General features: G+C 45.3%; 3 protein-coding genes and 5 long non-coding RNA genes across 13 annotated transcripts; 6 read left to right on the top strand and 2 right to left on the bottom strand.

Annotated features, from left to right (window-relative positions):
- LOC129121946 (uncharacterized) lies at positions 1-4,137 on the top strand. The gene is made up of 3 exons (XR_013182556.1): positions 1-118; positions 1,086-1,283; positions 4,020-4,137. It is a non-coding gene; the product is annotated as an uncharacterized LOC129121946 (long non-coding RNA).
- Positions 4,138-34,455: 30,318 nt separating this feature from the next.
- Positions 34,456-36,098, top strand: LOC143694203 (uncharacterized). Its single transcript, XR_013182555.1, has 4 exons — positions 34,456-34,479; positions 34,719-34,759; positions 34,838-34,923; positions 35,004-36,098. It is a non-coding gene; the product is annotated as an uncharacterized LOC143694203 (long non-coding RNA).
- A 3,948-nt stretch (positions 36,099-40,046) lies between these two features.
- On the top strand, positions 40,047-44,085 carry LOC143694282 (uncharacterized). Of its 2 annotated transcripts, XM_077179464.1 has the most exons (6): positions 40,047-40,173; positions 41,082-41,144; positions 41,311-41,370; positions 41,455-41,498; positions 42,995-43,107; positions 43,658-44,085. In XM_077179464.1, exons 1-6 carry the CDS (start codon positions 40,163-40,165, stop codon positions 43,721-43,723), a joined length of 357 nt encoding a protein of 118 aa, XP_077035579.1. In that variant the 5' UTR covers positions 40,047-40,162; the 3' UTR covers positions 43,724-44,085. The 2 variants fall into 2 exon arrangements, with proteins under 2 accessions (XP_077035579.1, XP_077035580.1); XM_077179465.1 differs by lacking the exon at positions 40,047-40,173 and having other exon boundaries at positions 40,869-41,144; positions 42,995-43,087; positions 43,658-43,696.
- A 5,048-nt stretch (positions 44,086-49,133) lies between these two features.
- LOC143691899 (GTPase-activating Rap/Ran-GAP domain-like protein 3) lies at positions 49,134-53,459 on the top strand. Of its 3 annotated transcripts, XM_077179462.1 has the most exons (6): positions 49,134-49,579; positions 50,080-50,144; positions 50,765-50,828; positions 51,087-51,113; positions 51,471-51,603; positions 52,334-53,459. In XM_077179462.1, the coding sequence occupies exons 1-5, from the start codon at positions 49,433-49,435 to the stop codon at positions 51,585-51,587; spliced, it is 420 nt and encodes a 139-aa protein (XP_077035577.1). In that variant the 5' UTR covers positions 49,134-49,432; the 3' UTR covers positions 51,588-51,603; positions 52,334-53,459. The 3 variants fall into 3 exon arrangements, with proteins under 3 accessions (XP_077035577.1, XP_077035576.1, XP_077035575.1); XM_077179461.1 differs by lacking the exons at positions 51,087-51,113; positions 51,471-51,603 and having other exon boundaries at positions 52,334-52,455; positions 52,888-53,459; XM_077179460.1 differs by lacking the exons at positions 51,087-51,113; positions 51,471-51,603 and having other exon boundaries at positions 52,334-52,455; positions 52,865-53,459.
- Positions 53,460-65,985: 12,526 nt separating this feature from the next.
- On the top strand, positions 65,986-70,476 carry LOC143694280 (uncharacterized). 3 transcript variants are annotated; one of them, XR_013182631.1, is made up of 6 exons: positions 65,986-66,569; positions 67,072-67,136; positions 67,757-67,820; positions 68,079-68,105; positions 68,463-68,538; positions 69,319-70,476. It is a non-coding gene; the product is annotated as an uncharacterized LOC143694280 (long non-coding RNA). The 3 variants fall into 3 exon arrangements; XR_013182629.1 differs by lacking the exon at positions 68,079-68,105 and having other exon boundaries at positions 65,990-66,569; XR_013182630.1 differs by lacking the exons at positions 67,072-67,136; positions 68,079-68,105 and having other exon boundaries at positions 65,997-66,569.
- Positions 70,477-72,983: 2,507 nt separating this feature from the next.
- Positions 72,984-73,640, top strand: LOC129121094 (uncharacterized). Its single transcript, XR_008534375.2, has 2 exons — positions 72,984-73,239; positions 73,367-73,640. It is a non-coding gene; the product is annotated as an uncharacterized LOC129121094 (long non-coding RNA).
- A 9,376-nt stretch (positions 73,641-83,016) lies between these two features.
- On the bottom strand, positions 83,017-91,835 carry LOC143694279 (uncharacterized). The gene is made up of 2 exons (XR_013182628.1): positions 91,475-91,835; positions 83,017-88,258 (listed from the first exon to the last, which is right to left on the bottom strand). It is a non-coding gene; the product is annotated as an uncharacterized LOC143694279 (long non-coding RNA).
- Positions 91,836-93,133: 1,298 nt separating this feature from the next.
- On the bottom strand, positions 93,134-100,319 carry LOC129121091 (SWI/SNF-related matrix-associated actin-dependent regulator of chromatin subfamily A member 5-like). Its single transcript, XM_054633977.2, has 10 exons — positions 100,159-100,319; positions 99,918-100,070; positions 98,535-98,671; positions 97,932-98,076; positions 97,427-97,546; positions 97,083-97,193; positions 96,431-96,544; positions 95,690-95,812; positions 94,284-94,416; positions 93,134-93,324 (listed from the first exon to the last, which is right to left on the bottom strand). The coding sequence occupies exons 1-10, from the start codon at positions 100,252-100,254 to the stop codon at positions 93,149-93,151; spliced, it is 1,308 nt and encodes a 435-aa protein (XP_054489952.2). The 5' UTR covers positions 100,255-100,319; the 3' UTR covers positions 93,134-93,148.
- Between the last annotated feature and the right edge of the window lie 41,002 nt (positions 100,320-141,321).

Here is a 141,321-nt window from a genome sequence, read left to right as displayed (position 1 = left end):
AAAGTTATGTTTCGTGTTTTAAGAGGAGAACGTCTCTGAGGGGGTGTTTACGGCCCGCCCGTGCTGCTTCCCCTTGCGGCTCCTTTGCTTTTGGCTGTGGCGCGGGGTGAGGTGTGAGGTAATACTTTCCTTTCTGCTTGTGGTTTTATATATATGCCTATTATTTTTCAAGTACTTGTATATATATCTGTATATGCTGTACATGTGTACATACATTTATGCTTGTCAGTCTCCGAGGCTGGCAAAAATACTCTGCTGAGCACTTTCAGGGAGGTGAGGGTTAACCCTGCTTGTGAACCTGATGTGTGAGGGATAATTGTTTCACTTATCTCATATACTTAATAACAAGCAGGAAAAATGTGTTTGTGCTGTGTAAGATGATCTAGATACATTTTTATGGTTTGAGTAATCTGCTGATCTAATTACAAGGTAGTTAAATCATATTAGAGAACTGCACATTAAAAATCTCCTCCAGTAATGTAGCCCTTTGCCCATGAGGGTGAATGTATCTTCATTAAAAAATATTATGTTTCTTTTACATTCTACAGTGTAAACCAAGAAGCGTTATTTTGGTTATTTTGGCCACTCTGCAAAAGTAAACATAACGAAAATAATGTGTTTTACCGTGTTCAGTCTGGATTTAATATCTCCCTTGCTCCTTAAGTAAAAGTGAGGTAAAATGGCAAGAGCTTCTGTCTCTAGGATAGATCTATTATTAACTCTGCTCCTGATGTCCTTGATAGTGTTGCGAGCCTGAAGTTGTCATTACTGGGTAGCAAGGGTATAAATGCTCTATGATATGCAGATACTCATTTCTTCCATCCACCAGCTCAAATCAAGGTTAACAACAGAGCCTCTTAGAGAATATGTTGCAGTGTATTATTTTGGGGCAGAAAGGGCTCTGAATGGGTAACAGCTTTAGACTTTGCTCCTTCTGAAAAATACAGCATTAGCTGCTGTATTGTTTATTTGGTGGTGGACTAAATACTCTTTAAGGGCTCCTTCCAAACCAAACTACTCCATGATTTCCATCAGTGCTATGCTTGCATTGGTGTAATCTTAACAGTGTATTTCTTTTTTTTTAGGGCTGAACCAGTGCTCACCAGGATAAAAGAAAACAGGAAAAGAGTAATTTCTCCATCATTCGATAACATTAAGTATGATAATTTTGAAATAGAGGAGTATCCCCTCTCAGCACAAGGCTTTGACTGGGAGCTGTGGTGCAGGTATCTGAACCCTCCTAAGTCCTGGTGGAAACTGGAGAACACAACTGCTCCAATAAGGTAATAAATAACTAAATTACAGTGTCTAAAAGCTCTCCTGGGTGTGACAGGGGGCAAGTGGGCTCAGCTGTGTGATAGGTTTTACTGACTGTAAACTTCAAATACTTAAATGTCCTTGATGCCTACACAGTCATCAAGAAAACTCCTGTTTTCAGTAGATGTTTTTAAAGGAAACTTTTGTTTTCAGTAGATCTTTTTAAACAGGTTTCCTGCCCAAGTGGAATGGTAGGCAGGGCTGCTCTGCAGCACTCTGTTCTCCAAATGTCTTGCCTGCTAATTTAGTGCTTACGGGCCAGAAATGGAATTTTCTTTGCAGTTACATTGCATAAGCAGAGCTGACCTGACAGCTGTGTTCTTTATAGTGTTGTCACATAGGTGCACAGCTGTGCTGTGTCCCAGGAGTTAATGTCTGGTCAGTGACACTGTGAGCAAAGGCTGCATTGGGTCCTTGCTTTGGGACAGTCTGGGTCTGCACTTTGTTCCTATGTCCAGAGTGTTGTCAGACTGGTACAGAACAATCCCTTTGTCTCAGGGAGGGGAGTAGTACCCTCTGAACCCACTGAGCAGCTCTGCTGAGAGTACAGGCCTTGCTTGTAGACACACATTCATTCCAAGGAGGGCACTGGTACCTGTGCTCCAGCTCCCTGCAGAAAGGAAGTGTGAATGCTGTTCTTACCTCCTGAAAGCAGAACCTCAAACAGCACTGGCAGCTGTTTTTCATCCAGCAGCTATCTTGGCAGGCAGGCACTTCTCTCAGGTTCTGTCAGTTTAACACCCTCTGAACTGCACTGACCTATGAACAGAACCTAGAATTGGAAAGCAGGAGATAAAAATTAACAGGTTTGCCAAAGACAAACGTGAAAAGGGGTTAATTTCCACAGCATTAGAAATAGTTATTGCTGTTAATGAACTCTGTTGACACTATAAAAATGTTCCTGTGAAGACAGGTTGAGAGAGTTTGGGTTGTCCAGCCTGGAGAAGAAAAGGCTCCAGGGAGGTTTACAGCACCTTCCAGTACCTAAATGGTGATTCCAAGAAAACTGGTAAGGGACAGAAGTAGGTAGTGATAGGGCAAGAGGGAACAGCTCTAAACTGACAGAAGGCAGGGTTATGTTAGATATTGAGATGAAATTCTCTCTGTGAGTGTGGTGAGGCACTGGAACAGGTTGCCAGGGAGGTTATGGATGTCCATTCATGGAGGCGTTCAAAGCCAGGCTGAATGGGGCTCTGAGCAACCTCATCTGTTTGAAGATGTACCTGCTCATGGCTGGGGTTTGGAATGAGATGATCTTTCAAGTCCTTTCCAGCCCAAGCCATTCTATGATCCTGTGATTAATTATACAGAGTAACCATTATGATTTTTAAAATTAAAAGTAGTGAAACACAAAGTAATGACTTTTCCATTTTACCCCCAAACTCTGTTCCACATGAGGACTGGGCAGTGCATGTACTTTATGAATTTCAGGTTTGTTCCCTAGCTCTTTCCCTGGCACATTTTTTAATTCAGTGCAATATGCTGCATGTGTGTGTTGGATAATTAAAACAAGCACACCAACAAACAAAGCCATGTGTCTTGATGGATGGTTTCTATCTGCCTCCATTATTCTTTTAGAATTATAGCAAAGGGAAGCAGGTGCACTGAGAAACACTTAAAAACAACAACAAAGGCAAAAGTACCTATCATAAATGAAGCATAAGTTTTGTATTGATGTTAACTGCTATTTTCTTCATTAATAAATACATCAAAGATGGTCTTTCATTGTTATAAAACGGGTACTATAGCACTTGGAGGCATATATAGATTTCTGTAGAACTGTACAATTTGTGATTAAGACAGCCTATGATCTGTTTGAAAGCAGATGTGTCCACTAGCTGTAGCTTGAGTGTTCTCCATAAAAGCAGGGTGATTTCTTCTGTACTGCTAATTAATATCTTGTCATTACCAGAGTGCCAGCATAATAATCTGAAAACACATATTTATTTCTTGCAATTGTGGATTATAAGGTAGGAGAAAAATGAAAAGGCTAAATGACTCTGTATCCTTCTCTACTCATAAGGTGAAATTGTACCCTCTGTGGCTGAACTCTTACCTGACTAAAATTTGCTCTGTGTAGCAAAAATTGGTTGGTTCCCACCATGACATAAGTAGAGTTTACTGATCCAGTAAAGCTATGTGATTTGTTTAGGTTTGGCTCAGGGTAATGGACTAATGTTATGCTGGTAAAGGCAGGCTTTGCTTGATTCTGTATTAAAAAAATGTATCTGGATGGTCCTATTCAAGAAATAATCTCTTTCTTTAGGTAAGCTTACAGACACAAGTTTTTAGCTCTAGCTGAACCTGGCTTCTGGCTAAACACACAGAACTGCACATCATTTGCAATTGTCACAGGCAAGAGCCTTGAGGACTTAGCAAGGACAGAGGCTACACTGGCTGGTGCCCCAGAAACAAAACTGGGGCACCTGGATCTCACACTACTAGCACTGAAATCCTTACTGCTCTGGTGAATATTTATGTCCAATAATTTGACTCTAATTTCCTTCAATGGTGCTCATTTCACTTTAGAATTAGGAATGTCAGAAGGCAAGGCTCAATAAAGCTCTTTGAGAAATACTTTCTTAAGAATCTGTTTTGCTGCATCATTTTACCTAGCAATGATAAATACAGTCTGTGCCTGAAAAATAAAATTCTTCATAATTTATCTGCTAATTTTGGTTGCTGATGATTTATTCTTCCAGAAGTCCTGCACTGCTTGGATGCTTCATAGTGGACAGAGAATACTTCCAAGAGATTGGATTGCTGGATGAAGGCATGGAAGTATATGGAGGAGAGAATGTGGAGCTTGGAATCAGGGTAAGGAAGGAAAACAATTAGCCCATACTGGTGGCTTACATTCAAAATATAGCTTACTTCTTATTGCAGAGGGGGAAAGCAGTCCAAACCATGGATGATGGCATGGAAAGGAGATCCACAGCTCTGCAGACATGTACATTTATTTGAGGAGAGAGGAGGGAAAAAAGAGCAATAGCTCTCTTTACAGAACTTAATCTGGGACAAGGGTAGATGTGTAGAATTTGGGATTGTTCTTTCAACAGAGTTTTGCAGAGTTGATACCTAAATTTCCCTGCTTACCTGTGGTCCCAGACTCAGTAAGAACAGTTTCTCACAGGTGTGATGAGAAAAACCTTTCTAGATTACTTGGTTTATTTAAATTAGCAAAATCACTGTGGAGCAAAGTAGAATATAGGGGCATTTATGCTGCCTTCCAGACAGAAGGGAATTAAGGTATTCATAATGTGAATATATTGTGAGTGCATATATTTTCTTTTTCCATTGTACACTCTTCACCTGTTTACTATAATGCAGTATTGTGTGTGATTTGTGTACTTCTTTCTGTATCTCTTCACAGTTTAACACCTTTCTGTTCTCTTTGAGAATCTCTCAGGTTTTTGATAAGAGTGGAATTCCTAGGTAGATAATGGTAGTGAAAAATGGGGTGGTGTGTTATAAAAATCAATTCTGAGCCCTGCTAGGAAAGGTAAGGGAGAGGTAACATTGTGTTTTGAGCCTTTTAGCTGCCAGAATATCAGCATACCGTTGTACAATAGCAAAAAAAGGGGAACTTACTGTAAGAATAGATAATTATCTCCTGAGACAGCAAGATAGAACACAAAATACTCATTTTTATTTCTGGCTTCTTGAAATTCTTTTTCTTCCGCCTGTTAGAGATAAAGAGGTTTTTCAGCCAGAGTGAAGCACAGACCCTCTTTCAGCTTTCTCTCTCCCTCTTTCACTTTTTCAAGGAAAGGGAGAGAGAAATGCAAGACTGCTTCTTTTAATAACATTGTTCTTCTCACTGTAAGGGCCAGAGAGCTGCCTTCTGCTCCCAAAAACTTATTTTGCAGCTCAGTGTTGCAATGAGTTGAAAATTACCATCACTTTGGTTTTTCTGTTCTTTTTCCAACTGACAAAACATTATTGTTTCCTCATGAGTGCAAGGAGTTGTCTCTGGGTTTGCATCATGAGATGTCTCCTGTCTGGGCTGCAGCACTTAGCCTTGGAGGAGTTGATGTTGGTATGTTGGTAGACAAGGCCAGAGAGACACAATCTCTGCATAATTGAAATTTTGGAGTATGCTGGATCACTGAAATAAGGCCTGACACTGCTCTGATTTCCTTATGGCTTTTTCTCTGTCTCCAGGGAAGCAGTGCCTGACCTACATAAAATACTCTCATCTGTAACAGATTGTAGTGTGCAAGGTAACATAATACGTGCTTCCTTATCTGAATTTATGCTGGCTTGGATCTGCCTGTATGAAAACAAATTCCAGAGCTGTAATAAATTACAGATTGTTTAACAGTTTATTAATGCTCTTCTGACAATCCTCAGTGTGTCTGAGATCATACAAGGGTGAGACTCAGTGAGGGGAGACCTCAGTGTGGTCTTCAATATCCTCACCAGGGGAGGTGGAGGTGCAGGCACTGATCTCTTCACTCGCGTGGCCAGGGGCAGGACCCAAGGGAATGGCCTCCAGCTGTGTCACAGAAGGTTTAGGTTGGATATCAGGAAAAGGTTTTTCACTCACAGGGGTGGTTGGGCACTGGAACATCTCTACATTACTTGTGGTGCTTTCAGCTGTGGGGCTGCTGATGAATGCCTTAATCAAAATAGTCATTGTTCTACAAAAACGACATTGTAATTACAGTATTAGTGCAATAAATAATGTTTCCCTTTTAAAATGCTGCTCTCCAATCTGTGACTATGTAGGCTCACTGCACCTCCTCTTTCATTGTCGTTTTCCTTTTTTTAAAGAAGTGTCTAGATTTTTTTAGTATTCTGCTGTGTGAAAAGCATTCTCATTCAGGATAATGGACAAGCAGACACTGTCTGTCCAAAATGGCCTGCTAGGGAAATTTTATGCAAATGCTTGTAAGAGCAAACATCTAGAGGAAGAACTGGAGAGTTTATTTTTGACTGCAGAAATAGCACATGTTAGAATCATTTGAGCTACCTGTTTATCTGAAACACAGTGGGTAGAACATGGTCCCATGTCCATCTATCACTGATTTTGTTCCAGAGGATGTAAAACTTCTGTGAGGAATTAGACCCTGACAAATGGAGACTTTTCCCACTATCCTCACCCAGGAGTTATGTTTGTCACCTCATCATCTGCACAAATATCTAGTTATTTATGTTATAGGAGTGCAAGAAAATCACCAACTATTGGAAACTGTATTTGAAGGATCCATTGCTGGCAAACCATTACAAGCCACAGAGAGCAGGACTTTGGAGGATTGTTCTCTTGATTCTGAATTTGCTTCAGAGCTGCTACTCAGCTCTGTTGGTCTCTGATTTGGAATACTGTTTTAACTTCTAAGATTTTTACCCTTGTCTATGGATTTGCAACAGCATTTGTAAAATACTAAACATGTATTATTAAATAAATATTAATAGAAATCTTTTGCCTTGAGCTAGAAGCTGGCAGATGAGTTCAAAACATGAATGGATTTGATTCTTAGAAGAAACTCTTTACTTTTCAACCAAATGTTTTCTTGTAAATCTGTTTATTTGCCTCATAAGACAAAAAAGGCAGGCTGGTTGATGCAGGACTTAATAGAATCGTCTTTGAGCAGTTCAATCATTTTAACTGGGGTTTAGAAAGATTCATTTACTGTCAAGAAGCATCATATTTATAAAATCAAGTTAGAATGAGTGGTGCTTCTTTTTTGTTCAATCATTCCCAATTGAATGGACTTAAGTGTGCTTTTAAATTACCAGGTTGCATTTGGAGGGCAGATTGGAATCACATTTTCATCCATGTGCCCAAGCAGGAACTGTGTTGGTAACTGCCTTAAAAGAATGTGAGTGTAAGGCTGGTGTTTCTCAGTGTCATTTGGGCTCAGCTTCTGGCTTGGGCCTGCACAAGCAGTTCTTGTGGCCGTGGAAGACCCTACAAATCCTCTGCCATCAGTTGCATTCATTCAGCCAGGTTCTGCTTTGCATGGTTCATGTCTGGTTTGCAGTAGGCTTCTTAAAGGCCTCTTCCAATTCCTACTGAAGTCAGAAGAAGATTTTCTATCAAAAGCAACCCTGTAGCAATTCTTTTGTCTTTTAAAGCAGCCTACATACTTGATAAAGCTCTGGAATATCTGTTACAAGAAGTTATTTGTGCCACTTTTAGGGATGCCCTAACAAATACTCAGTGATCTACCTCAGGTCCCAGACTAAGTCATCATCAGAGTCCTGGGAATGCAAGCCCAGGCTTTGACTTAGAGTAATTCTGTGTGTCACAAAGACTTTGTGCTTGCAGATGAATTTGTGTTCACTAGGATATAATGGCCCTCTTAAGTGGGTAAGAGGAAAATTTATTAGAAGGTAAAAGCTCTTTAAGGGATTGGGTCTTGTTCCAACTAAATGCTATATCAGGACTTTACATCAGGTGACCCAGGAGGAAAATTGCATTTATAGTTAGACTGAGTGTGGCACACTACTTTTGTGTAGTATATTTCTGTAGTGAAATTAATTGCTTCATTTCTTGCTAGTCGGGTGGTTTGTCTGCAGACCTTTTGTGAATCTCGTGCTGTTTCTGATGGTGGAGAACTGGAGGAATGCAGTTAATGAATAGAGATGGAGAAATTAGTTACTTGAGCAAAAAATAGTCCTAGGGTTCTTTGGGGTATTTTCCATACATGAGGGTCCCTCTGTGGCAAAGCAAGCAGATGTGAAGTCTGTCATGGCTCTCTCTGATCTATTGTTTTGGAATTCCAGAAGTTAATATTTGTTTGTTAGTTTCGGGCTGGGTCTTTGGGTCTTACCTATCTTGTCTTTTCTTTAACCTCCTCCCCACAACATGCTTCTGGGATCGTGATTTTTCATTGCTTTTTTCATTGCTTCTTAGTTAAGTGAGTCTCTCCCATTTGGTGCCTAGAAACTGATGGCTGCTTACATGTTCCAGCCATTTCCAGTCCACAGTGTGTGTGTATCCTGATTGTTTCTCACCTGAGATCTTTCTTACAATATTGCCCTTGGGATAGTGTTCTTTTTGTTAATCACAGGCAAGTGAAGGTACTTACACTTGGCCCCAAATCTCCATATTTATGGGGAAACATTTCACCCTTTTTCCTCTTTACCTGGAAGTTTCCAGCAATTTTACCTGTCAGTGTTCCTAACACAGGCCATAAATGACACGAAACTGTGACTATATTGCATGTAAATAGATGTCTGACTTTATTAAGGAAAGCCTTTGCACAGCTGTCCTGGCCATGGCTGGGGTGGAGATAATTTTGTTCCTAGAAGCTGGTACAGTGCTGTGTTTTGGGTTTAGGATGAGGATAATGTTAAACTGCACCAACAGTGTTCAAGCTCAAGTGAAGTTTCACAGCACATAGGCTACACTGGGTTACATTTTCTCCTTCTCCTTGCCATGCTCTTGTTCTAGCTCCTGCAGCAGCTCACCAGTGCTTTGGCCCTGCCAGCACAGTGGTCTGCCCCACACTGCTGCCTCTGAACACCTCTGCTTCAGTAAACTTTTATTTTCTTTCAGATACAGGGTTAATTGTAATGCTAATCAGCTCGTGATTTGCCCTGCTGCCTCACAAACTGTTTTGTTAGGCAGATTGACGGGCTGGCGTGCCAGTGTGATAAATATGGCCAGGAGACTCCTTTAAAAAGGCCTTTATTACCCGAGGGGTTGCGCACAGCGCCGCTGCTCCCACAGCACGGTGCTGAGGAGGAGGAGGAGGAGGAGTGCAGCAGGAGGGTGCGTGCAGCTTTGTCTCTCGGCAGAGCTGGGGCTTCCACCCTCAAGAGAATCCTTAGGAAGATGATGTTGGCTTGTAGTCCAGGGGTATCATCCAAGCTGAGCACTATTAAAGTTATGGTGGCAGGACGGAATCCGGCTCTGGTCAAGGGTGGGTGATGTAGTGTGGTTCTGGGGGGTTAAAGTCAGAGTTCATGTGCTGGTTTGTTGTTTTGAGAGGGTTCATATAGTTCCCACAGCCTCTCATTTGAATTCAGTCCGGGTGCAAGGCCGGGGAGCAGGGGAGCAGGGGAAGTGGTTCCTGACAGGAATGGATACAAATCTAAGGTGAGATGGAAAGGGGCACAAATGCAGAGTATGACAGAGAGAGATACAAATACAGGGTAAGATGGTAACATAGAACAACAGCAACTCAAGGCAAGTCCTAGAACTCTGACATTCGATGTTTAACAACAGACCAACACTTCAAATTAAGACCCTATCCATTTCATTAACATCAACTAGCAATTACTTCTCTAAAAAAGAGCTCTCATCTCCAGGGTTTCATTTCTCACACCAAGAGGTAGAAATGTCAGGAAAGGAACCAAGAAGATTGAAGGGATTTTTCACCCAACTGCTGTGTTGTGGGACTGTTTGCATGGAGAGGGAGTAGTGGGCTGTGCCATGTGTGCCTGGTGTCCCTTTCTGTCCTTGCTGCTGGGCCTACCTCCGTTGCACTCCACTGAGCAATGGAGATCTTCCCCAAATATGCCTCAGGAAAATTAATCAAGATGTTCCCCATTTTTGCACTTGCAGCTATCATCACTTCTTGTAGTCTTAAAGCCATGTTTTTAGCTTGTTTTCAGTAAGAAGGCCAATATCCTTTGCCACTAGGGAATGATTTGCTCTACAGAAAACATCCTCAGTACGTGATCACAAGTGCTGCCAACAGTACAAGGTTGGTGATGTGTAAAGGCAAAGGGCTGAGAAGTCCAAAAATAGAAATATCCTTAGTTGTTACTCTGAGATAACTTTTAAATACTGCTTTTTCATATAATGATTCTCTTTAAGTTTTCGTTAAAGCTTTAAATAGAGAGAAGTTTATTTTGCTTTTATCCATTTTGTGAATTAAGAGGAGACTATTTCTAGATTGAAGCCTGAAAGAAAAAGATGGTAAAGATTGACCAAATGTTGCTTCTTACAAGATGTAGCCAATGCTTTTCATAGCTCACACTTTCACCAAGACAAAAAGAATTCCTTAGCAGTGCAAGTGTGGCATAAGCACTTGCCTAGCACCCTGTGTAACCAGCAGTGGCTTATCTGTGTGCACAGGATTATTCCTGAGGTTAATTTTGTTTTGCAAAGTACCTCACTGTGTCAACAATTTGAATCCCAAGATGACACAGACTAAAATTCTCTCTTTACAGGATTGTAATTCCAACAGGTTAAAAAAAGAAAGGCTCTATTGAGAACAAAACAAGTAATTGCCATGCCTCCAAATTCTGCCAGTCATGACACTACTGAGCTTTTTGGCTTGCTCTGGTTTCAGTCACTCCTACTTTGGAATAATTGTTTTTCCCTCTGTTCTTATGAATGCCTCAGCAGGTAATCTGCAGCTACAGCATGTGTAATTATACGTTACCAGTGAATCAGTTTTGTGGTTTTGCTGTTTCTGGGGAGAGAACATGTTATTAGCTGCTCCCACAGGAAAGAAAAGTATTACAGCAGCAGCTAACATGGGACATCACTATACCCTACAAGGAAGGATGAGGAGGCACTTGGAGATTTCTCACAAGTGTTTTTTCACCAACTGTGCATGTGTAGTTGCACATTACCAACTGGGAAGTAATACAGATATATTTATGTTTTATGAGAGGAAAGTGTTATTTATAGCGGTATGGGAAATAGTAAAACAGTTTAACTCAATATACACTTACACATCAATGGACTCAGGTGAGATGCAAGTTAATTAGTGCATTATTAGCCTCATGTTTAATGCTCTCCTGCACTTTCAAGTCATAGTGTAATTGCCATTGTACCTTCTTATATTCCAAGTCTTCACGGCCTAAGCTGGGAAGATTCCATATTTGTGGCTTTCCTCTAGAATTTAATTTCCTTGAGATATTTTAATATTGCAAGACTGATTTAGTAATCTAACAAAGATTAGAGGAAGACCAGTGAGGGAGAGCAAGGGGTTGTTGTGGTAGTGCAGAAGTGAGTAGATGACTGAGATGGGTTCACCAGGATGGATGCAGCATGTTCAGGTCACAGGTGTGAAGGCCAGACACCTTTATGTGTGTGACAGCACCTTATGTTGTAAGGCAAGGCAGTGAGGCAAAAGACCAGCCTGGCTGAACAGGGAATTCTTCAGGAGCTCTTGCCTCAGTCTTTAATAGTACTGATAGAATTTGGGCTACTGTGCTGTGGAAAGGGACCTGGGGCTCCTGCCAATGGCAAACTGAATGTGGGTCAGCAGTGCCCTGCAGCCAGGAGGGCCAGGCCTGTCCTGAGGCCCAGCCAGGAGGGCCAGGCCTGTCCTGAGGGCATCAGGCCCAGCCAGGAGGGCCAGGCCTGTCCTGAGGCACAGCCAGGAGAGCCAGGCCTGTCCTGAGGCACAGCCAGGAGAGCCAGGCCTGTCCTGAGGCACAGCCAGGAGGGCCTGCCCTGTCTGGGGACATCAGGTGTGAGGGTTTCCAGGATGAGGTGAGACATTCATCTGACTCTATATATTTTAGAAGGTTGATTTATTATATTATGATGTTATGTTATATGATATGAAAATGATATATTAAAACTATACTAAAGAAAGAGAAAGACATCAGAAGGCTAGCAAAGAATGAATAATAAAAACCCATGACTGACTAGAGTCTTGACACAGCTGGCTGTGATTGGTCATTAATTAAAAACAATTCACATGGCAGCAATCAAAGATGCACTTGTTGGTAAGCAACCTCCAGACCCCATTCCAAGCAATCAGATAATTATTGTTTGCATTTCTTTTCTGAGGCTTCTCAGCTTCTCAGGAGAAAATCCTGGTGAAGGGATTTTTCATAAAATATAACCGTGACAACAGAGGTGGCTGGCACTGGAACAGGCTCCCCAGGGAAGTGGCCACCACAGCGAGTCTGACAGAGTTGAGGAAGTGTTTGGGCCATGCTCTCAGACACGTGGTGTGACTCTTGTGGTGTCCTGTGCAGGGCCAGTGATTGAACTTTGATGATCCTTGTGGGTCCCTCCCACCCCAGCATGTTGTATTCTATGATCAGGCTTTAGGCACAGTGCAAGATGAACAAGACTGATCAGGCTAAGTGTAGCTGTGGTAAGGAGAGAAAGGTAAAGCCATAAAAGATGGCCAGCACAGTACATTGCTCCATGAATACTAAACCAGTGGCAATCCTGTTTTTCAGTCTCCTTTTGTGCTTTTTAAGAGAAAAAGTGATTTCTTTTACTTCCTGTTGATAACATCAACTTGGCAACGCAGTGATTGATGTGTGGGTTCTTGACTGTGCCTGGCAATGAGATGGACACACTTGGCAGAGAACTGGATGGGGCCCTAAGTGACCCTTGCCATGTGTTACCTCCAAGTAACACAGGTGGAGAGTGGTTCCTGCAGTTCCAAGCAGCAGCACACCATGCATAGTTTAACAGTACACTCTAACAGTTTCACAGCTCATGAAGATACATGCAAAATTAATCCCTGCAGAACAAAACAATTGAAAAAGTACATAATGAAGCAATTAGCTAAAAGAGGAAGACAAGTAATGACCATTTAATTTGTGAAGAATCCTTACATGGATTAGGTTTTCAATAAGAGTGTTCTATGAAGGCACAATTAATGTAAAATGAGGCCTGTGAGGCAATTAATGATGACTTCAAAAGTTAGATTTAAGGGATAATTTACATATTAAAACTGAAGAGCAGCTCTAGTTATGTTAAAGTCTTTTATTTTTCTTTTAAAAAGCCTTTTAGATTGTGAGGGGGTGTTTTTGTAGGTTACTTAGAGTTTCACATTAATCTGTCAGCTTGGTTATGAAAAAAGGCTGTTCTTCCATACAAATAAATAAGTTTACCTGAAAGTAAGTATGACAGGATTGTGTGATGATCAGACATATTTAGTAAAGGTTAACTGAATTCAGTGGAGATATTACCTAAATAAATATTAACATATTCCATCCAGTGGGTATAGTTTCTAGCTCTGCAGAGGCAGATACCCAACAAATGTGCACGACAATCCAAAAACTTCCAGGGTGTGATGGAAAAGCCACTGATAGCAACTAGAAATATGAGCCTTGATTTCAGTGATCTTTGTGTCTGACACTCTCTCTGTCCTTTCTGCAGTCACCTGTCCAGATACCAAAATAAAAATGCAGATTCAAAATGATTATGGTATTAAATGCAAATAGCTTATTCCTACTTGTCTGTAGAACATCAGGCTCATTACTTTTATCAGTAAACAATTAATGGTAATGACAAAGGATGACAAGATTTTACAATAAATTGTTCCCAAAAATATATTTCAAAGATACTGGTAACTAATTAGTTTGTATCCACAGTAGTAATTAATTTACACTGACTGTTTTTTTAACTCTGGGGCATCTTTAATGAGTACTTCTAATTTTGTAATCTGATAAAAGCAGCTCAGCCACGAGGGTTTGCAGGCACACTGCCTTCTCTGTGCAGACCTCAGGCCACAGAATGCACTTCTCAGAGTTACAGCCAAGCCTGCTCATCTGTTTCCAGCAACTGATATGTGTAATTAAGAAAACAATGCAACCCCCCTTTATGTTCTTACATCATGTTTTCTGTAGTGACAACATGCTGAAATGGAATATCCCTTCCTGTTAGTTAAAAATTTAAATAACCAACAATTTCCCTTTATGTTTTCTAGTCGTAATTTCAGGTAAGAGGTAAACGAGCTGCAAGAATCATCTGTAGGGTGTCCTAACAATCCCTTTGTAAGATCATCTTGACCTTTTAGCCTTGCTCGGTCACTACCTCAGTTTCTCCAAAAAAAAAAAAGTCTAACTAGATCATATACATGTCTAAAATAGTTGCTCTGGGCCTGTCTAGAAAGTGCATTCTTCATGTTTAACAGTTTTCTAAGGCATCAGTTTTGTTTGCAGGAATGTTAATAACCTGAGTTGTGGATGCAGAGTGATCTTGTTATAGTTCTTAGAGTTTACTTCAGTCATAACCATCCATTCTGGAAATGTGCTCTGCCAGTTCCTTTATTACCCTGCTCTCCTCCTGTGGGGCATGACTAAACTATTGAGCTTTTCTCTGTTCAACCTCTTAAAACTTCCACTCACCTCACTTCAGCCAGCTCAAGCTTGTTACTGTTTCTGTGGGGTGAAAACAATGAAACTTCATTAAGGGGGCAAAACCTGGGCTTAGTCTAAACCATTAATGGTAACGTAATTAACTTGAGTGCAGCTCTGGCAGGTTACATCTGCCCTGGCAGTGCTACAGGAGGGTAAACTGGGCACACAGTCTTGCCCAGAACACCACCATTTGTTGTGGTTGTATTCAATCCCTGAATGCCCATTCCATTTTTTTTAAATTTTATTTTATTTATTACATGAAGCTCCGAAATCTTTCATCAGACCTGGCTTGTTCTGCTTTTCTGCTTTCTCTCTTATTTTACCAGAGTGTTCACAAAGGAGAACACTCACACATAAAACAGTTCACAACACCAACAATGAACAAATACCAGGAAAATCTGGGCACCAAAAAGATTCCCAAATACACCCAGCAGAATTTCCAGTTTCCCTTTTGTTACAGACAAATAGAATAGTTACAGTAAATGGCAGGGGCATTAATTTGGTGCTTCTGTCCACTCTTGTCTGTTGTGACTCTGCCACCACTGAGTTACCACAGACTTAAAACCTGGAGCACGATGTTTCCCTTTAATCTTTCTCATGGTCCTTCCAAGAAAAAGGTCTGATTGTAGCAAAATAAATTCTATTTGTGATTAGCAATCAGGCAGTCCTGGTATAATCCTGTGTTACCTTCCTGGGCTTACACGTAACCTGCCAATCTGAAAGGGGACATATCCCCTCCATCCTTCCCCTTCTTTCCTTTCTTCCAGAGAAACCTTCCACATATCTTTGTAGTCAAACAGAGTAGAAAGAATTTGTATAACATAATGAACTCATGTCTTTGGTCCCAGGTGTAATCCCTGAGGCCTTTGAGGGCCCTTCTTTGCTAGAAATACAGAGCAGCCAGTGTCTGTCCCTTTTCCTTGTCTCTTGTATCTGTGTGTATGGACTTAGAAAATGTAAAATGAGAACAAATGCCTTGAAATGTGGCCATTCTGTTCTCTCTCATGCCTGTATCTGTCACCAGTTGCTAACAACTTTTTCTTTCTATATAGTATCTGCTTCAAGTGTGGATTTTAGCATTTGTTTGCAGAAAACCTTAATGTATCTTTGTATCTGTCCTATAAAAGACGGAGATGCTCTGAACTCCTGTGCTGCTGTTCTCTTTTATTCCCTCTCCAGTGAGGTGTTATCCTCAGATGAAACAGTCTAATCAGAGCTGATGGCCATATTCAAGCCAGTCCCAGGGGCTCTATCTTCCTCTTTGAAGACCCTCAGAAACAGAAGGAAAAAGTCCCATGATGAGACAATAATCAGTTGTATTTGCATATTTCCTCTTAAATACTTAACCAATATTTAAGCAGTTAATTGTTAATTTAGACCAACTTTTAAAATGTTGTCTTGCTTCCTGCATGAAAGGAGATCCTTTCAAAGCCACCATGGGGTCAGCCTATTCAGCATATTTATCTTTGCCATTAGCTTTTGGGTGAAAGTGCTGCTTCTGTGTAGAGGCCACAAATGCTGTTTGTGCTTCCTGTTGCAGAATGTTCATTACACGAGCAGTCAGCAGCTCCACGTGGGTGTTCTGAGCCCCACCATCGACGACGATGACAACAGATGCCTGGTGGATGTCAGCAGCAGGCCCAGGCTCATTGAATGCAATTATGCCAAAGCCAAGAGAATGAAGCTTTACTGGCAATTTACTCAGGTAATTTTTGCCCAGCAGCCATTTCAGAAAGTTTTAAAGCTCTGTTTCTGTGTTGAAGTGTGAGTAATCTGTTTATTAGCAGAACAGAACCAGATTTATCCTCGCTTGCTTTGCACAGAGCCTGGAAGCTCTGTGCAGGTTTAGTTTTGATCCCAATGTCAGCTACCTCAGTAGGGTACAAAACTTGTATTATATTTTCTGAGTTCACCATGAATAACTCCTAAGGCACAGCACTGTTATGGGGAGTGGGAAAAAAAGGTTATTTCAGTGGAGTCAAATGCAAAGTAACCTATTTAGGAAAGAGGAACAGAAATCTGTATGGTTTTCTTTTAGAAGTAGCTGTCACAAATGGTGGTAGTGGCTCATTGGTGCTAACAGCCTCATAATGAGCTAGTTCTGCAGTTTCTTTTGTAAAAAGGCTCAGGCTTTTACACATGAGTGTGAGAGAGGCAGAAAGAGGCTCGAGGAAAGGCTGGGAGGTGCTTTCACAGGGATGAGAATGCTGATAGGACACTAAGGCCAGGCCTGGTGTCTGCATTCCTAACTGATTTAGAAACATGAGGGAGAGTAAAGAATCCACACAAGTTCTGGGGCTGGAAAAGGTGCTCCAACACTTAGGGAGATCACTCTGGTTTAGCTAAGAGGAAACAGCAGGGTGACTCAAGGCATCTCAGTGCTTCCACAGTGGAACACTTCCAACCACTGGAACCTGTTTTGGCTTCAGGCTAACCTATACCCTGAGGACAAAACAGGTTCCAATGGTTGGAAGCCAAAGACAGTCAAATTCTGTTTTTCAAAGAAAGATGAGTTTTTCCCAAGGTAAGTTTAACACAGTGGAACTTTGCCATGTCAGGTGCTGGCATGCAGATTTGTGGTGGTTAGTGGTGAAAAAGCCATTTTCAATAACTAGACACTATGATCAGAGTCCCAAGGAGCTCAGCCTAAATTCCATGTTAGAATATGCAGATCAATTGAAATACTGGTGCAAATTCATTTCCTAATTTTCTTCACTTTGCACTCAATTTATTTCTTAGGCCCTAGAGACTGGTTTAATCATAAGCATATAATGATAATGCAAGTAGTTCAGTTTCTGGGTTAAAATGCATGAAGCCTCCTTCTTATGAAGCATTCAGATTAGAGAACTTAGATTAATTAAATACAACACCCACACAAACGAAATAAAATCATCATTCAGTATTTTTTTTTCCAAGGGAGTTATTTCTCACAAATAATCTCATCTAAACCCCATAAACCTTTGGAAGTCTGTTAACATGTCTGGGAAAGAGATAAAAATCTTGGGTTTCCTAGTTGTGCTGAAAGGAGTTTCTCATTTATCTGGCTGAAGAAGAGTACCTAGGTATAACCTATGCTAAGGCTGGTAAATAGCAATGTGAAGTTGTGTTCCTCACATCACTTGTGCTATATTAGGACAATATTTTCATCCATGGAGAGAAAAAGAGAAAGAGCAAGGCAGTGAGGTGCTCCTAGGCATGAGCTGCAGCTGCAGGATGTGAATGTGTATAGGTTTGGACCCCTCACTGTCAGCAGGACATGGAGATGCTGGGAGGTGCCCAGAGCAGGGCAGCAGAGCTGGTGACAGGTCTGGAGCACGAGGCTGAGGGAGATGGGGATGTGGTGTTTGTGAGGGTCCCCAGGACGAGGTGAGAGATGAAAATCTGACTCCATGTTCCCAGAGGGCTGATTTATTATGATAGGCTATGCTGTTATTCTATTCTATTCTATTCTAGAATGCTATACTAAAACTATACTAAAGAAAGAGAAAGGATCCATCAGAAGGCTTAACAAGAATGAATAATAATAAAAACTTGAGACTCCTCAGAGCCTCAACACAGCTGGACCATGATTGGCCATTAAATTAAAACAATTCACATGGAACCAATCAAACATTCACCTGTTGGTAAACAATGCCCAAGCCACATTCCAAATCAGCAAACACAGGAGCAGCCATCAGATAATTATTGTTTTCCTTCCTCCCTGAGGCTTCTCAGCTTCCCAGGAGAAAATCCTGGGCAAAGAGGATTTTTCAAAAAATGCCATGGTGGCAGGGGGTGTATAGTCAGAAGAAAAGGAGGCTCCTGGGGCCCTCATTGCTCTTTGTGAGGGGAGGCTGTAGCCAGGTGGGTGTTGGTATCTTTTCTCAGAGCTAGGAGGAGAGGAAATGGCCTCGAGCTGTGCCAGAGGAGGTTTAGATTGGATATCAGGGAAGGGTTGTCAGGCAGGGGAATAGGCTGCCCAGGGAAGTGGTGCAGTCCCCATTCCTGGATATTGAAAAGACACCTAAAAGTGGCACTTAGGGACATGGTTTGGTTTGGTTATGAAATTGATAGTGTTGAATTAATAGTTGAACTCAATGATATAAAAGGACACTTCTGTAATTCTGTGTACCACAGTGATATTACTTTTATTAAAACCAAATAGGAAGGCAAAACCTAGGAATATACAATTTGCTGCATCACAGATCACAAAATTAATGAAGTGGATTATTTACCTAATCCAGAAGACTGTCCCAGGCAATGGGCAGTGCTTGCAGTTTCACAGAAATGAGCTGTTGTGAGCCAGCAATTCACTGCAAGTCCAAGAGGAGGATTTCCTTCTTGACCCCTGATTTGCTCTCTTGGAGAAGATTGAGGCTTGATTTGTCTGAATGATCATCTCAGCATGCCTAAAAAGAGCTATCAGCACTCTTAAAATTAACTCAGCCATCAGAAACATCTAGTCAGTCACTGAACACTGATGTCTGAGACAGGGAATTCAACAGGTTTCCTGTACTCTGATAAATCACCAATAGCTGTAGCAAATTTTTAACCTAACACTTATTTTTTCCTTAGAAGCTTTGTTCACCAGTTCCTCACTGCTATTCACAGGTATGCATCCTTTGGAATGCTAAAGGCAGGTCCCACTGATGTCCATTCCCCTACTAAGCAAAGTCCTGGTTTTATTTCATGTTACTGTATTTTGTAATTCCCCACCATCTGAACAGTCCATCACACTTCAAAACAGCTTTGTTGCCTTCCTCTGTCTTACACTTTGAACATCTTGAAGCAGGCCTAGATCACAGCAGATAAATCAAGCCTGAGTTGTTTGCAGAAATAATTTATGTAATCTCAGAATGAAAAAGGTAACTTTTCTGAGAGTTTCACAAAATGCAGTGCTAAAACAAATAAAGCAAATGTCTCCAGCACTCCTGGTTTTTTCTTGGTTGTATCAAGGTATTGTTTCACTACAAAAGCAGCTGTTGCATGGCACAATAAATGAAAAGATAGGAAAGAATTCTGGGTTTAGTTAGAGAAGAATTACCCTGCAGAAAACATTGGGCAAAGCATTAACTTTGGATATTTTCCATAGGTTGAGTCTCACATATGACTCCAGAAGTGTTTAAAATGCAGGATTTGCCTATATCCAACTCTTCTACTAGAGGGAGTATAAAATGTAGCAGTTGTTGCTGTGAACTGACATAGTTTAGAAACACATCTTAAGTTCTAGGTTAGTGCTTGAGTATCAGAGCTGGAGCACAGAGTAGCCAGTGAGCCCTGAATGTGGTGGGTTCTGCATATGGAGGTTTCTGAGTGCTGCCCAGTAGCATAAGCAGGCAGATTAGGGCAAGGGAGGACACAAAAGACAAGTGTGAACATCATCCCCTTTAGTGATGAGGAAAATAAAATCAGAAATACCCATCTGTGAATCATCCCCCATCAGCATGCATCTCTGCAGCTTACTCCTTCAAGTTCCCAAACAGGCAGTTCTTGCTGAGTGCTGGTAGGGGTTGCTCAGGACAGCTGTGGTCAGAAAAGCCCAGCACAGCATCCTCAGCTGCAGGGCATGGAGCCAGTCCTTCCTTTTCACAAACGGCTTGCTAGGCAACCCTGGCTCTCAGAGCATCAACACAACCCAGCATCATCTGGGTTTGCTGCCCCATAAAAACCAACAATGCATGCAGCTCTAAGTTCTGCATTTCCCATCATTATCAGGGCCATGTAGGGATAAAGGATTCCCTTTTTAATCTGCTTTCCACTCTGCCACAGCCACCCCCCAGCCCTGAGACAGTGTTCAGTAATTAATTACAAAAATCTCATCATACACCTAGAATAGCTGTTTCTGCGTGTTTTTCTAGCATGTCAGGAAGATTTCCTGGCCACTGCTGATTGAGTAATAATTCATGTTTACTTTCTGTAAAATATCTTAGTCTGGCTAATGTATTCTTCTCCAAAACTTCTGGTTTTGTAGTCTTATCCCAATTTTCTGTAGTGAAACACATTTCCAGCTGTGATATCCTGAAGAGCTTCTTGGTATTTCAGTAAAGGCTTGAATTTAATTATTTTCAGGTTATTATTTTTCTTAATCTTGCTATTACCAGGACTGCAACCTGTTATAAATCTGTGATAATTTTTTTTATATGTGGAGAAATGTTAGTGATAGGTAGAGATCCACGTGTTCCATTTCTGATTTTTATGCTGCATCTCTCTAATTTCTTTTCTATTCCAATTACATTCTCTGAATGAAGCTGCATTTCCTTGTACCAGGTTTAATTGCTTTTATTTTAAAACCTTAATTAACAGTATAGTGTATTTCTACATCCTGGAGAGAGTAAGCAAATCAGACCATCCAGTCTAGAGTAAAGAAAACAGAAAATGATTGCACAGATGTCTAGTTATTAAATCCTGCTCTGGACATGCAGATGAGGCTGCTTCATTTGATTTGTCACAGCTGCAGTATTAAAAATTTAGTGCAGCATTAGGAAAATGTAGCATTTATGATCATGTAAAACCTGAACACTCAGATGTCTTGGGAAAGGAATGAGACAAAATTGTGATGCAGACATTGAAGCTGTGTAACTGATGAATGGTGTGCCTGATCCCTCTGTCAGAGGATGTTTCACAGTGTTTACACACTGAGTACCAGCAAGTGGATGCCAGTGCTTGGGTGGCTACCTGACAACAGAACTGGAGTGCAGGAGGAGGGAAAGAGTTTACATTTCCCTTAAGAAATGGTTTGGCTGATCCCTACTATAGCACTACTTAAGTTTACATTGTACATCGTAATTAGTTTTGTTTAGTACTGGAAAAATGAATTCAGATTTTAAGTGAGTCTTGTAAAAATTCTCATGTGCTTAGCTACCCTTTAAACAAAGATCCAAATAGCTGAACAGATAACAATATATTTTTAATATATAAACCTGCTGTATATGATACTTCATATACATAAAAGCAGTTAAATGCACCTCATTTTCACAGTACTCATCTAAAATATATTAGGAAGCATGTGTTTGAGTAAGGGCAGCTATCAATATACTTGAGTGAGAAATATTTGAATTAAAATAGTTCAAGTTAATTGATGAAACATTTGAACAGGAAAGGATATGTTAAAGAGCCTGCTTTACTTCCAGCACACCTGTTAGACAAAGAGTTGGAAAATTTGTCATACTTCTTTGCATTCAAGAAGAAGTTAATTCATTTCCTCTATGTTATATATATATCTGTGTCCTTTATACAGCTAAAAAGCAGAAAATTTAAACTGAATAACATCATCCAATATTTCTAAGAAATGGGCAATACTGAAAATGCATAAATTACTGGATGGGATAAATTATTCCCTTCTTCCTGTGAACATTTTTTTATTGCTTCCACATCCATACAGAGGTGAATCACACGGAGGAAAAAAATAGATATATTTTTTGTATAATTTTTGAGTAATTTTCTTTAGGTTTAAATTTGGTGTACTAAGAGTCACTGAAAATGTAGCCCAGTATTCCTGGGAAATGCACAAGGAGATCAAGTGTTCTGTTTGAAGTGGAGATTGTCTCATACACCTCACCATAATTCTTTGATTCAAATGTATCAAAGCAACAGCAAAGATTAGAGTTTCTGCCTCAAAGGCAGAGTGAACATGTAAATATTTGAGGTCACTGGTTGAGGTCCACATAGAAAATTAATAGACTGGAGAATGCAGTGATCTATACAGTGTATGTGATAGGAGGCTGGATATACTTATTAACCTTTAAGGACCTTTTTCTGAAAAATCCAGGTTTAGGCGAGCATGTTTTTTCTCTTTCAGGCAGAATAACAGGAGCTTTAATATGATGAGCAAAAAGCAGGTGTAAACTCTGAAAGGAAAAGTGTTCCCTTTAGAGTAAGTCCTTAAAAACAGCCATCAGTCTGATTTGCAGTAATGCTGACAACCTCCAGCCCTCATCCTTCTTCTCTGCAAGTGACCGGGCCTTACAGAGTGATCAGGTTTGGTACCTGTGCATCTGCCACCCCCAGTAAACCAAAACAGATCCCATAGAACAGTTCAGCAAAAACTAGCCTGTCTAAACTGTCTGATTGCTTTGCACAACTTTGTACTGCAAGGGTTTGCAGGCACAGCAGATGGTGTCCTTAAATGCCATGGCACTGGATAAATTCTGCTTTAGTGAAGGACTGGGAAGGAACCCCCTTCCATCCAGCAGAAATGCAGAAAGTGCAGTAACTCTGAAGGAAGTCAGAAGCGTTGCTTTCCACTCTGTGTACAGGATGTTGACTTGGGACAGTGTTAGCATTAACAGTACACTTACAAATCACCCAGTCAGCCTTCTGTGTGTCTGAGTACCAGCAGGAGCTGAGAACATTTGTGTTTCTCACAGGAATTGCTTCAATTTGCTTTGCAAAAACCATGCAGTTCCCAGTCAAACCTGTTAGTGCTGACACGTTCAGTCCATTTTTTACAGAAGAGTTGACCTGGATGCTTATTTATCCTCTTGAGACTCCTTCTGCCATTGAGCTGTCTCTCATCATCAGTGCTCTTAATCCTAATTCTGTTCAATTGCCCACAATGCCTCTTGAAACTTCTTTCAGTCTACAGAATTATGTTTAATGTTTCATGCTTAAAGACATTACTCTAGGCTATCAAGTTTTGCCTTTAAATTGGAAAGTAGAGATCTTGCCTAGAATGGGGGAAGGAACCCAGATGGGCATCTCTCCTTTCAGTGAGCATGAAGTGTAGTAACACAATAAACCCTTTTGCCAAGCATGCAGTAAATCCAATTATGAGAGTTTTATACAAGTTTGGATAACTGCTTACTATAAAAAAAGGCAAAAAATAATTCACTTAAAGGGCACCTTTGCTTGCATTTGGCTTTAGGGTTCCAAATGCTAATGATGGCAACAGACTGCAGAAACCATTCAGGAATGCTGGAATTTGGAGGCCAGGCCAGTTAGAGGAGCACAAGACAGTGTTAGCTTTTGATGCCTCAGTCCTGCCTGCTCATTTTTTTCCTGGAGTTACTCAGTTTGTGTGCTTTAATCCTTACACAGCTCACTAGTTCAGGCTTTGCAGCCTGTATTAGGTGCACTGTCAGCAGTCCAGAGCTGACAGGACAGTACCACTGTCCCAGGCTTGGATTGGGCATATGAAGGGGTGAAAACAGACACAGTAAGTAGAAAAATAACAGGAAATTTTAAGTAATGTGTGTGAATTGAATATAGAAACCTTCCTCCCTGTACTTCAGAGCAGTTCTAAAGCCAAAGCAGAGGCAGAGCTGAACCAGGCACTGCTCTTGTTCCTCCCTGTCTGTGTGGATCTGAGAGCCAGCCGTGCTCATCCTGCCTTTCTTCCTTGCTGCACCCCAGGCCATTGCTGTAGGACACATTCAAGGCCCTGTGCAGAGGAGAACAAGTGGCTCCGTGGGGGTTTAAATGATCTGCCCAGTGCCCTGAAGAGCTGCTGTGCAGGTGAGCTGGGAGTGCTCATCCAGCTGTGCTGCAGCCCCGTCCTCACACGTTCACCACAGCTGGATTTCACCAGAGCCCCCGGGGCAGAGTGCAGCCACTGGCTTTCAAAACACTTGCAGAATGTTTGGGCCTAACTCTTTGGGGAGGATTTAATTTTCTTAATGACTCTGAGTAAAGTGTGCACTGCACCCACTCTGAAGGCTGAAGGCTGAGGCTCTGCACAGGCCTCTCATCTCTTGGAAACAGAACAGCTTAGCTCCTCACAGGGCTTGAGCCTTCACATTTCCCTTTTGTGGTTAAAAAAAGCACATCTTGCTAGAAGCATCTGTGCTCCCTACAATACTCAATTCACACACATGAACCACTACTTAATTTTGGTGTCTCTTTGTATTCCATACAGCAGCTCCAATGTACTCAGCTGGCTGGTTTTCAGTAGCCAATGCAGAGCACTTTCCCCACATCAAAAAGAGCTTCCTTGGCTTTTTATCTCCCAACTCCCTTGTTTCTGTTAAATAAAAGCCAGATTTTACATGAGGGCACTTCAGAGAGAGTGAAGGAGTGTGAGGGGGCTTTTAATATGGTTTTTTGGTTGCTTGTTTGTTTTGTTTTTCCTTAGGAATGGTTTACACTTAGTTTGTGTAGCTGCCTGTATTAGTGTTTCTCATGAACACATTTACTATAACACCTAGGTCTGCTCTACAAAATTTAGAAAAAAGGAAAAAACGTTGTCTCCACAGTGAACATCCTCCTTCCTCCGCCCCCAAATCCACATGGCATTTCAGCCCATTCAAGTGAAAGAAACCCTTAACCACTGACACAAATGGGAATTAAGCAGAAAAATTCCAACTCCTCATGGCAGTCTTTAAGTTTTAACCCTGTGCCTTCCTCTACCTAACAGAGCTCCAAGTGCTGTACTTCACAAAAACATGGAGAGAGGGAATTCTGTTCCTGTTCTTACGCCAGTAAATTAGAAATGACAGGAGAAGCCTAAGAGTGCCATGCACAGAGTCATATCCCAAGTCCAGAAATCAGGCAAATAATGGACCCCAACTAAGGCAGTTTTCTAACAAGACAAAGTGGGACAACTTTCCTCAGCTTCAGTGCAGGTTCCGAGCTGAGAATGTCTCAAGCACCAGAAGTCGGATGAGAGACAACCAATAAATGGAAGATGCAAAACTGCTTTACATAGCTAACAGCGACACAAGCACCTCCAGCATCAGCTGAGAACACAGGGAAGTTCATCTTGATTTTGGCTTTAGGCAGAAACACTTGTAAGGTGTAATTCCCAATTGCCAGTTTAAGCCAAGAGAGCTGAGCCTGGGTGCCATGCAACCCTGAGTCTCCCCAGTGGAAAACCACACTCTACAGCTTTCATCAAGGATAGAAATGTTATTCTGGAAGAAAACAGGATAACTGCTCCTTTCACAATGAGAAAATATCCATTACCTCAGAGTTTCACATGTGAATAATCTGGTTCAGAGCTCATTAACTTGGAGAAAAAAAAATCAACCTCGCTGCAGTGATCTCCAGAAGGCCAAAGTAACAAAGGGAATGGGGGAATGAGATTGGTGGAGGGGCAGGGATAAAGTGTGAGTGTCTAGGATAAGACAAGAAATGGCATATAATACAGAACTGAAAAAAATTTCATCTTAGTTTCTTCAAATTTCTTGTATGTCATGCAGTGTTATTACTTTTGGATAGTTTGGAGTTTATTTTCCCACCAGGCAGCCAAATGTAACTACTGTTATTAATACAAATGTCAATAACAGTTACACAGCAGTGGGAAAATACAGTTCATTCAGCATTTCATTATGGAGGTGTATTAAATGCCTCTGCAAGCCTGTCTGTCTGGTAAAGTAATCAGTGGGAGTTTTATCAAGGCTGCACATAGGCCTACCAGGAGGATTTATGGGAGCCACACGTTTCAAATTTTTGTGGATTATTCTAGAAATGTCCCTCTTGTCCAAAGCTATATTTAAAATGTGGAGCTTTCAAACCTAATTCTGTATTTCATTAACCAGGTCCAAAATGGTATTTTAGAAGTCCCATCTCAGAGAAAGTTCTCACTAAGCATTACTGGTGGGATAGGAGGGGACCCTGAGCCACCTGTGTGCGTGAAGCAGAACCTGCCCTGAGTGGCACAAGCTGCCCCTGGCTGGGGAACAGCACACAGCCTTTCTGTGGGGTTTGTGCCAATGTCCTTCCACTTTGTAATGACTTTATAATACAAGGGACAACACAGACTTGAACAGAGCTATGAGGTGGTGGGCTTTTGCATGGAATTGGGTATTCAGTTTGGGTTTTTTACAGAAACTCTTTTTTCCCATCGTACCTATAAGCGATTTGAATGCTTCTGCTCCTTCCATACTTCAGGTGTACTAATCTGCACCAAATCCTTTCTTTGATTTACAGATTCAGCCAGTGATTCTCTACACAAGCCCAAGGTCCTTTTTAGAGAAAGCCACTTTCAGACCTGTGTGCAATTTACCCTACTCTATCTCCATGTATCTTGGCAGAAACCTCCCAGACCCTGATGTGTACACGTTATCTGTTGCCTTCCTTAGACAGGAGAGAGGAGGAGAGAACCAACTGAAAATAGATTTCAAGAGGGGGAAATGTAATTTATGTCACCTGCATGACAATTTAATTGTAATTGAGGTCTATAGGTTTTTGTGTGATAGCAGAGATTTAAAGCTTGATGCAACTCAACAATGAAGGCAAGGCTTTAATAAGGCAGCATTAAGCTGGGAATTGAACAGAATCAATACTGAGAATTAGCAAGAAAAGATTATAAAAGACATTTCAGTATTCAAGGAAAAAACAGTTTTTGCATTTGATCATTTATGCAGCATACCATGGCTGTGTTTTGCCTTATTTTGGTGTTCAGAAGTGCAGCAGAACCACAAAATCAGGGAACTCAAGCAAACAGGAAAGCTTTTGGCTTTTTTATGGTTAAAATGCATGGGTAGAAACACAGCTCCATTCCAGAAATCCCATTTGCTGAAATGGAAACCAGGCAATTGAGACTATTGCAAACTGCATCAGAGATTAAACCAGCCTGCAACAAAGGAACCTTCATTCCAAATCCAGCAAATCCTCACCTTGTCTCTAACTGTAAAGGTTTTCACAGTAGATGGACACTGGAATGTTCTATAACTTCTGTTACCCCGCAGGAGCAATGCAACAAGGTCAGTGTTTAACACAAACTCCTCTTTTTCTTTTTCTTCTTCTTTTTGCCCCAATCTCTACAGGGAGGTCCTATCCAGAACCGAAAATCCAAGCGCTGCCTGGAATTGCAGGAGAACAATGAAAATGAATTTGGATTTCAAGTGGTCCTTCAGAAGTGCACTGGACAACGCTGGTCCATAACAAATGTCCTGAGAAGCTTGTCATTATAGCAGACTAAATTTTGTACCCATTTCTTTTGCTACTGTGTAGCAAGTACTGCATTGTCGCCTGCTGTACTGTATCCCTCCCGCTCCCCGTCCCCCCAGCTCCTTCTCTCCCCTTTTTGTCTCTGATTTGATTTTGTGAGTGTGTGGAAATAGGGTTTGTGGGCTGGAAATAAGAAGTTTTTATTTCACCATGATGTTTTCACGACATTTATAGAGATGCTGAATGACAGGTGACGGGTAGGCTATCCTAAAATATTTTACAACTGTAACTATTAAGCAAATGGAGAATATTTATATCTCAAACTTTTATTGAATAAAAAAGCCCAAACACTATTACTGGGTAGGTGTCTCCATGGAAATCAATTTGGAAGCTAAGTGCTGGTTTCATTGCTTCATTAACCCAAGCCTGATCCTGGCATGTTGCTGCAGAGCATCAGAATTCTGCAGACTTTGGATAAAGAGTTCTACCTGCACACCAGCAGCTACAGCAAGGGAGGATTTTCTCCAGTCTCCCTCCAGAGCTCTGTCTAGGCCACGGTAGGTACCGGTGTGCAAATACAGGGGAAAGGTCTGGGGTGTGGAGGTGTTATGTCCCCAAGTATTTTTCCTCTCCAGTACCACTTAATAAAACCCCAGAGAAAGCTCCAGGGCTCAAGTGAGGCAGGGAAGAGAATTTATTAAAAAGAAGGGAAAAAATATCCCAAGAGAAAAGCAGCAGCTACTGGAAGAAAAGTAAAATATAAACCCTGACATTTCACAGTGGGCTGGCCTCCATTTCAGTGGCTGAACCTTCCTTCCAATTCTTCATTGTTCTTACAAGTCTTTTTTTTTTTAATGCAGTTGTTCCCTGGGTGCTGCAGACTTGGGTAAAAGTGGCTCCATCCAAGAGAAAAAGGGATGAATTCACTCTGCTTTTCTTCCTGCCTTGAAGGAGGTGTGAATGCAATTCCACATCTCTTCATCTCTGCTCAGACTGGCGAGGAGAGGAAATTTGATGAGGTAAACCAGAGCACTGGGATTACTAGAGTTCATTTCCAGCAGCTTTTATTTGTATGTAAATTCCCCCGTATTTTGATCAGTTTTTCTTGACAATAACAGTACACCTACCACATCTACCAGCTGATAAGGAGATACTGACAATTAAAGGAAATAGAACATTGCAAGAAACCCCAAGCCGCCTTCCTACAGTACTTGCTTAAATATTTATGGACAGCAAATATCTTGTCAGGCATCATCCCTCGTGCCAGGATATCACCTAGGGTGCTTTCCCAAGGTCTCCCACTGTGTGTTCTCTCACCACATTTGCACCTGGGGCAAGCCACCAGCACCAAGGAGGAAAAAGTTGTGCTGGTGATGTGAGGAGAGCCTGCAGAGTATCTCCACATCCTCAGGGAAAAGCTGTTAGGGCTTGGTTGCTATCAGAGACCCTGGGTAATACTTTTGAAGATGGGCTGTTCAGAAGGGATCCAGCTTCCAGGAATTTATTCATTGATCTGTTTATATACTTATTTTTACAAAGCTACCGGTTTCAGGAGCACAGATGACTGACACCATACCCAGTCATTCCCAGCTGGAACTCTGACAGGAGAATTCCTGATTATCCTTGCCTGCCTGATCTTTCCAGGCTGGCCAACATCTGCTGGGAGTGACTGTGCAGGGCATGGTTTAGGATTGTCCTCTTTTGCTGGGGAAGGTTCTTTGGCTTCATCTTTCTGAAGGACCAGAATTTCATCCTCCAACACCATGTGTCTTTTTCTCTGTCTTTTATAAACAGAAGTTAATCAGTCAAAACTAATCACTGAGCCTTTTTGTGTATGGTAATCAAGAGGTAGTTGCAAAAATTATAATTAAGCAAGTAGCTGTCATATGTCATTTTATACTGGGTAGCACTGAATACTTATTTAGCTGGAGATATAAAGGGAAACAGATTTTAGAAGGTCACACTTACATTTTACAATCAATGTAAAAATGTGTCTGTAAGCATCATTTTGTTTGCAGACCTAAATTATGTGTATTTGTGTGTGTGTATCTCTACATCATCAAATACATGTAAATTTATATGTAAAACATCAGCATGCATGTACACAGACAGCTCACTGGCCAACCACAACAGAAGCAAAATTACATTAAAGTGCACTTTCTCCAACTAGAGCCTTTTGAGACGTGCAGATAAGACACCAAAATGTCAGTTTTGGTTCACAATTACATCACTGCTACACAGATCACCTTCAGCACTGCAGCTATTTTTAATGCTGACAAAAAACGCAGAACACATGATCCTTTTTCAACATTTTTTCAAGTGCATGTTGGAAGTTTTCCACAATAACTTCTCCAACCAGAATACAAAATAGCTGTGTTCACGCAGAGGCTCTGGAGGCAATTAGCAAGGCTTTTATCTAACAGTGCATTTTCTACTGATTTTCTAAACTTTCCCCCTGCTGCACACCTTGCTTTAAAAATACTTAAAAGTGCAAAAGTTGAGTCTCAGGTCTGTCCTTCATGGCTACATTTTGACAGCAAAGCAGTGTATTGTTGTTTACTGGCTAAGATGAGCTTTGCATTGTCACATGAAATGACAGTTTTACCTGAATTCAGTCTTGTTCTGAACAGTCTGAGGGGATTTTTGTGATAAACCAGCTGAAAACTGTTTAGCACTACAAAAACATACTTTTCATGATAATATATTGTTTCCAGTGAAGTCGTCTCATTTGAGGTGCATATATGATAGGATAGTTTTTCAATTGAAGAATATAATCTTAGGATATGAAAACAACAAATATATATTAGTTCAAAAGGCCAAAGGTGCATGAAATTTTAATTCCAATTTTAAAAGGAAAGAAACTGAGTAGTCTAAATAAACTAGACCACAGTTTAGAAGGTGGTGACTGCTCAGGCCTAAAAGTATGAAGAGTTCAGCCTTTAAACTCTGCTGACATTCTTGATCAGAAGTCTGTGTGGGTGGCAGTTTTGGGGTTTCTTTAATCAACAATAGCAGGCAAACATTTTAACATAGAGACTCTTTCTTACTCCTAGAGAACCAAAGCTCCTGTAAGCACACACAAAGAATGGTGTGAGCCCCAGCTTGTCATTTGGACTGATAGTCCCTTAGCTTCTCTCATTGCTAAAATCACTTGATTTCAGTGTTTTATTTCCCCATCTGCTCTAGAAGTGGCATACCAACAGCTAACCTCAGGAAGATCTGCCCATTTTCTGCAAACACAGATAGTAAAGAACCATATTTAAGTGCCCATAAATGCCAGTTATTCTCATAGCAGTTAGGAATATTTTGCTGCAGATGACAAGAGCACTCATTCAAATTCAAAACAAGCCACCAAAGGTTACATTCTTATTTTCAGCATCTGTTAATAAGGGTTTTCTGTGCATCATATTTTTGTGATTTACCATTATTTTATAGTTTTCTGTATTCTCCTAGACATTGTTCAGCTGTTAACACAAGAAGTATCACTTGAGTTAAATGCTCTGGAAATGCTCACAATTAAAGAGGAGATTCTAAAAATATGTCCCAAACTTGTGGACAGATCACCTTGAATAAGCACTGACAACCACAAAAAGCATCCTGTTGCACAAAAAGGACCTTGCCACCAATATTGGATGCTGAGACCTTTCTAAACAGTAGAAAAAGTACAACACAAGCAGTGCAAAGACAAGAATCAAAAGCTGTGCATGGGCAGCACTTTCCAGAACAGGTCTCGTGCTTTAGGCATTTTTGCTGACCATATCTCATCAGATCTGGCAGCCATTCAGAGAGAGCTTCTTTTATTAAGAGATGAAGAAAGATCATCACACTAAAGAAGTGAATTGCCTTGACTTTTAGTGTGCCTAACGTGCTTTGCTATTGAACACCTTTTACCTGGGCATGCATTGCAGGAGGGAAAAAAATACCACAAAACCACCAAACCTGTATCAAAGCTAGCTTTACATTTCTGGCAGGCATCACTTTCCTAATCTGCCTCACTTTCCTGTTCTTAGAAATCAGAGTCCAAAGTTCAATTGAATATCTTGGAAGGCACATTGGGTATGTGTGAGGTAGCTAATCCTTCTGCCTGCAGCTGAATGCAATGTGTACCACCTCCATTTTTCTAACCTGTGTGTATTGTGCCTAGGCACTTCAATGTTAGATTTCTGTGTATTTAGCAATGAACAAAGTTAAACCCCTCTCTTACACCCAATTTTTTTAGCAGAGAGACAGGAACATTCAAAGTGTCAGTTCAGGCTTGAACCAGTTCATATTTAAATCATTTTATTGTTCCGCAGCATGACTTCCTCTACTTGGTCTCACAATCACAACTCCTGTCAAGGATGGCAAATTTAAATGATTCTTCTTGAGAGTAAAGCTTTCAGATATTAAACCCTTGACTGAATTTTCCTAGGAGAGATTGAATCACTTGGAGATTTCATCATCTGGGGAAGGGCTTGGGGGAAGCGCTGCGCTGCTGTCCAGGGCAGTCGGACTCGTTCTGAGCCTTCTTTGGGGGTCAGGGAAAGGCGGGGTGAAGACTCGGGGCTCTGATGCCGTTGGGGGCAGCCCAAGGTGCCCAGGAGAGGGAGCCCCACGGCGGTGCAGGAGCAGGTGGGGGGCGGGCGGGGGTCACGCTGGGTGCCGTCCCCCAGAGGGACCCAAAGCTGCCACCAAATGCACAGGGAAATTGCATTCCAATGTCTTGGAACAGAGGCTCATCGGAAGTTCTCTCAGCTATCCAAGGCACGGAGCCCTGGAGCCAAGGCAGCCTGAGCTGCTGCGTGCTTGCTGTGAGCCTTGAGGTGAGCGCGCATCATTGCGGGCTCGGGATCGATTGAAATGCGCTAAGGAAACCAGCTCTGGGGAGGGAGGGAGGGAGGCAGGGAAATGCTCTCTTAACATGTGCCAATGCTTCTGTCAAACTCATCAGGGCAGGACAGCGTTCAGACTGAAAGTGTAAGAAGATGTGGAGTGAGACAGAGAACCTGACAGGAGCACCGGACTCACAAGTGCACGAATTTTGCTTTTGGCTTGGATTGAAACTCAGAAGTTGTAAGGAATTTGGAAAGGAGAAGGGACGTTTCAGAAGGAGAAGAAGAAAAAGAAGTTGTTGGTTTTTTTTACAGCCCTGGCAAAATCTTTGGTTCTAGCTAATAAAGGAAGTTAGTTGAAATAAAAAAAAGAAAAAAACATGGGTTTTTCTCCTTCATTGTTGTATTTGTTGGTGGTAGATGGTGTGTTGTTTTATTTCTTGGTCTTATTAACTCTGTGTAAATAGTTTTTTGAGTGAAGCTAACTTTCTGGACAGGTTGGTTTGTATTTGAGGTAGGATTAATTTCAAGAGGTTTCTTTCCTAGACTTCTGATAGGTATTCCTGGGATTTTGGTTTTATTTACTGCATGTATCAACAGAGAGATTTGGTAGGGCCAGCTGGGCTGCTGAAGTTCTGGGTGTTAATTTATGAGATGGCTTTTGTTAAACACAGATTAATTAAGTAAGTTAACAGCAAATTACCCAATTTATCTAGGTATGCTACCTAAACACAATGCTTTATGTCTTACCATTTTTCTGTTGTTCTGCTCCAAGTAGTTGTGTCAAAAAAGAAAGCGCTGTTATTTTTCTGAAGAGCTTTCTTCTATAACAAGACCTTTACTCCCTTTGGATTTGAATCAGAGGAGCCAAACAGCTGCAGCTGCTCTGAGGACTTTTATATTCAGTGGGATTAGCCCCCTCCCTTTTCCCAGGCATCATGGGAATGGGAGGCGGGCACCATCAGGGGTATATTAACCCCAGCCTTTGCTGAGGGGTTTCATTCCCTCTCTGGGGTGTGCTGGGGTGAGGGCTCTCCTGTCATTTCAGTGACGAGGCTCTTTCAGCTTATCTCAGCTTGCTTTCAGCAGGTGTTTCTGGGCATCTAAAGCAATAGAGGCTTGGAAGATCCTGTGAAGAAAATGGCATGGAATACAGGGAGTATTTAAGGTGACAATGTCAGATTTTGTGTTTAGGGGTGATAAAGTGCATTTGCAATTTCTGGTTTTGTTCTTGTTTTGTGTTTTTATTGTTTTTAGGAGGTGCACAGCTTCCAGAGATCCCAGGTTGTGTCCAGCACAGCACTTCTTTCAGCAGATTGATCATGTCACAGGAGGCATCTGCCCAGTGTCAAAAATTATGTTTGAGATGGAGGCTTCAGGTGAGTTGAGGGTTATGACTGGGAGAGGGAGGGTGAGCAGGTGTCCAGTTAGGAGTTATTGGGGGGCAGGGGGGTTTGCAGGCAGCAGGGTGAGAAAGGGTGTTTATTTGAGGGCCCCCCACACAGGGCTTTTCAGAAGCACAGCAGAGGCATTCCCATGTCTTCCTCACACAAGGTCCACTGCACTCACAGGAATGCCATTGAACTTTGCTTTTCTCTAACCCAGGTGTCACTCATAATAATGCCCACAGCCTTGGAATCAGGATGAAGGTGGAGCCTGAAGGAGCCAGGCACACTCAGGAGAGGGCAAGTAGCTGACTTGCTGGGATTTGGCCCACATAACTCTGAACTCATACTTTGGTTTTGGTTTTCTTTATTGTAGCTGACCGAGAGGCTAACAGGCGATCACAGGGCCCTCCGAGGCAGACTCATTTCAGGTGCAACGTGGATTCACATCACTGATCATCCAAAAGATAAGTCTGGGTCACGGCCTGGAGAAGGGAGAGCAGCGGGTTGGGAGTTCCTGGGACAGATTGAAAAATTAGCAGAGGGAAAAGCAATCTTCTCCAAGGGGCCTCTTAGGACAGCTAAGGGGAGAGACTCCACATTTGATGGCAGCGTGCAGGCGGGCAGGGCAGAGCAGTTCCGGTCCACGTCGTGTTGTCGGGTGTACCGTGTTACCTACTGTGTCTTTGGGGTCCCTTTTGCCTTTTCCCCTCGAGGCCCTCACCACAAGCATAATGTGTCGTGTTTAACGTCCCCCCGTTGGTCACGTTCTGTGTCACGGGTGTCTGCACATATTTGTGCCGGAGCTGCTCTGCCCTGCCGCAGAGGCTGCTGCAACAGGACAAGGCTCAGGGACACGCAGTTTGTGGGGTGTGGCCGGACTCTAGATGATATTCCTAGATAGACAGAAGATGTTTGGAGCTGTGAAGATATCTTGCAGCCCTTTGACGTTTGTCCTCGCTTTCTTTCAGATGCAGAAGGATAAAATCCAGGGCAAAATCCATCCGCCCATCCCGAGTGAGGAGGTTCCCCTGAGCAGGTCAGTCACCGTTTGTCTCTGCAGGGGGAGTGTCAAGTGTGACTCTGTTACAGCTCTTTTCTTTTTCTTTTTAGGAAGCTGGACATCAGCAGGCAAGGTGAGATGGGCAAGGTGAGCATTGAGTAGCGTACAGAAGCAGTTAGTTGTTATTGCTCCAGTCTCACTTTGCGGTGCAGCTCTAAGCATCCGTTCCTGTTTCTGCGCTTCAGGCAATCCACTCGGAGTACGCCAAGCCCCAGTCACCAACCGGCCGACGCGCTGGGTTTGCCGCTCTCCCGAGCCCTGGGGAAGAATCCCGGGACTCGGCAATGAAGCCTCTGCCTTTTCTGTTTAAAGGTGTCACCAGGGCAGCCTTCAGCAATGGCCGAGGAGTTGCGGTGAGTCAGGGAAGTAGGGAGGAGGAGCGAGGCTCCGCTCAGGTTTCAGCAGCGCCACATCCCCTCGTCTCCTCTTAGCCCAGGCGTGCCCCACGACGATGGCGTCAGCCTCCGAGTGCGGCTGAAGCGTGCGGCCCCAGGAGCCGGGCATTCTTGGGAAAAGAGTGAGTGGCAGAATTGTTGGGTTTTGGCCAATGTGCTGCTGAGGTTATGCATTGATATTTTGTTTACTTTATTGGAGCAGATGAAGAAACAACAGGAAGTTGTTGAACAAGAGTGCCAGCAGGACCTTCCCAGCTGTCGAGGCAGCCTTCCTTTGCACCTGACACAGACCGGCATCCCCAGATGTCTGAGAGATAAGTAGAGGGCCACGACCCACAGAGGGGATGAAACCAGGGCGCAGGGCAGGGACCCACCGGGAGGGGTTTTTGAGTCCACTTTGGAGACGGGGGTGTGCACGAAGCGGCCCCTTAGGCCTGGGGGGGAAATAAAAGCAAAGTCTCACTTTTGATCACAGTGCTGAGGTGCGCAGGGCAGAGCAGTGCCGGTGTGTACTGTGTCATTTGTCTATTGTGTGTTCTGTGTGGTTGGATGTGTCATGTCCTTTACCTTAGGCCTTTGAGGAGCCTAGCAGAAACCCTGGCATCATTGTTAGCATCTGTAATCTCTGCATTCCTTGGCCTGGTACCCAGGCCATTGACCTTTTGACTCGGGAGCTCAGACAGGCATCAGAATTGCATCTCTCTTTGGAAGCATCCAGTCAGGTGGCTTTTCAGGTCTTGTTCTGAGCTGCACGGACAGCCGTGCTCCTCAGTGCTCCGTTATGACGGATTAGGCTTTGTAAGAATGCGAGGTTAGGGAGAGGATTCTGACCGTAGGATTCCTGGGTGTCCATCTTTGCAGTTCTTGGAATAAATCTTTCAGCCAGCATCTTCCTCCAGGGTTCTCTGAGCCTCATCAGTTTGCCATCAGTCTCACCTCGGTCATCTCCTTTTGCATTCTCTGAGTCCTTGCAGCCACTTTCCTTGCCAGGAGCTTTCTGTTCCTGTTGTGTCCCCCCTGTCTGTCATGTCCTGTCCCGTGTCACGGGTGTCAGCACACACATTTGTGCCGGAGCTGCTCTGCCCTGCCGCATAGCCTGGTGCAGTAGGAGAAGTCCCTGGGAGTTTGTAATGTGGGGTGTAGTGGGACTCTAGATGGGATTTGTAGATGGACACCAGACGTCTGGAGCTCCTAAGTTATCCTGCAACAGTTTGAGTTTTGTCCTAACTTTTTTTTCAGATTCAGATGGATTAAATGTGTGCCAGAGGGCCCCATCCCGAGTGAGGGGTTTCCCCCGTGCAGGTGAGGCACCGTTTGTCTCTGCAGCAGAAGTGTATATGGTGACTCTGTTACAGCACTGTTCTTTGTCTTTTTAGGAAGTAAATGTGGATACCAGCAGTCAAGGTGAGCAGTGGAGAGAAGTAGTTGTTATTGCTCAGGTCTCAATTTCTGGTGCAGCTCTAAGCTTCCATTCTCGTTTGTGTACTTTAGGCAATCCACTCGGAGTATGCCAAGCCCCCGTCACCAGCCAGCCGATGCTCCGGGTTTCCTGCAAATGTGAAGCCTGTGGATGTATTACAGGACTTGGTGATGAAGCCCTAAACTTTTCTATTTAAAGGTGCCATCCGGGTGGCCTTCGGCAGCTGCCCAGGAGTTGTGGTGAGTCAGGGATGTAGGGGGGAGGAGCGAGGGTCCACTCAGGTTTCAGCCGTGCCAAATCACCTCATCTCCTCTTAACCCAGGCGTCCCCTGTGGCAACGGCCTCGGTCTCTGAGTGTGCCCGAAGCGTGCGGCCCAAGCAGCTGAGCGTTCTTAAGAGAAGGGTGAGGAGCAGACTTGTGGGGTTTTGGCCGATGTGGTGCCACGATCAGGCATTGATGTTTGGTTTTCTTTAATACAGCTGTCTAAGAGACACCAGCCCGGTGCCAGCAGGACCTTCCCGGCTGACGAGGTGGCCTTTCTTTGCACCTGAGACCGGCATCCCCAGATGTCTGAGAGAGAAGTAGAGGGCTACGACCCCCAGGGGGGATGTAAGCAGGGTGCTGGTTTGGGAAATACTGCGACGGGTTTTTGAGTCCCCTTTGGAGGTGGGGGGGTGTTCATGAAGTGGCCCCTTAGGCCCCATAAAAGCAAAATCTCACTTTTGATCCCAGTGCTGAGGTGCGCTGGGCAGAGCAGTCCTGGTGTGTATTGTGTCCCTTGTCTATTGTGCATTATGTGTTGTTTGGGTATCTCATGTCTCTTACCTTAGCCTTTTCAGGGTCCTGTCAGAAACCTTGGCATTGTTCTTATCGTCTGTGATCTCTGCATTTCTTGGCCTGGCACCCATGCCTTACAACCTTTGCCTGGGGAGCTCAGACATGTATCAGAATTGCATCTCTCTTTGGAAGCATCCAGTCAGATGTCTTTTCAGGTCTTGTTCTGAGCTGTATGGACAGCTATGCCCTGCCAGGATCCATTATGGCAGATTAGGACTTGAAAGAATGTGAGGACCGGTGGAGGCTTCTGACCGGTCTGATTCTCGGGCATCCATCTTTGCAGTTCTTGGAATAAATCATTCAGTTAGCATCTTCTTCCATCAGTGTTTTCTGAGCCACATCAGCTTGCCATCAGTCTCACCTCGGTCATCTCATTTGGCATGCTCTCGTTGCTCGCAGTAATCCTTTTTGCCAAGAGATTTCTGTCTGTGTTGTGTGCCCATTGTTTGTTGTGTCCTGTCTGTCCTGTGTCACGGGTGTCTGCACATATTTGTGCCGGAGCTGCTCTGCCCTGCTGCATAGCCTTTTGTAATAGGACAAGCCCTGGGGAGTTGAAATTTTTCATGTGGGGTGTACTTGGACTCTAGATGCTGTTCCTAGATTGATATAAGGTGTTTGCAGCTTTTGAGTCATCCTGCAGGTGTTTGACATATGTTCTAACTCTCTTGCAGGTGCAGATGCATTGCATCCATGGCAGAGCACCCCATCCCGGGTGAGGGGGTTCCCCATAGCGGGTCAGTCACCATTTGTCTGTGCAGGGGATGTGTCAAGTGTGACCCTGTTACAGCGCTGTTCTTTGTCTTTATTTTTAGCAAGTATAGCAGGATCTCAGCAGTCAAGTTCAAGAGGGTAAGGTGAGCAGTAGCCTTTCTTGTTGCTGAGGTCTCAATTCCTGGGGCAAGTCTAAGTCTCCATTCTCATTTTTGTGCCTTAGGCCATCTGCTCGGAGCATGCCAAGCTCCCATCCCCAACGGGCCGCCAGACCGGGTTTGCCGCTCTCGCGAGCCCCGCGTTCCGGGCAGCCGTCAGGAACCGCCGAGGAGTTGTGGTGAGTCAGGGATGTAGGGGGGAGGAGCGAGTGTCCACTCAGGTTTCAGCAATGCCACGTCACCTCCTGTCCACTTAACCCAGGCGCACCCCACGACGATGGCGTCGGCCTCCGAGCGCGGCCGGAGCGTGCGACCCGAAGAGCCGGGCCTTCTTAGGAGAAGGGTGAGTAGCAGACTTGTGGGGTTTTGGCCAATGTGGTGCCAGGATCAGGCATTGATGTTTGGTTTCCTTTGATATAGCTGTCTAAGAGACAACGGCCCGGTGCCAGCAGGACCTTCCCAGCTGACAAGGCGGCCTTCCTTCGCACCTGACATGGACTGGGATTTCCATATGTCCAAGAGATAAGTCAAGGGCTACGACCCACAGAGGGGATGAAAGCAGGGTGCTGGGTTGGGGCTCCTGGGGGGGAGGGGGTTGAGTTGTCTCTGGAGATGAGGGTAGCCAAGATGTGGCCCCTTAGGCCACGTAAAAGGAAAGTCTCACTTTTGATCACAGTGCTGAGGTGCGCAGGGCAGAGCAGTCCCGGTGTGTATCGTGTCCCTTGTCTTTTGTGTATTATGTGATGTTTGGGTATCTCATGTCTCTTATCTTAGCCCTGTGAAGGGCCTGTCAGAAACCTTGGCGCCATTCTTAGAATCTGTGATCTCAGTGTTCCTCAGCCTGGTGCCCAGGCCATGGAACCTTTGACTCAGGAGCTCCGACAGGCATCAGAATTGCATCTCTCTTTGGAAGCATCCAGTCAGGTGGCTTTTCAGGTCTTGTTCTGAGCTGCACGGACAGCCGTGCTCCTCAGTGCTCCGTTATGACGGATTAGGCTTTGTAAGAATGCGAGGTTAGGGAGAGGATTCTGACCGTAGGATTCCTGGGTATCCATCTTTGCAGTTCTTGGAATAAATCATTCAGCCAGCATCTTCCTCTAGGGTTCTCTGAGCCTCATCAGTTTGCCATCTGTCTCATCTTGGTCATCTCCTTTTGCATTCTCTGAGTCCTTGCAGCCACTTTCCTTGCCAGGAGCTTTCTGTTCCTGTTGTGTCCCCCCTGTCTGTCACGTCCTGTCCCGTGTCACGGGTGTCAGCACACACATTTGTGCCGGAGCTGCTCTGCCCTGCCACATAGCCTGGTGCAGTAGGAGAAGTCCCTGGGAGTTTGTAATGTGGGGTGTAGTGGGACTCTAGATGGGATTTGTAGATGGACACCAGACGTCTGGAGCTCCTAAGTTATCCTGCAACAGTTTGAGTTTTGTCCTAACTTTTTTTTCAGATTCAGATGGATTAAATGTGTGCCAGAGGGCCCCATCCCGAGTGAGGGGTTTCCCCCGTGCAGGTGAGGCACCGTTTGTCTCTGCAGCAGAAGTGTATATGGTGACTCTGTTACAGCACTGTTCTTTGTCTTTCTTTTTAGGAAGTAAATGTGGATACCAGCAGTCAAGGTGAGCAGTGGAGAGAAGTAGTTGTTATTGCTCAGGTCTCAATTTCTGGTGCAGCTCTAAGCTTCCATTCTCGTTTGTGCACTTTAGGCAATCCACTCGGAGTATGCCAAGCCCCTGTCACCAGCCAGCCGATGCTCCGGGTTTCCTGCAAATGTGAAGCCTGTGGATGTATTACAGGACTTGGTGATGAAACCCTGAACTTTTCTATTTAAAGGTGCCATCCAGCTGGCCTCCGGCAGCTGCCCAGGAGTTGTGGTGAGTCAGGGATGTAGGGGGGAGGAGCGAGGGTCCACTCAGGTTTCAGCCGTGCCAAATCACCTCATCTCCTCTTAACCCAGGCGTCCCCTGTGGCAACGGCCTCGGTCTCTGAGTGTGCCCGAAGCGTGCGGCCCAAGCAGCTGAGCGTTCTTAAGAGAAGGGTGAGGAGCAGACTTGTGGGGTTTTGGCCGATGTGGTGCCACGATCAGGCATTGATGTTTGGTTTTCTTTAATACAGCTGTCTAAGAGACACCAGCCCGGTGCCAGCAGGACCTTCCCAGCTGACGAGGTGGCCTTTCTTTGCACCTGAGACCGGCATCCCCAGATGTCTGAGAGAGAAGTAGAGGGCCACGACCCCCAGGGGGGATGAAAGCAGGGTGCTGGTTTGGGAATTACTGGGAGGGGGGGATTTGAGTCCGCTTTGGAGGTGAGTAGCTTTGGAGGTGGGGGGGTGTTCATGAAGTGGCCCCTTAGGCCCCATAAAAGCAAAATCTCACTTTTGATCCCAGTGCTGAGGTGAGCGGGGCAGAGCAGTCCCAGTGTGTATTGTGTCACTTGTCTTTTGTGTATTATGTGTTGTTGGATATCTCATGTCTTTTATCATAGCCCTTTGAGGGGCCTGTCAGAAACCTTGGCACCAGTCTTAGCATCTGTACTCTCAGCGTTCCTTGCCCTGGCACCGATGCCATGGAACTTTTAACTCGGCAGCTCAGGCAGGTATCAGAATGGCAACTCTTTTTCGAAGCATCCGGTCAGATGTCTTTTCAGGTCTTGTTCTGAGCTGTATGGACAGCTGCACCCTGCAAGGTTCTGTTATGATGGATTAGGACTTGTAAGAATGTGGGGACAGGTAGAGGCTTCTGACCGTAGGATTCTCGGGCATCCATCTTTGCAGTTCTTGGAATAAATCATTCAGTTAGCATCTTGTTCCTCCAGGGTTCTCTGAACTTCATCAGCCTGCCATCAGTTTCACCTCGGTCCTCTAATTTTGCATCCTCTTGGTGCTCGCTGTCATTTTCCTTACCCAGAGATTTCTGTTCTGTTTCTGTTCTGTTCTGTTGTGTCCCCGTTGTTTGTCCTGTCCTGTGTCACGGGTGTCTGCACACATTTGTGCTGGAGCTGCTCTGCCTTGCTGCATAGCCTGGTGCAATAGGAGAAGTCCCGGGGACTTGATGTTTGTAATGTGGGGTGTCGTTGGACTCTAGGTGGGATTTGCAGATGGGCACAAGATGTCTGGAGCTCTTAAGTTATCCTGCAGCTCTTTGATTTTTGTCCTTTCTTTCAGGTGCAGAAGGATGAAATCCAGGGCAGAGCCCCCCATCCCGGGTGAGGGGATTCCCCCGAGCAGGTCAGTCACTGTTTGTCTCTGTAGAGAGAGCATAAATGATGGCTCTCTTTTTAGGAAGTCAAGGCCGAGTGGGCGAGGTGAGCATTGAGTAGTGTACAGAAGCAGTTGTTTTTGCTGATGTCTCAGTTTCTGGTGCAGCTCTTAGCATCTCCACTTTTTATTTTAGGTGGTCCACTTGCCATCTATCCTGGCCGGGCATGCCCATTCCAGCTGTGTGCAGCTTAAGGTATCAGTGTGGCATCCTTGTCAGATTTGGGAGGTTGTGTTTTCACAGTGTCTCAGCATGCTTTTCTGCTTTGTTTCTTTGCAGGTGCTGTCGCTGCCCTAGGCATGCCAAGGAACAGAGGAGGGCAGGTGAGTCGGTGTTTAGGCAGGCTGACTCACAGGTGAGTGTTACACAGCAGCATGCTAAGTGTGTACCTATTCTTTTTGCAGGTATCTTCTGGGCACCCTCTGGAGTCAAATCAAGATTTGAGGTGGGCCGGGGCAGGGGTGCGGAGGAGCCCTGGGGATTACTGTTTTTGACGGCAATAGTCACCTTTTCTGTTTTGTCTTAGGTACCCTGAGGAGCCTCGTAGCCAAAGGTTGGAAACAACAGCACCGAGGCACACACGGAGCACATTTCACCATCCACGTCCGACCGAGGATGGATTTTGTCTGCTCCTTTTCCAAAAGCTAAGTGTCGGGGCCAGCAGTTGGGAGAAGGGGAAAAACCTTTACTATCACAGAGGGCAATTTGATGTCAGCTTAGCGGAGAGGTCTGTAGTGGGACCAGCTCTCTGGAAGAAAAGGGAGAGGGTTTCTCCTCAGCCTGACCAGAGCCTTTGCCGGGCAGGGCAGTTCCGACCCATCTCAGCATTCTCGTGAACTTTGCGTTGTCCGCCTTCCTCGGCCCGACGTCGTCACGGATCATTCCCCCGAGGAGCTCGCCTTCACGTCCGGAGCTACAGCCACGGTCACCCGGCCGTCGGCTTCCTTCTCTAGGCTCGCTGAGCCTCTCGAGCATCCTCTTAACTGCTTTGGCACTAACTTCTTTTAACGAGTTACATTTCATCATCACATGCTATCGTCATAGGGCTTCCTCTCCTTTGGCATCATCAGCCTCTGGCTCATCTTGCGCTAGGCATCTCGGGTGCCTAAGGGGACAGTGCCAGGCAGTTGCCACTTGTCTCTGTGTCTATGTTGTCTGTGTCTGTGTTGTCCGTGTCTGTGTCCGTTGTCTTCCACGTCATAGGCCTTTGTTACGTCTCAATGCTTTATCGGCACTATTCTGTGCCATCTAGGCTGTGTTCTACTCACGTTCCTTTCTGGATATCCCTTATTCTGGCATCTTTACATTTTTACTCTTTGAGACAGGAATGTCTCAAACGGACGAGATGTTCTCATCCGTCTTCCTTCTCACTACCAGCTTTGGTAGTGCCTTTTTTTCCATGCTATTTTCTTGGACTGCTAGAGGGAGTGTCTTGCACCTTCCTCATGTGACTGCAGTACTTCTATAGGTTCCATCTTCTCAAGGGTATAGGACTCAAGAATTCATCTTCCAGCGAGTTATCTCAAGTCCTGGCTTATATTGTGTGTACCTGTGCTGGCTTATACTGTATGTACCTACCCTCTATGTACACTTGCACTGTATGCATCGACTTAGATTGTTGTGTGTACTTATATTGTACCACTTATGGTTGGAGCTGCCCTGCCCGGGCACGTAGTCACAGTCAGGTAGAAGAGTTATAAAAACTTTACTGTTCATCTGTCTTTTATGGGATTTTGGGTAGAAAACTTATTGGTCCAGAGTGGAGACAAGTCCTAGCTGTCAGATAGCCACTCGTTGACCGCTTCCTGTCGTCTCACAGGTCCCCGAGGCTACCGATTTCCCCAGAACCTACCAACTGACGTCAAGGAGCGCAGCCAGAAGATGTGTGGCAGCACGTTCTTCAGCGTCTCGAGTAAGGGCCACAGCGAGTGTGTAAGTGGGAAGAGCGTGTGAGCATGTGTGAGAGCATGTGTCTGTCTGCGTCTGCTCGTCTCTGCGTGTGTCAGCGCATGCCGACTGGATTACTGGATTTAACCTTGTGTGTGTGACTTTTGCTTTTCAAGTTTTTCAACTCATTTTCAAATTTAGAATAAAAAATCCCCAGCTGGGTTTCCCCCCCCCCCGGCTGTTTTTTTTTTTCTCGGTCCCGGTCGGTCTGTGAGGTGACGTTCATCACCAGAGTTTGGGCGCGGACTGTCCAGGGACCGGGGTTTTTGTCAGGCAGGAAGATTTTTTTGAGGCTCCCGGGAACCACGTTCCCGAGGACCAATGATTGCTGGGGTGTAATTTAGCAGTTGTGATGAGAGGGATGGTGACTTCGTGTGTCATCTGAAGGGGGTGTTAATTGTAGATGAGTGTTGTTTTTTGCGTGCTTTTGTTGTTTTGGGTTTCCTGTAACAATAAATCCACATGTAAAGAAAATAGAAAAAGGTTATCATCTTGTGTTAATATGTGTGTTGTGTTGTATTGCTCTGTATTGCAGGGTGAGCACAGGGTGAACTCTCTCCTCCTTGCTGTGACACCTGGGCTGGCAGGGATGACACAGTGACCTCGGCCGGCCGATGCTGCCTGTGCCATCACCTGGCACTGACGTGTTTGATGAAAATGCTTTTGCTGGGATTTTTCTCCTGAGAAGCCTCAGAACAGAAATGGAACCAATAACGATCTGCTGGCTGTGGAGTGTGGGCTGGAGATGGTTTAGCAACAGGGGCATCTTGGATTGGTCTCCTGTGCAGTGTCTACTTGATGACCAATCATGGTCCAGCTGCGTCGGGGCTGTGAGCAGTCCCAGGTTTTTATTATTCATTCCTTTCCAGCTTTCTGATGTCTCCTTGCTCTTTTAGTATAGTTCTACTATCTCATTTTCTTTTAATATAATAGAGATCATAAAATAATATTTCAGCCTTCTGAGAGGTGGAGTCAAGATTCTCGTCTCTTCCCTCGTCCTGGGGACCCTCAAACACCGCCACAATCAGCGGCCGAGCGGGTTTGTGCGAGCCTCCCAGTAACCCTCGGCCGGTCCCGAGTCGGCAGACACCGGGGGGCAGCCCTGACACGGCCGAGAGCGGGGAGACACTGTCTGTGCCCCGAGGGTGCTGAGGGCACCTGGGCTGGGGGGAGACACTGTCTGTGCTCCGAGGGTACTGAGGGCACCTGGGCTGGGGGGAGACAGTCTCTGTGTGTGCCCCGAGGGAACTGAGGGCCCCTGGGCTGGGGGGAGACACTCTCTGTCTGTGCCCCGAGGGTGCTGAGGGCACCTGGGCTGGCAGGGAGACACTCTCTGTGCCCCGAGGGTGCTGAGGGCACCTGGGCTGGGCCCCTGTGCAGCACAAGAGACACCAGAGACAGCGGTAGATGATAAAGGGCCGACTCTTAGCAGGGGTTAATCCAAGGTTTTATTAGGAGTCCCAAAGGAGCTCCTGCACCTCAGGGGCCTCCTGCCACGCCCCAGGGAGATGTGCCAAGGTTACATTTAAAGGGAGGTGGAAACCCAAAGTAGATAACATTTTACCAACCATTAAGTGACCCTAAGGGATGGATGCTGGGGCATAGACATACAGGACAGCGTATGGGGCAAGGCTCGGGGGGCTGACCCCTGGCCTCTGGCTGATCACTGGACGACTTGGACCGAAACTTCTGCATGGAGGGGATGGGAGGCTGAGTGATTGACAGAGAGCCAGGGTCGGGGTTTGGGGATGATCTCATCCCGGGAGAGGGATAACACAGAGAGAAGGAGGGGGGTACAGTTTGGGATAAACCATTTGGGAAAAATATGGGGATACAAAACAAAATGACTTCAAAGTATTATAAAGTATAAAAATGCACTACAGCAGGTTTGGGCAGCACCAAATGAAATGTAATAAAATGCTTTAAAAATAGAAAAATTAAAAATAAAAATTAAATAAAAGTAAAAAAACAAAATTAATTTAAAATAAATGAAAAACAAAACAAAAACTGTAAAGTGCTGTAAAGTGCTGTAAGAGTTCCATAAAAGGTAGTGCCGTAATGCAAGACCCTCAAACACCACCACAATCACCAGCTTGAGTTGGTCTGGGCAGCACTACATAAAAAAAAAAAAAAAAACTTTAAAAATAGAAAAAAATATAAATTTAATCAAAAATAAAATAAAAAAATAAAATAAATTCCTTATAAATATAAAAATTAAAAATAAAAATTAAATAAAAAATATAACTAGAAAAATAAAATGTGTTTTAAAAATTGAAAAATAAAATTAAAAAATAAAATTAAAGCCCTAAAAATAGAAAAACTTTTAAAGAATTAAATTAAAAAAAAAGCTTTAGAAATAGAAAAAATTAAAATTAAATAAAAAATAAAATTAAAAAAAAAAAAGCTTTAGAAATAGAAAAATGAAAAATAATAAGTAAATAAAAAATAGAATGAGAAAAATAAAAGCTTAAAAAATTAAAAATAAACATTAAGTAAAAAAAAAAATTAAAAAAAAATAAAAATAGATTAAAAACAAAATAAAAACCGTAAAGTGCTGTAAAGTACCATAAAAGTTCCATAAAGGGTAATGCCATAAAGCGCGACTGTCGCAAAAGGTGACGTAAAGCGCGACTGTCGCAAAAGGTGCCGTAAAGACCGACTGTCGTAAAACAGCCGTAAATCGCGACTGTCGCAAAAGGTGCCGTAAAGCGCGACTGTCGCAAAAGGTGCCGTAAAGAGCGACTGTCGTAAAACAGCCGTAAAGCCCGGCTGTCGCAAAAGGTGCCGTAAAGCGCGACTGTCGCAAAAGGTGCCGTAAAGCGCGACTGTCGCAAAAGGTGTCGTAAAGAGCGACTGTCGTAAAACAGCCGTAAAGCGCGACTGTCGCAAAAGGTGTCGTAAAGCGCGACTGTCGCAAAAGATGCCGTAAAGCGCGGCTGTCGCAAAAGGTGTCGTAAAGCTGCCGCAAAGCGCGACTGTCGCAAAAGGTGCCGTAAAGCGCGACTGTCGTAAAACTGCCGCAAAGCGCGGCTGTCGCAAAAGGTGCCGTAAAGCGCGACTTTCGTAAAACTGCCGTAAAGCGCGACTGTCGCAAAAGGTGCCGTAAAGCGCGACTGTCGTAAAACTGCCGCAAAGCGCGGCTGTCGCAAAAGGTGCCGTAAAGCGCGACTGTCGTAAAACTGCCGCAAAGCGCGGCTGTCGCAAAAGGTGTCGTAAAGCTGCCGCAAAGCGCGACTGTCGCAAAAGGTGCCGTAAAGCGCGACTGTCGTAAAACTGCCGCAAAGCGCGGCTGTCGCAAAAGGTGCCGTAAAGCGCGACTGTCGTAAAACAGCCGTAAAGCGCGGCTGTCGTAAAAGGTGCCGTAAAGCGCGGCTGTCGCAAAAGGTGCCGTAAAGCGCGGCTGTCGTAAAAGGTGCCGTAAAGCGCGGCTGTCGCAAAAGGTGCCGTAAAGCGCGACTGTCGTAAAACAGCCGTAAAGCGCGGCTGTCGCAAAAGGTGCCGTAAAGCGCGGCTGTCGCAAAAGGTGCCGTAAAGCGCGACTATCGTAAAAGGTGCCGTAAAGCGCGACTGTCGTAAAACTGCCGCAAAGCGCGGCTGTCGCAAAAGGTGCCGTAAAGCGCGACTGTCGCAAAAGGTGCCGTAAAGCGCGACTGCCGTAAAATTGTGCCGTACAGGCTGGCGGCGCCCTGGCCGACACGGGGTGCCGTACAAGATGGCAACGGCCGCCCGAGTGGGCGTGTCCTGGTCGGGGCGCCGTGTCGACGGGCTGACGTCATTAGTCGGCACTCTGCCTGCAGTGCGCCCATGCAGACGGCAGGGGGCGCTGTGCCTGTAGTGCGCCAAAGCAAACGGCAGGGGGCGCTCTGCCTGCAGTGCGACAAAGCAGACGGCAGGGGGCGCTCTGCCTGCAGTGCGACAAAGCAGACGGCAGGGGGCGCTGTGCCTGCAGTGCGCCAAAGCAGACGGCAGGGGGCGATGTATAAATAGAGTATAAAGTATAATCTATATAGAAGAAGAAATAAAAGCTCTATGTCACCTGCAGCTGTAGAAAATTTCAGGCTCCCATGGAGGAAATAGTTTTCCTAAAATCATTGCCGTTTTGGGGTTTTTTGCACTCCCCAGTCGCCTGAACGTTTCTACTGCTGCTTTTTTTTATTCTAAAGCTAGAATGGAAAGCCAAGATTAGAAATACAGCGAAAGAAAGAGAGAAAGAATTAAAGAAAGAGAGAGAGACAGAGAGACAGAGACAGAAAGAAAGAGAGAGACAGAAAGAGAGCGAAAGAAAGAGAGAGAGAGAGAGAAAGAAAGAGAGAAATAGAGACAGAAAGAAAGAAAGAAAGAAAGAGAGACAGAAAGAAAAGGAAAAAGGAAAGGAAGAAAGAAAGAAAGAAAGAAAGAGAGAGAGAAAGAAATAAAGAGAGACAGAAAGAGAGCAAGAGAAAGAAATAGAGAAAGAAATAGAGAAAGAAATAGAGAGAGAAAGAAAGAAAGAGAGAGAGAGACAGGAAGAGAAAGAGAGAGAGAAAGAAAGAAAGAAAGAAAGAAAGAAAGAAAGAAAGAAAGAAAGAAAGAAAGAAAGAAAGAAAGAAAGAAAGAAAGAAAGAAAGAAAGAAAGAAAGAAAGAAAGAAAGAAAGAAAGAAAGAAAGAAAGAAAGAAAGAGAGAAAGAAATAGAGAAAGACAGAAAGAAAGAAAGAAAGAAAGAGAGAGACAGGAAGAGAGCAAGAGAAAGAAAGAAAGAGACAGAGAGAGAGACAGAAAGAGAGACAGAGAGAAAGAAAGAAAGAGAGAGAGAGACAGAGAGAGAGACAGAGAGAGAGACAGAAAGAGAGACGGAGAGAAAGAAAGAAAGAGAGAGAGAGACAGAAAGAGAGACAGACAGAGACAGAAAGAGAGACAGAGAGAAAGAAAGAAACAAAGAGAGAGAGAAAGAGAGAAAGAGAGAAAGAGAGAAAGAAAGAAAGAAAGAAAGAAAGAAAGAAAGAAAGAAAGAAAGAAAGAAAGAAAGAAAGAAAGAAAGAAAGAAAGAAAGAAAGAAAGAAAGAGAGACAGAAAGAGAGACAGAGAGAAAGAAAGAAAGAAAGAGAGAGAGAAAGAAAGAGAGACAGAGAGAGAGAGACAGAAAGAGAGACAGAGAGAAAGAAAGAAAGAAAGAGAGACAGAAAGAAAGAGAGACAGACGGAAAGAGAGACAGAAAGAGAGACAGAGAGACAAAGAGAGACAGAAAGAGAGACAGAGAGAAAGAAAGAGAGAGAGAAAGAAAGAGAGACAAAGAGAGAGACAGAGAGAGAGACAGAGAGAGAGACAGAGAGAGATAGAGAGAAAGAAAGAGAGACAGAGAGAAAGAGAGACAGAGAGAAAGAAAGAAAGAGAGAGAGAAAGAAATAGAGAAAGACAGACAGAAAGAAAGAAAGAGAGAGACAGGAAGAGAGCGAGAGAAAGAAAGAAATAGAGAAAGACAGAAAGAAAGAGTGAAAGAAAGAAAAGGAAACAGGAAAGGAAGAAAAAAAAAAGGAGGAAGAGAAAGGAAGAAAAAAAATGAAAAAGGAAAAGGGTGAGAGTGAAAAAGAAAGAGCGAAAGTGGAAAAGGGGGTGAAAAACAGAGTGAAAAAAAGAGTTGGAGTGGAAAAGAAAGGACATTCGGGAGGGGCGGTGCTGCCTAAGGTGCTTCCGCGCCCAGGAGCGAAGGAGCCGTTTGATCCCCTGGCGGGAGCGCAGCTCCCGGTGGCGGAGAACGGAGCGGTGGCTGTCAGTCCGAGACTACAACTCCCGGCAGGCCCTGCGGCCGTAAAGCGCGGCGTCTGACGCAACGGCCGACGCGCCGTAGGAGTGGCTGGCGGCCCGAGGCGGCCGCGCGCCGGGGGAGCGGGGAGCTCCCGGCGCCTGTGCCGCGCGGGACGGAGCCGCGGTAGCGACGCTGGAGGGGCGAAGCCTCCGTCCGGCCGCCCGCACGGAGCCGAGCGGCGCGGAAGGGGCGTCCGCCCGGCGCCTCGGCCTCGCTCAGAGGTCCCGGTGGCGGGGGCTGAGCTCGGGCGGGGCGCGCTGCCGCCCGCCGATGGCGGAGCGCCGGGCGGTGCTTTGCTGCCGCGGGCCGGGAGCTGCAGGAGCCGCCCCGGGCGAGCGGCGCCGGGCGCTGCCGCGGTCACTGTGCGGCGGCTGCCCTCGGGCTGGCGGAGGCGCGGGAGCCGCCGAACTGCAGCCGTCTCCCTCGGGCCGCTGCCGCTGCTGCGGGCGGGGGCGGACGAGCGGCTGCGGAGGCGGCTCCGCGGCGGGCTCAGCCTTGCGAGCAGAGAGCGCTCGACATCGCTGGCATGACACGGCTGCTGAGTGCCTCAGTGCTCGTGGCTCTTTCTTCCACGCAAACGGATGGAGCGGCATCGCTGAGCAGTAAAACACAGCGATGGCCCGGAGAATGGCGAGCGCAAGGAGCGCCGGGCAGGATCCTTCTGATGGCACAGGTGCGATCGGCAAACTCAGCCCCTTGTGGCCCTGCCCTCCCGACCCCCAGGGGAAATGCTCTCCAGCCTCGAGCTGCTGAGAGACAAAACGTGTGATTTGACACTAGGGTCCGGAAAAGGTTTCCGTTTAGATTAGCAAATGCCTCAATTGTTCTTGGTTACATCCTAGGATCGGTTTTAGGCAGTGACTTTCTACCGCTTGTCGGATTTTCTTGTGCAATGGTAAGAAAACAGGCAGGTCTGATACTGGTTTCGCTTTTTTTCTACTTCATGTTCCATGAGCTGCTTTTATCCAAGCAATTGGTTTAAAGTTCTACTGTAGGCGTTTATGGTTCACTTTTTTTTTTTTTTTTTTTTTCCCTCTAAATCGGCAGTAAATATAGCTGAGTAAAATTACCTTGGTTTTCTTCCTTCTTAAATGTTTTTATTGATAATCCTATTTGAATATGCAGAACACGTGGGTATGTCCTGTAATATATCCTAGCTTTTCTTGTTTACAGGGTACTCAGAAAATATTTTTCCCTTCGAGTCCCACTGAAACATTCTCCGTGCAATCTCCGTTAAGGTCTGTGTTTGCAAATAAGCCACCATCAGCTGAGATATTTGCCTGTGTACCTTTTCCTGTCATTCAGAGCTTGCGTTCTGTGGTTTTTATGATAAACCTATCAAACTTGCGAAACCGTTTTGCAAGTCTTAACCGTTGAAGGCAGCAAGAAGTGGTTTTAAAGGCTGTTCTTGAGCAGACAAAGGGGAAAAGTGTGAATTTGCTGCTGAACTTGTCCTTTTTCATTTGACTTGCCTTGAATTATTTAGGAAGAGAGAGAACTAGAAAAAAGAGAGAAATAGAATTGGTTCTTGAGCCCTCCTAAAATGCTCCCCGTGATTCCGTGTGGAGCCAAAGTGAAGGGTGATGGAACAGAGCCCCTGTGCTTTAGAAGGAAATCAATTTCAACCTGATCTCCACCCTGAGTCTCCCTAATTTCTGTTTTTAAAATGCAAACTCAGTTTAGGAAGTGTTGGGAGTTAGTATTTTGGGGAAGAAATGGCAGTTGCACAAACCGTTCCATTTCCCAGAGGCTCTGGGAAGGATTCATTTTGTAAGCGCTGTAACTGCCATCGGTTGGGGGTTCGGGGTTGGAATGTGCACTTGCCCTCCGATAAAGCACTCGTTCATTTGCATTTCAGTGCCAGGAGTCTGGAGAAACTGGAGAAGAGCCCAAGAGACATTTTTCATCCTGAGATACAAAAGGTAGGAAGTGACTTTTTTTGGTTTGGTTCTTTTTCTTTATGATTTCCTGGAAATAGAAGTAATTAAGTATAGATACCAATGGTTTGTTTCTTCCAGTAGCTAATAATAATAATAATAATAATAATCTAATACTACTTAAACTGTCTCTTTATCCATTGAACTGGCCATTTCAAATCCAAACTTCTAAACACCAATAAAACCATCATCCTTGTAGAATCTTTAATAGGAGGGGGCTAAAGATGCTGTTTTTGTTGACAGGATTTATTGGTTCTTGAAGGGCAAGAGGTGAGTACAAGCCTGACTACTTCTTGCTCACAGACCCGTCCGGTGAATGCGGCTTTGTATTTGGATGGGCTTTTGATGACTTCTAAATCAATTGCTCGTTACAGTAAAAAGAAGTCATGTTTTTTTGAACCTGACAGCAAAAATAACTTGAAGCACCAACTTAATAATAATTGATCACCCATCTAAGTTAATGATTTTATGCTATACTATCAAAGTTTAAAGGTAAATTATTGTGTAGTAGGAGATGGTATAAAATGTATGTTCTAACGTGTAGGATGTAGGCAAAGATTAGAGGAAACAAATTTTTATGTCTTCTGTTTGACTGTTTACCAAATAATATTTGGTTTTATTTTCCAGGGATCGGTGAATTTTAAATTTGGAGTCCTCTATGCTAAGGATGGTCAGCTTACAGGTGATGAAATGTTCAGTCATGGTGAGGTTTTCACCTTCTCCTTAATTGTTTTGCTCATCTGAAAAAAAAAAAAAAAAGGCAAGTTAAAAAAAAAAAAGGTATGTTTATTATTTGTTACCCTGTTCTGATCGTTTCCTCAGTATTTGCTGGAGCTCTGCTTACCCAAGCTTTGGGTAAAACAAGCTTTGGGTTCCTTCTGTCCCACTGGGTGTTGCCCAGTTTGGTTGCATCTGGTGAAATTCACCCTGAGCCCTTACAGAACCAGCTCAAACCACGTGAGAGCCATTCGCAGCTCTCTCAGGACACCCGGAGGAGGATGGGTGACGTTTCTGAGCATCTGGCAAGTGCACTTCTATCAAAACTCGGCCTGTGACATTGCTGGGGAAAACCCTTCTGTATCCTGAAGGGTTCCTCAAAGTCTGTTGAGGATCCGGTTAGCAGTTGCTCACCTGGATGGTTCCAGCTCCTCAAGTTAACACTTGTACTCTTGCCATGTAGTTTAGATCTATTGTAGTTTTGTTATTTTGCAAGATTTTACGTCTTTGGACAATAACGTGCATTTCACTCTTTGGAACCTCTGGGATCATTCCTTGGTGCAGCACCACCTAATGGGACACTTGGCTGCTGTGCTGAAGGGCTTGGTTACTGGAATTGTAAATCCCGGAGAGTTTGTCAGTCTTCTGTCCCCAGGGAGGTGTCACGCTTTGTTCACCGTTGCTCTGTTTGTCAGGTGCTGCTTCTCGTCGGAGGTATTAACTTCAAACTGCCCTGTTCTTTTTTTAACTTTTTTTCCTGGTTCTCTCCGTAGGGCAGGGAAGGACTCTCGTATCCCGGTCGTCAGACTCAGCGCTGCCCGAGAAGATACAGAGACTGTAAAAATCATAAGGAGCAACTAGGACTGCAGAGGAAACAAACTGGAGAGAACAAAAGGTGATATTGTTCTCCTTAGCCTGGATTAGAAACATCCACTGTGCTTTGATGCCGGTGGCTGCCAGGGGCTCGTTAGGTCTCTTTAGGCAGGTGTAGGTGTTCACTTGTAGGTTCTATTTTTTGGCAAAGGACCACGAGAGAAGTTTATTTATAGATCCAAATAAACATTCATCTTATCTGAACATAACCTGTCATCCCCTTTCTGACATTAAGGACTCCTGTATAAATACTTGGGGGGGTTTTCTTTGTCATTTCTGAATGGTTCCATTTTGCCGGCTACTTGAACAAATCTGAGGGGGTTTAATTGCATACTGCTTCCTTGAAATTCTGTTGGTCTCTGCTTGGAACCCTTCTTGTACTGCTTAATGAAAGACTTCTGATGGTGTTTTCTTGCCTGTTTGTGTTTAAGGTCGTGCTCTGATGCATTTACAGAAGCCATGGCAGGAGAGAGTCAGCTGCTGGAGAAGAGGAGACAGTATTATCCCTGTGCAGCACAGAACTGTGCTGCTGCTGTGTCATCAGCTGTGTCTGCACTGAAAGTAGCCACCTTCACTTGTAGGTAGCTCCTTGGTGCTTTAGGACACGCTGAGGGATTTATTCCTTTTGGGATCCACGATGAGAATTCCCAAGAGAGGTAGTAGTAATAAGGTCTGAGATTGGAAAAAAGCCTGTGTCCTTGGAATGTTGTTGTTGTCGTCAAAAGTTAATTTTTCCTTCTTTCTTAGCCGGTAGTCAGCTTTTTGCTTTATTTTTTGTGGTATCAGTATTTGATTGTTTAAAAAATTGCTTCAGAAGAACTGCAGTGGCTGGCCACCAGGACCTTGTTCCGATTTGCCTATTTGCTTGTAGCTAAAACGTTTCCATATTGTTTATCATTCTATTGAAGAAACTGCTGCCCAGTCAACTAAGAACTGAACATCTCTCTGTCTAGGACATGGGGAGAGGATTTAGGTCATGTCTTTGTTTCCAGAAAAAAGTTCCAGTGTAGTTTCTAACTAGAGGAAAAGGGGGGGGGGGGGGGGGGGGGTGAAGACTCGGGGCTCTGATGCCACTGGGGGCACCCCGAGGTGCCCAGGAGAGGGAGCCCCACTGCGGTGCAGGAGCAGGTATGTTATCACGTACTAGAGAGCAAATTATAAATAGAAATATGAAAATTATAAATATAAAAATATTTTTAGATCGTTAAAGAAAGCGGTTTTTTTAACTTGTCAATAGGCAGGGTTTTGATGATAAAAATGATAAATACAAAGAATATGAAGGTAGAAATCTAAGTCTAGAAAGATATCATAAGTACATACAGATAAAGTTTAAAACTAGAAGAAAAAATCAGTTGCAGCAGTAGATACGATACATAATATAGATAATACTTTAAATACATGTCTAGAATTTTATAGATATTATAGATAATTATTAATAGATTGCATCAAAAGAAACGATAAATATAAATGTGAATATAATTATACAAAGTATAAAAATATTTCAATACCGTTTAAAAGAAGGTGTTTTCTTGTATTTATTTGGTTAGAGATGGGGTTTTTCTTTGGATTAATAGAAGTATTCTAGAAATATAAATCTAACTGTAGAGAGATCCAATCGATAGAGGAGGATATTTCTAAAACCACAACCGAACGCCGCCGCCTTCGGGGGAATCGCACGAGCTCGGCCGAAGCAAGGCGAGAGCGGCCGACCCTGACGGCCTCGAGCGAACCGAGGCGAGGCTTCCGAGGCTGCCTGAAGCGAAGCGAGCCGAGCTCAGGCGAAGCGAGCCTGCTGCTCTCGTGCGCGCTGCTTAGCGCCAGTGCGCTCCCAGCCTAATGAGCTCCTGCCCGAGCCCGCGCTCCCGGTCGTGTCCGCGCCGTGGCCGGGCCGCCCGCGGGACGCGGCAGCGGGAGAGCCCCGAGCCGGGCGAGCTGAACGGGAGGCGGCGGCGCTTGCCCGCCCGCCGTCGGGGAGCCGAGGCGAGGCGAGCGGAGCCGAGGCGCGCCGAAGGCACAGAGCGGCTGGGAGTTGGGCCGAAGCGAGGCGAGCTCGGCCGAAGAGGCGAATGCAGGCGCCAAGAGCCGAGTTGAGGCGCCAAGAGCCGACTGGAGCCGAGCGTCTCCGGAGCGAGCCGAGCTCCGCCGAGCGCCGCAGCATCCCGGGCAGGGCGAGGCGCCGGGCCGGGCTCGGGGTGCAGCCGGGGCTCTGGGAGGCTTCCCCGCCTGTCCCTCTCTCTAGCCCTCCTTCCTTCTCCCCGTATTCGCCTTCTCTCGCTCCCTTTCCCCCATTCCCTCTCCCCCCGCAAAGCCGGCTCCTTCCTGTCCTGTCCCTAGCCCGCTACTCCCTTCTGTTCCCCCTGTCTCCTTCCTGTGCCCAGCCTCCGTGTACCCTCGTCCCGGGCTTTCCCTTCCCGTGCCGCTTTCCTGCACAGCCCGAGCTCCCTCGCCGCCCTTTGTCGTGCCCTGCTCTCGCTCCTCTCTTCCCGTGCCCCCTTTCCTTCTTTGCCCCGCAGCCGCGGGGCTCGGGCTGCCGGAGAATAAAGCCCCGAGGGCCGGAGCCCGGCGCCCCTGGGCCCTTGCGGGAGTCCCCGCGCGGGGCCGGAGGCTCTCGGCGGATCCCCCCGTGCCGCTCAAGCAGCGCGGCCGACAGCGCCGGAGCTGCGGCTTTGCCGGCATCGCGCTGAGAGCGGCCCCCGCTCCGTGCCGGGCCGTCCCCGCCGTCTGTGCCGCTCCCTCTCTCGCTGCCCCTGGCCCGTGACAGCGAGGCTGGGCAGGAACCTCAAGCCTTCTGGGGGCTGCCCCCCCTTTCCTGTTGCAGCAGAATCCCTTGCTGGGGCCATGCACGTGTGGGAAGGGCTTGGGGGAAGCGCTGCGCTGCTGTCCGGGGCAGTCGGATTCGTTCGGAGCCTTCTCTGGGGGTCAGGGAAAGGCGGGGTGAAGACTCGGGGCTCTGATGCCGTTGGGGGCAGCCCAAGGTGCCCAGGAGAGGGAGCCCCACGGCGGTGCAGGAGCAGGTGGGGGGCGGGCGAGGGGCGGGGGTCACGCTGGGTGCCGTCCCCCAGAGGGACCCAAAGCTGCCACCAAATGCACAGGGAGGGGTGAGTGGGTGTAGGATGCTAAAACCTGGCAAGGCATTCGGTTTTCTAGGTATTGCTAAAGAATAGGAATTGGTCTCTAAACTCAGCTGGGGAGAAACCCTCTCTATGCACTCATTTGTTTACAGGAATGTAGAAGGTTCCGACTGGAGATGCGTAGTAGTTCTGAAGATATTGCCGTGAGGTTTTGATCTAGGAACGGACCGAGCTGTGCCCTGGAACCCTCAGAACAGCTGCAGGGGCTGAAGGCGATAGAAAGGGCTCTCTGGCACCTTTTGCCTCCGTTCTCTGCCAGCGCCCAAAGCGTGTCGCAGTCCCGGAAGAGGCGCTTGTCATCCCGAGAGCCAAAAGGAAGACGTGTCAAATCCCAGCTCTGCCTTGTGTTTCGTGTGGGTTTTTTACTTCGTATTGATGTCATTCCAGAGAGCAAGGAAAGAAGAAATGTGACCGGCTCCCACTATTACTGTGTGAAGGCTTTCTTGAAAGGCTGCTGTATTTATATTGTCCTTTTCCACTCCAAGCTTGACTTTTGCCCTCGTTTTTCGAGCTCTGCTGCATTGGGTGTCCCAAGGAGGGCGGGGTTCCTCAGCAGGGCTCTTAGGAGGCGGCGCTGATTCTGCTTTTTCTGAAGGCGTCTCAAAGCGTGCTACCAGAATGACAGTTTTGTGCACTGGAAAGCTTTCCCTCAGTGCCATCAGCGCACGTCCGTGTCTGAATTGTGGAAGCAGACGGACTAAGAAAAGCCAGCACCCGGAGCAGATTTCTGTTGGCTCTGTGTCTGTGAGAAGCGGGCTGTGTGCTGGACGGGGAGAGGCGCTGTTGGAGAGTGGCATCAGCGCCAGGTGTGAGCTGTGAGGATGATGGGGGGCTCGGAGCAGCGCCAGGTGTGAGCTGTGAGGATGATGAGGGGCCGTCTCCTGCCGGGGGGGCGAGGCTGTTTTAGGGGGAGGCTTCGCCTCAGCTGCCTTTTGCATGGAGCTGCTGAGTAGAGGGGTTCATGGGGGGGCTCCCGGGGCTGTCTCATGGAAGGACTGCGAGAGCTTCTGGCAGCGTCTGGGCGAACACCTGGATACGCGCTTGGATCCGCGGAGCATCGCTTCAAGGAGGTGCCGAGGGACGAATCTTTGTGCCGGGAAGCAGCAGCCGAACGGGTGAGCGCGTGTGGATTTGGAGCGGGGACTTTGGTCCTTTCCCTTTTCAATTGGATCTTGGCAGTCCCCCCTCCCCGCTTCCCCAGGAACAAAAAGGGAGCTTGTGAAGACAAAAGAAATGAAGGAGAGGCAATACTCTCCTAATATTGTCTGTGTTTGAACTGGGGGGGATCCGCTTTCGCTTGCGGTTCCAAGGATGTCGGTTGAAGGAAAAGCTGCCTTTTCCCGGCTGTTAGGGGTATCCCAGGGGTGACAGGGAATCCCTGCGTTCCATTTGAACGGGAATGGGCAAAGTATTGTTGTCATCGGATGGCTTTGATTTGAAGGTAACCAGCCCATTTTCATCATCCTAAGGTTTAAATGGAGGGGACAGCGCTGGTGTCCCTCCTTTGCAAGGGTTTGAATGGAGGTCAAAATCCCCCTTTGCACATGGCTTGCAGGATTTCATTGGAGGAAAGCCCCTTCTTTTCTGCGCTCCTAGGGGATGAATTTGAAGGGGAGAAGCCATTTCTTTGCCCTTGTTGAAGCGAGGTGAGCGCCGCCCGCGGCGTCAGTTTCGGGGTTGAGTTGCGGGAAGCCGCAGCTCTGGCGGCGTTTGCAGGGCTGCAGTCGGGCTGTGCCGCTGCATTTGAGGGCGCTTCTTGTGGCCGCGGCCCGGGCCGGAGCGTTGCCGCTCGGGAGCGCTGCCGGCCCGGGCCGGGCGGGTGCCGAGGCGCACGGGGGAATTTGGCGCGGCAGCGGCGGAGCCGCTTTGCCGGTGCGAGCCGCCGTGCGGAGCCGAGGGCAGCTGGCGCCGGGCCGGCCAAGGGCGGCAGAGGCGGCGCGGGCGCTGCTGCGCCGGCCCGGCCGGTGCCGGCCGCTCTGTCCGCTCCGGGCGCGGGGCTCGGGCGCCGCCGGGGCCCCCCGGGCAGGGGGAGCGGGCGGGGGCGGGGGGGTCTCCGGGGCGGCGCCGCCCCTGCGCGCCGGAGCAGCCGCCGGAGGAGCCGCTTTGCCGCCGGGAGCCGCGCTCCGTCCGGGGCCGGCAGCGCGGGGTTGGGCTGCCGCAAGTTCTTGGGTGTCGCGGTTCGGAGGTGGCTTTGTAGGGATCCATCGCACGGGTTTGTTCTGGTCGCAGCGGGTGTGCGCTAAGGGCTATGGCGTTCTTCCTGACCGGTACGGTTCTCGGTTCTTCGGGTGGTGACGATAAAGGTTTGGTTTGAACTGAGTTCTGTAGTCGGATATTTTTTTTTGCCGGGCTATTCTGTTTTTAAAGGCGTGCAATGGTTTCTACGGGTCGTTGCGTGAAGCAGCGGCTCGGATTTTAATTCTGTCGCCGTGGCTTTTATTAGCGTGGGCGTGTAGCGTTTGTTTCGGTGGGTTCGAGGTGGCGTCGTGTCGTTAATAGCAGCGGGGTTTTTAAAATCTCTCTAATTGCGTTTGTGTTTCTCGTCTTCCAGGGCTTTTATTTCTTTGGTTTGTTTGATTGTAGTGTATGTTTTATTGTTACGGATCATTTGGGAGATCTTGTGAATGGTTACGTTTCTCTTTCGGCTTTGTGTTTATTTCTGGGTGGTATTTTTATTTTGATCGAATGAGGTTCTATGCGTTTATTCTTCAGTTGGGAATAATTTTTTTGACGTAAATTGAAGTTGCTTTGGTTTGGGGGACTTTTGTTTTACAAATGTATTTTCTTTTTTTTTTTTTCTTTTTTCTTTTTTTTTCGTTTCTTGTTGTCCTTTGACGTATTTGGTGGTTATTGATCAGTTTTATTTTTGGGAACGTGGGTATTTATATGGTGGGTCTTTTTAAGTAGGGGTTTTTTGTTTTTTTTTTTTGGGTAGTTATTTTCTTATTTTTTAGTGGTTGAGATTTTTTGGTTTTTTTCTATTTCGTTCATTAGTTCGCTTTCTAAAGTTCTTTTGACAGAGTATTGCTTATTCTTTGAGTTAGTGTAGATGTAGAATTTTGGTTAGTTTTTAAAATAACGTTCAGGGTCAGTGGCACTGATTGGAGTTGAGCGAGTTGGTTTGGGTTTTTTTAGAGGTTTTTGTGATTTGCTGCGTGTGTTTCTCCAGGGTTTTCTTTTCGTTTGGTTCAATTTTTCTGATGTGATGAGAACTGTTAGTGAAAAGAGTGTTGTGTGTTTTTTTCGCTGGCAGTTGTTTGGCTGGTGGAGGTATCTTGATGGTTTTGGAAGACATTGGTGGGAATTCGATGCTGTTTGTTTTGTCATTGCATTTAGGAATTGGATTTTAAATGTAAAATTCTAAGGATAGCTATCTTTAAACAAAACGAGTAGATGTGTAGAAATGGGAATAAACTTTTATTTTGATCTAAAATTTAACAGGTAACTTAAGTCATGATATATTCCAATAAGATATTGTATTTTTCAAAGAGCATTGTGTATGTTGATAGATATATCAATAGAGAGGCTAAATATAAACACAGCTCAAAGGAAATTTTAAATCTAGAAATGTGTTGCGAATCTATGCAGATATATAGATCAAATTATTAAAGGATTGTAAATGTAAAGTGACATAAATCCATACAACACGTAATACAAGTGATACCGTATACATCTTATGATGGTATATTATAGGAAACAGCTATAAATCTAGTACGTCGCTATGATCTAATATGTAAAACATTATAGATATGGTAACTGTAAATACAACAACATTATTAAAAGTAGTTTAAAAGAAAGGATGGTTTTGTTTTTTACTTGGCAAAAGCAGGGGTTTTATTATAAAAACTACAAATACAAATGATAGAAAGGTAGAAATCTACTTGTAAAAAGATCTTATGAATACATCAAGATGGATATAAAAATTGAAACTATTAGAAAAAAGAAGTTGTAGCAGTAGATTTGGTACATGATAAAAATAATGATTTATCTCTATGATGTGAATAATAGATATGTGCTATGTAATGATGAATGGAATGCATCAGTCTAAACGGTGACTATAAAAGTGAATCTAATTATGCAAGCTCTAAATATAAAACTATTTCAATAGAGTTGAAAAGAAGGGTTTTTTGGTATTTGTTTGGTTAGAGATGGGATTTTTTTTGGAAGAATAAAAGTATGATAGAAATCTAAATGGAAGTCGAGAAATATACAATCAATAGATAATGATATTGCTAAAACCACAAAGTATGAATAAATACAGATAATAGGAATAGGTATAATAGATGGTATAAACGACGTAACACATCACTGTCCGGTATAAATATGGGTGTGAATAGAACTAGGAAAACTAGAACTATCAAATTTATTTCAAGAAGGCATGAAAGAAAGGGGGCTTATTTGGTTCTTGTTTGGTAAGAGGCAGGTTTTTGGCATTTATTTTTAGAGGAGTTTTTGGGGGGGATGGCCCCTGTTCTTTTTTGCCGCCTTGGCCGCCCGCAGCCCCGCGGCGCGCGGCGCCCCCGGCTGGGGTGGGCGGCAGTGCTGCCGCCTTGTGGGCAGAGCGCGGTACTGCAGCCCGGCGCCGCCGCCAGGCAGCCCTCTTGGGCGTGGCGCGTGGCGGAGTTTGGTTGACCTTCTGAAAATGGCGGCGAAAAGGGCGGGAAAGCGGAGGGCCCCCGGCGGTGTGTCTATGCGGACTGCCTGCACGGAACACCGACGCCAGCGCGGCCCCGGCGGGATTTTTGTGGCGTTTTAGGTGTACCCGACACGGGCTGTGGGGTCAGCGGCGCCGCGGGCGGGCGTATTTTGCGGGTTTCGGACCGGCATGTGAGTAACCGCCTCTCTCGCCCGAGGTGGGGGGGGGGGGGGGGCCCTCTCTCGGCCGCCATGTTGGGAGTGGCGCGTCACCACTGTCGCGGGAGTTTGTTTGACCTTCTGAAAATGGCGGCCAAAAGGGCGGGAAAGCGTAGGACCCCGGTGTGTCTATGCGGACTGCCTGCACAGGACACCGACGCCGGCGCGGCCCCGGCGGGATTTTCTCTTGTGTTTCAGGTGTGCCCGACACGGGCTGTGGGGTCAGCGGCGCCGCGGGTGGGTGTATTTTGGCGTGTTTCTGACTGGCATGTGAGTAACCGCCTCTCTCGGCCGAGGAGGTCCTCTCTCGGCCGCCATGTTGGGAGTGGCGCGTCGCCAATGTCGCGGGTTTTTTTTTTTTTTGACCTTCTCAAAATGGCGGCCAAAAGCGCGGGAAAATCGCGGACCCGGGAGTCTGCCGCCCTGTGGCCAGAGCGCGGTACTGCAGCCCCCCGAGCCAGCGCCCTGCCCCTCGCCGCTGGCTGCCGGGGGCGGGGCAAGGACGCGGCTGCCGAGCGAGGCAAGGGCGAGGGGCGGGAGCGAGCGGCGGGCGGGGCGGGAGCGAGCGGCGGGCGGGGCGGGCTCGGTAAATGGCCGGGAGGGGTGAAAGACGTTCAGGAGTGCAAAAGGGACACGATGGCTGAGAAGAATGGCCGGGGGGGGGGGGCGGCCCTGCGGGGCCGCTTTCGGCGGGCGGCGGAGGCGCGGTCGCAGCGCTCCGCGGGCCGGGGGCAGCGAGCGGGGGCGGGCGAACGCCATCGGAACGGGGCTGCACCCCCCCCCGAGCCCGCGCACGCGCCTCTCCAGGCGGCGGAAGCGACGGCGGGCCGGAAAATCCCGGCGGGGCGGCGGCGCTGCCCGCCCTTTCTGCCGCCAGCTTTGCAAGGTAAGACCGCCCGCCCCGTCCCGCCCCGTCCCGCCGCCCTCCGGTGTCTGTAAACAGACAGACTCCCTCTGGCCTCCCACTTCTCCGTGCTGGAGAGTGGGAGAAAGGTCCGTGCTGCTTGCCGTGTCCTCGGTGGGCAGAGAGCTCTGACCTTGCCTTGCATGGGCTGCTGAGGATTGGATCCATGGGGATGTGCTTGGATGCATTTAGTGACCTTTACAGATTTCTTTCCCCGCTTTTTTCAGTTCACAGAATCATGGAAGAATTCAGGTTGCAAGGGGCTCTAAAGATCACCTCATTCCAAGGCTGCTGCCGCCGTGGGCAGGGACGTGCTTCCATCGAGCAGCTTGCTCAGAGCCTCATTGCAGAGCACCGAGGGGCCTTGAGCACTTGCAGCGATGGGGCAGCCCCAGGACCTCTGAGCAACCTGTGCCAGCCAGGTGCCAGAGGAGGAAGGAAGCCCTTCCCACCTGGAGCAGAGGCTGCGTAGCCTTGTGTCACCGAGCGTGTGAGACAGAAAGGCCCTTCCTTTCTGGAGGGGTAACAACACTCAAAGCTCTTTCTCGGGACAAGCCGAGCAATGGAAGGCCAAAGGAGCCTTCAGTTCTTCCAGCAGCTTTGGGAACAACTTGAAGGAGGAGCAGAGCTGGCCTGGTGCCTGCCGGCTCTGCAGGCAGTGGGCATGGCGAAGCTGCAGCTGCATCTGTCTTCTTGGCTGAGGCTTTATAAATGAGGCGCTTTTCTGTAGTTCCTTTTCAGGCATGACGTGCAAGTTGCCCCTAGAAGTCCAAAGGCAGCTGTTTTCTTAGCAGAAGGAAGTCAGGAGGAGGCAAAGCCAGCAGCTAAGTCTGGATAAAAAACTTGGCTAACCTCTTTTCCCCCCCTCCTCCAAACAGGCAATTGTGAAGCACTCAGCAGAGATCTGCCCGGGAGGAAAAGCAGAGCCAATCTCTGAGAAGAAGGGACGTGCGAGCTCTGGCGAGGACGGCTGCTCCCCCTGGCCTTGGTGTGGGACCTCCTGAGCTGCCATTCCTGTGGTGGGAGTGTTCCTCCTCTCCTCCGGCCAAGCCAGAGACCGCCTAGGGAAGGAGCAGGTAAGGTTGAAGTACCGAGGTCTCCCAGGTAAGAAGTGACACGGCAAAAGGAAATGGCCTCAACTTGCAGCAGGGAAAGCTTAGATTGGATTGGAGGGAAAATTTTTTCACTGAAAGGGTGCTCAGGCATAGGAGCCCAGGGAAGTCCCCATGCCTGGAGACATGTCAAGGATGTCAAGATGTGGTGTTTAGGGACCTGATTTGGGGGGGCAGCAGCTGGGCTCGATGTCCTTAGAAGGCTTTTCCAACCACAAGGATCCTATGCTTCTGGAAAGCCTTGACCCCTCTGGCTCTAGCACAGCACCTGGATGCTGACAAAATGAGGCTGGTCATAGAGCCTGGAGGTCCCTGTGCCACAGGGAGAGGACAAGCCGGTGTCACCTGCAGGGAGGGTCTCGTCCCCAGAGAGCAGCCAGTGACTCCGTCCCTGCCCGGGGCTCTGGGTGCGCCCTCGGGGGGCGGGGGACGACACCTGCCCTCGGGTGTCCCTCTGGGCACCTGGGAAGGGAACCAGGTCCATCCATGCGGCAGCTCCAGGGCTTGCAGGCTTTGGGGCTTTGCAGCTGTGTGCCTTGTCACAAGGTGGCAGGGACGTGACACTGCCTGGCAACGCTGCTGGCCTCGGATCCTTGCTGCTCTCATCCTTATCCCATATGGATTTAGCAGCAATCTTCTGTCTTTGCTTTCAAACTGTCCTTGGGAGAGTTCCAAGAGAGGGTCATTAGTTATTTCAAAGCCTACATCTTTTACCTCTTGGCACTGAAGAGAAAAGACACAAACCTGCTTTGCATCCTTCTGCCTGGAAGTCATTGTGACACACAGGGAAGGGAGGAAGGGGCTGGCCGGGGTCAGCCTCTGCTGAGCCTCAGCTCTGGCTGCTCCTGCTCACAGGGTAAAGCCAAAAGCTGTCGTGATCAAAAACGCAGGCCGCCCTTCTGACCTGAGTCACAGGGGCCGTTTCTTCTGAATGAATCAAGGTGGGAAATCATTCTTGGAGCTTCAGAAGAAAAAAAAACCCAAAACCCTAGGTACGTTTGTAAGAGTGTGTATGTACGGACATTTCCTTTGATGAAGAAGAAAATCTCAGAAATATCATGTCACGTCTGGCTTCCTAGAGAAGATCCTGAACTCTGGGCTTCTGAAAGCAAATGGCTGTGCATTTATAGGAGCGTTTCCCTTCTTTTTATGTGCCTCCCCCAGTCATCTTCTACCCTTGCCCACGGCAAGGAGAGTGCGGTGATTTGGCTGCTCCGCTCTGCCGAGGTTGTTGCAGGCTGTGTAGCAGGGAGTGAGGCCTTTTGTGGCTGCTCATCAGACATTTTCCTACAGCCTTCTCCCTGCAATGGTAAAATGAGACTTGTGTTAGCGAGCAGTCAAGTAGAGCAGGTAACATTAGAAAAGAATTGTTTCTGAGCTGCTGTTCACTAGCACGTGTTTCCCCTTTCCGGCAGAGCGCGCATCATTGCGGGCTTGGGATCGATTGAAATGCGCTAAGGAAACCAGCTCTGGGGAGGGAGGGAGGGAAATGCTCTCTTAACATGTGCCAATTCTTCTGTCAAACTCATCAGGGCAGGACAGCGTTCAGACTGAAAGTGTAAGAAGATGTGGAGGGAGACAGAGAATCTGACAGGAGCACCGGACTCACAAGTGCACGAATTTTGCTTTTGGCTTGGATTCAAACGCAGAAGTTGTAAGGAGTTTGGGAAGGAGAAGGGACATTTCAGAAGGAGAAGAAGAAAAAGAAGTTGTTGTTGTTGTTACAGCCCTGGCAAAATCTTTGGTTCTAGCTAATAAAGGAAGCTAGTTGAAATAAAAAAAAAGAAAAAAACGTGGTTTTTTTTTTTCCTTCGCTGTTGTATTCGTTGGTGGTTCGTTATATGGTGTGTTGTTTTATTTCTTGGTCTTATTACCTCTGTGTAAATAGTTTTTTTGAGTGAAGCTAACTTTCTGGACGGGTTGGTTTGTATTTGAGGTAGGATAAATTTCAAGAGGTTTCTTTCCTAGACTTCTGATAGGTATTCCTGGGATTTTGGTTTTGTTTACTGCATGTATCAACAGAGAGATTTGGTAGGGCCAGCTGGGCTGGCGTGGCCGGGGCGGGGCGCCGTGTCGACGAGTTGACGTCATTCGGCGGCACTCTGCCTGCAGTTCGCCCATGCAGACGGCAGGGGGCGCTGTGCCCGCAGTGCGCCCATGCAGACGGCAGGGGGCGCTGTGCCCGCAGTGCGCCCATGAAGACGGCAGGGGGCGCTGTATAAATAGAGTATTAAGTATAAACTATCTAAAAGAAGAAATAAAAGCTCTATGTCACCTGCAGCTGTAGAAAATTTCAGGCTCCCATGGAGGAAATAGTTTTCCTAAAATCATTACCGTTTTGGGGTTTTTTGCACTCCCCGGTAGCCTGAACGTTTCGACTGCTGCTTTTTTATCCTAAAGCCAGAATGGAAATCCCAGAGTAGAAATACAGGGAAAGAAAGAGAGAAAGAAAGAAAGAAAGAAAGAGAGACAGAGAGCGAGACAGAAAGAGAGACAGAGAGAAAGAAAGAAAGAGAGAGAGAGAAAGAAAGAAAGAAAGGAAGAGAGACAGAGAGAAAGAAAGAAAGAGAGACAGAGAGAGAGAGACAGAGAGAAAGAAAGAGAGACAGAGAGAGACAGAGAGAAAGAAAGAAAGAGAGACAGAGAGAGACAGAGAGAAAGAAAGAAAGAGAGACAGAGAGAGACAGAGAGAAAGAAAGAAAGAGAGACAGAGAGAGACAGAGAGAAAGAAAGAAAGAGAGACAGAGAGAGAGAGACAGAGAGAAAGAAAGAAAGAGAGAAAGAAAGAGAGACAGAGAGAAAGAAAGAAAGAGAGAGAGAAAGAAAGAAAGAGAGAGAGAAAGAAAGAGAGACAGAGAGAGAGACAGAAAGAGAGTGAGAGAAAGAGAGAAAGAGAGAAAGAAAGAGAGACAGACGGAAAGAGAGACAGAAAGAGAGACAGAAAGAGAGACAGAGAGAAGGAAAGAGAGACAGAGAGAGAGACAGAGAGAGATAGAGAGAAAGAAAGAGAGACAGAGAGAAAGAAAGAAAGAGAGAGAGAGAAATAGAGAAAGACAGACAGAAAGAAAGAAAGAGAGAGACAGGAAGAGAGCGAGAGAAAGAAAGAAATAGAGAAAGACAGAAAGAAAGAGCGAAAGAAAGAAAAGGAAACAGGAAAGGAAGAAAAAAAAAAGGAGGAAGAGAAAGGAAGAAAAAAAATGAAAAAGGAAAAGGGTGAGAGTGAAAAAGAAAGAGCGAAAGTGGAAAAGGGGGTGAAAAACAGAGTGAAGAAAAGAAAAAAGAGTTGGAGTGGAAAAGAAAGGACATTCGGGAGGGGCGGTGCTGCCTAAGGTGCTTCCGCGCCCAGGAGCGAAGGAGCCGTTTGATCCCCTGGCGGGAGCGCAGCTCCCGGTGGCGGAGAACGGAGCGGTGGCTGTCAGTCCGAGACTACAACTCCCGGCAGGCCCTGCGGCCGTAAAGCGCGGCGTCTGACGCAACGGCCGACGCGCCATATGAATGGCTGGCGGGCCGAGGCGGCCGCGTGCCGGGGGAGCGGGCTGGGCGCGGGGAGCTCCCGGCGCCTGTGCCGCGCGGGACGGAGCCGCGGCAGCGACGCTGGAGGGGCGAAGCCTCCGTCCGGCCGCCCTCACGGAGCCGAGCGGCGCGGAAGGGGCGTCCGCCCGGTGCCTCGGCCTCGCTCAGCGGTCCCGGTGGCGGGGGCTGAGCTCGGGCGGGGCGCGCTGCCGCCCGCCCATGGCGGAGCGCCAGGCGGTGCTTTGCTGCCGCGGGCCGGGAGCTGCAGGAGCCGCCCCGGGCGAGCGGCGCCGGGCGCTGCCGCGGTCACTGTGCGGCGGCTGCCCTCGGGCTGGCGGAGGCGCGGGAGCCGCCGAGCTGCAGCCGTCTCCCTCGGGCCGCTGCCGCTGCTGCGGGCGGGGGCGGACGAGCGGCTGCGGAGGCGGCTCCGCGGCGGGCTCAGCCTTGCGAGCAGAGAGCGCTCGACATCGCTGGCATGACACGGCTGCTGAGTGCCTCAGTGCTCGTGGCTCTTCCTTCCACGCAAACGGATGGAGCGGCATCGCTGAGCAGTAAAACACAGCGATGGCCCGGAGAATGGCGAGCGCAAGGAGCGCCGGGCAGGATCCTTCTGATGGCACAGGTGCGATCGGCAAACTCAGCCCCTTGTGCCCCTGCCCTCCCGACCCCCAGGGGAAATGCTCTCCAGCCTCGAGCTGCTGAGAGACAAAACGTGTGATTTGACACTAGGGTCCGGAAAAGGTTTCCGTTTAGATTAGCAAATGCCTTAATTGTTCTCGGTTACATCCTAGGATCGGTTTTAGGCAGTGACTTTCTACCGCTTGTCGGATTTTCTTGTGCAATGGTAAGAAAATAGGCAGGTCTGATACTGGTTTCGCTTTTTTTCTACTTCATGTTCCATGAGCTGCTTTTATCCAAGCAATTGGTTTAAAGTTCTACTGTAGGCGTTTCTGGTTCACTTTTTTTTTTTTTTTTTTTTTTTCCCTCTAAATCGGCAGTAAATATAGCTGAGTAAAATTACCTTGGTTTTCTTCCTTCTTAAATGTTTTTATTGATAATCCTATTTGAATATGCAGAACACGTGGGTATGTCCTGTAATATATCCTAGCTTTTCTTGTTTACAGGGTACTCAGAAAATATTTTTCCCTTAGAGTCCCACTGAAACATTCTCCGTGCAATCTCCGTTAAGGTCTGTGTTTGCAAATAAGCCACCATCAGCTGAGATATTTGCCTGTGTACCTTTTCCTGTCATTCAGAGCTTACGTTCTGTGGTTTTTATGATAAACCTATCAAACTTGCGAAACCGTTTTGCAAGTCTTAACCGTTGAAGGCAGCAAGAAGTGGTTTTAAAGGCTGTTCTTGAGCAGACAAAGGGGAAAAGTGTGAATTTGCTGCTGAACTTGTCCTTTTTCATTTGACTTGCCTTGAATTATTTAGGAAGAGAGAGAACTAGAAAAAAGAGAGAAATAGAATTGGTTCTTGAGCCCTCCTAAAATGCTCCCCGTGATTCCGTGTGGAGCCAAAGTGAAGGGTGATGGAACAGAGCCCCTGTGCTTTAGAAGGAAATCAATTTCAACCTGATCTCCACCCTGAGTCTCCCTAATTTCTGTTTTTAAAATGCAAACTCAGTTTAGGAAGTGTTGGGAGTTAGTATTTTGGGGAAGAAATGGCAGTTGCACAAACCGTTCCATTTCCCAGAGGCTCTGGGAAGGATTCATTTTGTAAGCGCTGTAACTGCCATCGGTTGGGGGTTCGGGGTTGGAATGTGCACTTGCCCTCAGATAAAGCACTCGTTCATTTGCATTTCAGTGCCAGGAGTCTGGAGAAACTGGAGAAGAGCCCAAGAGACATTTTTCATCCTGAGATACAAAAGGTAGGAAGTGACTTTTTTTGGTTTGGTTCTTTTTCTTTATGATTTCCTGGAAATAGAAGTAATTAAGTATAGATACCAATGGTTTGTTTCTTCCAGTAGCTAATAATAATAATAATAATAATAATCTAATACTACTTAAACTGTCTCTTTATCCATTGAACTGGCCATTTCAAATCCAAACTTCTAAACACCAATAAAACCATCATCCTTGTAGAATCTTTAATAGGAGGGGGCTAAAGATGCTGTTTTTGTTGACAGGATTTATTGGTTCTTGAAGGGCAAGAGGTGAGTACAAGCCTGACTACTTCTTGCTCACAGACCCGTCCGGTGAATACGGCTTTGTATTTGGATGGGCTTTTGATGACTTCTAAATCAATTGCTCGTTACAGTAAAAATAAGTCCTGTTTTTTTGAACATGACAGCAAAAATAACTTGAAGCACCACCTAAATAATAATAGATCACCAATTTAAGTTAATGATTTTATGCTATACTATCAAAGTTTAAAGGTAAATCATTATGTATTAGGAGATGGTATAAAATGTATGTTCTAATGTGTAGGATGTATGCAAAGATTAGAGGAAACAAATTTTTATGTCTTCTGTTTGACTGTTTACCAAATAATATTTGGTTTTATTTTCCAGGGATCGGTGAATTTTAAATTTGGAGTCCTCTATGCTAAGGATGGTCAGCTTACAGGTGATGAAATGTTCAGTCACGGTGAGTTTTCCACCTTCTCCTTAATTGTTTTGCTCATCTGAAAAAAAAAAAAAAAGGCAAGTTAAAAAAGGTATGTTTATTATTTGTTACCCCGTTCTGTCCGTTTCCTCAGTATTTGCTGGAGCTCTGCTTACCCAAGCTTTGGGTAAAACAAGCTTTGGGTTCCTTCTGTCCCACTGGGAGTTGCCCAGTTTGGTTGCATCTGGTGAAATTCACCCTGAGCCCTTACAGAACCAGCTCAAACCAGGTGAGAGCCATTCGCAGCTCTCTCAGGACACCCGGAGGAGGATGGGTGACGTTTCTGAGCATCTGGCAAGTGCACTTCTATCAAAACTCGGCCTGTGACATTGCTGGGGAAAACCCTTCTGTATCCTGAAGGGTTCCTCAAAGTCTGTTGAGGATCCGGTTAGCAGTTGCTCACCTGGATGGTTCCAGCTCCTCAAGCTAACACTTGTACTCTTGCCATGTAGTTTAGATCTATTGTAGTTTTGTTATTTTGCAAGATTTTACGTCTTTGGACAATAACGTGCATTTCACTCTTTGGAACCTCTTGGATCATTCTTTGGTGCAGCACCACCTAATGGGACACTTGGCTGCTGTGCTGAAGGGCTTGGTTACTGGAATTGTAAATCCCGGAGAGTTTGTAAGTCTTCTGTCCCCAGGGAGGTGTCACGCTTTGTTCACCGTTGCTCTGTTTGTCGGGTGCTGCTTCTCGTCGGAGGTATTAACTTCAAACTGCCCTGTTCTTTTTTGAACTTTTTTTCCTGGTTCTCTCCGTAGGGCAGGGAAGGACTCTCGTATCCCGGTCGTCAGACTCAGCGCTGCCCGAGAAGATACAGAGACTGTAAAAATCATAAGGAGCAACTAGGACTGCAGAGGAAACAAACTGGAGAGAACAAAAGGTGATATTGTTCTCCTTCCCCTGGATTAGAAACATCCACTGCGCTTTGATGCCGGTGGCTGCCAGGGGCTCGTTAGGTCTCTTGAGGCAGGTGTAGGTGTTCACTTGTAGGTTTTCTCTCTGGACAAGTCAATTCAGACTTTGCTAAGCTTATATTTGAAAATTACTCTCTAGTTCAGTCCAGCATGACATTTTTGAATGTTGTAAAAAAAAAACATGTTACTTTGAATTTGCTAATGATGCGAAGCTTTAGGGAAAAATAAGATTTTGGTGTCAGGAGATAGGGGAAGAATTTAGTGGGGACGTTAGACTGGCGTAAAGCCTGCTTTAAGCTGGACTGGCACACTGGCAGATCCCCTATCCAACAGGAGTGCTTAGATTAGCCCGGGTGCTGCCCATTGTTTCTGTAGGAATAAATGTTTCCTGGCCTTCAGAAGTAAGCTGCTTTGAAAACCTGGAAGCTGCAGTACGGTGACAATCCACGTGCTTGGGATTCAAAGGAGATTTCAGAAGGGTGATGGGCTTTTGTCTTTTCCTACAAGTCCATGTAATCCTACGGAGGAGTTTTTAATTGCGTGCTGCCGAGTCATCCATCAGAGCCCTGTTGTACCGATCATCGTGCAAATACAAAACAAAAAATCAGAGCCTGTCCCAGCCCTTAGAGCCCAGCCCATTATTTCCTCAGGCTGCCTCTGTGTGCCATTGATACTCACCACGGGAGCGAGCTGAGGGTGGCTGCAGCTGTTGGGAGCAAACTCTTTCTCGGCACACAGCAATAGAACTGGGACGACGCCTGGGCCAGCGCCTCTCTGCTCTCGTCTCCCCAATCTCCAGCAGAGCAGCTCCGGCCCATCCGGGTGTGCGTGACCCAGTTCCCGATGGTCTGAACGCGCTGGGCAGCGCTCGGCTGCTGTGGGGGTTCAGGGAAGGCAGAGTGTGCATCATCATCCTCCTGAACCTAAGACAAACCCAAGGGAGAAGCCATAGGGTGGCAATCAGTCGCATCCATGCTAAATAAAACTCGCAGGTGTTTGTAAGGATTGTTTCTGCTTGTTCTTTGTTGTGCTTCTGTGCTTAGAAAGCGTCCCTTGAAAATGAGTTCAGTTCATCACTGGAAACTTTGTTTGCAGACCCTCACTGAGCAGAATTTGTTGCAGACTCGGTGCACGCTGTGCTGCCCTCCTGGGAGTGTGAGGAGCTCCAGCGTGCTACTTTGTGCTTTAGGACACTCTGAGGGATTTATTCCTTTTGGGATCCACGATGAGAATTCCCAAGAGAGGTAATAATAAGGTATGAGATTGGAAAAAAGCCTGTGTCCTTGGAATGTTGTTGTTGTTGTCAAAAGTTAATTTTTCCTTCTTCCTTAGCCAGTAGTCAGCTTTTTGCTTTATTTTTGTGGTATCAGTATTTGATTGTTTAAAAAATTGCTTCAGAAGAACTGCAGTGGCTGGCCACCAGGACCTTGTTCCGATTTGCCTATTTGCTTGTAGCTAAAACGTTTCCATATTGTTTATCATTCTATTGAAGAAACTGCTGCCCAGTCAACTAAGAACTGAACATCTCTCTGTCTGGGACATGGGGAGAGGATTTAGGTCATGTCTTTGTTTCCAGAAAAAAGTTCCAGTGTAGTTTCTAACTAGAGGAAAAGGGGGGGGTGCAGACTCGGGGCTCTGATGCCACTGGGGGCACCCCGAGGTGCCCAGGAGAGGGAGCCCCACTGCGGTGCAGGAGCAGGTATGTTATCACGTACTAGAGAGCAAATTATAAATAGAAATATGAAAATTATAAATATAAAAATATTTTTAAGTCGTTAAAAAAAGCGGGTTTTTTTACTTGTCAATAGGCAAGGTTTTGATGATAAAAATTATAAATACAAACAATATAAAGGTAGAAATCTAAGTCTAGAAATATAAATACATACAGAAAGTTTAAAACTAGAAGAAAAAATCAGTTGCAGCAGTAGATGCAATACATAATATTAAATAGATGTCTAGAATTTTATAGATATTATAGATAATTATTAATAGATTGCATCAAAAGAAACTATAAATAGAAATGTGAATATAATTATACAAAGTATGAAAATATTTTGATATCGTTTAAAAGAAGGTGTTTTCTTGTATTTATTTGGTTAGAGATGGGGTTTTTCTTTGGATTAATAGAAGTATTCTAGAAATATAAATCTAACTGTAGAGAGATCCAATCGATAGAGGAGGATATTTCTAAAACCACAACCGAACGCCGCCGCCTTCGGGGGAATCGCACGAGCTCGGCCGAAGCAAGGCGAGAGCGGCCGACCCTGACGGCCTCGAGCGAACCGAGGCGAGGCTTCCGAGGCTGCCTGAAGCGAAGCGAGCCGAGCTCAGGCGAAGCGAGCCTGCTGCTCTCGTGCGCGCTGCTTAGCGCCAGTGCGCTCCCAGCCTAATGAGCTCCTGCCCGAGCCCGCGCTCCCGGTCGTGTCCGCGCCGTGGCCGGGCCGCCCGCGGGACGCGGCAGCGGGAGAGCCCCGAGCCGGGCGAGCTGAACGGGAGGCGGCGGCGCTTGCCCGCCCGCCGTCGGGGAGCCGAGGCGAGGCGAGCGGAGCCGAGGCGCGCCGAAGGCACAGAGCGGCTGGGAGTTGGGCCGAAGCGAGGCGAGCTCGGCCGAAGAGGCGAATGCAGGCGCCAAGAGCCGAGTTGAGGCGCCAAGAGCCGACTGGAGCCGAGCGTCTCCGGAGCGAGCCGAGCTCCGCCGAGCGCCGCAGCATCCCGGGCAGGGCGAGGCGCCGGGCCGGGCTCGGGGTGCAGCCGGGGCTCTGGGAGGCTTCCCCGCCTGTCCCTCTCTCTAGCCCTCCTTCCTTCTCCCCGTATTCGCCTTCTCTCGCTCCCTTTCCCCCATTCCCTCTCCCCCCGCAAAGCCGGCTCCTTCCTGTCCTGTCCCTAGCCCGCTACTCCCTTCTGTTCCCCCTGTCTCCTTCCTGTGCCCAGCCTCCGTGTACCCTCGTCCCGGGCTTTCCCTTCCCGTGCCGCTTTCCTGCACAGCCCGAGCTCCCTCGCCGCCCTTTGTCGTGCCCTGCTCTCGCTCCTCTCTTCCCGTGCCCCCTTTCCTTCTTTGCCCCGCAGCCGCGGGGCTCGGGCTGCCGGAGAATAAAGCCCCGAGGGCCGGAGCCCGGCGCCCCTGGGCCCTTGCGGGAGTCCCCGCGCGGGGCCGGAGGCTCTCGGCGGATCCCCCCGTGCCGCTCAAGCAGCGCGGCCGACAGCGCCGGAGCTGCGGCTTTGCCGGCATCGCGCTGAGAGCGGCCCCCGCTCCGTGCCGGGCCGTCCCCGCCGTCTGTGCCGCTCCCTCTCTCGCTGCCCCTGGCCCTTGACAGCGAGGCTGGGCAGGAACCTCAAGCCTTCTGGGGGCTGCCCCCCCTTTCTTGTTGCAGCAGAATCCCTTGCTGGGGCCATGCACGTGTGGGAAGGGCTTGGGGGAAGCGCTGCGCTGCTGTCCAGGGCAGTCGGACTCGTTCTGAGCCTTCTTTGGGGGTCAGGGAAAGGGGGGGTGAAGGCTCGGGGCTCTGATGCCGTTGGGGGCAGCCCAAGGTGCCCAGGAGAGGGAGCCCCACGGCGGTGCAGGAGCAGGTGGGGGGCGGGCGAGGGGCGGGGGTCACGCTGGGTGCCGTCCCCCAGAGGGACCCAAAGCTGCCACCAAATGCACAGGGAAATTGCATTCCAATGTCTTGGAACAGAGGCTCATCGGAAGTTCTCTCAGCTATCCAAGGCACGGAGCCCTGGAGCCAAGGCAGCCTGAGCTGCTGCGTGCTTGCTGTGAGCCTTGAGGTGAGCGCGCATCATTCCGGCCTGGGATCGATTGAAATGCGCTAAGGAAACCAGCTCTGGGGAGGGAGGGAGGCAGGGAGGGAAATGCTCTCTTAACATGTGCCAATGCTTCTGTCAAACTCATCAGGGCAGGACAGCGTTCAGACTGAAAGTGTAAGAAGATGTGGAGTGAGACAGAGAATCTGACAGGAGCATCGGACTCACAAGTGCACGAATTTTGCAGAGCGCCGCTTGGATTTAAACTCAGAAGTTGTAAGGAATTTGGGAGGGAGAAGGGACATTTCAGAAGGAGAAGAAGGAGAAGATGTTACAGTCCTGGCAAAACCTTTTGTTCTGGCTAATAAAAGAAGTTAGTTTAAAAAATAAAAAATAAAATTTAAAAAGTGGTTTTTTTTCCTTCACTGTTGTATTCGTTGGTGGTTCGTTATATGGTGTGTTGTTTTATTTCTTGGTCTTATTAACTCTGTGTAAATAGTTTTTTGAGTGAAGCTAACTTTCTGGACGGGTTGGTTTGTATTTGAGGTAGGATTAATTTCAAGAGGTTTCTTTCCTAGACTTCTGATAGGTATTCCTGGGATTTTGGTTTTGTTGTTTACTGCATGTATCAACAGAGAGATTTGGTAGGGCCAGCTGGGCTGCTGGAGTTTTGGGTGTTAATTTATTAGATGGCTTTTGTTCAATGCAGTTTTGAATTGTTGAATTGTTGAAAGGGTTTTTAATGTAGTGGTTTTAAGGCGGTTTTTAAGAATTGTTTGTATCGTTTCACGTTGTTTGTAGTTGGTGTATGATCAGGGATATGGTGGAACTTCTTGAACGTTCTGGTATTAGTGTTCCTAAGTTCCGATTTCTTTCTGGTTTGATTTTTTTTTTTTTAGTTTTATTTTTTGAGACAGGGGCATTTATATGGTGGGGTTTTATAGGCAATATGTTTTTAAATTTGGGTAGTGATATTTTTTAGTATTTTAATAGTATAGATTTTTTATTTTCATGCTTTTTTTAAATTTTAAAATAATTTTTAAAGATTATTGGTTATTATTTGTGGGTTAGCATAAATGTAGAGCTTTGGGGGCTTTTTTTAGTAATGTTTAGGGTCAGTTGTAGGGTTTTGAGTTTAGTGAGTTGGTTTGATTTTTTTAATTGGTGTTTGTTTTTACTAGCAGTTCTGTCATTTTCCATGTGTATCTGAGTTTTTTGGGGTTTTGAGCCATTGGTTTAGGAGGAAGTTTATGATGAGAATGTACGGAGCTTTTGGGCTAGTTATAGTGGGATTTAAAGTTTCTTTACAGTTAGGTTGGTTTGAGTTTTCCTTAGGGTTAAATGTCGTGGGGTCTTTGTTCTGTTAGTCCTAGAAATAGGTTTTGTTTGGATACGCTGCGATGGGATGAGCGTGGGCTGCGTACCGGTGCTGACGAAGGTGCGGTATTTGTGTGGTTCTGATGCGTTGGGTTAATGAATTGATATGGTCTAATATATAGATTAACGTAGAAATAAATACAAATATAAAAATAAATATAAAATGATAGTGGTAAACATAAATATAGAAAACAGATAAATATAAAAAACTATAATATATAGTATATTATTGTAACACACCATAATATATATAAATGATGGTCTATTTTATATATATATATATCTAAAGATATATAAATATAGATTGTAAATATAAAAATATTTAAATACAGTTAAAATAAATTGGGGTTTTTTTGATTTGATTTGGTTATAGGCTGGGGTTTTTTATAAATAATATAAATAACATAAAAATAGAAATACAAATATACAAATATATATTATATATACTGATATCTATAAATATTTATTATAAATAAATATAAGAAATATACAATATAAAAATTATATATCTATTTTCATATTATTTATATTATTTATAGAAAACCCCCTCCTCTGTGCAGTCTGTCACAGTTGCCCACAGTCTGTCGTGCTGCTTACAGAAGTGCCAAAAGCCAAAACCTTGAGGAACAGACCTTAATGTGACTCTATAAATGGCTTTAATAATCCCCTCCTTTCTTGTTTTCTTTTTGAGGCAATCCTGATTGCCTTTGGTTTTCTCCAGCCAGAGTTAATCCAAAATCTGTCTCTTTGGGCCCCTTTCTGGCCTTGCCTAGAGCACAGCACACTTTGTTCCCCCTTGAATGTTTCTCCTGGCTGGTGAGGCCATGAAAGGAGTGGGAGATGATGTGAGAGGAGCTCAGTGCGGGGCAATTGCAGAGTTCCTCGCTCTCCCCTGTGCAATAAGGAGGGGAGCAGTGCCCAGCAGGCAGACGATGGAACGAGTGGAGATGCCTTGTGAGGAAGGCAGAAGGAATTAATGTCTGCAGGAGCCCAGGGAGCGCTGGGGCTGTAACTGGGAGATGCACAGCAGACATTCTCCCCACACAGGGCAGGGCCGGTTTCTCCTGTTTCTGGGCAATGCCGGGGTGGCTGTCACTGCTGCTGCCACTGGAACTCTCAGCCCAGGGCTCAGGCCATCAGCGCCAGCAATCATCTCTGCCAGCTCATGGGCATTGCTGAATGTCTCCTGTGCTGCTCAGTGACGCTCAGCAGCCTCCGTTCTGCTCAAAATCATTTCAGTGGGAGCTATGAGGCACAAAAATGCTGAGACCGATTTCACAGAGCCACCTGTCCCTCGTGAGTGCAGGGTGCAATCCCAGCAGAGCAGGGGCAGCTCTCCCTGGCTGTGCTTTCTCTCAGCACCTGAATGACCCTCAGTGGTTGGCAGGAAAGGGGCTCCAGTAAAGTGCCTCCTTTCTCCTCTTCCTGGAGTCCCAGCTGCAGAAAGAACTGAGCAGTGGGGTGCAATCCTTGTTTGAAATGGCTGAGAATGAACCTCGATCCCAGCCTCAGAACTGAGCCCCGATCGTTGCGTTTGCCTTCTCCTGGGTGCGCTGCAGTCGCTGCCGTGCCCCAGGGCAGGGATTTGTGTGCCAGCCTTAGCAGGCTGAAGTGTTGGAGATCTCTGGGTGGGCAGGAAATGGAATGGGCTGCCTTGGCCGCACCTGCTCCTGCCAGCTGGATCCAATATCCATGGGGGACTTTGCAGGCACCGCGTGCATCAGTCCCGCTCCTTAGGACAGGCTCCCAGCTCTGCCCTGGCACTGATCCGGGAGCTCTGGGACACCAAGGGTTTGGAGCGGCCCCTGAGCCTCGGCAATGCCTGCAGGGCTGGAGGCTTCCCTGGGCCAGGGCAGGGAATCCCTGCTCGTTCCCAGGCGGGAATGCCCGGGCTGGAGCAGCTGGGAGGCGTGGCCCATGGAAAGCGACGCGAGCTAAAGGCCGAGAGCTCCGGGGAAAGCAGCGGCTGCCAAGGGAGCTGAGCCAGAGGCAGCCCGGGCAGGGCAGAGGATGGGAATCCTGAAAGGTGAACGCGCCCAGACCGGCAGAGGGCAGAAAGCAAAAGTCCAAGCCAGCAAAAGACAACGTAAACCGTGGAGATAAAAAGACTCTTGAATTTGCCTTTTCATAATGAAATAAATCCAGCTGGAACAACAGAAATAAAAGCAGTGGGAAGGATCATAGCAACAGGTGGGGTTTTGCTCAGCTCTGCTTTGCTTTGATTCCACTACAAAAGATCAAGGCTTCTCAGGAAGATGGAAATGAACACATAGGTTGATCCAAGAGCAGTGAAAAGTGGGAATGAGGCACTTTTAGCCCCAGGAATGGCTCTTCCCTTGTGCGCTAAGAGAGCTTCAGCAGCAATTCCCGCTTTGGTGACATTTTCCAACAACGTGGATTTTCTACAGGGGCAGACTTGGAAAAGAGCAGCTCCACGTTGAGATCATGTTGAGAGCTGCTCATGAGTGTCACAGCTGCAGCTCCCCAGAAGCTGAACTGTTCACTGCAGAAAGAAGGAGAGGCAATTTGTTTTGCCATTAGCAGTGTGCTAACAATGTGTGCCATGCAAAGGTCACGAGCAGAGATGGCAGCAGGCTTTGCTCTGAGAAGCAGAACAGGTTGGATTTAGGGCATCCTAAGGAGATTGGAGTGAGACAAAAGCTCAGCTGCTAGGAGCAGAGGAGCACGTGGATCCATCCAGGGATTTCTCTCATGGAAAGCTAAATAGGCAAAGATCTGGCATCAGCTTTAATTGATGGCTGTCATCTTTCCGCTTTTGAGACCTAGTCAGTGGCACGGTATTGGCCAGAGTTTTAAACAGAAAATGGCATCAGGTGTTATGAATCTTAGCTAGGTGTGATTGCGTAAAGAAGGAAAGGAGAACAGCGCTGTTTCTCTTTGTTTTGGAGCCTGCAGCCATGGTGGCTGCTTTGCACAGTGCACGTTGGTAGCGGTCGGTGTGCGAGAGTCTGTCAAATGAATATGAAAGCTTCTGGCCATGCCTTGATCCCGCGCAAGGAGCACAGAGCGAGTTCTCCCCTCAGGAGCAGCCCTGTCGGCCGGCAGTGCCGGCTCCTCCCGGGCACTGCCATGCGCCTCCTCCTCCTGGCGGAGCCCGAGCAGAGAGCCCGCGTCCCCGAGTGCCCGGGCGGGATGCGAGTCCCGGGCTCGGGCCCGTCCCTCTGCTCCCGCTCAGTGCAAGGGGCTCGGTGCCGGCTGCTGCCGAGCCCCGGCCGCTGGGGCTCCGCTTCCTCTGCCAAAGCTGCCGCTGTCCCTGAGCGAGGCGGGGCAGCTGCCATGGCCCGGGAGCGCGGCCATCCTTGGCGAGCTGCTCCTTCCCGGCGGCGGCAGCTGGGAGCTGCCTCAGCCTGAGCTCAGGAGCCGGGCAGGAGCGCCCGGATCGTCACCCGCTGCTGCCCGCTCCGGCCCGGGCACCGGCCACCCCTTCGCTTCCCCCGGGCCGAGCGGATCCGGGGCTGTTCCCCGCGCCGCGGCAGCGCCTGGGGAGCCACGAGCGGCATCGCTCCGTGAGCCGGAGGCGGCGCAACAAACCCGGCTGGGGATAATGGGATATCGCAGTGCTGGGATAACGCGGTATTGCAGACAGGCTGCATTTGATGGCATCCTTTCAGGGCAGGCTTCCTACCTTCTAATGCCACGGGTGGGTTTTTTGCTAGCCTGCAGCAGTTCTCCCAGGAGAATCAAATGTGTGAGAGGTCCATTCCCTGTGACCATCTGTGGGGATGGCCGCAGTCAATTCCACCACCCTGTGAACTGAGACTAATAAATTGGGCATTTTTCTGGTCTCAGAATCGGGAGTCCTGTGGGTTGTTTGCTTGTTGTTTTTTTTTTTTTTTTTTGGTTTTGTTTTTTTTGTTGTTTTTTTTTTTTTTTTTGTGGTGGTGAAGGTGAGGAGGGCTCAGGGACAAAGTGCTCTGCTGCTGGCACTTGGACCCAGTCGCAGCTGGGCAGGCCGAGGGCTGTGAAGCCGGGACTTGAGCCCTGTGTTTCGGGGGTGCAGAACGAGGCTCGCCCAGGCCTGGAGCACAGAGGCCGAGTCCTGCATTTTGGGGCCCGGGGCCAGAGCCGAAATGCTGCGCGCGAGTGCTCGGAAGGCGGAGCCCCGGCCCGGCGCTGTCCGGGCCCGGCCCCGGCCTGACGGGGGCGGCTTCGGGGCTGAGAGAAGCGCTCAGGCGCTCCCTCGTGGCGCTCGGCAGCGGAGGCCGAGCTCCGGCCGAGGCTCTTCCCGGAGCCGGGACACTCGTGGGGCCTCTCCCCGGTGCCGATGGGCGGGGGGTGAGGAGCCGGGAGCGCGGCGTTGCGGAGCCCGTGGGGCCGGCGTTCGGGGGCTCGGGCCCAGCCCCCGCCGCGGTCTCGGGTGCCGGAGGCCCCGGGGCCGTTGCCGGGCGGGCGGGGAGGTGCCGGGGGCAGGAGGCGGGGCGGGAGCCGCGGTGTCCCCGGGCCTGGGCGGGTCCCGGCCGGGGCTCGGCGAGCCCGGGCCCGACGGAGCGGGACGGGAAGGCGCGGCCGACGGTTGCCGCTCCCTGCCCGCCACTCCCGCCCGCGGCGCCGGGACACGGAAGGTGACACCGGGACGGGGCTCTGCGGGCTCAGGAGAGCCAGGCCCCTCCCGCCCCATAGCGATGCCAGTCCCGATGGCGACGGGGGAGAGGCGGCACCGCCCGGGGCCCCCCGGCAGAGCCAGGCAGCGCTCGGCCCCCGCAGCCCGGGCCGCGGTCACGGCCCCGCCGCAGCGGCCCAGGCTCCGAGCGGTCCCCGGCGGGAGCAGCCGTCGGGCGGGGCTCGCACAGCGCCGAGCGAGGCTCCCGAGCGATAGCCCCGGGACCGGGGGGGACAGGGGGGCGGGGCCGGCACAGGTGCGAGGGGCGGGGCCACGGAGCGCGGGCACGGGGCGATGCGACGGTGCCACCGCCACCGAGGCCGGGGGTGGCGGGCAGAGCGCCGCTGGGGTGTGCCGGGCGGTGCCGCCTCTCCCCCGTCGGGCGGATGGAAGCGGCAGCGGGCCCGGGACCGGTTTGGGGCCCGGGATGGCCGCGGGCACGGGGCGCTGCCGGGTGCGGGATCGCGGCCGTTCCCCGGTGCGGAGCCGCCGTGTGGGGCCGGCACCACGCAGGGCGCCCTCTGGCGGACACGGAGCGCGGTGCGAGCGCGGCGCCCCCGCCTGGCGGGGGAACGCGGTGCGGGGGGCGGAGCCTGAAAACAGGGGGCGGGGACAGGGGCGGAACCGGGCGGCACAAGGGACGGGGCCTGAGAGAACGGGGGCGGGGCCAGGCGGCACAAAGGGCGGGACCAGGGGCGGGGCCGGCTCAGGTGTGCACGGCGGGCGCGGCTCAGGTGTGCGGGGCCCCAGAGCGGCTGCGCGGGGCGGGGCCGAGGTGTTTTAGATCCCGGAAATCGCCTCGGCCGCCATTTGCTCACTCAGAGCACGGTGCGGACGGGAGCTCCGTGTGCGGGCTCCGCAGGTAAGGCGCGGAGGCTTCGGCCTCCCTTTCTGTCCCTCTCTCTAGCCCTCCTTCCTTCCCCGCGTATTCCCTTTCTTTCTCCCACTTCCCTCTCGCCCTAAAACGCTCCTTTCCTCTCCTCCCAAACCCGACTCCCCCCACTCGTTCCTGTCGTGTCCCTTCCCCACTACTCCCTTCTATTGCTCCTCTTTCCACCGTCCCTCTTGTCCCCCCTCGGCCTTTCCCTTCCTGTCCCGCTTCCGTCGTCACTCCGACCCCTCTCCCTCCCCGTCCTCACCACCCCCATCTCTCCTGTCTCCCCGTCCTCCCGTTTCCTTCTTTTCTCGCAGCCGCGGGGCTCGGGGTGCCGGGCAAGAATAAAGCCCTGAGGGCCGGAGCCCGGCGCCCCCGGCCTCGCTGGGGTCCCCACACGGGGCCGGAGCCGCTCTGCGGGTCCCCCCATTGCAGTCGAACACACCGCCCGACACCGCCGGGGCTCCGGCTTTCCCAACATCACACTGGGGGGGTCCTGGGGCGGGGGGCCCGAGTTACAGGGGCCCCCTCATTAGGAGGGGGTCCCAGGGGGGAGGGGGGTTTAGGAGGGGCCCCCTCGTTAGGAGGGGGTCCCAGGGGGGAGGGGGGTTAGGAGGGGCCCCCTCCGGAGGAGGGGGTTCCTGGGGGGGGGTGGGGGAGGGCCCCCTCCGGAGGAGGGGGTCCAGGGGAGGGGGTGGGGTCTGGGGGGGCGTAATCCCCCTCCAGGCTCCGCCCCCTTCCCCGGACCCCCTCCTCCGGACGGGGTCCCGCCCCGGCCCCCTCCAGGGACCCCCTCCTCCGGACCGGGGCCCGGGAGGGGGGGAGGGAGGGTGGGGTGGGGGGGACGTAGAGGGGGGCACGTCGCTCTGCAGCGTCAACACACGTAAAAAAAAAAAAATTGCCCGACACACGACCGTCCCCTGCCGTGCTGTCCCCGCCCGCCCCACCCTCCCCCCGGGCCCCGGTCCGGAGGAGGGGGTCCCTGGAGGGGGCCGGGGCGGGACCCCGTCCGGAGGAGGGCGTCCAGGGGAGGGGGCGGGGCCTGGGGGGTATTACCCCCAGGCCCCGCCCCCTCCCCTGGACCCCCTCCTCCGGAGGGGGCCCTCCCCGACCCCCCCCCAGGGACCCCCTCCTCCGGAGGGGGCCCCTCCTAACCCCCCTCCCCCCTGGGACCCCCTCCTAACGAGGGGGCCCCTCCTAAACCCCCCTCCCCCCTGGGACCCCCTCCTAATGAGGGGGCCCCTGTAACTCGGGCCCCCCGCCCCAGGACCCCCCCAGTGTGATGTTGGGAAAGCCGGAGCCCCGGCGGTGTCGGGCGGTGTGTTCGACTGCAATGGGGGGACCCGCAGAGCGGCTCCGGCCCCGTGTGGGGACCCCAGCGAGGCCGGGGGCGCCGGGCTCCGGCCCTCAGGGCTTTATTCTTGCCCGGCACCCCGAGCCCCGCGGCTGCGAGAAAAGGAGGACAGTGGGGAATGGAAAACAAGAACAGGGGAACGGAGAAGAAGGTGGGGAGAGATCGGGGTGTGCAGGACAGCAGAGGACGGGGCTGGGGGGAAGGCAGGCTGGAGGAAGGAGCGGGATTGAGGGCGGGTGGGGAGCGACTGGTGGGGGGGAAGGGGGAGCTGGGAGCGGGGTCAGGGGGGAGTCCGGCTGGGGAGGGAAGGCAGAGGATGGGAAAGTAGGGTAGGGTAGGTGGGGTAGAGAACGAGAGAGGGGCGGCCGTAGGGGGGGAGGGAGGGGAGGGCTAGGGGGGAGAGGGAGGGGGGGGGTTTGGGGGGGGGAGGGTGTAGGGGGTGGGGGAGGGGTGGAAGGGAGGGTAGAAAGGAGAAATACACAGAAATACAACACAACAGAAACGCAGGAGAAAAGAAACGCAGAGAAAAAGAAATATAGGGCCCCGGCCGGCAGCAACCTCCCTCACCCAACGCCGAGGAGCAAATGGCTCCGCCGGGGCCTCCCCGCGCCTTAAATCCCCCAAGGCCCCGCCCCGCGCAGCCGCACTGGGGTCCCGCACACCTGTGCAGGCCCCGCCCCTCGCACCTGTGCCGGCCCCGCCCCCAGGGCCCCGCCTCCCCCCCGCCCCCCGCCCGCCCATAAATCCCGGCGGATCGGCGCCTGTCCCGTTTTCTGCGCGGGATGCTCATCCCGGGAGGCGGCGGGAGCGTCGGTCGGAGCGCTGTGCGGAGATCCGGATCGGGGGCTGCTGCTGGTGCTGCGCGGGGTCCACGGCGCTCGGCTGGGACCGGGACGGGGATGGGGATTTAGGCCTGGGAATTCGTATCCTGGTCCTGCCGGTATTTCTTGTGGAAGCTGGGCCGAGCTGCTTCTTTCTCGGCGGGCAGGGTATGGGTGCCAAGGCCAGAGAATCGAGGTAGGATTGGGGCTGGGATCGGGACCACTATCGCTGCGGTCGGGAAAAGCCGCTCCGGGACAGGCGCTGCCGCTCCGGTTGCGGCCAGCGCGGGGCTGGGTCTCGCCGGGGCTCCAGGCACGCTCCGGCTGCGGCGGCAGGGAGCCGGTGCCGTGCCGCTGCCATGGCCGCCAGGAGGACGACGCTTCCCCGGAGCAGCCTCTGGATCGCGGCTGGCAGCGGGAAGGACACCGAGACCGCCCGTACCGGCCCCGGGACCCCATGGGCATCGCCGCTCGCTCAGCGCCGCCGCCCGCCCCGCGGGGCGCCCCCTGGCGGACACGGCGCCGCCCCGCAGCCCCCCCGGCCCGGTAACGCCACGAGCGCCGCGCTCCCCTACGAGCCCCAGCGCCCGCAGCCCCTGCTCCGTGCCCGCAGCCCCTGCTGGGGGCTGCAGCTTCCCAGCCACGAGCAGCCGCTCTGGGACGGCCGCTGGGGCCGAGGCGTTGCTGCTCCCGCTGCCATTGTGCCTGGGGTGGGACTGGAGCCCCAGGGAAACGCTAGGAAAAACCCCATGGGTTAAAAAACCAGTGCAAACGATTTGTTCTTTATTTCCAGAGCCGTGAGAATCATCAAGTCCAATGTGAGAAGTGACTGGCCCAGCTGTGCATCAAACCCAGAATTTTGGCCTTCTCAGCACTCTGCTCCAAACACCTGAGCCAATCCCAGGGCTGTTCCAAAGGCCCTGTGTGGGATGGCAATGACTGCTGCCACTAAGAGAACTCCTCTGCAAATGCAGCTCCTTCCCTTCTGCTACTGCTGCTTTGCACAGCAGCCCCTGCAATGGCTGTGGGGCAGAACTGGCTGGCACTCAACATGGCAGCACCAAACTCTTCCCCATAGCCCTGATTGTTCTGCCCTTGCCAGGATTTCCCCAGCAGCTGTAAATGTGCTCCCACAATGTCCCTTTGTTTCCCCAGGAAGAAGCCAACAAGACAAGCCCTGAGGGTTACCTTGCTCCGTGGCCAAAGCTCTTCTGGAGAGTGCCGGGGGGCGTTGCCTGCAGGTGAGTGTTGCCAGCTCCAAACCATGCTGGCTGCTGAGGCCAGGGCTGTTTTTCTGGCCCAGGGGCCTCGGTGTCTCCTGCTGGCTGCCAGCCATGCTCCTTGGTGTTCCCTGGCTGTGTCCCAGCTGGCTGGGAGCGCAGGGCAGGAGGAGGCCAGGAGCTCCTGAAAGGCAGCAGCACCTCGTGTCTTTGGCATCTGCAGGGGAGGAGCTGTGCCTGCACTGTGGCTCCTGGGCCAGGGGCTGCTCTGAGCAGGCCCCTGGAAATGCTTCAGCCCGGACAGAGACCACCAGCAGCCCAGCAGGACCCCAAGGAGCAGCTGGCATTGCTGGGAATGGAGGCACGGGCCCTTTGCAGAGGGGCTCAGCAGCAACTCCTGGCTCAGAGCTCCCACACAGCTGCCAGCTGTGGCCCAGCCACCCCAAATCCCTTCCCTCCTCCCCAGCCTGAGGCCATCGGCCATCAGCAGCATCAAAGCCAAGGCCATCTTCCCCCACAGATGTTCAATCCCAGGCAGCAGCCCTCAGAGGTACCTGAAAATCAGTGGGATGGAGTTCGGAGTTTTTCAGGGATCCAGCTGGAAGTGCAGAAGTGATGGAAAGCTTTCCCAGGTAGGTGCCACTGGAGGTGTGCTGAAGACAAAGCTGTGCATCCCTTTCCTGAGAGAAAAGAATTTGTAGAGGCCCCTGCTGAGGCTCTGAAAGGAGCTGAGCTTCTGCAGGGAGAGATGTCCCCCCCTGGGCACAGGGGCTGCCTCAGCTCAGGCTGGGAGCACATCTGGCCACTGCCTTCTCCTGCTCTAAACCATCCACTGGATCTTCTCCATCCTGGAGCTCAGGGGGGTGAAATGGGCTCCATTCCAGGCAGCTCTGGCCAGTGAGCCCAGGGACACCACTGGGCTGAGGGTTCTCAACAGCCACTTCTATGGAATAGAACCCTGGCCTTGGCCCTGTGCTGCTGAGCTTCCTTGGAAGCTCTGCTGGCTCCTGACACAGCTGCTGTCCAAGGCAGTAGCTCTGCATGGGAATGCCCACACTCCATGGGGCACTGGGAGGTTACTGCAGCGGGGATGGAGCAGGGAATTTGGGGCTATGGGTAGAATTCATCAGAACTGGCACAGCTGACAGGGAACCCCAAATCTGGGCACCACACAGAGAACAATCTTTGTCCTGCCCTGTCAGCTCCAACCCCTGGGCTGAGAAGTTTTGGGAATTAAATGGATGGAATGATACAAACCACAGCAAGTGGCATCACCCAGAGGGACAATCCGGGTCCCAGACAATTGCTCCACAATCCACTATGGGGGAAAACACCCTGTGCCTGCCAGGAGCTCTGACTCTGCTTCTCTACCAGCTCCTGAGCAGTGTCAGGGCCACCATGAGGGCCTTAAAATCCAAACAAACCCCCTATCCCACACAGTGAATAATCCAAATAAAGAAATGCATTCTTGTCATCAAAGCTCCAAACTGTGTCAAGAGCTCTGCCAACAAGTTAATGGGATTCCCAAGAATCTCATTAATGCTCTTGGTTTCAGTTTTATGTATTTTTAATCCCTCAGTGGGCAGCCTGTACATCTTATCCTGGGATTTAGAGGCTGAGCAGGGCTGGCTTTGGGTTGACCCCCACCTCTGGCCCCAGCCTGTGCAAACACACCTTGTGCCAGGCTGAGTGAACTCATCACCTCAGCGTTTCCCTCCTAAATATCCCCTCCTTATCTCTCTGGAGATTCACTGACATTTTGCCCAAACCATGCACTCCTCACCTCCATGTGGCCTCCAAGTGTCCATTCTGTTCCTCACAGGTGCCCTGGTGCCACCGTGTTGGTCCCTTGGCCTTTCTCCAGCCCGAGGCTGCTCCTCTGCTCGCTCTCTGCAGTCTCATCCCACAGGGATCCTCTTCTCCCTTCCCTGCTGGCTGCTGCCAAGGAAGGAGGCCACAGGGAGTCTCCAGTGCTGCCCCCTCAGCCCTGGAGAGTCCTGGCTGTGGGCCCGAGGGGCCTGGGATTTCCCAGGGAAATTGTCTGCTCGTCTCCCTTCAATGACCTCAGCAATTCCCTCCAAAATGCCACCTCACTGCCCCTGACATCCCCTCACATTCCACTGCCCTACACAAACAGTTCTTGGATCCCCTCTAGATCACACCAGGTTTTCAGCCACATGAATGGCATCACCTGTGCCCACTGCTCGTTATTCACCCAACCAAAATCAAGAGCAAATGTTGGTTGGGCTTTAATAACAACTTGAAAGAACTTTACAGCACAATAAATCACCTTTTTCTTCTGTGGGTTTTTTTTCCCTTCAGCTGCTGGGCTTCCCTGTGAGGATGTGTGCTGAGCTCTGGGTGGAGGGGACTGTCAGGCTGAAGGGCTGTGGGTTTGTGTTCTTCTCCCTGGGCATCAGCCACTGCCCCAATCCCTTTGCCCAGGCTGTTCCCTGTGCCTGTGCTCAGGCTGGGGCAGCACAGGCAGACGCAGCTCTCAGCACTCCCTGCTCCAAACATAGCTCTGGCCTCCGCTGCAATCTGGCTCTGCTGGGAGGTTTGCTCCTAGAGAAATCCAAGAATTGCTCATGGCAATGTGGAGAATCAATCTCCACAAAGGGAGGTAAGGAATAAAATCCTGCTCTGGGAGCCCTTGGGATCTGCAGGGCTGCTGAGGGAAGGGGACATTCCCTGCCTGCAGTGCACACAGCCCCACCTGCAGCAGCCAGCCCAGCCTGCCAGCTGGGCTCTGCCAGCCCCTCTCTGAGCACCCTCCCTGTGCTGCTCCCTCTCGGTGCCTTTGGCAGTCCCAGCCTGAGCCTGAGCAGCCCAAAGCTCTGGCTGGCAGCCCAGGGACAAAGGGACGCTCCCAGGGATGGGGCACATTCCCAGCAAACGCTCCCAGCAGGGCCCAGAGGCACCCCTGGAGCTCCTGGCTGGGGCTGGCAGGAGGGCACAGCCCCCAGCTGGGCTGGCAGTGACAGCAGTGACAGCAGCCAAGTGCCACGCTCTGGTGGCACAGCACAGACACCCAGGCCAGCACTGCCCGTGGGAGGGGCACAATGAATGCTGCTCCCTGTGCTGCCCCATGCCAGCAGGAAAGCTCCAGGGGCATGGCAACTCCTGCCCCTTCCCCCCAGCCCAGATGAGCACTCCTCAGCTCCCAACACCCAGTTCTCACCTCCAGCCTGCTCCCGGGGCTGCTGCCACCTTCCTGACAAGGTGCCAAAGGCCCCTGGGCACAGGGCTCCCTCTGTGTCTCAGGGCTTGGGCACGGCAGGGACCAGGCTGCTCCAGCAAGGACAGCCTGGAAGCAGAGCAGATGTCCCAGGGCTGGCAACGGGCTGGGGACAGCAGTTCTGAAACCCAGAGTGCTGAAAACAGCCCCCAAAGTGTTCTATGGTCACACCTTGAACATGGCTCCAAAGGGCAGCAGCTCTGGTGCCAGAGCAGCACCTGCACCATTCCCTGTGCCAGCCCTGGCTCACTGAAAAACAAAACAAATCAACCACACCCAGGCCTTGTTTGCACAATTCCTGATCCAAACCCTCACCTTTCCTGCCCGGCACTGAGGCAAATCTGACACAGCATTGAGAAGTGGCCTTTGCTGAGAGCAGCCATCATCCCAGTCCTCCAGCCTTGGCAAGATTGTGCAGTGAATGGACCTCAGCTCTACTCCTAAACCTCAATTTCTGTCAGTTTTTGTTAGAAAGATACTGGACAGGAAATCATGCAGCAGAATTTGCAAATTGCACAAGGAATAACAAGGCCCAGAGCAAAGCCAACCACCCCCATCACTGCTGCACCCCAGTTCTGGGAGAAATGCTGATCTCATTTCTAAATACTGCCCTTCCCTCCCACTCAGTCCTTCCCTGCACATCCCTGCAGAGCATGGACTCCATCTTTTGCTGCCAACAGCACCTCTCCAGCCCAGAGCCCACTGCTCACAGACACAAACTGAGCAAGCCTAAGGCAATGTTCCCAGCAGCAGATGCAATTCCTGAACTCCCTTTTCCCTGGATTCTGAGCCCTTGCAGGAAACTCAGCTCAGCCCAGAGTCTGTTCTGCTTTCCCAGAGGGAAATACAGCCTGATGGGCCCCAGCTCTGGCACCACATTGCCCTTGTTCCTGCTGCCCTGGAAAGGCACAGGCAAAGCCAGTCCCTCAGAGCCCATCCCTGGGCCCCAGGAGAGCTGGAGCTGCTCCCAGATGCCAGGGCCCTGCAGGGCTGTGCTGACACGAGCACAGGCTGACCCCTGTGCCCAGCACCACCCCTCACTCTGCTCCCACGGCTCCCAAATGCTGCCAGCCCTGCCCCTGCCCCTGTGCCAGGGCCGTGCCTGCCCCCAGCCCCAGCAGAGGCTGTCACCCAGCCCTGCAGCGGCTGCCAGCCCTGGCAGAGCTGGGCATGCACTGAGAGCTCCCCAAGGAAGGCCCAGAGCAGCCCTGGGCTGCACAGACAATGCCCAAGCTGCCCTCAGGGCACAGCCAGCACCACAGCTCCAGCAGCCCCAGGGAACTCTGGCACTGCCTCTGCACCTCTGCCCTTCTCCAGCAGGCACAGCTGGGGCTGGGCTGGCAGCAATGGCATTGCCATGGCAGCTCATGCCAGCAGAGAGGAAAAGGGGAGCCCTGTGTCCCTCTGACTCACCCCACAGCGTGGGCAGGACCAGAGCCCTCCAGCGCAGAGCCCTGCTGCTGAAGCCTCTTGCCTTTGGCTGCTCCAACACCAAAGCTTCGGGCAAACATGGGAGGAGTTGGATGATTTTTCCTGCCCTGAAAGAGAGGAGAAAAGAAAATTAAGTCCACTGTGGAAGTCCAAGGATCCCAGCTCTCCTAGCTCTGCTCTGCTGGCTCACTATGGGGTTTTACCCAGGAGAGGTGACACCAATTCAAACACAAACGTGTCCTTTGCCAGCACTTTTATTCCTGACTATTTCAGACAATGAAAGGATGCTCATTTTTCATCTTGCATTCTCTGCCTCATTTGAACAGAACCATTTTTATCCCAGAGCCCACGTGGCAGCCATTCCATCCTTTCCCATTGGACTTGGCACAAAGGAAGGGACACCCGGGATGCTGCACCACAAGAAATCCCAAAGAGAATCCCCTCCAAAACCTCCCAGGGAAAGGGTTTTTGCTTTTGGGACACAAGAAAGGCCTTGGGCCATTTGCACCCACATGGAAAGCCCACACTGAGCACTTGCTTTTAAAGATGTTGCACTTGAAGTTACAGACATGGAATTGCTCTGGGATTTGGCATTTCCTGCACCCACACAAACACATTCAAGGAATTAAGCGCAGAGTCCTGAAGTTTGGTTATTCCAATGCTGTTTTGGTAGTGCCACTTGACACACCAAAATCCACAGCAACACTTCAAAAAATGCAAAGCAACTTTCACCCCCACAGCCCCCTTCCTTTCCATTTTGCAGTTTTGGGCTCCTCTTAAGAACAGCTTAAAGAAAAGAAGAGAAAAGGCCAGGACCTGCTCCCAGCCAGTGCCCCAGCCACCTGTTTGCCAGAGATTCTCCTTACAGCTGATGGCTTTTCTAAGAAAGCTCCAGCTCAGCCTTATCACAATCCCCTGGCAGCCCTCACCATGAGCCCCAAAGGCCAGGGCACATCTGTGTGCTGCCTCAGGAAGCTCAGGGGCTCTCTGGGCGACAAAGCCTGGTTTGGGCCCAGAGCTGACTCTGCTCCCTGCTGGCTGAACTGTGCAGCTGTGGGATGCAGCTGGGTGCTGCAGGGCAGAGTGTGTCACCCTCTGTGCCAGCCAGGCTCCAAAGGCAGCCCTTGGTGCCCCAGCAGCGCTGCTGGAAGCGCTGGCAGCGCTTGGCACAGATGGGATGGAGCCTTCCCACAGCTCTGTGCCCTGGCACCGAGGCTGGCACAGCAGAGAGGCCGATGGCAGCAGAACAAACCCAGCTGGCTTTCCATGGGCACTGATGGCACTGAGAGCCCCAGGCCAGAGCTGCTCCCTGCCCAGCCCAGGAGCTCCCAGTGCTGCTGCAGGGCACGGGCTCTGAGGGAACCCTGCAGCTGGGACAGGAACGCAGCAGCGACAATTCCCAGGCACAAAGAGATCCCCACCTGCTCCAGCAACTGAACCTCTGGGGCTCAGCCCCACGGGCTGTCCCTGCTCCAGGCAGGAGGAGCCACACAGCCCCCGAGGCTGGGCTCACCCCCTGCCCTGCCAGCAGGAAACAAGGGCTTCATGAAGCTCTGGGGACACCTTCTGTCCCCAGAGGGCTCTGACACAACATCCAGCAGTGTGGATCTTTAATAAAGACACCTCGGACCTATCCTTGCCACACACTCGCCTTTGTTATTGCCTCACAGTCTCTGCTTTAAAATGTTTTGCTATTACAAGTGTTTAAACAAGACTGACCGTGAGCCCTGCACCCTTGCCGTGCTCCAAGCCCTAAGGCAGAGCTGGATATCCTCACACTCATCCAGCCTGAGGGAGCTGCTGCAGCATTTAAAACATTTACAAACCACCCCTGCCCTGAGGCTGTGCAGCCCTGGGAGGTGCCTGGGTGCCAGCCCAGCATTAGAGATGGGACATCAGGAGAGCGAGCAGACAATGCCCACTGCAGCCTCTGCACTCTCCGCGCTGCAGCTGCACGATCCTCACTGCTCAGCGACTCTCAGCTCTGATTCCAGGACTCCCGCCAGGAAACTGAGGGCCCTTTCCAGATGCAAATCCCCACAGAGCCACTGCTCTCCTCTCCACCCACCCTCCTGCTCCACCTTTTACCCCTTTGGTAGCCACCACCCCACCCAGGACACAGAGGAGGCTCTCGGGTGCCAACTGAGACCCAAATCGATCCAGGTGCCTCAGGAAATAAATACAAACCAACTCCTCCCTTCTAGGCTAACAAAATGTCCTGGTGCCCAGTTCCTGTTTCCTAAGGCAAAACCCACGCATCAGGGGAAAATGGCAAGTCCCAAACCCAACCAAACCCGGTTTGGCATCGGTTTCCATCAGGACCGTTCAGGTTTCCCAGTGCCCCTCAGCTGCAGCCACAGGAGCAGCTTCTCTCTGGGACCCAGGGGGGTGGGCACAGGGACACCCATCCCGCTGCTTCCCGGCAAACAGAGCTCAGCCCAGCCCAGAATGGAACAGAACAAATGCAGTTCTTGCCCTTGCCATTTATGTCTGAGCTCTGGCACGGTGTTATTGAGCACAAAACTCCCAAGAGGGGACAGTCTGTAACTACTGCTCTGGATCAAGGATCATCTGTCAGTTCGTGTATGCACTGCACAGCTTTCATAAACAGCACTGTAACAGACACTAGTTTAGACTGTAATACTATAATAGAGACTGTGAAATGTTCAAATGCTTTTACACGTAAGGAACTCAGAAAATGGTGTCAGATAATGAGGTGATTTCCCACAGCTGGGGACAATCTTATCTGAAACACAAGATAACAGAAACAGAAACCAGAGCACTGAAAAAAAAAAGGAAAAATTTACTGACCCTCGTTATCAAATAACGAGGGAGTGAAAATAAAACAGGATGGCACCACAGGAAGAAATAAAGTATATTGGTTTAATCCACAAGATGGCGCGAAGGTTCCAACCAAGCAAAAGAACATCTAAACTGAAAAGGACTCTTGGAATATGTATAAACTCTAATGAATATGCACACCCCACTGCAATGGAACAGAATCTAGAGAACACGGTTTAAGGGAACCGGGTGCTCCTGGCAAACAGCCAAGCACCCCAGCGCTGCCTTTTATCCCTTAACAAACGTGTAAAAATTCTAGAGAGTGAACTCTGTTTCTCACCCAATAAAACGCTGTTCCCGCAGCTGGGACGAGCCCCACCTTCATTCCACGGCACACGATCCCAGAGAGCCGCAAGGCCCGGGACAGAGCCGTGCCACCCGCAGCGGGTCCCACGCAGCAGCGCCCAAAGCAGCCCCGGCCCCCTGTGGGTGCCCCCGGCCCCGGTGCCCCCGGCCCAGCTCCCTCCCCTCCGGCCGCTCACCTGAGGGCACCGCCCGCTGCCTCCCGGCGCTGCTGCCGAGCCGAGGGCATTGTCCCCGCTCCTGGCCCAAAGGCCGCGTTCTGCGCTGCAGGGCGCGCTCCGGGGGACGCGGGGGCGGGCAGGGACAGGGTGAGCCGGGCTGAGGCGGCTGTCCCAGCGCTCTGTCCCCTCCCGGGGCTCAGGCCGGGGAGCGGGGCCCTGCCAGCGGCCGCCATTGCAGCGCGGAGCAGAGTCAGGTAGGGCTGAAGAGCCGAGTGTGGCCGAGTGGAGCCGACAACAGCCGAGTGTGGCCGAGTGGAGCCGACAACAGCCGAGTGTGGCCGAGTGGAGCCGACAACAGCCGAGTGTGGCCGAGTGGAGCCGACAACAGCCGAGTCTGGCCGAGTGTGGCCGACGACAGCCGAGTCTGGCCGACAGCAGCCGACAACAGCCGAGCCTACCCGAACGGCCGACTCTGGCCGCGATTTGCCGAATCCATCCGAGCTTAGCTGAGGTGAACTGAACAGAACGCGACGGAACCGCGTTCAGCCCAACCGAACTAGATAAGCCCGACCGAACTAGATAAGCCCGACCGAACTAGATAAGCCGAACCCACCTGAACATTACGGCGTCGCTCACTCACCCATCTCTCAGTGTGGGCAGGCACCCTCAGCTCCAAGGAGCCGTGCAGAACGAGCGCTCTGTCCCTTGGGAAGCACGGAGTGATCAGCCCCAGGGACAGGAAAGTACAGACAAATGCCATGGTCAGCCCTGAGGATTCAGGAGGATTCCAAGCCAGTGGCCCAGAACCTGCCACAATTCTATCTACAATTGCAATGTAATTACGGTGGGACAGTGCCAGGCTGGAGTTCAGAGAGCTCGGCCGTTCCACCGGGGCTGGGGACATGACTGAGGGGGTTTTGTGTCAGTCTGATGGCCCTGAGCAGCATCAAGAACCAAAAGGAAATTTTACAGAAATGTTTTGAGATGGATTGCCCCAAAAACTTGGGCTGCTTCTAGGGGGACAAAAGATTGAAAAAGCTTTCTGTTGAATTCCTGTCAGAAAGTCCAGACCCACTGGTTCAGCTATGGAAGGGATGGATATGATGCACCACAGAAAGAGACAAAAGCAGAAATGTTAAAAGGTCTATCTCCCATCCTTCCCCAAGACTGTTGGATCAGTCTTTTTTAAGTGCTCTCTAATCTGATGTTTCTAACTCCCTCTGTCTTCTGCCATCTCTACCTGTTTCTACTTTACTCCAATTCTCTCCACCTGTTTTCCTATGTTTCTCTCCCCCCTATTGCTCTACCCACCTACCTCTCTCCCTTCTCTTCCTCCATTTCTCTCTCTCCCTCTCTCTATCCCTCTCCATCCCTTTATCTCCCCCATTTCTCCCTCTCTCCATCCCCCTCTCTCCATTTCTCTCTCTCTCTCTTAATTTCAGTTCCACGTGTCCAGAAGGAACTGTGCTCCTCCCCAAGGCCTGTACTATGTGGAGTTACACAGCGCTCTGAACTGTGTGCTGTAATACAGAAGACTGTTACAAACACCAGGGTAGACCATAGCTAAGGGTGTCATCACAGCACTTCCATGGGATGGAAAAGCCATAGGAAGAAATTGCTGAGTGTTACGCAAAGAGACCAATGTCATGCCCAAGATGTCTTCATACATCAGCAGCACTGGTCAGACAGGGGTCATGCATCTCCCCTCACTGGCACCAGGAAAAAAAAAAAGAAACTGAGCAAACCCACCTTTGTATCGAGAGCCTTTTTTATGCTGATTCGTCTCTGAATTCTAGCTTCTCCTCTTTCAATCTGAGCCATGATCTTCTCTATGTCTTGGAGTTCATTGCATCTTTCCCAGAACACAGCTAAGAAAAGAACAACTTCTTAGTATCTTATCATGCATTGTAAAAGTCAGGGGTTTAACCTTAAAAAAAGGACGTTAGCTGTTCCTTCCTTTTACCAGAGCTTACTGCTGTGTAACAACAGACATGCCTTGAGCTGGTAAGAAACCTTCCCTTCCAGCTACCATGTGCTGCAGTAGTACAAATGCTGTTTTGAAGAGGGTAGATATAGGAATCTTCAGTTTAAGTGAGGTACAATACAGGCCAGTAAGACTTTTGTGTGTCAGTCTCCTCAAAGGAAACAAAGCTTCTTCAAATGAAAACGGATGTAACAGAATACAGTTTTATCAATAGAAGCAAGAGGGCAACTGAGTGCCCGAAGACAAGCAAGTGCCTGAAAGACCATTAGGTGTTTAAATAAGGGGTTTTTGTACAAGATTTTTGCACATTTTCAACTTGCTCTGTACCTTTAGAAATGTAGTGCCAGGACTTTGCAGCTACACTACAGTGGAAAAAAATCTCTTCTAATGCGAGGTTAAGACTCAGGTTACCAGTGGTGGCTGTAGGTTCAATCGTGATGTATTTACTGAGTTCTGCTCTCGAGGAGGAGGTAAAGGTTAACTTCTCATTAATGAATACAAGGAAAAGGGAAATCTCTTCAGCTAAGCAGTGTTTCTCAGCATTTCCCTTTGCAAAAATTAACAAGAACTGAAGACAGTGCTACCCAGTTAGATTCAGGATACAGTGAAGTGGCTCAGCAGGAGTTTAGGTGTGCATTTTAGTACAGCCTTAGTTGTGCAGGCGGTAATGATGGTAAAAGACAGAGCAGCAGATCCAAAATACATCAATATAATTCTACCCCAAAAATCTTAGAACAGCAGTGTAAGAAATTCTCAGCAGTAGGATGTTACCATGTTCTCAGGCAGTTCAAATGAGCCAAGCAGAGTTAGATACTCTCAGAGCTGAGTACAGAATTAAGTTACCTGAATACTCAATGACTTCCTCTGGGGTTTTTCCTTTGACTTCTCGTGCTATATTTTCAATGTCATCACGGCCCCACTTCTCATTGGCTTTGAGGAACTGGTTGAAATCTCTCTTATTCCAGTTAGTGAAGCCCTATACAGCAATCAAGAGGAAACATTGCACAGAGGTTCAGGATTTGTCCATCTCCAAATTTGATTCAACTGGTTTCTTGAAATTGCCTGTAACACTTCCATCATTCCACAGTGTTAAACCTTTTCTTTCTCTGCAGTTTAATTTAGTAGAACTCTTTTTATACTGCAGTCACTGTAATTTAGTAGAACTCTTTTTATACTGCAGTCACTGTAGTCTCTCTATTTCAATACTGCAAAATGACTAGCACTAGTTCTTTATTTACCTAGTAATTTCTGGTAAGTTTTCAGCTGAAAAATTAATCCCTCCTCCTAATAGTCTCTCTGTGGGATTACTTTCTAAGAAAAAAAAATTGCTCAAGTGAAAGTAGTGTAATGGCTTTTGTTTTGTCAAAAAGGCCCCCCAAGTGCCTCACAGACACCCTCAGCCATTGCATCATTGCAGTGACCACTGCATGGTCACTCTCCCTCAGAAGGACTAAAGCCACCTTGTGATGGTGATTTTCAGCAGAGACACAAGTAGCACTGCTGAAGTCATGAGCTAAAGTAGGTTCATTTCATATTACCAGTAGCTTTTACAAGTAGTGGGAAGTAGCAAGTTCTGCCAGCCATGTTGTGATTTAGCCACAGCTTACTGGACTGTACTGATTCCTGACCTCTGTGATTCTGGTGTCTCCACAGTGAGCTGTTCCAGCTCATTACTACGCAAGCAAGAAATCCTGTCCTGTAATTCCGATCCCCTGCCAAAATACAACGTGTAAATAAAATATCCAAATAAGGCATATCAAGCATTCACCTGGTTTTAAATTATTTAAATATACAGGCTTCCTAATTATATACTTATTCAGCTCACACCCTCTTTTAGTGAGGGGAACTATCCACTACCAGATGTGGTTTAGGAAAACTGACTGTTCAGACCCCAAGATTCACTTCCATAAGGGTGTGAAACTGAGGCAGAATATGTGCATTAAATCATGTGGAATGCAGCACACCCAGCTCTGCAGCCATTCTGCAAGGTTTCATGGAAAGACATCACAGTCTATAGTGAATGCCAGACTAGGATTCAGGAGAATCCTTGGTGCACATTCCTCAAAGATATCCTATGACATAGGCCTATGACAAACCTAATGCTGGAAACTCTTTTCAGTCTGAACCAAACTGTGCAGATGTGTTAACTACGGCACATGCCGATCAGTGACCAAGAAATGCTCCCATAATGCTGTGAAACACAAAACAAGCTTTGGCTGATTTCAGTCTCACTGAAGAACCGACAATACCCGGGTTAGAAGTTTCTCTTTTTCTTCTAGTTCTTCATCATTAAGAGGTTCAGCCTCATCAATCTTAAGCTGCTCTTCCTTTTGTGCTTGGGCTGCATTTGGGAGATCAGGATTACGAGGTACCTGAAAGGTTTTGCACTTTATAAAACTGAATTAATTTTTCACAGATAATTACTAATTGTCACCTTTTTGTTAATATAACCTAATAGCTTCGACAGCTGAACATGATTTTATTTCATTTAAATTACTGTGAAAGGCTGGAAAAGTACTTATTCTCCTACTGTTGCATTAAACTGTTCCATTGCAAGAATTTAGAGAATAACACAGAAGGGACTGGACCTTAAAGATCACCTCTTTTCCAAGCCCCTGCTATGGGCAGGGCCACCTTCTGCTTAGACAAGGATGCTCAAAGGCTCGTCCAACGTGGCCTTGAACACTTCCAAGCAAGTGGAATGTGGGTCATCCACAGCTTCTCTGGGCAAATTGTGCCAGTGCCTCACCACACTCACAGTGAAGAATTTCCTTCCAATATCCAACCCAAACCTGCCCTCTGTCAGTTTAAAGCTGCTCCCTTGTAAAAAGTCCCTTTTCAGCTTTCCTGCAAGCCCCCTCTAGGTACTGAAAGGCTGCAATTTGGTTGCTCCAGAGCCTTTGCTTCTCCAGACTGAACAATCCCAACTCTCAGCCTTTCCTCCTAAGAGAGGTGCTCCAGCCCTCTGGTCAAGGAAATTCTTCAGTTACCTTGTAACCAATTGTTTTCCTGTCGTAGAGAATCTCTTTTTCCAACAGTTCAAACAGGCGAGGAGGAAAGAACTGGAAGTCCTGTACATTTGGCTGTTTTGGAGGCCGTGGAGCCTGAAACACAAAGCTTGCATTTGCTCCCTTTCACATCCAGAATCTGCTTGCTTGTAAGAAGTAATTTAAGTTTATGAGCAAACAAAAAGCATTATTGTTACAAAAATGCACTGTCTTAACTTGGGGGGAAAAAAGTCACACCATGCAAGACACACCAACCACCACAAAGAATTCTAAAAGTAAAAGAGCAGTGAGAGAAGGGGAAGAGAGGTCTTTTGGGAGGAGGTGGCTGGTGAAAAAGTCACACGTGTTTAAAGCATTAATCTTCCACAGGAAAATTTACAGCTGCTTAAATAAGAACCAGAAAAAACTTGATCTTAGCCTCCCTAATGTCTTACAAGTTTCATACTGTTCTTATTTTTTCTCACAGAAGTTTGTCTCAAGTCTTTTGGAAATTTTTTCTAAATTTAGATAGTCCCTCCACTTTATAAAAGTGAACAGAGCAGTTTTTATGACTCAAGACCTATTTGTTGCTTAGAGCTTCAGCCATTTACCATACATATTGAAAAAATTTATTTCTTTTGATTAGTCAACTCACCTTGGGTGCTTTTGGTTCACTGACTCGAAGAGCCTCTCTGAAGTAAGCATCCACAGCATAATTGGCTTTTCTTTCTCTTTTAGGTGGTTCAATCCACTCTGTAAATGCCAACTATAAAAACAAAACCCATCACCCCCAAAACCAAAAATTATGTCTTGCAAGATCATGAGACCAGCTACAAGTTTTATGTAAAATTAGATCTACATCTACTTCATTATAAGTGTTATAAGTGTTATTTAAACTATTTTCATAGATGACACTGTATTTTACTCAATACCTCTTAAATAAGTATGACTAAAACATGCAATTCAGGGCATTCCTCCAAAAGAAACTTAAAACATTACCTTCTGTTTTTCTCTGTAGTCTTCCCCTTCAAAATTATACACGCTAGATTCAGTATCCATAGTAAAATTCCTAAGGGAGCTTTCACCCATCTTTGAAAGTTTTTCGTTCATTTCCGCAGTCTTGGACAGGGGATACAGAAAAGAATAGTAGCCATTTGGATGGTACTTCATTATTTAACATCTCATTCCCAGATAGAACGGGAGCCATTTTGGAAGGCACGTCATTATTAAACACCTCATTCCAGAAAGGAGCCACTCTGAAAGGTACTTCATTTTAAAACATCCCATTGCCAGAAAGAAGAGGAGCCATTCTAGAAGGTACTTGACTATAAAACATCTTATTGACAACATCAGAAAAAACAGACACGATTGAGTAACACAAAAACCCTCTACAGCAAAAACCCCTTTTCTCTCCAGCTTGGAACCAAGTTATCATCCAGAGACTCACTATCTTGCCATCACATTCAAATCTACAGGTGAGCTTCCCCTTTTCAAACCTTCTCACCTTCTTTGCCCCTCTTTCCAAAATGTGATCAATATCTTCATCTGTAATCTCACTATCCTTTGAAGCAAACACGTGTGTTGCTCCATGTCTGATCATTTGCAGCATTTCATCCTTTCCAAGTTTATTCAGGTTTTGATCCACCAATCTTCCTAAAGATAAAAATGCTTGAGGATAGCAACTCACTGAAGAGTTTATGTTATGGAAGGAGCAATACAGGATTTTCTCCCCCTTATATTTCCACATACAAACTACATATTACTGATTCCAAGCAAGTCAACTAAGGTTACCTTACTTTTCTCTGTCTATTAGAAAAAGGAAAGGCATTCATTTAAATTTAAAGTGAAAGAAGAAACTGAGTGCTTTAAAAAGTCAAATCTGACTATATCCCACTAGGCAGGTAAGCAAAAAGTTAGTGAGGAAATGCCTACTCCTACAGTAAAACAAATTTCCAAGTGGATGAGGCCTTTGCACATGAACTCCCTTCAGAGTTCAGATGAGGCAAAAGCAACACTCCCACTGGTTCTTACTGGCTGATTCCACCATGATTTACAATGGGAGAAGAAGGGAATTTCATCCTAGATCCGAAGTGCCTTCATATAATACTTGCCTTGCTGGATGACTATGGAATCCAGGCGCAGTTTCATTTCTGCACGCTCCACTATCCTTTCCTCCACGGTATTGTCTGTAATAAACCTGAACACACGGACAGTCTTGGTCTGCCCAATTCTGTGCGCTCGATCCTGCCCAAAACAGTAACAAAAAAGTCAGCACTTGCCTTCCAGCATGACTACATAATGAGGTTTAAGATTTTCATTATTTACAGCACACAAATTTACAAAACAGAACAGCACAGGTTACTAAAATGTTTACAGCTATCCATGGCTACCCAAGATATTACATTTTTATCTACATTGCAGGTTTGGGGTTTTTTTTTTTCAATAACACTGACAGTGAGTGTGTCTCTATGTGTCATAGCTAAAAAACAGCAGGATTTGGGGTTTTTCATTAAATCACACACAGAGGAGAAGATTTGGATGCTTCTGACCTTAAGCAACCTTCTGTAGAATCAAAGCATGAAGAAATCATCTCTCTGCTGACCAAAAGCTGCCTTTCTCAAAATCCTTCAGTAGTGCCATGAATAGTTCAAGAAAAATACAATAACCCTGCCTCTCCTGACTAGTGAAACATGAACCACTGTGAGAATCAGTATTCTCAACACACACCTGTAGTGGTAGCTGGTACTGCCTCATTTGAGCTATTAGACACCAGTTCCTTCATTCTTTTGAAGTGATTTTTGCTAGAGTACTTGAGACCCACAGGTTAACTGAAATAATTTAAGACATTTCCAAGACTTCTCTCTGAAAGGCCTCATTTGTCAAAAAAAAAAAACCAAAAAAAACCCCAACCAAAAATCCAAAAATCCACTGGCAGTTTTTAGATAGCTTTGCTTTCTTAGGTGGTCACTAATGTCCTTGACATGTATCCAGGATGGAGATGCATCCACATCTACTTAAAAAAACCCCTAAGGATAGTTACTAAAATGAGATCCTTTCATTACCATCACCATAAAAGCAGTTTTTGAAAACTTTAATTCAACTTTTCTTTATCTCATTTTCAAGATCGCAGGAAAAACAGTGAAAACACATTCACCTCCACTCCCCACAACAGCTTTATAGTTTTGGGATTAACAACCTAGATTTAATTCATTTTTACTTACTCAAGTAGGCTATTTGCATTAAACAATACTATGAGGTGTAGCACACACCCAGCATTTCCCACTACATAAAACACTGTATAACCCAAATGTGACTGAGGACTAATGGTTCCACACAGTGGAAGCTGCACTTGAACTGAAAATTAGTCTTACAAATCCTGCTCCTGTGCTAAAATGGGAAAATACCAATTTATTTTGAAAGTACACATTTCTAGCAAAGTACTGTGAGAAAAAGAAAAACAAAACCCCATAATTTCCATCTGGAATCTTACCATAGCCTGGAGATCTACTTGTGGATTCCAGTCTGAATCAAAGAGAATTACAACATCAGCAGTAGCCAGATTGATTCCAAGACCTCCTGCTCGTGTACTCAACATGAACACAAATTTTGAGCTGTCAGGATCATTGAATGCATTAATGGAAGCCTAAATCAATGAAAAGAATGTATCAGTTAAACAAAATGTTTTACAAGTAGTATTTTTACATAAATACAATCCCTGAAGTTGTAAATACCTGTCGCTCATTGTGAGGAGTTTGTCCATCCAGTCTGCAATATTCGTAATTTCTCCACATACAGTAATCTTCCAAAATATCTAGAACTCTTGTCATCTGCCTGAAGATTAGAACCCTTGAGCCTGTTTGGGTAAAAAGGTTTCTTATGCTTTCACCAAAATGTAAGATTAAACAAACTCTCTAAGTCTGCACTACCAGAAAAGGAAGGAGGGCAATTCCATGTACTAAGAAGAAAAGTCGTTTGAATTTCAGACCCAAACTACAATGCAGGGCTGCAGCTGCTGCTGCCACAGCACATCCATGCCATAGGACACGTTTGTCTTACCCTGATATGTCACTGTCTAATTAATGGCTGGCTTCTCCTTTTCATTTTGTGTTGTACTCCTCAAGAAAAAGTTCCCAGACATGGCAGAGTAAGATGGTAACACAAATATAAAAACATTATCAAGTATAAATAATAAAATTTTGAAGTATTTGATTGTTTTGGATTTAAGATCTCTAGAAATAAAGTGAATTCTTCTTAAGTACTTGTCAGTTTACTGCCAAGAACAACTTAAATAAAAAAAAAAAAGAAAAGGTTCAGTACTTTATGCATATACACTCAGCCATTTCCAGTCTACTGGAGAAATTTAAGTAAAACACAGGATATAACAAAGTTTCTACTTCCTTTTGTCCTTTGGACTCAAGGGTTAATACTGAACTCTCTTGTTTAAGATGCTAATTTGATTTGAGACCAGTCCAGTATTAATTACAACACCTCATCAATAAACCTGATATCAGGAAGAAACCAAGATCAAAAAAGCACAGTAACCACTGAATTGCTTGGTTTTCAGTCTTGAGTTATACAGTCACAGCTGCTTGGATGATACCTAGATACAAAGTACAGTTTACTTCTATACTACAGAAGGTTGAGGTTTGGACGTGGTTTTGTTTTCCTGCAAAGTGTCCCCACTCACAAACCTACATCCAACTTCTTTAGCAAAGTTACTACTGTAAGCATACTCAAAAAATAGTGAGCTAAAAATTTATTCCAGTGTCAAAAACTCTGTTGCAAGTGACTTTTACAGTAATCCATTTCAAAGCTCAAATAACTTTAAAACAACTCAAGAGTTCCCCCATGTCTGAGTGTTTATAGAATACACAGAAAAACCTCAGGTACTGTTCAAAATCACATCCAGCAAGAAAGACCAACATTTCACACAGGATTTGACTTGAGCTATGTAGGAGGACTCTGAATCTGAAATGGTCCTTCATGGCAAATCAAAGGCGTGGCTAAAATACTACATAATTATATTTCAGATAGCTAAGAAAACTATGAAAGAAAATCTAAAGCCCCAATCAAATGATGTTTTTATGGTGTGAACTTAGCTGCGATGAAAAAGTGGGAAAAAAAAAGAAATCAAAACACTTCAACACAAAAAGCCATAATGGACTATTGATCCAAGCTGGTATCATACTAGAAACCAACAGTAATCCTGGCTAAAGTCCGCTGGGTTTTGCTCAGAATACACAAAAATATTACTGAACCAAAACCTCTCAAAACCCCAGAAAGGAGATGTATACCTTGTTCTTTCAACTTAGGCAGCAATTTGTCTAGAAGTACCATTTTGCCACTGTTAGTGACCAAATGCATGTCTGTTGTGTAAGGTGGGCCAGGCTCTGCTCCATCAAAGAGGTACGGGTGATTGCAGCATTTCCGCAGCTGCATCAGGATGTTCAGCAGTCTCATCTTGTCCAGCTTCCCAGCTGAGTTCAGGATATCTATATCCTTCATCAGGATTCGGGTATACCTACAGCACGGAAAGAAAAAAACCCTTCTGTTCACTCTAAAATGAAGCTGGGGGATGACTTACAAGCTGCATCTTTTGCTGGTGCAGAGGGAGGAGGAGGAAAGGTTTGAATACATGTAAGCCAGGAAAAGCCTGTGGGAGACAGAACCTGCCCTCAGCATCATGGCAGCCATGGGACATGGTTTGGGTGTCATTCTTTTGCCTCTGGGCAAGTCAGAAATGTAGCACAGACTCACAGAATCGATTGGGTTGCAAGAGAACTCTGAGATCATCAGTTCCAACCTTAGGCTAAACACCACCATCCACTGGGTGCCACATCCAGCTGTTTCCTCAATACCTCCAGAGATGGTGAATCCACCACCTGTCTGAGCAGTCTATTCCAATGCTTGACAACCCTTTCCATTAAGAGATTCCTCCTGATGCTTGACCTGAACCTCCCTTGGTGTAGTTTGAGGCCATTTCTTCTTGTTCTGTTGCCTGGGAGAAGAGGCTGATGACCCCCTCGGCTGCACCCTCCCATCCAGGAGTCGTGCAGAGCAAAAAGGTTCCTCCTGAACCTCCTCTCCTTTAAGCAAGAAGTTAAGCAAGTTTTCATAAGTCTTTAGGCTACAAATACTGTCTAAAGCTCACCCTTCTCTTCATTTAATCAGGTAAATCTCCCTGACATGCATGGTTCTGTCATAGCAGTGTCAGAAAGAAACAGGAATAAACTGGGAGTATACCAGAGAGAATAAATTGAGTTCTACACAACCTCCAAGTCACAGACAGCACATTCCTTCTGAGCCTGAACCACAGCCCAGTCAAGCACATGCATTAATTACCATTCTCGCTGCATTTTGCTGAGGCCCACATAAATTTTAACTTCCTTCTTTGGAGGCAAGCTTTTCTCCACATCAGCCTTGATGCGACGGAGAAGGAATGGTCGTAGCACCTGAAAGAGGTTCACCATTAAATGCATTTTGGAAACTGAAACACTGATCAGGTCAATGGATGAAGCAAAGAGCAGATATTCTCTATCACAGATACATGATCTAGTGTTAGACAATCTGAAAAAAAAAAAGCAACCTCTATGGAGAAATTATTTGCTATACATAGGATATACATGTGCTTTATTTGAAAGACTCAAAGATTAGGTCAAAATGATCTTTGACATGGTTCTGTGTCCTTGGACTTAATTTTGCTTGACTGAAAAGTTGTGGAATAATCTCTCTCATCCTAATAGTCTATCATAAGAAGTATTAGAAGAACTGTTTGGGATTTAACTTAGGTAAATGTAACCCTTGTATAAAAGGCAAAAGGACTCACCATAGGAAGGCGCTCCACCAGTTTTTGATCCCCTAGACAGTTGTTGGTATCAAATCACGAATCAAAATCCTGTATCAACAAAATCATTGGTTTATAAGAGGCTTCCTTTCAAGGTACAATAGCATCACAATGGTGAACAAATACAACTCTCATATGGCCAGGAAGTAAAAGAACAAATGACCTTATTTGGCCTATTTTATGAAAAGCTTTATAACAAACATTTCCAACTCCATCTATCACTTATCAGTAACTGATACCACTAACTATACATATCCAGGTCTACTTTCAAATTGGGAAAACCAGCAAAATTAATTTGATTCAGAAACAAAAGACTTACTTCAGCTGAGTTAAAGACATCTGGCAAAAGGAAGTTGAGAAGTGCCCAGAGTTCATGTAATTTTGTATGTAAAATGTTGTATGTAAAATCATGTAAATAAAATTGTTCTGAAGTGGAGTTCCAGTTAATAGCAGTCGGTTGGTAGTCTTGAATTCCCTTACAATTTCTGATAACTGAAGGACAGTGAGACATGTCCAAATATCAAACATATATATTTAAACATTACTAGTCCCTACACCATCAACTAAATAACCCACACAGATCTCTTGCTTAGTGTAAAATAAATTACCTTTGATTTTTCATTTTTAATCCTGTGGGCCTCATCTATAACAAGGTATCTCCAGTTGAACTTTTTGAATACTGACTTCTCTTTGATAAGCATTTCATATGATGTTACACAGACATCCCATTCTCCAGGCAGCAACACATCTCTCACAAAGGCAGCCTAGGTAACAAGGTGACAGCTGGTAACTGAGGCTTTGTCAAATTTAAAGGGAGTTAAGTTCCACTTTTTCCACAGGGAAAAGTCTAAGTACATGATATGATGTCCTCTGCCCTATGCAGGTCCATGATGCTCAATAAATAAGGGGAATTTCCTCAGTCAGAGACATAAAATCAGAGTGTTGCACCTATGCAAGGAGCAAATGATGTTTTGAAAAATGGGGCTCTTACACTGTATTATGTATAACACTTCTCCCCATCGCCGTTCATCCATCCAGATAAAATGGAACCTCTTTCCTCTTCAAATGTCAAATATGTAATAGATATTTGGAAATGGAAAGGATACCTTAGGGTACATGCTAATGTACTTCCTTCAATTAGGTTTTATGATTATGACCTTTATTCCAACAATAATTTAATGTTTTAATTAAATTTGCAACCATTTTCATTGCTGCAAGATGTCCTTCATCTCCCTCTACTGTAATTCAATGGAGTGGTTTTCAATCACAATCAGCAATATCTAACAAGAAATTTTAATACCTCTTTTCAGGAATCTAAAATGGATCTTTCATGTTTTAAAACAAACTTCATACCAGTGCTATGGCAAGGAATAATTCCCACCTCTACTGTAAGCAAATAATACACATTTTCCATTTTGGCAACCAGATGTGGAATATTAAATGTTAGTTACAAAAAGAAAATGAAAAGACTTAAACTCCTTTAAGTAAGAATGAGCAAAGTTGAAAAAATTAAAAATTAAACTAATAATCGCACCTTGGTAAAGAATATCCATTGGTAATTACAATGTCTCTTGACTTATGACATGTTTCTGACTAAACATCAAAATCTGAATGCAGGTTACTGGGTTCAGTCTTCATATATCTTTAACATCTCTGATTTTCAAGAATTCATTTGCTCAGAAAATATCCATTACATTTGAAATAATAATCATATTTGAACACCTTTTGACAATATTGTGATCTGCCCAGCCACAGACATTCAAAGGAGTGACTTACACAATGCAAAAGATTTCTGGAAATAGGTTACAGCAGAATATTACTTGTGCACTTACCAAAAATGCCAAAAATGTTGAAAATAGCATTTATTCTTTTGAAAACATCAGTCTAGCATTTATTCTTTGCAGCAATTTCTTCCCAAATCCACTCTTCTTGTTTCTGTACAGATGATTTCTTTTCAACCAGGGTTATGTTGCCTACAATAACAGCAACAAGGATGTTCAGGAAAGGGGAAAAAAAACACCAGAAAAAAAATGTACAGAATATTTAATTTGCAAGAAGAAAATAAACTACTGCTTTGCATTCTTTATGTAACAGCAGCAACTCTGCACACATTTGCACAGAAGGGGGAAGCACAGCAGCAGAAACAGGAAAACAGTTAATATTAACTCATCACCTTAGAAAAATAAAAAAATAGACAGTATTTTCCTCTTTCTTGCACATAGATTTAAAATTTCCTGGAAGGACATCCTAGACTTGCACCTCTTCTTTGGGTATTTTACTACAAGTCTACAGCTTGGCCTGCTCATCTTGCCCAATGACATGAGATACATGTGCTGCTTTTGACAGAACAGCGGGACATTTTTCTGAACAAACTCAACCACTGCTCCACTGCTTTGCCTGGCCATGTGCATATTTGGATTATTTTTGTGCCAACAATGCAAAATATTTTTTCCTTAATGACAGGTTTTATTTTTTATTTCTGCTGCCTCTAGTTATGAAATTCTCCAGAGAACCATTTACATGAGACAAAACTGATTCTCAGAAAATATATCAGAAATACCAAAGTAAGGAGAATGCATAATCTAGTGGATGAAAAAGATAAAATACCTTATCTACTTTGTGTCATATTCTGGCAATCAAATTATTGCACTTGCAGTATCCATCTCTGTCAATAGGATGGGTCACTGGCTTCTGCATTAAAAGCTCAGTTTAGCAAAATCATCACTATTTCTCAAAAAAAAAAAAGTTATGATCTCATTGAAGTCATGTAGGACAAATGAAATCACTGTTTTTTCAGGGAATTATTTGTCTCTCCCTCTTGGCGTGGTGTTGCCCCTTTTGAAGAAATGTATCTTAAATACTGTTTATTTTCTTTCTCTTTAAACTTGCTGTTAAGGCATATGCTTGCATCCCAGACACTCTTCATTAAACATTCCTGTGCTGATGCACAAGCATCATTACTCCCAGAAGAGTGGAGAAGTTTGAACTACCTCAAACATCACAGCAATTAAGGAGATCCACAGCTAGAGGAGATCCAGAAAAGCTTTTCATTTTGAACATCAAGTCTCATTATTCATATGCAACCAGCAAACCAGGTCATTGTTGCATTTATCCAACCAAGTTCTTGTCAAAGGGTGGGAAGGAAACTTGGAAAGGCTGAACTTGGGGCTCAGAAATCTGCTCCCAGCCTGCCTTCTGCTCCAAGTCAAGCTTGAACACCAGACAGCCACCGGTTACCCTTCAAAAGGAAGGTCAAGCTAATTAGTTGAGAGGATCTATAGAAGCATTTTATAACAACCAAATTAATACTAAATGAGTTCACAATGATTCATATTATTCCTGAACAATTAAAAATGACAGGGCCATTATTTTAAGTCTTGGTCCAGTTTACAGCTACCTATCCCACACCAGGAGATGTGCTGCTGAGCTAAAAATACATTTCATCATTGGGAGCAATGAATCTTGGGAGGAGTGGTATTTAAACCATCAGATATTTATGTGCAGCAAAAAGTGAAGCTCAATAAGTTTTCTGCCCTTTGTAGTTTTCTGCCCTTTCTAACAGATAAACTTGAAAATCCTAATCCCAGTCTCTTCTGTATAAGTCTCTTACAACTGAAATTTATTTATTGATTTTTGTTGTTTCTCACCAAACTGGGAATTGTAAAAATTTCATGGTTTGCATTTAAAGTCTGAATACATTGGACTTCATCTCCTAGCCACTGAATCTGGTTTGATAACCAGAGATAATTAGTAGCTTACATATTTAAAACAGAATTAGTGAAATCAGCAATGTAAAAAACATTCACTAGAAATTGATCTATTTTTCAGACAATTTTTTTGTTTTATTTTGGGTCTGCTTGTTCATTTGTTTGTTTGTTCCATAAGGGATAATAGATTTTGTAAGAAATTGAGACCCATATCATATATTTCTCTTCAATGCAACATAACTCAGTAATTCTAAGTTATATTCTATCCATTGCTGGTTCCGACTTTGACAATTTTTTGCAGCTCTGAATAATAATTTTAAATACAATTCTGGTGTCTCTTTCTAAAGAACACCTTTATTCTTTCAGGCAGGTGGAAGGTTAGTGCAGCCTGCCTGAACAGCAGATGGCCAGCAGCAAAGCTTTTCCCTGCTGACATGATTATAAAGGGAGCACACTGCTTTGAAACTGAGTTTGCTACTGCTCATAATCATAATCTACTGATTGATTTATAAAGCTCCACCTGAACATTTGCAGAATTTTACATCAAAGACATTTTTTCTTTCATATAAAAATACAGGAATTATTCTGAAAAAAGCATGATCCTGCAACATAGACCTTCCAAAGCATCCAAAGTCAAATCTCAAATGTTCCTGGTTTCCATCAGTAAAAATTTTTATTTTTCAGTAATATCTATCATGAAGCTGCCATTAGTTTTACCAGTCCTGATACTGATTTTCATGGCATTTTAAATAAAACTGAAACATTGTCCTCTAATTTTGCTTCTCTCAAGTAGTAGGATTAAAAACCATATGATTGTACATGTGAAAAAATTATGTTCAACTCTCAGTCACCCATTGTCCTTTCTCAGGTTGCTGTTATGTGACGTGGTATTTTGCTACCATGGAATATCTCAAATTGGAAGGGACACAGTTCGGTGCTCCTCACAGGACCACCTAAAGTTAAGCAGCATGACTGGACCATTGTCTGGATGCCCCTTGAATTCTGACAGGCTTGATGCCTATTATATTATAGAATATATATTTTAATGTAATTTGCATCAATGTATACTACAGGCCGATCTCTAAGTCTGACCTAATTGTCAAATATGGTATTAATAATCTTCTGACTTATTATAAGAAACATTTTGCAGATGTTTCCCACAAAAATTTAAAGGCAATGTTAGAGATTCCAATAAAGCTTATTCATAGCAGCTATGTCTCATATTTAATTTCATATTCTTCTAAAGCACCAAGTGCCCTGGCCTATTCTGTTTTCTTAGGAATCTGTGGAACACTATATTATTTATAAAATGTAATTAATTTTCGTTCAATCTATCCATTCATGGTGGCTTAAAAGAAAAAGCTATAATCCACCTTACTGCTTTTGTTGCATGCTCACTATTTACATTTTTGTGTAAAATCTCATTATTCAGACTGCTGATTGAATAACTTTGAAGTGTTTTGTGTCTCATTAGCAATGCTGCTCATTATGCAGAGTATGATGACTAATGGAAAGCCTTTGCCTCACAGCTCCAGGTGATGGAGATTTTTTTTATCATAAGCTACTGTTCAGACATGAAATGATTATAGAAGTAACAATAAATAATTAAAAACTTAATTACAATTCCCTTTCAAGGATTGTCACCACTTTGCTGGTGTTTAGGTTTTGTTGTGATGCTGAATGCGGGTGTTCCCTTCTAAATGCACATAGTCTGGTATGACAAATATCAACTCCAAAAATGATACATTTCTATCAGTGACACAAAGTAAACAAGGGGGAGAAACCTCTGACAAAAGTTTTGAAAATGCTACAGTCCCTAATCCTTTAGATCAACACAGGCCAATTGCCTCAAAGTGGGAATCCTAATACTAATAATGCTTCCTTTAAACCAAATAATGCTCCAGATAGCCTCAAGATATGGAAAACTTGCATTCCTTACATTAAAAAACATAATATTATATTTTTTCTTTTTCTACATGGAAAAATACATCCCAACAAGGTGATCTATGCAATAGTACCAATAAAGGGAAAACCTCAGCCCAAGCAGAAATAGATACAGTTACACACGGTCTTCATCAGAAGTCATGTGTATGATTTCTTCACACCAGATAAATAAGGAATCCAGTAGGGACATAATAAATGCTCTGGAAAAAAACATCTGATTTGCTTTCCCCGAAAGGTCAACCATGACTTTGTTATCCATCAAGTTTGTAATAGATTATGAAAACAAGAATTTCCAGTTGGGTTTCACGGCATTTAGTGCATTTTCCAGGGTTTCAGCTCTGTGATAGAGAGCATTCAATTTTGCTAAAGTATCTCTAATTTCCATCATTAGGAACAGCTCTTTTTTAAGAAAAGAGGTGAATCCAATTTTGTTTTGCTTGTTTGTTACATATTGTAGTTTTTGATTAATAGCTACTTTACATACAAAACATTCAGTGCCGTCCCTCTACAAAAATTGCATCATTAAATGTTTTTAAAAATCATGATCCCTGGAAGAATTTGTCTACTTGTATTTTATGAACTATTTCCTGAGTTAAAATGAAAACCAGAGTTAAGCTGTCAAAGAAAAATAAAAGACATCCTGAAAAGACACAGAACTAAAAGGAGCCTATTTTTAGTTTAAAGGAAGTACAAATGTACCACACTTGAATCATTATCCTCATCAGGATGACAGGTGATGCCAGGATAATAAATAAAGTCTCTGATTAGAAATGAAATTGCTATGACAAAATCCAACGGCCACAAAGCCTTCAGATTCCCCTCTCTGTCGTCTGCATACATTCTTCCTCTTCCTCCACAATAAACTGTCTATTGATTCTAATTCAAGGATACACTGCAGGGAAGAATCAGCAAAGATCAACATGAGAAAACAAAGCAAACAAAAATAAGACATACAGCTGTCAGTATAAAATTTTCTAGCCACAAAGCGAGCCTAAGGAGGAGACACCAACTGTACCAGTGAGAACACAGGAAAGCCTTTTGGCAACAGTTAGTTCTGGTTTACCAAAACACCAAAGTGAGAAGATTGCCACTCTGTGCTACAGATCTCCACTCTAAATCAGGAAATGCAATAATAACTTCAAACACACACTGCAGATTCCCTTCTCAGGAAAGGAGAGCAGCCCTGCTGCTATGCTGGTACTACAGCCACAAAAGGACCTACCCATGTAGGTCCCATTTTCAGGAAGCAAAATGCAATTGCAGGGATATTCCAATAGCAGCAAGCCCAAGCAAATGTGTCTCAAATTATTCTTCCTTGGCTGTGTTGTTTATGACTAAACTGCATCACAAGCAGCAGTAAGTGCACTTTGAACAATCATGTGACATTTAATTAATTAACCATAACCATTGTTTACATGTAAATCAGGTACTCATTAGAGAATTAGAAAATCATTTCTTTTGAAGTGGGATTATTTTTATCCATTTGACTGATAAACTTAACTCTTCATTATATTACTCTTTGCCATCTAAATTAGTATCAGTAGGATTTGATATGACCACATACACAGATGGCTGCAGAAGCTGAGAACAGAGACCACCTTCTTATTTAAACTGAAGTAAGTGAAAATACTTCTTCCGTTTCTCAGATTTTGCCTTCAGGAAACACAAATCTGCAAGTTCCAATGGGTTAGATGAGATTGAAAGTATATTGAGCATCTTTGACCTAAGGTGTGGGCTTTTCCACCTATACTGCAGGGTGGCTTTTCTTATTAATTGCATTTACAGCCCTTTGTAAATGTGTTTGAGGATTGCTCATTTCCACAGTCTAGGGCTGGAGAAATGAAATCACAATAAACTGATCTTTTGTGCCCCACCAATCAATAATGACAAACCACAGAAGTCCTTGTACTACTGGAATGCACCAAGGACAGTCCTGAGCACTCAGCCAGGCTGCAGCATGGTTTAAATGGCTGCCCTGGTAAGATCTTTGTGCATTCCTTTATTTTCCTAATAGAGACTCCTATAATATCTGAAGCTAATTTGTCATAAAATACTTGTCTTCTGTCTCAGTGTGTCTTACAGTACCCTCTTCTCTCCTAAGTATTTACACAAGTAATGACTTGAGGGGCAGAAGGAGGCAGAGATTTTCCAATGCCTTTCTTCTTCTCCGCCTGGGTTACAGTTTCAGCCAGCAAAGCAAGGCTTGTAACAAAGAAAATTCATATGAATTCAGTTCCATTGTACTCCACGTATCAAAGCTCAGGTCCCAAAAAAATTCAACCTAATTTTTAAATATTCTCTTCAAAGCTCACAAAGCTCAGGGTGCAACTTTCTTCATTCCTCAGTTCTCAGAGTAATAAAATTCAGTGGTGTTTATTGGCTCGCCTGGAGCTGCTCAACTTTTTCTGCTTTGGTTGCTGTGGGACTTGATATTTTAAAAGTTTTCATTGACTTGAGTGCAGAGTTGTTACCTTTACTGGCAATAGCAATCTACAGCCAAATTTATATAGCTATGATGGTAATTTCAATAGCTAGCCTGTTTTCTCAGTTTCATAATATTACTCTGTTATTAAACTTTTATAGCAGAAACTCTTAAATAAGTATCTCCAGCATTTCTACACACCTTAGAAAAATGGCTCTCATAACTGGATACTCAATACTGTCACCTATCAGAATGTGGTCTTATTATTTCTGTTTGGTTCTGTTCTATTTTGCTCTTTCTTTGTACATTTACGTATTCTACAGCTACACAAAATATTACTATTACCACCCCTCCCAATGTTGTGAATCTAGGCATTCAGTCCAATACCACATCAGGTTGCTCCTTTCATGACCTGCCCATTAGAATGTAATTTGCTGTGCAATGCTGGTAAGAACGTTAAGAGTTAATAATTTGTCCAGCCCTCTTTAACAGCCTAGAAATATGGACGGTACAGATATGACTTATATGTGTGACTTATATGTATGGTCACAAGGGTTTTCAGGATGAAGAAGAGATGAGAATGTTGACTCCATGATCAGAAGGCTTGATTTATTATTTTATATGTTACATTAAGACTATACTAAAAAGAAATAGAAAGGAAAAGGTTTCTTCAGAAGCTAGCTAAGCTAAGAATAGAAAAGAAGGACTAACAAAGATCTGTGTCTCAGACAGAGAGCAAGAGCCAGCTCTGCCATGAGTGGTCAGTAAATCCAAACATCCACAGGAGACCAATCACCTGTTGCATTGCACAGCAGCAGATAACCATTGGTTACTTTTGGTTGCTGAAACTGCAGCTTCTCACAAGGAAAAATCCTAAGAAAGGATTTTTCATGAAAGATGTCTGCAACATATACGCACTTGTTGACTGCTGAAAAAAAATGAATTATTGTCCTTAATACAATTATTAAGGACAATACAATTGGAATTAAGGGAGGAATCTGACTTGGACCTGAGGCCACTGCCCTTTGTGTTCAATGATTTGGTTTGATTTTACACTGGATGTCTAAGAGTCAGGAGCCCAATGGTGGCAGCTGAGCCAATGGCTTTTTTTTCAGCTGAGTGGGTTAACAGCATGTGTATTTTTTTTTTTATTTCAAAAAACGAGGCTAAAGCATTTTCACACAACATCCACTTTAAATTAGTGGAGAGCAGGTCTCTGAAACTTGGAATGTTTCCCAGACAAAACACAATCCACAAAGCTGTAACTTGTTCAAGAACTGATAGCAGAAGTTAGAATATGTTCCTGATGAAGCTGTAAACTTCAGCTGGTAGACTTCTCAAAATAAGGCTCAATGCTCCTGCTTAGTGATGAGTGGGATGAAAAGCACTTCCATCTGTTGTATTGTGCAGAAATAACATCACCTTCAGAGAGAAAGCTCTTAACCTGTTTGCTTTTGCTGGAATGAAAAAACCAATTCAGCAATTGATATTTTGGAAACAAGTCCCCAGTAATCATAATATTTTTTTGGATGCCAGATGGCCTGGCCTGCTCTCCTAGTCTGTGCATCAGAATAACTAAACGCTTGTATTTCTTGATGTGTCCTTTTAGGGGTGAAAATGAATATATAAACTCATGAAAATTAGAAGCTCTGAGATGAAACCTCAGTCCTGCTGAACTCATGGACAATTCTGCCATTGATTCAGCACTGTTACATTTTCATCACTGCTACATCCCAGAGTTGAAAATATGTCTGGTTTATTTTGACAATGGCATTTCCAGACAGATAGATTGTTTCCTCATATTATTGCTTCAACAGACAATCCTTAGGAACTGAGAGTGCTCTAAAAATCATTTTATGACAGTTGGCAAAGGCATGTCCAAAGTGGCAAAATCAATCTTTTTTGGACTATTATTTTGAGTGACATATTTTATAATGCTTTCTTTGTTAAACTGTAAACATACATACTGCATTGCTCATATTTACAGGTCAGTACCTATGCAGTATACAATTGATAACCTGTAAAAAAACAGGTGCTTTAAAAGCTTCCTGAAACAAAAGTTTGATTTCAAATGTTTCTCTTCACAATTTCTTGCAAATGAGCATCATAATCCACTCATCTGAAAAAAATGTAGTGTTTTGGAGGTGTTTACAAATGTACCCAGATTTCACCTAAATTTTAAGTTCCCTAAAGACTGGGGCAATGAAAATAAATTTGAGAGTTTCATAGGCACTCAGCAGAGTAAGATAGAAATGTCTTTGAAAACTCCTTGCTGTCTGTTCACTGTAGAGTACTCTGGAAATTCCTGGGCTTGAAGAAAGTTAGCTACTACATTAGTTAAAAAGGTTCTTTCTTCAGTACCTTGAGTAAACCAGTACATCTTTCCTCTTCTTTGAATTCATGTAGCGACAGTAACCGCTAAATGGCTACCAATTTCTAGTGGTAAATTGCTGTTGGGTTTAATTTCAGCCAAGCCCACCTTTCCTCAGTGTAATTTCATTGGCCTGAATGGACGCACCTTTCCCTCACCTTGTATATGACACAAAGACTGTGTGGAAGTATTTCTAGATCAGAATGGTCTTACCCATGGTTCCTGTCTGACAGGACATGTTTGGACTCACAGCGTGTGACGCGTGCCAAAACACAAAGACCTCCACCAGACCAGTGCTCCCAGTACAGCGCTAACCATTATCCAGGGTGTGCCTGTGAAAAGCAAATGCTCTTTCCAAACAACAAGCATTTTAATGCTGATTCCAAAGGGACTGGAAACTGGACTAAGGAATTATACAATGAACTGCTGTCATTTTTGCCTATTCTTTCAGCTAATAAGACAGTGCTAGAGAAGGATTGTGCACATTTTCTTGTCGTGCTGCACTGTTACCATCTGGGTTGTGGTGCTGATGTAGCATTGAAGATGAGCTGAAGAGTGACTGTTGGATATTTATAAAGAATTCTGCGGCTAACTTTGCTCTAAATTGGGCATGTAATGAATGCATTACTGCAAAGCAGGGAAATAACACCTATTAGAGGCTAGACATGAATCATCACAATGGAAAATCATTTTTTAAGCTGCAGTATTTTCTCTGTTATTGCTTTGCTTTAAACTTTAGTGAAAAGCAATTACTTTATTCTTTCTCTTTACTTTTATTGCTGGTGATTCTTATGCTAATTTTTCCTTCTATGTTTGATTTGATTTTGAACAGGCTTTTAGAATTCAAGATTAAATTGAATTGGTGATACTGCCCTACCATCTTCACCTCCTACCTTTCTTATCCTCGACCCTCACTCTGGGTTATCAAGAATTCTTAAGAAATCAGACTGAGCAAACCAAAGCTATAACATTTTAAAATGTTTCTTGTTCTAAATAAATTAGACAAATCAGCACCCTCTAGTCATGAAAATAATAAAAGTTTGGGGGGGTTATATTTAGCTTATTAATTATTTAATAGTTAAAAGAAGCAAAAGTTCCCTGCATTTGAAGTGTTAGCTATTTGAATTTTTCCCCTCAAAGAATCACACATCTCCTGCAATTAAGTGAAATATATATTCACTTGTGGTACCTTGTTTGTTCTATGCCAGTGACTTAGGTCTGTATAAAACATGTAAATTTTTCCCTTCCAGTGAATTTAGTCAACAGAATGTGCTGTTTTTCAGAGGCGTCAATAATTGCTTCAAGTAAACAAAAGAACCTGAAAATTAACAACTTACCTTTGTATCCACAAACCTAGAGGTAATTTTTTGATCATCCTTTTTTCTTAGGCTACAGTATTTTAGAAAAAAAAGAATGTTTATTTATTATCAAAAGTCACTATCAAGACACAGAACTAGTGAAGATTCACTTTGTTGAACACTTAGAGCAGAAATTAAGGAAGGAGCTGTCCAAGGTCCCCTGTGATCAAAAGAGAGAAACTCTAAGTGCAAATCTAGAAAATCATCTGTATTTGTGATCTTTGTATTAGTTATAGTTAGGGGAGATTAAACTTCAGCTTCTTTTTAACCAAATGAATTCATCAGTAGCATTCCTGGAAGAAACCTGCGTAGTGTGCCTACAATGACTGCAAGAGTGCTTTCAATTTCCTTACCTCAGGAAGATCAAATGATGCAGAACCAGAAATGGAAATTATTCTTTCCCTAATGCTGGATCAAACATAAAGGCAATATTTTTTAGAAACCATAAAATGTTACAAGCAAGTAATGAAATTCCTTCCTGCAGGCTTGGGGACAATCTTTGATGTAAGCAAACCTGAAAATGTATGGAAAAAAAAACTTTGAAAAAGGCTCCCTGTTTTTCTCCCCTTTCCTGAACTCTGCCCTAAGACACCATGTTCTATTTACTGCTGTAATGTCAGCAAACACTGGGCTTCCATTCAATTTATTTTGGAAAATTTAGAACAAAAGACATATTCAGACTCCTTGCATAGGCCTCAGGCAATCGTGTCTATTTCATTATTTCAGAGCAGACATTGCAGGTTAGCTGGAAAATTGCAGTAAAAATGATTGTCCCAGTCACAAAGGTGGCAGTACCATATCTTTTCTTTCTTTCCAAACAAACCCAGGTGATTTAAAAACATTAAAAAATCCTTTAAAATTATTTATCTAACAAAGTCCAGGGACATAGGTAAGGCTTTCATTTTTTATGCCTTTGAAAGCTCAGAAAACACAGCAATACCCACATAACAGCCGTGGTGAAAAAGAGAAATATGCACTTAACATTTCAAGAACTTCTGTCGAGTAAAAATCAGACAGTATTTTTTCATTTCTATTAACAGAAATTTCTTTAAATCCTCACTGCTAGTTTTAAGATCAAAGAAAAGACATTCTGACTGCCGATGAGCCAGGAGATGAATGATTTAAAATAACTTGCTATTCTTACTGCTGATTCAATGAATTTGAGCATGGTACATGGAATAACTAATTCCCAGCTTGTCTGGCCTAACAAATGAGTCACAGTTTTAGAAAACAGCAGAGTCATTTAAAGCTGTGATTCTGACTTAATGTTTCTTAAACTGATTAAACCCTGAGCATTGAGCAGTGGTGCTCAATGCATTGTCACATGTATTGATTCCACACAGACCTACTGAAAGCCTATGTTTAAAGTTACACTAAAGCAGGCATTGCAGCAGGTAAGGAGTTCATGTGCAAAACATTAAGAGCCCTAAAATTCCTTTCTGTCAACAACATATAGGCTGTCCTTTTGAAACCTTCCAGTTGTAAATAGCAGGTCTGACAGGAAGGGGAATGCAGCCCAGGCATCTCGCACTGTCTCTTCTGTGGGCTTGAAGTCTTTGAAGGCTGGAGGCTGTACAGGGAACTGGCAGAGATTACAGGACAATTTTTCAAAGGCATGAAGAGTTCTGAGGGACCCAGCTCCTCTTCCAAATCCATGAGTGCTGGACACCTAATTAGCAAGGGTACTTTGAAAATCTCCCCCTCCTTCTCTTTTATGCAAGTTCTTTGCTATAGAAACTGTACTGAAATAGAAATCTAATTGGGAAACACTGTGACCAGGAAAGAGAGGTGAGGACGTGGATTAACTGCACATATCAGTACAAAAACTTTTTCCTCAGGGACGTTTATTGCACTTTCTGGTTGAAATCACAATCAACATCTTGACCAGTGTGCAAATCCTTTTATTTTTCTCCTTCAATTTCAACATTTGGTGTGTTATTTTTCAGCAATATTACTTTGCTTTCTGTTATGTTGATATTAGTGTTGTTTTCACTAATAATAATAATTTGAAATAATACAAAGGCCCAGATCTGTGATTAGAGGGCAGGACACGTTCAGCTTGTCTGTGCTAGGCCTGATGAAATCCTTCTTTGATGGGCACAAGTCCTGCCTGATTTGACATTACAAGGTAGCAGCTACAAGCAGGTGGATGATCACTGCATTCCCACCACCCTCCCTTCTCTCCCAGGTTTGTACCAAGGTCAAGGAATGATTGGCCAACCACAAAATTGCATCTCCATTACCTTTCAAAATGTAAACTCAAGTGCCAGCTAAAAGCAGTGTGAACTGGGAGCTGGAAGCTGGAAATAGGAGAATGGAGAACCCCAAGATGGTTTGGCAAGACCTGGTGTGTGTGTGTCTGCATTATTGTATTACCTGCAGTGATAAACCAATCCTCTGCAGAGTTTTACATACTGCTGGCCTTGGAACAGTCATTTTTTCATTTCCATTATTATTTTCCTAACCCTTCTCCTGTGCTACTTCCTACATGACATTGCAGGTGATTACTCCAAAGCAATGCATGTTGTGTGCCACCTAAGTCAGCTTGGACCACTACAATAAATCATTTGAGTCTAACTTCTCCAAGTTTTGCTCATTTTCAGGTCAGGTACTCCCTTACTGAGGCTCTGATTTCTGAAGTGACCTACATCCTTGGTGACAGTACGTCTTTGTATAACCACTTACAAGTGCTGAAAATATTTTATTTCTATTATTTCATGCTCTCCTGATAAATGAGGATCAGCAGGTCACCTGACAGTAATGAGGCTTGCCAAAATATTACATCCTTTTAGTGTCATATGCTTTGAGAAAGGACTCAATTTTCTCCCTTGGGGAGTGGAAATTGAATAGAAGTGAAAACAGATCAGGCACATGGACTACAGAATGGTTATTAAGAGTTTAGAAATGTTTATGCACAAATAGAATATTTCAGAAAAGAACCAGGAATGGTCATTCTCATGGAAATGATTAGAGAACTAAGGCTGTTTTGATGAGAAGGACAGAGGCCACAGCGGCACGTATGACTCCACAGCAGAAGAAGCTGTTACAGCCGCACCAGACGTGCTGGTAGCTGAGAGCAGAGATGGGCCTTCACATCTCCTTGGCAATAGCTATTTCTCTTGCCAGAAATCATTTTGATCCTTCATCCAAGAGAAACTTTACTTCTTTCCCTTCAACGTAATTCTGCTTTTTGTCATTCTGCCAGCTGATTCCAAGTCTCTGGCTTAGTGCCTCGATATGACACATTTTCAACTTGCCAAAAAGAAAACTCCTCTATAGATCCATTTTGGCAAATAGTTAGCGTCGTGAAGCAGGAAAACCAAGGTTTCACTTGACATATGTAACTGATTTTAATCAATGTATTAGACTCTAATATTGATAAATTGGCCAGGAATGGCTCCAACAGTGACTACTGCCACACTGCCTGGGTAACAATTAGCTTAATGACACGAATTACTGTGATTCAGCATGCCAATTTCCCCTTTGTCTTTGCAAAAAGAAAACGAAGTAGGCAATACCTAAACCTTTGTTAAATAACTTTAAAACTTCTGAAATGCTTTAAAACACTTTTTGTTTACATTCCATACAATTCTTCCTCTCATCACTTAAATATTGTACAACAATTAATTAGGACATCTTTCATAAGGGGAGTCATCCTGAAATTATTCCTTTCATTCAGCTAAGTTTTCCTTGTTTTACATCATTGTTTTCTCACAGAAACATTTGAAGATAGAGAAATGTCAGTAGCATAATCCAGCATGGATTTATTAATTTCTTTCACTTGGAATCTATTTTCACACCATGAGTTATGGTTCTGATGGCAATCTTGCATCTTTCAATGCATGCAACTAATTGTACCCTATGAAACAGGTAAGTATGTCAAAGTCATCTGACCGTTTCGATTATTTTTTAAAAGAATAATGGAAATTAAAAGGGTACTGGCTTGCCAAAAAAGCTTTTATCTTTAACAGAAGGATTGAATATGTGAAATTTGGAGGGAAATGCTTGCAGATCCCAGCGTTCCCAACACAAGCATAATTCTGATATGTGTAACTCTAACACTTAGGAAGGTCCCTACTACTGAGTGTGATTATCTCACCTATGCATTATCAGCACAAAGCCTTCAGGGCAGGCTTCAACCGCTCCTTTGCCTTAGACAGGCCAGCAGAATTTTGATCAGTGAATTCCATTAGGAATTACTTGTCATGGTGATATGCAGCTAGATTTCATTTACCATCCTTTTATTACAGCCTCCTGCAGCTCAGTTCCTTTTGTTATAGTTCTGTATGCTGCTACATTTTGCCTTGTAAGCTGGTGGGTAGCCGAGTGTACTCCCCACAATCCATTAATGTAGTCAAACTTCTGTTTCTCCCACTCCACATTAGTGAGGGAAAAAATGTCTGGCACGTGCACTCTCCGCAATACAATAGATGTTAATGGCTCTAATTTAAGAATACTTCTTGCCAGGAGGAAGAAAAAGGAAAAAAATTGAACTGCTTTGTATAAGTTCGGTTTCTTACAAAAATTCTGTTCAAGAACTGAACCATTAAAACAGCAAACACATGGAAAGTAGATCCAAAGGAACAGGGGGTCAGATCTGAATCCATTTTTACTTACACCAAGTGTTTATGCAGCCAAGGCACTTAAGCAGCTGCTGTTAGAGACTAACACAGGCCAAGTTCTCTGTTTCTCACATAAGATGTTTAGCTTTAGACAGAGGGAAGAGGTGGTGTCTGTCACTTCTTTATGCTGAGAAGGTTTGAGGATCTGCACTATGCTGCTATACAGGCCAATTTTTCAGAACATGTCAGATGGCAGAACTCAATCTCCTAATATTAGTGACCAATTCTGAACTGTAAAAATGCTCAGACCATCAAGAACTAAGACCTTTCAGTTGAGGCAAGCAAAAAGAATTCAAATACTTTCCTTTTCTACACTTGCAATTGGATTTTGGTGTTCCAACTAAAAGAAAACACTGTTCTCTGATGTGCTGTGCACAGAGACTACAATGTATAACTTCAATGCCTATAAATAGTTTGTCTTGTCATCCTTCCAGTTTCCCCTCTCCCTCCACTCTCCTTGAAAACGGTACTTACAGGAGCTAAGCCAGGAGTCCTTCCAGGAGCCTTTTCAATCCATTAATTTACCTTTCTGATGTGAGGCTGTGGTCTAGGTCCAACATGGCAGGTCAGGGTGGTACTTGAGGAAATAGAAGAGAAATACACTGAAAAGAATGATTCTCTGCAAATGGCAATCCTCAGAGGGAAGACAGTGTTTCATCTGTGAAATAATAAGCCCATTAACACATGTAGAACACGTGGAAATGTGTAGGAGTAATTTAAACAAACAAGGGAATGGTAGAGCAAACACACAGCCCCCTAAGGTGAAGGCTTTAGCTGAGATAAACCACTTAGAGTGTACTCTGCACTCCTTGCAACAAAACAAAGATAAACTCAGGCACCCTGCACTTTCCAGATCTTAATACTAAACTCAAAAACACTGAAATTCATCAGTCACTCACTTGAACCAGTTTTGAATGAGTCCCTTAAGGAGAAAAAGTGTATCCATGAGGATATTCCCCACCTTCAAGCAGTTTGAACATTTGCCTTGACAGAGAGCGTAACCCATCCAATCACCCACGCAACGCTGTACATGAATAATTATCAGTTTATGCTGATAATTAGAGTCCCAGAGAGTCCCTGCTCTGGCCTCTGGTAATGACACTGTCAGCAAGCAGAGCTCATCTGTCACTCCCCAGCCCTGTCTGCAGGTTGGGGAATAAGAGTTTTGCTTACCTCTCCTGGAGTTACTGGACAAGTACAGAGCACATCTGCAGCATTCTTTAAATTAAAACTGTTGGTTCCCAAACTCCACTTCTTAGGTAGTGAGAAAAGTTGAAGAGTTGAACAGGATGTATCTTTGGCACCCTGAATATTTCTCCTTCAAGTGTTTCTGTCATTCTCAATCATTAACACAGACCTACTTGAATACAGAGCTGTTTAAATACTTTTAAATGTTAGTTGCTGTCGTTTCTCTGTTAGCTTTTGGCAATGTAGGAAAGAACAAGAGAACAAAGGTCTGGAGAACTTTGATCCCCTCGAATACTACAGGCTTGAAACACGGCATGAACCTCCTGATACACTCACTTCAGCTAAGATTGTCTCCTCTGTTTACTTGCCAGAATATTGTGTTCAGCTTTACATTTTATATTTCACACTGTCATAACAGAGAGTGATATTTTTATTTGTGCTTGGCCTGTAAAAGCATATAGAGATCATACTGTTTGATATTATTTTCTCCTCATATTTCACTGAAATCTCAGCTGGCAGCTTCCTGGCACTGAGTACATTACCTATGAAGCTCAGTGTACCTTCTAACAATCTCTTATTCCAAAGCTTACACTTCCAGTCATAACTCAAACTTGCTTTTTTCCCTGCGGTGCTCTCCCTCAGCAGATTATGGAAGCTGAGTTCTATTAGAGGATTAAAGCATTGATAATATTTATTTACATCTGCATTGATATAATTTCTGGGCAGCTTTACTGAGAATACAGAAAAGTACCTTTTGATTGAAAGGAACACTCAGGAATTGAACTTTGAAGGGCTGTGGAGTTATTTGGTGCCGTTATCCCTAATCTGATGTGTGATGCAGGAAGGTTTCTACTTTCATATTTCTACAAGTAAAATCACTTAAAAGTACTAGCATTTTTGGGTTTTTAGGACCTAAGTTCATCCTGATCAGCATTTGCCAGTAACAAGAACCCATCTGAGAAAATATCAAGGTCAATCACAACACACAAAGGAGGGATTTCCCACAGACAAGAATTTAAAATCACACTTCTCCTGAGAATCCCAGAAATCGTGGGTCTCCTAGAAAATATTACTTACTACTTTCCCTTGATTTTACTTTTGCTTACCACACATTCCCCGGTAAATCACTCACTGACATGTCAGATTTGATACATCAAGTCTGTCAGCACTGTTCACATGACACAGAAATCTGTAACAAGTATTCACTTGGTAACCTCAGGAATAAAGGGAAAACTTGCAGTTTAACCATCTCAGCAATACCCCATGAGCTTTTTCTGTCTTTGGTGTACTCAGTGAGCCTCAGACCACCATTGAAACAACCCTGGGTATTTCTGGGAGGCCATAGCACCTTCTTATTTCTGCTAAGGATCTAATCATGTGTATAGAAAAGGTTATTAAAAATCCCTACTGTGGTAAATGAGAATCACTTTATTAGCTTGGTAAGGCTCCATAGCCTCAATTTGGTTTTCTTAACATTCCATACTACAACACTGAATTTTATTTTTTTCCCCTAGTTCGTTTCCAACTTAGGCTATTTAAAAACTGGCATTAAAAAAATTAATAAATTTCCAGAAATTGCTCTCAGGACTCAAAAAAGAAGCACAGACAGCATTTTCTCCCCATCACAAGCCATATTTGTCTTCCTGTCCAGGATGCTATCCAGAATAAAGGAGGGTGGTCAGAAGGGGAAGAAGGACAGCAACTCCATACTAAAGGAAAATTACAATGCAAAGTGAGGGAAAGGCAACAGATGGAGACAACTGCTGTTATAGATCTACACTGCTTCCTCTACTCTAAAAGAATATTTATTGACCATCTGCTGGCTAAAAAGGTGAGCATTTCCTTCAGAACCTAAAATGACGAGGAAAAAAAATTAAATGGGTTTTTCCCAGTGCTCCAAAACCAACATGAAGCACACATTGAAGTTTATTTCTTTTGTTCCTTCCTTTTTTTCCTACTCTTTCAGTGAGGAGCAAAAATGGACCTACCTGGCTTTGCCCATTAGAGTTATCACACACCCATCATTTTAGGGCAAATAATGCATTTCAGCCGGTATAGGAGCAAAGGAATAAATGAAAGAATCAATCTTTCTCAAAGCAACACCAACCAAGATAGTGTTGACTTAACCCTTGTTTTCAGGATGAAATTCAGCCTGAAGAAACTCGGTTTATAAAGACAAACTACTAATGAAACACAAACCCATTACTTGAATCTTGACTCCAGGAGGATGAAGCCCGGCTGAATTTGTTCCTCCTTGGATACCAGCCCAGCCTCCGGTTTTGTACTTCCAGAGCTGGGGAGGAGAAGCAAAGGTATGGAAGAAAATTGCTACCCAGTTTAATTGGATTTCATCAACTACAACTGCTTACCACCTATGCATGTTACCATTCTCCAATGTCTCACTGGCTGCTCTGGGGAGGATAAAGTATCACAGGCATTGGGAAAATGGTTTCCCTGCTCAAAACCTGGAAACATCCAAGAAAAGGTATCATTCAAATTCTCTGAATACTTTTGCCCGCCTAAGTAACTTATGATCTGGAGGGAGTTCTACTCAGACTGAGCTACTGATACTCTGATACTGAGCTACAGAATATCAGAACTGCTCAATGGAACTGGAAGGAAGATCAAGAGCTTCAGAGACCTGAATCCTTGAAAGTCCTTTTTCTACTGAGAATACCATCTCAAGACTGAAAAACTGTCCAGAAGGAAATGAAGACCTAAAACCATCTGCCAATAATATTCTGATTTTTCAAGCCTCTGTGACATTTCTGCATGACTACATTTTAGGAATCTTTCTTCAAAGTCACTTTTTGGCTACAACATCTTGTAGTGGCCTCAGTTTCACACAATATTAATTATTTAAATAGAATCTCAACAAAGTGATTTACCTGCCATTAAAAGTCAAGTCCATGCAAAATGAGTTTCTCAACTGCTCATCCTGGCCTTCCAGGCGTAAAACACAAGACAAATGGAGAATATAGAACCAATTCCAGCATAACAGGAAAAAACAGATTTCTTAAAACATTTTTGTATGTATAAAATGCATGCACTTCTGTAAAGTGACACAATAACATCTACAGAAAAAAATAGACACCTGCTTATGTTAATTAGATGAGAGTGACATAAAACCCAACAGGTTTGGGTTTTTCCTTTCAAATTCACCCATAGGTCTTCCACAGCTTGTAAGAAATGATTCAGGGAAATAGCAGATGTTTCAAATGGTTAGTCTGTTATTACAGTTCAAAGAGCAATAATCTTTATTAGATGATTTTCAAGACACCAGTAGAGCTGCATTAGGAATATTTCAAAATGCAATATTGGTATACTGTCAGTGATTTTAATTTTATAGAGACCATTTTCTGTATTTGCATCATCTGCATCATTTGCAATGCTAACACTGCTTGTTCACAAATTAATGCAAAATTGCCTATTTGCTTCCAGCTAACTACCCAGGTAACGCGATGAACGTGGACCATCACTGGATGTGAAAGATATTTAAAAATATTTTGATAATTTCTACTCATCCACAAAAACAGATTAACAACTCTAGAATATAATTCATTCTATCAACTTCAGAAATAATGGAAATATGTATAGCCTTACAAAATCATTCTCTGTAAATGGAATTAAAAGAATTTAATGGAATTAAAAGGATTGGAAAATTTCTCCAAACCTTTAGTAGCTTCTTCTGCAATTTTGAGAATACCTTAATACACAAGTGAGTTTTGATTTTTGGAATTCTATCAGAATAAGCAAGATAAAATTAAAACAGAATAAGCAAGATGAGATTAGAAAGATTTTTAGACTGACTATTACTTAGACTTTTTTCTATTATTGCAAAATAATGAAAAGAATAATGCACGTGCTTAGATTGATGACACAACACATTCTCTGGACAATAAACCTCAGTAAGGAATCAAAGAAAAGTTATCAAGATGAAAATTCAGATCTAAAACCTTAACACACTGGAAAGCAGAAACAGATTCCATTAAGTGGCAAATACTGTTTTGCAACTCCCTGATTTCATATTCTGATTTCAAGAAATGAAATGATCCCATTCCAAACCCAGACACTTGTGCTGGAATAAGTACTGATTCCTCAGAAAACCATAACTGTTCATGAGCACTGAACACTGGCAAGAGATTTTTTTTTAATGAGTAACATTGAAAATAAACTCAGGTGAGTGTGTGCATACTTAGATAAGGAAATATTTAAATGTTCTTTTCTTAAAGCCAAGTGGTTGCAATATATCAGCATTGTGAATTAATTTATTGATTCCTATCTCAGATGTGACATCTTGAGAAAGACTTAAGAGATAAATAAATTTTGATATCAAACTTAGTTTTCCATGACCTTAATTAAGGTGAGGGTTAACTTCAATAATTCACTAAAGAATTGATTCAGGGATCATTATAACATAGCTTGAGAATATCTGTCTACCTGAAAGTTACCATGTTAGTACACTATCTAACTTTTTAAACACTAATCTATGCCTTATTGTCTTTTGAGTTTTAGAAGAAAAGGTGAATTCATTAATGTGTGACAGACAGCTGAACCTTCTCACAACTGATGGTCCTCTTGGCAAGGGCTAATATCAGGGGAAGAGAACTGGAACATGCAGACCATGACACACAGCAGGAAACAGCACAAAGCAAGGCTCAATCACTCCAGCAATAGTTCCAGCACACTTTTTATAGTTTAGGTACCACAGAGGACAATTTCTTGTCTGTCAAGTCCTTATTGGAGAGAATAGAAAGGAAGAACAGGCTGCTCACTTATCCAAGTGATGGATCATCCAGTGCTGTCTACAATAACTGCTACACCTTTCCTTCTATCTATCTTGCGGTGCTGTAAATGGCCCTGCTAAATCCTGTGATCCACGGTTAGGGCCTACATAGGGCAAAAAGGAAGAAGGATGATGGTTTCCCTGATGGAAGCTCATCATCTACCTCCAAGCAAACTGTGATGTGAGTAGTGAAGAAATTTCTTCTTGCTCCCATGCCTTTCATAAGCAAGTAGCTTTTACTCTTGAAAATGAGAGCATGCTCCTTACTTCAGTTTACATAACCTCAAGTGTTGATTATCAGTTATAAAATTGCCCTTTTTAAATATTACACATAACTATTTCATACTATAAACTTCTGCAGCTCTGATTTCAACAGACAGATGTTGAGTTACGCAGCATCCTATTTATTTTTAGATGTTGTAGCTTTATTTTTGAAAATTTCAGTCTTGCATTTAAGGATCAAATACGTCTATCTGTGTCTATGTCAGTATTAGTGGCATAAGAACAGCAGGTCAGCTCTTAGCTAACACAGGGATAATTTCTATAGTCCTGCCACTGCAGAAGTCTGGAAAACACAAGTGTACTGCTGCTCTGAATTGTCTCTGATTGTGTTCCCAAATCACAGAACCTTACCTGAGCACCATCAGACTGCTCTACAGCTCCTTTAAGCCCTGTCTGTATACAAATATTTTCAACTGGCTGCTACCATACAGGGCAGAGCACTGGGTTCCACCGTGTGAGCTAAGTTGATAGGGCTGTTTGCACGCCAACGTGCATGGGCAGGGATGGCAGGAGCCTCCTCTCTCAAAGTCAGCAAATCCAGACTAATTTACAGCAGACAGGAGCTGCTTCTTAACATACTTAGCTGCTTATTTACCTAATTTATTTGTCAAAGACTCAATAACTCTATCTGCTGAAAATCAAAGTGCACATCTAAGCATAACAGAACAACTCATTGTTTTTACAGTTGAGATGCCAGATTCAGCAAGATCCAGAATAGGATGTTTGTTAATTAAATACCTGGGCATATGGCTAATTTATGCCTCTCAAGCAACTCCTGTAGCCCAGCTACTGTGACTGTCATGAAATATATAATTGTGCAATTTATCTGGCTAGATTAAAATCATGAGGTCATAGCACATCAAAGACAGCTTTATACTTACACTGTGGGTCTGCACAGCAGAGACAGACAATAGAATTTCACTAACTCTTATTCAATTAAATAAAGGAGAAAGAAAAACAAGTGGAGCTGCTGTAAGGCTATCAATCCCACTTGACTTAGAGAACTGTCAAGTTGAGTCAGATTCAGTGCTAAGCACATCAGAACTTGCTGAGAATCAATTTGGCTCACTGGCATCCCAACGGGCGGAACAATCTGTGTGAACTCTCCTGTTGAGGAGACACTGCCCAACCCCCTGTAAAATACTCTTTTTCATAGTGTAAGACACCTAAGCAATTTCTATAATTAGAAGTATTTTAATAATCTGTTCCTCAGCTAGAAGGACCTACAGTCAAAATGTCAACTTCAACCTTATTCCAGTAGCAGGCATCTTCTTAAAAAAGATTCTACCTACACTTCTACAGCAATCAATTTGTTTCTGAAGGGAAAGAAAGAGGTAGGGAGATTATTTTAATCACAAAAAGACTAAATGAGATTTTGTTACAGGTCTTGAGCTTACCTCTGAAATCTAATTCAGCAGACAGATACATGCCCGTAATGACCATGAGCAATCACAACCTAGAGAGGACGAACATTTACAGTGAATGAAGAAAGCCAAGTAAACCTTAGCTCAGCCTCACAGGGTCACCGGTGAAATGGGACTGTCTCACCCCAGTAACTTCCAGAATATTTACTCTGGGTGTTCCCCCAGTGCAGCTGTGTTTGTGCCATTATTGCTATCCCAGCATCCCCTTGCAAAGGCTCCTTTCAGCTGCTCTCCACAGTTTATCAGAGTTACTAAGGAGTGTCCATGATCTGTCCTACAGGGAATGGCTCATCAGGCACAGGCAGCCCAGGAGAAAAACACAGCCAGGTGAGGTGTCCTCTGTAGGCTCAGGCAGAGCTGGAGCACGGCTAAGAGCAAATGACAGCAACAGGCTGCTGGCTATTTGCAGGTGCCACTCTGTAACACCTTTGCCCTTTCTCTCGCTGGAGACAAAGGGTTCACTGCAGAGGGTGAAAATAAATGAAAATTTGCATGTTCTGATACAAAAATCTCCAGATTCTCTCAGCAGTGCTTGTATATTTTACATTATGATGACAGAAAATTTCTATCTCAGACTTCAGAGGCCATGGCAGCCCTAGGCAGAGGCAATTCATTCCATCAGTGACACTAATAACATCTGCCCATGTCAGGAAGAGCTGTAAAAGACCTTGCTGAAACTCTGAGGGGCATTAACACTTGGTAATGGCAGAAATTTGAGCTCTGTGACAAGGGGACAGTATAATATATTCTATCCAGCCATACAATATATTCTATCCAGCCAATCCATCTGAATGCTGGTGTTTCTCAAAGCACAGTTCCCTTCCTCCAAAAAGGAAGTGAAAAGTTCATAGACCTTCGAGATGGTGGCTTCAAATAAAAGAGTGTGGATTAGACTGCGGTCATTTTGGAATAAACTGCCCAGAATTATACATTCTGGGGACAACCCACCTGCTCAGTGGCACTGGTGCTCTTGTCAGCTTCTCTGCTAATAGCAGCAGTAGCTCTGACAAGAATGGCAACGAAACAGCAGGGGCTGCTTCATTATGTGTTTTTGTGTTTTGGTGGTTTGGAAACAGAACTCTACCTGCTCTCAGTCAATAGGGAAAATTGAAATGGCAACTTTGAGCAGATCTAGACCAAAATTGAAAGGAGTAGAAATCTAAGTTTGCTGTGAAACAGTAATCCTGTTCCTTCCATTGGCTTTATTTTTCAGATCAATAAGATCGGTGGAAACAGCAAGAAAAAATTTCCATATCATCCTGTCATAGGGCTGGGTAGAGTTGCAAGTTGCCATGTCATGTTCTTGTCCCCATGCTGAACAGAACAGAGTTTACCAGTGTCAACAGGAAATCACATTGAAAAGCAAAAGCAAAGAACACACTAAGCTATACCTACTCCTGAAATTTGAGGTCTTTGCATAAATGTTTCTGTAATGTGTCATATTTACAGGGCAAACAAATTGTTTGCTTGTTTTGAATCATATTATGCTTAGCTTTTGCTATTAATTAGTACAAGTAGTTGATAAATATAAAGATAACATTCACAAAGCCTCTAAGGGAAAGATTGCAGGAGAGACTCCTGCAATTATTACACACTGCTATTACAGATTACATCCCACACACGCCTGTACAGTAGATTGGGAAACTTAATTTGCCATTCCTCTGGATCAATGGAACCCTGCTCTCTGAATGAGTATTGGCATAAGGAGAATATTACCAGTAAGTGCTACCATGCAGACACTATTTCGCCTGAGAGCCTTTGCAACTTACCCAACGTACACAGATTTTCCACCAGATCACCACAAGGTGTATGGCTTACTTCAGAAATGTCTCCTCAAAGAGACATTTCAAATTCTGCTCCCAGAATGCTGAAATGCTGAATAGCTTCAATTTAAATAATATTACCATAGCATTCTCATCCTCTATTTCCAGGTGATGGAATGGTTGAAAATTCCTAGAGCACTGACACTTCTCCCAGGCTGGGGAGACAAGGCTTTGCCACTGGGGCAGCACAAAACCTGCACTAACACCTGGAGCAGCGGGGAAAAGCTCCTCAGTCAGAGCCCATCTAATCCCGCATGGACATGTAGCCTCACTTCCAGCCAGGGCTTCAGCACAGCAAAGCACTTGAGGAAACATTAAAAAAAAACTGCTTTGAAAACCATCATGTCAAAGGTTAAAAGAGTCTAAAATGTAGGATTTATAAACAAGTTAATTTTGTTAGGGTTCTTTTACTTATTGGAGAATAATAGTGCTCCCAGAGACAGATGGGAGCATCCCAAAGGCAGATGAATGCCTTGCAAAGGAATTCTCATGTCCTATTTGTAGCAGGTAGATTTTAATCATAAAAATAGCAATTTTTTCATGTTGCCTCAAGCCTAAATAGCCAATACCATCTCAAGGAGGTATTTAGAGATGGATAAACTATAGAACCACTGGCATTTGTAAGCTGCACAAATCTCAATCTCTAGAAATTTGTTAAGAGGCCAGTAGTGATGCAAGCACTTCAGATTGGTGTGATCAAGAAAAAAACTTAAAATCATGGTTTAGCATTACGTGCAGGTTTGGATTTTTTAAAAATATATTGTTATTTTGTTAACTTGGTTCTTTTATGGAATTATCATGCCACATAAGAAAAAACATTTATGTGGCTGTCCTTAGCTAGGAGTTACTCTCCTACTGAATTACTCAAAAGCCACCTAGATGTGGCACTTGGGGACATGGTTTAGTGGTGGGCTTGGCAGTGCAGGGTCAGCACACTTGATAACTTTAAACTGATAATCTTAAAGCTCTTTTCAAAAGTAAATGATTCCATGGGCTGGAACGTGGCTGAAATATTAACTTACTCAGCACTGGAAATACCCCCCTAAAGATTGCGTTCATTGTGCTCCTGTACCACAGTAATGTCACTGTGAATATATAACCTACATACAATGTATGTTTGCACAACATATTTCAGAGATCAGTAGGGGATTCGACATGAAATAGAAATACATAAGCCCTAAAATTTCAAAAAGAAAAGTTATTCATTAGCTACTTGAAGGAAAAAAAAGAAAATACATTGCTGGAGCAAATTTATCATATGTGCATTTTAGGTAGGTCTTAGATCTTTTTTTAGGTCCTTTGTCTTTATTCCAGGGAAAAGAAATTCAATATACAATTGCAGTTTTATTACCTTTGTACTATTCCCATCAAATAAATCTAGCTGTGTGAAGGTCTTGCTCTGTTTTTTAGAAGATGGTTCTTGAAATGAAACTTCCTTTTCATTTCAGTGTAACATATCCTGTTTTAATAAAGAGTTTTGCTTCCTATTGAGAGCATTTTGACAAAATAATAAGGTTGCTTTTGTTTACCATTTAATTTACCAGTGGATCGATAGAGTTAGACATAACTACTTCTGGTATTAAAACTCACAAATTTCAGGGGAGCTGGAGGCTAAATTGTAAACAAAATATTTCATTGGCATTGATCTGAAAAGCAGACTGACAGCATTGCTAAAATTCATCAGCTTACAATTATAAATCTCCCCAAACTGACAAGAGATGGATTTCATTATTTTGCTTTGAAAGGGTCATTCCTTTAAAGCTGCAAGAGTTTATCAATTTATAAAAGATTCAATGAACCGCATTTTCCTTTAGTTCCTGTCACAACTCTTCCTTGTGATTACCCAGGCTAGGTCAGCTCATGAGAATGACTGATCATTTTGCTCTCTATTTTAGGCAACCTCAAATTTACAGGATTTATGACCCATACTAGATCATTTGTGATATCAAGATTACAGGTAACCTGAACTTACTTCATGTACTGTGATACCCTGCCAGAAGTACAGCCACTCATTATGCCACAAGTGTATGAAAAAGTGCCTGAATTTCATCCTCCTTTTGGGCCCCATCCACCAAAGTTACAGTGACAGCTTATTTCTTTAAATAAGCAAGAGTTTTCATGTAGGCTGTAGGTGACAGAAGTACTGCCTTCTTTAGCTAATTCCCCTCCCACACCTCTTTTCTCTCCAAGAAAAATCTGAGTAGGCCAGGTCTTTACACAACCTTAATTGTTCTATTTCCATCACTGACTGTGCACATTTTAATTGCCAGAGAAAATCAAAGATTAGCAAATTCCAAAACAAGCACCAGGCCTTATAAACCTCTGAATGGAAACTCTGGTAAAAGAGAATCCTTCTCTGAAAAGCACCTTTCAGATGTTCATTGCTGGGATTCCCACATTACCAAACAACACATCTGGGATTCTATTTTGACTGCTGGTATCCCTGTCCCTGGATCACGCTGACCCCAGCCCCAGGAGATCAGTCCCTCTGCTCTGCTGATGGCCAAGCTCCCAGCAATGACAGAATTCTCTGCCTGGTGCAAAGAACCCAGGAAGCACAAACTTCCCTCTGGAACCAACCTTCCTCCTGCAGCTCTGACAGCCAGAACAAAGGCAAGGATCTGTGCCAAGCAGGAGACAGTAAGCATGGTGGGATAAGAACTAAACCCCAGTTCCCTGTGCAGGTGTGGGCAGCCTTCAGACAGCTGTTCATTCCATTGATGAATTCCTGCAGCGCTTTCCTGGGAGCTCACAGGGCTAGGGAATGTGTGGGGGATTTTTGGTGGTGGTGTGCAGGTAAGCATGAGTAGGAACCAAGTCTGAATACCAGTAAGTAAGAGAAAGCTAATGAAGTAAAACACAAATATTGCTTTTAAAATCATTTTCACCTGTTCCTGCACAAGACAAGTTGGCATGCCTCCAACTCCTGCAGTCTCACTACATCTTAAAAAACCAAGCAGAAAAAAATTTTTTAAGTGCTAACACTTTCACAAAAATTGTAAGGTTGTAAAGGTAACCTGTTTCTTAACCTTGTACCAATCTGCATTACCTACCAAAACGAGAGCTGTGCTCTTTTCACTCAGACTGTATGCACAGTGTGAATTAATTTCTTTTTTTGGCCAGGTTACTATATCATTTAGAATAAGGTACTGCACAATTTTCCCGGGTGTTTGTTACAGCAATAAATAAAGAAGCATAGCTATGGTATATATATATATACCATATATACAGCAATAAACAGGAATATGGAACAGAAATTATTATTATTGAAGTTATTATTATTGCAAAAAGGAACAAGAGCAACGGTAGGTTGAAAGTGAATACCTCTAAACTTGGTTTAAAGTACTAATGGTCTTTTAAACATATTTTTGTGAATTGAGATTGTTAGTGACTCTTTTTCCTGATCTGGACAAGGTCTGTCAATGAAATATTTTTTAGAAAGATCAGGACAACTTATAGCCATTTCTACCATGAACATCATCTTGCAAATGAAAATTTCAAATTATTTCTCTCACCCACTTCCTAAAAGGAAAGCACTTTTGCTACGCAGACAGTTACCAACATGTGCAGTTCATAACTTGCTAGAGCACTTCAAAGGAACCTTAGTGACTGATTCTGGTTATTTTCTTCTCTACAAGGAGGAACAAAAAATCCTGATAGCTTCAAATCAAAGATGTTCGCTTTTCTCAAAATGTTCACCACTGACATTCTAGTCTCCAAACTTGCATTAAAGCAAAACCCTTCCTCTAAAAACTCCACTTCTACTGAAATAAAAGATGTTGTGCTACAAAATATAGTTTCAGTTACCATTTTGCTTTATTTTTATGCACTAGATGGTTTACAGGAATTCAGTCTACTAAAAGTCAGCTCAGTTAAAATGATAACTTTACCAGCACTTGAATCTGCCTCTTATTTTAAGCTTTATAGCTCCCCTTTTTTCAATCAAATGCCTTCCAGCCATTCTAAACCTTTTTGGGTCAAAGTTTCCTGTACTCTAAAAAGCTACAGATGAAGCTGGTGCTTTATAGCATTATGTTATCAACTCATCAATTTTTTATAATTACTTCCAGTAGTCTGCTCCCATCACTCCACGTCGAACTATTTGCCTGGGGCCACCACTCAGAACACTGTTATTTTAAAGCATATGTGGGCAAGACTTTGCTCTTTCTTAGCCAAATTTTTTTTCACTTGCATTTCAATTTTTTTGCTTAGTCATCCATAAACAGGACACTATTAATAGTACTTCTGAATAACAAGTAAAAATGTACAGTATTGCAATATTGCTAACGTTTCAGCTTCACATTTACAAACATGGCTCAGTGCAATAGGTGCAAGTCAGAAACAAGTAGATTCCCAAAAACAATCCATACTTTTTACTGCAAACTACCCCATACAGGTCTTGTTAAAAGGATCAAGCTTCAGTGGGAAGGCAGAAATCATGAAAAACAGAGCAGTGAAGGCATACGTACTTCAAGCAGTGAAAGTGAAGGAGACTCATGCTTAGCATCAGGAAATAGCAAATAAAAATCAGCATTGATCCAGAAGTCATTACTCACCAGCTCAGCCCTTGCTCACAGAGAAACAGGACAGCAGGTGTTCTTTGTTGACTCCTAAACAGCTAAGTTGTAATTTTTATTCCTAATGCACAGGTTACTAGAGACCTGAACAAAAATATTGCTACTCTGCACAGCCCATTACAGAAGCAAACTTTGACTTCTGCTCTCCAGCCTGACAGTTAGTCATCCCTGCTTTTGAAAATGTGTGTGAACTGGCATCCACCTTCCTACACACACTGTACTGGGATGTATAACGCCATACGCTAAAATCCAAGCGTTTTTGCACTTCTACACCCGATTCCTGGCACAGGAATTGCAGATATCACCTACATTTTATTCAACAGTTAAATTAGCCAATATAAACCATATTTGATAACCTACGGCTCCTGAACTTCCTAAAAGAGACTGTTGCTCTTGCTCATGTCAAGGCACCCCCAGCCACAGCAATCAGTGAGCCAGCACAAAGGACACGTGGCTGTGCAGCCACCCCTCGTGGTGCCAGCAGCACTAAGGGAATGCTGCCACCATCTCATGGCCCTGTGCCACTGGGAGATTTCCCAATATCACTGAAGTTGTGATGGCCCCAAGAACTGAAATTATTTGCTTTCATTCATTAATTCTGATGCTGGCTGAGAATACCTTGGTGCATTTTTGTGCAAAATTACAGTAATCCCATGCTTGAGTTCCATCAATCCGGAAACCATATACATCTTCATTTACGTAAAATCACACTTTAATAACAACTATTAAAGGCACAAATGTGAGATTGGTTAAGGATGGCATTTTGCAGAGTCACCTTCCTTAAGATGCTTTGTTGTCATTATATTACAAAAGTTCCGTATTGCTAAAGTTTTGTACCTCCTTGATGTTTCTCGTAGGCAGCTCCTCTAAGCACTGACTCTTCCTTCTTCTCACAGCAGCCAACTGACTACAGTTCCCCTCAACCAACCAATCCACTCTTTTATAACACTCTTCTTATTATTGGCTACAGCTCTGGCCTGGTAAAGTCAGGCCTGTTGCCAATCTCTAATAATTGGCTCAGCTGCAACTCCTTAAGGGCTAAGATTACTTTCTATACTACCTTTATTTTCTTATATTCTATCTCCCTACAATGTATTTTCTGGTTAAATTATTTCATTTATATCAAGCCCTCCGAGCTTACTGTGACCCCACTTCCAGCCAGTCAGCAAAAGCAATAAACAAAGAAGTTTTGCACAGCACATCTCCCTTTTCACTTAACTAACAGAGCCCTCATCCATAGATTGTTAGCCCTTACCTGGGCTACTTCTCCCATGAAAGTTAATGAAAACCTTGAGAGGTGTGAACTGCAGTTGCTAAGGCACCATGCCTGTCTGGACATCCTGGAGTCACTCCTGCACTGGGACTGAGGCCCCTTCTCACCTGTGCCCTCCACACTCACAGCCAGACCAGGTCTCTTCACCGGCTCCATCCCGGGATCCCCACAGGAGAGCCTCAGACATCACGACCCTTAAAATACTTTACTCATGGTGCAATAAGAAAAAGAGCAGCTCCAGTCTGGTGCCTGCAATGAGGAGCCCCAAACAAAGGAACCCCTGGGTTTTTATACCCCCACAGTGCGAGTGCTTGACAGTCTGGAGTCCTCATCTCCTGCTGTGTCTGCGCTGGTCACCTGCATTACCTGACACAAGGACGTCACCACTGCGTGTCACATTCTCCAAGCAGCTCTAAAAAAGTAGTTTGCTAAACAGATCTGGGATTTCTGTGCCTGTGTCTCATTTTCCCTTGTGATGAGTTGTTTCTTACACACATTGCTAGTGACTCTCATAATGCTGCTGCTTAGGCCCCAGACCAGCTATGGAGGATGAGCACTGTCCACCTCCACTGGGGTTTTTATTGTGTAGAGAAGGCTCCAAAAAAAGAAAAAATGGGCCCCATTATACTTACCAAGGAAGAAAGGAAAATATATCTTTTCCAAAAGATATGGTTCAATAAAAATCAGACAAAGAACTTCTGTGCAAAAAGGAAATAGCAAAGACAACACCACCATGACACGTGGACTGTGTGTCAGAGCACACATTCAAGAATGTGTTCACCTACCTTATGCTGTGTCTCCACTAATAACTACGTGCATGAATAAGACACATACAAAATGTGCCAAAACAGTGGTAAAAGAGGCAGCACCTCAAATTAATCTTCTAAAATTTTACCCTCTGAAATGCAGTCATCTGGTGAAATTCACTTATTAATTCTAATGTTTAAATATGGAGTTAGAGTAAGGATGCTCTTGTGTAATACTGTAAATTAGGAACCTTTATAAATAGCTTCTCTTTCAGTACTCTGTGGCTTCCAGTGAGGTGCCAAGGATCAGCAAATAAGTAAATTAGCTGCAGATCATAAAAAAAGAAATAATTAGCTTTGTAATAGAAAAAAATGTCTGTAGTTAGTGTAGGATGCTAAAGCCAATTTTAGCTTCATTAATCAAAGTAGTTATTCAGCACCCATTAATTCAGTACCCAGAATTTACAAGTGCCAACTAATCAATAAAAACAAATGAATATTGATACGGCAGGACTTGTGCAATGTTGTATTCGTAGTGCCCCTGAGGCAAGCTAGATCCTACATGGACAGATCCATACACTGGTGCAAAGGCTAAGGCCCTGCATGCAGAAAGCCTCGGTGGTGGGGGATCAGGGAAGGAAGGTGAATATTGATCCCCGTGCTCCTGATGGGGTTGCACAGCTCTGCTGGGACTGAGCCCAGACGTGGATTACCTTTCCAGCAGAGCCCGGGGCTGTTCCACAGCGCTCGGCCAACGTCCGTGTGTCAGGGAAGGGCTTCCTCCTGCCAAGGGTTCCAGCACTCCCCTCTCGTGCACTGAAAGAGAAAGAGAAAACCTCCCCTTGTTATCAGCAACAACACAGCTCTGTAAGCTTGGAGTACTGCCCGACTCACTGCTCTGCTCTCAAAATGATAGGAGAATTAGAATAAAAGCAGATTTTTTTTTACTAAATTTAAAAAACAAAAGGAACCCCCAAAATCTAATCAAAACTAATCAATGAAAACCCCAGGCCAAATAATGTCATACAGAAATTTTATGACAGCTATCAAATGAAAAAATCACAGTCAGCACCTTGATCAAATGTTAGATTTCCTCTGATACATATAAAACAATGTAAGGACATAATCAGATATTCCAAAAAACCTGTATTACTGCAAAACTGCATGAAACACTCAGGGTCTCAGAATTTAAAGCAGGAGTGTTTGTACTGAGAGACTTGGGCTGGTTTTATTTAAGGATATATGAGAAATAATTAATGGTTTTTGTCCCAAAATACGCGACCAGATAATGGAATGTCAAAATAAGCATTATTTGATGAAAACCACATAATTTAAAAAACCTGCTTCACTTTGTTATTACTTTTTCCCCCACATATTTAGTTGGATTAAATTTGGCTTGAAACGGCCAAATCTGATCATTTACATGTAATACATGTATTTTACTGTTGTTCATGAAAAGAGAAGGAAAACAATACAGAAAAAAAAAATCTGTTTTCTATAAGATGGATACCCTTCATGACTTGTTTTTCAAAATGTTTGTTTCAATGAATTTACCCTCAAGAAAACATTCTCTCTAGAGTTTAAATCAGATTATTTAAACAAAATTATTTTCAAGATTGCCTAGTAAAAAACATTTCAGCCCTGCCTACTCTACTGTTTGTCTTCACCTGGGCTTTTATTTTCTGTTCTCCTTGTTTTGGCTCAGAACCTGGATTTCCAGGCTGATTTGTCAGCAGTGAGGGTGACTCAGTGAGGTGACATTGTTCAGTTTCCTGGGCTGCCTTCCAGTCCAGACTATGAAGAGATTTTAAACTGTCTCACTCCCCTTAATTGCTGATTTAAAGGGATACACAAAGTGGAACTTCTGATAAAAAATACATTCCTGCAAAGTCTTTTATTTCTCAGATTTTATAGTACCTAAAACAGAACTACCTAAGCACAGTCATTTGGCCTTGGTCAAAATGATTGAGCTTATACAAAAGCATTGATATCAGTGAAACAAACAGAAATAAGCAAATAAAAGATTTCCTGATGCTTCAAGCTATTTTTCCTTGGGATCCTATACCCTCTCTCTCTTGCTGTTAAAATTGGCCCTTCCCTCAAATCACAATTTTTTTCATTTTCAAAGCAATTGACCTGCCTGAAGATTTCACTGCACACCCGATGTACACACCCAACAGCTTTGATTTTCTGCACCACTGTGCTGGTTTTTAACTGGGATACAGTTTGCATGACCTCTTGTTCATTCAGGATTTTACAGTCTAAGTTAGTTTTGGCACAAACTATTCTTCAATGGCTATTGTCAGGTCATTAACTGTGATAAGGATAAAGATATTTATGTACATATGAACTTCTCAGGCAGCCTGGTCAGCAAATCTTACTTATTAGTACTAGCTATGTATGGATTTGCCAGCACCACAGAGTTTAATCAGGATTTTTAGGTAGCTGTGATTGGAGACCAGTTCCCATGACTGGGTTCATTGGGGTTTTTTAAACAACAAGAATTGACACCTCTGACCTCAACCTCCTTAATTTGATGAGCATTGTAATCTGTCTTTAAAAAGACCACTTTTGTTTAAATAAAGGCTTTCAATTTGTGCCTGGAAATAATGCAACCAAAGGAAAAAGAACACAATCTTGACTTGAAATTCCAGTGTTTCGAGATGATATAAGAGCTGATTCTGTTGCTAAACGCTGGTATTGAAATTAAGACTGATGAGTAAGTATTAGAAGAAAATAACTTTGAGTTACATGCAATAGCATTTAATTGCATCATTTAAATTCTTCAGCATTTCAATTTTATATTCATTCAGGGTTTTCCATAATTAATTTGCAGATTTCCAGAATGCATTAGGATGAAACTTTTAAATGGCTGGATGGTTATTAATGGATGACATAAATATATTATTCATTGTTTTTGGTTGTCATGGTAAACAGCACCGAGTACTTCTGACTGAATATTAAACTAAACATCATCCCGTGAATTCAAAAGCAAAATGCATCCCAAGTAATAATTGGTTGAAATACAGAATACTCAAGGTGTCATCTTTTATGCAAAGCCCTTTCTTTAGGATTTTTCCTCCTGAGAAGCTGAGAGGCCTCAGGAGCAAAATGTAAACAATGATTCTCTGCTGCTGTGGAATGCAACAGGTAAATCTGTGGGTGGTCTCATGTGGTTGTTTCTAATTAATGGCCAATCACAGTCAGCTGGCTCAGACTCTCTGTCCAAGACAGAAGCCTTTGTTATCATTCCTTTCTATTCTTAGCCAGCCTTCTGATGAAACCTTGTCTTCTATTCTTTAAGTACAGTTTTAATGTAATATATATCATAAAACAATAAATCAAGCCTTCTGAAACATGGAGTCAGATCCTCGTCTTTTCCCTCATCCAAGAACCCCTGTGAACACGGTCACAATTTCATAATAAATACTCTGTAACAAAATGTTAAAAATGGCTAATATCACACTTTCCTTTTCTCTAGAAAATGGCAGGATCACCCAGGCAAAACTGAATTTCAAGCAGCCAACCTTTTCAAAGATGTCAACACCAGCAGATCTACTCCAGTCCAGAAATACATTCTCAAAGCTCTGATTACCTAAGCAATACTAAAACCTGCAGCCCAACTGAATGCTGCATTGGAGAATAATGGCATTTATACCAAAAAGCACCAGAGAACATGTGTGAGAAGATTGCCTCAGAGAAGCTCCACTGACTCAGGAACAAGCCATTTTTAAACCTCTTACATCACACAGTCTCTAATGAACAATCACCCTCTCACCGCCAGTTTTATGCCCTCACTTTTCTCCTTTAGAGGATGGCCAAATATTTCCCCAAGCTGCCACTTCTGGCCCATCAATCGATCCAGCAGTTTGGCATTGACACCACCAAGTTCAGCAGTGCTTGGAAGTTTCCTGTGTGATGATGGCCTGGGTGCTGTGGCTGCAGGGAAAGCCTTTCCCTCACGTGTGGCTGCACTGCTCGAGCAGCCTTCAGGGACACCCACAGCTAAAGCCAGAGAGCTGTTCCTTACATTCCTCATTTCTCTTCTTCTCCTCCTTTTGGCACCACCCCCTGCACTTCCCATGTCCACACTCCTGACCTACTCCACCTACAAGTGACTGTTGTGGTTTCTGTGCACAGGAAATGGATTCAGCAGACCTAGAGTGCAATGCCACTGCCAATCTGCACAGGCAACACTGGAGGGATGAAATGGTTACACGTTAAGCTTTCACACAAAATTGTCTCACCAAGACTCCCCAAAAAGGCTTTCCTGAACTAGGGGATTCCAACATGGAATTCATGGACAGGGTTTCAAAAGGACATTACATATCTGTTAGCACACAGTAAGGTTTTTGACAGAACCAATAAACCGAGGTAGACCTACTTTGCAACACATGAATTTTAACCCAAGTTTTTGTTTTTGTGAATGAAAAGCAGAGTATTAAACCCAGTTATCAGTATAAAATTGATCTAAAGGTTTTTCAGAACCTGAGAGAGTATTACAAATCTCATAAGATCTTTCCTCTACAGTTAGATGAAACTCATACTCTAGACCAGACAATTTCTTCTCTGGAAACTTTTCAAATCTAGCAAGAACCTTTGAAAACACACTGGAATTATGTAGAATGTTAGGTCAGCAACATGCAAGCAAAGAAAAACAAACAAACAAAAAACCCAAACAACCCAAACCTTCTTTCCACACACACTCATAGACCACAGTAAACTTCTTTAAGAGTGAGGAATTACCACAGACTTTTAAAAATAAGCTTTTTGCTTTAAACTAGCAGCCTTCCCCTCTGTTCTGTGCTCATTAGGAATGCAAAGAAAACACATCTCACAGTTCCATCAGCACAGAGCTAAACTGAACTGGTTAAACGGCTGGGCAGAAGCTTCCCATGTTCCTACACTGGTATTTCCAGCTGTGTTTCCCATGTTTGGGATACATACAAGGAAAACGATGCCTTGAACGACAGGGAAGCTTTAGAGTTACTAAAAGCTTCCTTGTATCTGCTGTTAGACACAACGATCTATCAGTGTAGCACTGCAGCTCATTCTCCTGAACCTGGACCAGGAGCTCAGGGCAAAAGTGAAGAGACAGCACAAAAAAGAAAAGCACACATTTATTTGGAATTAGAGCAACGCCTTGGGGTAAAACAACCTACTCCATCTATCATTAATACCTCAGCTGCTAGAAACAAGTGCCAGTTTTATATACCAAGATAGTACTTTCATTAATATCTGGGAAATCTAAGAGGTGCTGGGGAATGCTTAGGTCAGGAAATGACATCTGGCTGGGAATCATCATGAATAAAACTACCCCTTTAAAAAGTAAAGTTAGCTGGGTCTGAATGGAGAAAAATCACAAATGCAGAATATAATGGGTAAAACACTAACAGAGATGTTTGAGAAGCAATCAAAAGCAAGAGCACATTTTTAAATATGTGAAAAGCAGCCAGACTGAAGTAAAAAGGATTTGCTTGCAACACCATCAGAGAAAAATGGGACATGCAAAACAACTCCTTGTCTT

Source organism: Agelaius phoeniceus, chromosome 6 (genome assembly GCF_051311805.1).
Source record: "Agelaius phoeniceus isolate bAgePho1 chromosome 6, bAgePho1.hap1, whole genome shotgun sequence".
NCBI lineage: Eukaryota > Metazoa > Chordata > Aves > Passeriformes > Icteridae > Agelaius > Agelaius phoeniceus.
Note: the sequence above shows the minus strand (reverse complement) of the source record. Positions and strands in the feature narration are given on the sequence as shown.

Coding starts and splice junctions, on each gene's coding strand:
- LOC143694282 (XM_077179464.1), top strand. Junction 41,499..42,994: donor CAAGGAACAGAGGAGGGCAG/GTGAGTCGGTGT, acceptor GTCGTCTCACAG/GTCCCCGAGGCTACCGATTT. Junction 43,108..43,657: donor GTAAGGGCCACAGCGAGTGT/GTAAGTGGGAAG, acceptor TCTGTATTGCAG/GGTGAGCACAGGGTGAACTC.
- LOC143691899 (XM_077179460.1), top strand. CDS start 49,433: ATGACACGGCTGCTGAGTGCCTCAGTGCTCGTGGCTCTTTCTTCCACG. Junction 49,580..50,079: donor GGATCCTTCTGATGGCACAG/GTGCGATCGGCA, acceptor TCTTGTTTACAG/GGTACTCAGAAAATATTTTT. Junction 50,145..50,764: donor TCCGTGCAATCTCCGTTAAG/GTCTGTGTTTGC, acceptor TTTGCATTTCAG/TGCCAGGAGTCTGGAGAAAC.
- LOC129121091 (XM_054633977.2), bottom strand. CDS start 100,254: ATGACAAGAGTTCTAGATATTTTGGAAGATTACTGTATGTGGAGAAAT. Junction 100,071..100,158: donor CTCCTCACAATGAGCGACAG/GTATTTACAACT, acceptor TCATTGATTTAG/GCTTCCATTAATGCATTCAA. Junction 97,194..97,426: donor ACTACAGAGAAAAACAGAAG/GTAATGTTTTAA, acceptor TTGTTTTTATAG/TTGGCATTTACAGAGTGGAT.